The sequence below is a fragment of the Pleurodeles waltl genome, chromosome 4_2 (assembly GCF_031143425.1).
Source record: "Pleurodeles waltl isolate 20211129_DDA chromosome 4_2, aPleWal1.hap1.20221129, whole genome shotgun sequence".
Lineage (NCBI taxonomy): Eukaryota > Metazoa > Chordata > Amphibia > Caudata > Salamandridae > Pleurodeles > Pleurodeles waltl.
In genome coordinates, this window is record NC_090443.1 from 889,328,892 (window position 1) to 889,473,070 (window position 144,179).

At 46.2% G+C, this 144,179-nt stretch overlaps 1 protein-coding gene and 1 long non-coding RNA gene across 2 annotated transcripts; one reads left to right on the forward strand and one right to left on the reverse strand.

The window, feature by feature from the left end:
• Positions 1–39,475: 39,475 nt before the first annotated feature.
• BTF3L4 (basic transcription factor 3 like 4) lies at positions 39,476–76,476 on the reverse strand. The gene is made up of 6 exons (XM_069232673.1): positions 76,344–76,476; positions 64,221–64,282; positions 60,233–60,346; positions 56,359–56,560; positions 41,182–41,241; positions 39,476–39,950 (listed from the first exon to the last, which is right to left on the reverse strand). The coding sequence occupies exons 2-6, from the start codon at positions 64,272–64,274 to the stop codon at positions 39,904–39,906; spliced, it is 477 nt and encodes a 158-aa protein (XP_069088774.1). The 5' UTR covers positions 64,275–64,282; positions 76,344–76,476; the 3' UTR covers positions 39,476–39,903.
• A 33,925-nt stretch (positions 76,477–110,401) lies between these two features.
• On the forward strand, positions 110,402–115,076 carry LOC138293447 (uncharacterized). Its single transcript, XR_011203004.1, has 2 exons — positions 110,402–111,268; positions 113,357–115,076. It is a non-coding gene; the product is annotated as an uncharacterized lncRNA (long non-coding RNA).
• The last annotated feature ends 29,103 nt before the right edge of the window (positions 115,077–144,179 follow it).

Below are 144,179 nucleotides of genomic sequence, written 5' to 3' on the forward strand. Positions count from 1 at the left end.
ACTAAACATTTGGATGAGTTCAGAGTGGGGTGCTTCACATGCACCCACACACCATTTTCTTACTCACAATGCCCTGCAGACCTCCAACTTTGCTTGAAATCATGCATTTCCCTACATTTTTGTGATGGAACCTTCTGGAATCCGTAGGAATCCACAACATTTCTACCACCCAGCACTGTCGCATCTATACCGAAAAAAAAGTATGTCCACTTGTCATCCTAAAAACCTTTAAAAAAAAAAATCTGCATTTTTGGACCCGCTTTTTTCTACATGTTTTTGGACCTTTCCTGTCACAGGCACTTGGCCCACTTACACAAGTGAGGTATCATTTTTATCAGGAGACTAAGGGGAACGCTGGGTGGTAGAAAATTTATGCTGGTGTGGTGATCCCACACAAAAATGTGAGGAAAATGTTTTTTTTTTTTTTTTAGCTAAGTTTGAGGTTTGCAGGGGATTCTTGGTGGGGGGGGATGGGAACACTAGGGGATCCACGCAAGTCACACCTCCCTGGACTCCTTCTGGTGTCCAGTTTTCAGAAATGTCTGGGTTTGGTAGGTTTCCCTAGATGGCTGCCGTGACACCCCCTCCACCCCCTTCCCCCCTGCAAAAACAGGTAGTTTTGTAATAGATAATTTTGATGTGTCTGTGTTGGGTTTTGGGCCCTTCCCTGTCGCGGGCACTATGCCTACCTACTCAAGTGATGTACCATTTTTATCGGGAGACTTGGGGGAATGCTTGGGGAGACGTTTGTGGCTCCTCTCAGATTCCAGAACTTTGCAGCACCGAAACGTGAGGAAAAAGTGTTTTTTAGCCAAATTTTGAGGTTTGCAAAAGAAATGCAAAATAATTCTAGATGACAGAACCCAGTGAGAGCCTCACAAGTCACCCCATCCTGTATTCCCCTAAGTGTTGAGTTTCCAAAAATGTATAGGTTTGCTAGGTTTCCATAGGTGCCGGCTGAGCTAGAGGCCCTAAATCTACAGCTAGGCACTCTGTTTTCATTGGGAAAATATGATGTGTCCACTTTGTGTTTTGGGGCATTTCCTGTCAAGGGAGCTAGGCCTACCCACACAAGTGAGGTAGCATTTTTATCAGGAGGCTTGAGGGAACATAGTATAGAAGAACAAGTGCTATTGCCAATTGACTTTCTTGATATTTTTGCCTTCCAAATGTAAGACAGTATGTAAGAAAGAAGTCATTTTGAGAAAAGCCCTGTAATTCACATGCTAGTATGGGGACCCCTTGAATTGAGAGATTTGCAAATAACCACTGCTTATAAACTCCATATCTTGCGCCCATTTCGGACTTACATAGGTTTCCGTGATACCTATTTTTTCACTCTTTATATTTTACCGAATGAATTGCTGTATACCCGGTATACAATGAAAACACATTGCAAAGTGCAGCTCATTGATTGGCTTTGGGTACCTAGGGTTTTTGATGAACCTATGAACCATATATATCACCACAACCAGAAGAGTCCAGCAGATGTACGGTATATTGCTTTAAAAAATCTGGCATAGTTGGAAAAAGCTAATGAAGAAAATGTAGTCAGAAATGGCTGTTTGCTTCAACTCAATTTCAATATTTGTTTTTATTTCAACTGTTACTTTCTATAGGAAAACCTTGAAGTATCTACACAAATGACTGGATCTACACAAATGACTTGCTGAATTCTGAATTTTGTCTACTTTTCAGAACTGTTTAGCTGCTTGGGATGCACACTGGTGGGTGAAAGCACAAAAAATAGTAACAAGCGTTTGCAATGCAATGGGTCTCGCATTTGCTCGAGTTAGAGCTATTAGCATTGTAAATTGCTAACAGGACTTTTCTTGCCACTTAAATTGCAAACGAAAAGTAACTGTTGGAATGAGCTACCCGATTCAAAGTGCTTCGTCCCCCATGAGCGCCAAGGAGACACACAAAAGAAAAAGAAGTTTGCTTGCAGTCAAACGTATCGTCAAAAGTGCAATTAGCCATTATCCAGGGTCAGTGTCCAAGGCGGTAACAAAACCGCCCCAAGGAGGGACAAATGGAAAGAATTCAAAGTGATAAAGGACTTTTGAAAGGCAAGCCCATGAACGAGTAATACTGATGGCGTGGTTAAAAACCCACGTAGATAAAACATCGGAAAAGCAGCATTTGCGTGCCGATAAGCTCAACCTAAAAATGGGGTATGTCCCAGTAAAATGCCAAAACTGTGTTGAAAAATGAGGTTTTCTGATTCAAGTCTGCCGGTTCCTGGAAGCTGGGAAGATGGTGAATTTAGCACCGCAAACCCTTTGTTGATGCCATTTGCAGGGGGAAAAAACACAGATCCTTTCTTCTGGAGCACTTTTTTCCCCATACTTCACCCAAAAAAACACATTTTTGCTGTATTTTGGCCAATTTCTTGGTTTCCTCCAGGGGAACCCACAAACTATGGGTACCTTTAGAATCCTCAGGATGTTGGAAAAAAATAGAAGGATGCAAATTTGGCATGGATAGCTTATGTGGACGAAGAGTTATGGTTGCCTAAGCACAAACTACCCCATATAGCCAAAAAAGGCCTGGCAGCAAAGTGGCAAAAGAGCCCACTAGAGAAAACATTTATCATGATGTTAGAGAAAAGAACACTTTGCATGCAGCAAAAATCAAGAGTATTTTTTGAAGTATGTTTGGAAAAAGGAAAATGATTACAGAAAGAGAATGCTTTATCTGAAATTAAAGTTAGAGAGGAGACATAAGGGCAAAGTAGGTGTTTTTGGAAGAAGAAATCAACTAAGAAAAAGACATGTAGGGAATAGTAAATGTGAGCATACATTTCAATCATCAGGAGGTTCATTACTCATTTTATAGGGAGCTGATCTCACCATACCTGTAGTTTGTTTTATTTGTGGACAAGATGCATGCTTCAAATTACCTGCTGATTGGGAGGGTATTTGTTATTTAGGTTTGCTATTTCCAAATATGTACTGATAGTTCAGATGCTTTAACAATGACACCTGCACAGAGATACACAAGTAGCATTAGCGAGGGAACACGTATTTGGCATGATTCCATCAGTAGGAGTGATACTAAATGATTAAAAGATTCGAAAAATTTCAACAGTAGTGGACAAGCTGGCACCTAGTACATCTGGAGTTGTATTAGTTGCTAACACAGAATGAGTAGCAGTTAGATCAATGGTTTTGCAAATCAGGTATGCTCTAGACATTTTACAGACAGAAAAAAGGCAGTCTGTAAAAATTTGAAATTAGAACATTGTTGCACATGCATTCCTGTTGAAAGTAAAAACAATAATAGAATATGCAAAGAATATTTCAGAAATAAAACCTGATTTGGAACCATTAAAGATCACTAGTATTGTAAAAAGTTTCACAAATGGAGTTTTTTAAATAGGCAATTGGATTGCAGCATAGGAGGAGGAATCCTTAAAGCCATTTAGCACCTAGATTAATTGTCGTCGTTTGTTTCCTGATCTTTTTAGGAGTATACAAAGCTATCAAAAATATATTGAAAAAGAAGAAAAAGAGAGAAAGAAATAAACAAAAATTTAGATTAAGTGATCACATTAACAAATAATACAACATATTGGAAGAAAAAATGTCAAAAGAAAGAGAAAAGACTCAATTGAAGATGAGTGAGCGCTGATATAATCTGTGACTCATTTTACGAGGGTCAGAAACCATCAGAAGGGGAGGTTGTTAGGGCTTGTTTACATAATGAAAATTAATCCAATTAATCTGTCGAAATTACATATAGGCCTCAGACGAAAAGCCATATTTTAAAGCAAGAGAGAGCACTAGACTCAAATGTGTTCACATTAGGATTGAATAGCTGCAGAATGCACGTTTACAGAAGCTGTCCTAGGTTAATAATGTGGAATGTTAATTTTCAGTAAAGCTGGCATGTTATTAAGTGTTATGACCGTCCCATAGATTTGCTTTTCATAGAATCTAATAATGTATTAAAATGTTTAATTTCATTTCAGCAGAATGTTTCCACATAAACAATAGTTTAATCATCAGAATGCATACGAAATGTGTTATTTAATAAAGTGATGTAAAGACCTAACCACAAAAAGTAGCAGTCTTATAGTAGACTAATGGTGGGGAACTCTGAGTTTCTACTAAATGTTTCACATAAGGTTTCATTTGAATGTCAATTTCTGTAGACTACCGATTGACTACTTAGATGACAGAAGCTTTCCCGTTCCCATGAAGGCATCGCAAGCTGTTTGGATGATCAGATGGAGAGAAAGGTTTCAAATTGTTGATATGAAAGTTTATAGAATTGCATGTTTCAAGAGTAGGCTTAGAAGATCCCTCTTCTTGACTTCTCTGCAGAGCCCTTTGATGAGACACTTCTCAGACTCATTCTGAGAAACCCTTTCATTTTCCCTGCCCAAGTTGATGCTGCTCTGAGACTCTAATGAGTTTCTTAACCCTCTTGTCATGGGAAGTTCTTCTTTGATTTGATGCTAAAGCTTCATACTTTCACCTCACAATTTAGAGCGCGTTGTTGGTTCTATCCTTTTTTCTTTCACACTCCAAACTTAGAATAGGGACCATTCCTTTATGGAATGCTCTTAAATGCTATAATTATGTTTCTGATCATTTACAATTGCCTTAACTGCTCAAATTGAATTGATGAGATTTAATATTGTTTTTTCTAATAAAGCTTAAAAACACTGAGACTTTAATAAAGCTTTGAAACTCACACCAACTCTACTCATCATTGACTCCCATGAAACTGAAAATAAAAACTGTGATGATTATTTAAATGTTTGTACAGCTCCTTATTAATTTTATCTACTTCCAAAGTTAGTTGGCAAGGTTTTCTGTTCTGATGAGTTAGTAAGCTTAATACCATAAACCAAATGTTTCACTAAGATCCCTGCTCCACCACCTGATAGAGGCTATCTAATCGCAGATTTCTCATCTTGGAATGGTCCCAGGCATCAGACTGGATCTGAATCTTTTCAAGCAGTACCTTTGCATGCCGGTATGCGGCGTCAATCAGCTCCATGTCAGCATCATCCATGCTGGGAGTGGCTTGTGTGATGCCTACATAGGCACCAACCCAGCATGCTGACATTTACTTTGCATAACATTTACCATCCAGAAGCATGGTGCCACAAAGAATGCTAACGTACCAGTATACAGCCACTCAGGACCTTATAAGGTTCACCCTATATATAAAGAAATCCATTCACAGAGTGAGAAGGGTGGAAGGGTTGGTAAGGAATCTGCAGCAAGACACAGTCTCTACCACATAAGACGTTACCAAAACTATGTAACTTGTTCAGCTGATAAGAGACTTCTACCCACAGGTTCCTTATCTTAGAATAGCTATCCATGCAATACCTCTACAGAGGTTGGTCTGTAAACACATTAGACAAGATTTCCTGGAAGACTGAATGGGCAAACTGCCCGTCACGATGTACCTGACTGGCCAGGAAGAAGCGCTTGGTTAACATGTGCAGAGACACCTATGTCAGCCTGAAAGATGTCCAGGATGGGGACTCCGCGAGCAAACATAGTGGTCACTACCTTGGCTGTGGTGGGATGAGCATGCAAGCCTGCAGGGGGCTGCTTCTTAGCCAATGCATACCAGATTTAAATGCAGATGATGACCCATATTGAGGTGGTCCTTTTTTTTGCAATGCCTTTCCCTTAGCTCCTCCATCAAAGCCAGTAAAGACTTAATCGTCCACCCAGAGTTCTTAGTATGATCAATGTAGAACAATAATGTTTTTCTTAGGCCCATGCTATAGAATCTCTTCTCCTCTTTGGAAGGGCAGGGAAAAGAAGGTTGGCAGTCCCCACTGGAATAGACCAAGCCACAATAGTGGTGATCCCAAAGACCCAACCCCCCTCATGTGACCTCTCAGCCTATAGACCAATCTCCCTGCTCAATGCCGAGATTAAGATATTATCAACCCTACTCGCTACAAGACTGAAAGCGGTGCTCCCCACACTGATACATCCGGATCAATGTGGCTTTATGCCCGCTCGTAGCACCAGACACTGTATTAGGAGGCTACAAGTTGCACTGGCGCGGCGCGGCACCCTGACTGGGTCCCCCCTTGCCCTCCTCCTAGTAGATTTTGAGAAAGCCTTCGACACAGTGGACTGGTCGTATCTGGAACAAGTTCTGAGAAAGAACGGATTTGGACCCAAATTCCGAGGTCTAGTAAAGCTACTTTACTCTAACCCAACTGCCCGTATCCTGGTGAACGGAGAGATCTCAGACCCCTTCCCTATCCGTCGCGGAACCCGTCAGGGGTGTCCGTTGTCGTTGCTGCTCTTCGCTCTTGCGATCGAGCCGCTGGCCACAATGTTGAGAGAAGACCCATTAGTAACAGGATGGGCGTGGCCCACGAGCCCGGAAGACCGGATAGCACTGAATGCGGATAACGTCCTTATTTACCTTTCCAACCCAGCGGCAAGTGGCCCACGTGTACTAGAACTCCTGGACCTCTTCTCGCAGGCCTCTGGCCTAACACTAAATCCCAGAAAATCCATACTGATACCCTTACACCCCTCCAGAGAATGCATAAGCTGGCAAGAAAACATACCAATCCGCCAAAACAGCTTTAAATATTTAGGGGTACATATAACCCTGCTCCCTGAGCTAACATGGGAACTCAACATCACACCACTCATCAAAAAGTCCAAAAAAGATCTTCAACGCTGGCGGAATTTACCACTCAACACGCTGGGCAGAGTCGCACTGTACAAGATGATGATACTCCCCAGCTTCCTATACCAGTTGCAAAACTTCCCACACCCAATCCCTCGGAAATGGTTCAACGAGATTGAGACAACTGCACGCCAATTTCTGTGGCACGGTTCTCGACCCAAACTATCCCTTGCCACATGTCAAAGAGACATCTGTGAAGGGGGATTCGGGATGTCTAATATATATTTTTACTACCTGGCCATGCGTCTACTGGTGGTTAACGATTGGATGTCGGGAGGCTGGACCGACCCGGCATATAGATTAGAATTCCAGGCGATTGGGTACAATGGAGTCTTCGCAGCTCTATACGGGGGAGTGATTTCACAGACCATCCCAGAGATTACCAGAATGGTGCTGGCGGGGTGGCGAGCAGCACAGAAGGTCACAGGGTGGTGGCCCCGGCTAACACAGCAAACCCCTCTTTGGCAGGGGGGATGGCTGAGGGAAGTCTCCGCACTAGAGGGATTCCGTAAGTGGGACGCCATAGGAATATCTACACTGGGTGACATTTGGGGTGACTCACAAATCCGATCCTTTGGGGAACTTCAGAAAGTATACTCTCTAAATAATACACAATTTCACAAGTACCTACAGCTTAGACATGCTCTACTAGTACATTTAAAACCAGGGGACAGCGTACCAGAATACAGTCCACTCGAGGCGAAGGTCATGATGGGACATCTAAACAAGGGAGGGATCTCCCAGATCTACCGTGCTATCCTGGCAAACACGCCCCCCCCCCTTGAGAAGCTACGCCAGAAATGGGAGGGATGGGTGGGATCTATAGAAGATGTAGACTGGAGAGAAGCTCTAGCAGCCCCCCGAACACTGGCTATATCTATACGTTTCCAGTTACTGCAAACCCTTTACTTACACTCAGCCTATCTCACCCCCAAACGACTTCACCAGGCTAGTCTTCGTCCTACAGACGAATGCCCCCGATGCTCCCAACCTGGAGCCGACTTCTTTCACATGACTTGGGCTTGTCCAAATATAGAGTCATACTGGGGGTCAATATTGGAGGAGATCTCTGAGGTCTTGCAAACTACGATAGAGTTATCCCCGATACCACTTTTATTAGGGGCCATGGGCGAGATGGGCCTGAGCAGAACGAATCGAATCTTCCTGGGAATGGCTTGCATGGTTGCAAAAAGAGACATCATGTCAGAGTGGAAAGCCGTAAAGGCGCCGACCCTCGCCAAGTGGAGACGAGGAATGGACTGGTGTGCAAGATGTGAAAAACTAGTGTACGAGGTGAGGGGGTGCCCAGACAAGTACAATAGCGTGTGGGGGAACTGGGAGAGTTTGCTCAACGCTTGATATAATAGATGCCTCCACTAACACCTGAGGATATTGCCTATCGGGAGGGAGGTAGCCTAGTCAAATAGCTATGATCCTTGGTCATCAAGAATAGGAGGGTTAAACCTACAATTTAGGAGGTGATGGAGACGACGCTGAACTCATTCAACCAGTATAACAGCAGAGACCACGTACCGTGTGCTGTGGTGGTGGGTTCATACTTAGACTCTAATTTGCATTTCACATTTCGTGGAACTCACAAGGGTCCCGTGACCAAAAGGATGAACGACCCGGATGCGACACATGACATAACTCACTATGGGCGCCAGAATGTCGGTATTTGTATTAGTATCAGTACAAGTAATTGTAATTGTTGGTACAGTGTGTATGTTTTTTTTTTTTTTTTTTTTTGCGTTTTGTTACTGTTCTATCTATTCAAAATAAATAAAAATCGTTATAAAAAAAGAAGGTTGGCAGTGTGATGGTCTGGCTGACCAGGAGGGGTCTCACCACTTTTGGCAGGAAAGAGAAACAAGTTCTCAGAACCACTTTGTCTGGAAAGAATGTGGTGTTTGGATGGTGCACAGATAGTGCCTGCAGTTCACTAACTCTCCTGGCCGATGTAATGCCCACTAGAAATTCTGTTTTCGGTGTCAGAAGACATAAAGGACAGTTACATCTAGGGTTGAAGACAGAGCACATCAAGACCCAGGTTCAAATCCCATTGGGACATGAAAGAGGGTTTTGGGGAGAACATTTGTAGTCCTTTCAAGAATTGAGCCACAACACATGACTTAAAAAGGGAGGGCTAATCCAGCAAACGCAAGTTCGTCAATATGGCAGAAAAATACTCTTTAAATGTGCCCAAAGCAAAGCCTTGTAAGGCTAAAGAAAGAACAAATAAGAATACCTCTTTCAGAGGCACAGAAAGGTGATCAATATGTTTGGCAGCACACTGCCTTGGTTGAGGGATGTCTGGCTGCCAAAATGACATCACAGACTTCGGCCAGACGATCGAAAACTGCCAAAAGACGCTGCCTAATCTCCATGCATGAAGGTGGAGCGTGCGCAGGCTCAGGTGTAGGACCCTGCCCTGTTGCTGCGACAGGCGATCCTCCTGCAGTGGCAACCAGATTGGAGGACTGATGCCAATACTGAGGAGTCTAGGATACCATAACTCTCCAAGCCAAAACCAGTGCCATAAGAATGACTTGGGCCAGGCTGTCCTGATCCTCTGAGAACTCTGGTCAGGAGTGGTATAAGTAGAAAGGCACACTCAAGAAGAAAAGCATCTGTGAGCAAGAGTCACTTTTGAAACTTCAACGCGCAGGGACTGACGTGTGTTCTTGGCAGTGGCGAATAGATCTAACCAAGATTCTCCCTACCTTCAAAAAGACTTTGCACCATCTCTGGGTGGAGAAGCCTTTCGTGATCCGCTAGGCATCAAAAGCAGAATTTGCCTGCTCTGGCATTCAGAGAACCGTCCAGATGTTGAGCCACTAGGAATATGTTCTCATGTTCCAGCCATGTCCAGAGGTGAGAGGTCTCTTGACACAGGTTCCAGGACCCCACTCCACCCTGTTGCAATACACCATGGTGTTGGTGTCTCAACACCTGAGCCAGCATTCCCCTGAAGGAAGGAAGTCTTTCAATGCCAGTCAGATCGCTCTCAACTCAAACAGGCTGATGCGGAGGTGTGGGAAAGGGAGGTGTCTGCTGCTGACCAAATTGAGGTCAGTCAGCCACCACTTCATCTTTTGCTGTTTCCGACAATATCTGGATCAGGGCAGAAAGGTTTCCCTGATATTGCAACCACTGGCATTTCAGGTCCTAATGTAGAGCATGCATATGTCAACAGGCACAAGTCGGCTACCGGAGGCCCATCAGCCTCCGACTCCGTCTCACCGAAATCCAGTATACAGGTTAAAACACTGGAATAATAACCTAAATATCCTGGACTCGTTGCTCTGGAGCATAGTCCTGAAATGGTGCTGAGAATGGCTCCCTCTGGGAGGGAGTCAGTGTGACTATGGAACACTGACAGTGAATCCCAGCCAGTGCAGAAGGTCCACCATAGTCTAGAGGCGGCAGACGATAGCCTGGAGCAAGCCTGCATTCAATAGTCAGTTGGCAAGTATGTGATAACTAGAACCCCCTACTTACGCAGATGTGATACACCCATCAACATCACCTTGAGGGGCGCTGGTGAGGCCAAAAGGGAGCACAGTGAACTGGAAGTGCTTGTGGTCCACTGTGTACTGCAGGTAACGCCTGAGGGCAGGCAGTACGGGTTTACGGAAGTTGGTGTCCTGAAGTCAAACACTACAATCTAGTATCCAGGGTAGACAGAACCTGAGCCAACATGAGCATTCTGAATGTCTCCTTTTTCAGGAAGTTGCGAGGGCACAGGTCTAAAATAGAGAGGAGACCTCTGTCCTTTTTTGGGCACCAAAAAGAAGCAGGAATAGCAAACACAACCTGCTTCTGATGCCTACACCCTCTTGATGGCTCCTTTGGCCAAAAGAACATGCACTTCCTGACAGATTAAGGAAAGGTGGTCTGCCCATCAGCGGGTTTATACATGGTGGCAGGGTTTGTAAGAACGAGATGGTGTAACCCCCATTTAATTTGCAGTACACACTTGTCGGATGTTACAGACTGTCAGTGGGGCAGGTGGTGTCAGCCTGCCGCCAACTGGATGCCAGTGTTTATAAGAGGGGGAACTAAGGTGGTTTTGAAGCTATGGCTGCAGGAGAGGGGCAGAGAAGATGGGTTGGGTGGGCTGGGCATGTCCCTCGAGGGAGACAAGACTTGGATCACAAAAAGACTATGGAGCTTGTTGGCTTTGAGGCTAGGTGGGAATAAACTCAGCTGGTAGCCCCTACCATAGTCACAGAAGTGGAGAAAGGCAGGATTGGCTTGCCATGGAGAGGAAAAGTGACTAAGCAGTTGCCTGGCTGACCTTGAGTTCTAGAATGGAATTTGCCTTATTGCCAAAGAGGTGGGCATCATTAAAGGGCAAGCCCATAAGGAATGTCTGGACAACCCCCGAAAAGTCAGTAGACCTTAGCCAGCCATGTGGTTTGAGTGCCACTGACGACACAATCGCTCTGCCTAGTGATTTGGTTGTATTCAGTCTCCACCGAAATGTGAACTTTGCTACATTCCTACAATCAGCAACAGCCTCATACAGTGTGGCTTGGGCCTTCTCCAAAACCCTGGGCAGCACTTATGAAACAGAATCCCAAACTGTGTGGGTGTGTCGGCCCAAGAGGCACGCAGTGCTCACTGACTGTAGGCTGGCAGAAGACAACATCACCTTACCAAAGATATCCACTGTCATGGATTCTCTATTCAGGTGTATGGAAGAGAACACACCAGGGTTAGCTTTGGAGGTAGAGGCCTGACTAACCAGACTCTCAAGGGGGGTGGGGGGGGGAGGGGTGGAGTCAAATGTGGTACCCGAGGAGTAGGGCAACGGTGGCAGGCAATTATTCTGTGTACAAGAGCCACTGTGCAATGCCCCGAGCAAGACATCTGAGGGCTTCACTGAAAGGGAGGACAGATTCTGTGGGGGTGACTCCTGGCTGATGCATTTCTGTCAAGACATTCATCTTGACAGCCACTGACAGAACACACTAAGAGAAGACTGTAAGCCAGTGTTTGGGTAGGTGTCCAGACCACTGGCATCCACCCGTTCCTCATACCAGTTATCCTTTTACTTTTTTAAGGGGTTCTGGTATCCAGATCATCCTCAATCATACTCATTCCACTACTTGTCAAAAATAAAATGCAGGCCTTGGCTCCGACTCGGGACGAGTTCCAGCTGGCGCCATAGTCAATGTCAGGCGACTCCAATCTAGCTCTGTATCGAAGACTAGCATGATGATGGAGTCAGCGGTACTGCAGGAAAGAGCATGGCTGGAATGGGCTCGCAATTGGGGTTCTGTTTCTGAAACCGGATCCAGGAGGCCCGCTTGGTGCCAGGGCAGACCCCACTAGCAGGAATCCAGTAGGGGCACCTTACAAACCCATAGGACATGAAGGCACTCCAGAGGGGCAAGTCCATCTAAGGATGAGATGCATGGCATTATACTTTCTCAGAGTTGGGTGGGGTTTCTCAAGCAAATTCAGGGAGGTGCAGAGCAGATTGGATCAGTCTGACACCTGTAGCATACTCTAAGGCAAGGACTCTGCAGCTAGAAGTCTATCAGATGTACCTTTGCTTGCAGGACCCAAGTTTTTCACATCCCTGGAGTAAGCCACTGCATAGCATCTGAATACATTAAATAAGGATTCTCAAGACTCAACAGGTTTCAGTACGCTTATGTGAGTGCATACATTTGTAAGGACTTGTTTGTTTCCACAATGCCAGTTTTTCAAAGAGCCATGGCACTTGTAGGAAGCTGGCCTGGTGTGTGGTGATCACCTATGGTTATTATCACCCTATACCAGGTCCAGGTATCCTCTATTAGCGAGGTGCAGTCAGAGTCTAGGAAACCAGGCTCTCTAGAGGTAGCTGTGGATGAGCAGCCAAGACTTATCTAGGAGACATGCAAAGCTTGTGCAATACCACTAAAGTCACACAGCTCCTACACACATGAAAGAACCACACAGTGTTACAAAATGAAAATGTCACTTACCCAGTGTACATCTGTTCGTGGCATCAGTCGCAGTAGATTCGCATGTTCTGCAATAGCTCGCCATCTGGTGTTGGGCCGGAGTGTTACAAGTTGTTTTTCTTCGAAGAAGTCTTTCGAGTCACGGGACCGAGTGACTCCTCCTTTTGTCTCCATTGCGCATGGGCGTCGACTCCATCTTCGATTGTTTTTCCCCGCAGAGGGTGAGGTAGGAGTTGAATTGTAGTAATAGTGCCCATGCAATGGAGTGACTAAGTATGCACCTATTTAAGGTTGAGATGATACATATATAAATAATTGAAGGTAACTTCCAAACTGCTACAGGCTCCCGGGGAGGCGGGTGGGCACATGCGAATCTACTGCGACTGATGCCACGAACAGATGTACACTGGGTAAGTGACATTTTCAGTTCGATGGCATCTGTCGCTGTAGATACGCATGTTCTGCATAGACTAGTAAGCAGTTATTTCCCCAAAAAGCGGTGGATCAGCCTGTAGGAGTGGAAGTAGTCTGAAATAATGTTCTTAATACGGCTTGACCTACTGTGGCTTGTTGTGCGGATAACACGTCTACACAGTAGTGCTTGGTGAATGTGTGAGGCGTAGACCATGTGGCTGCCTTACATATTTCTTGCATTGGGATGTTTCCTAGAAAGGCCATGGTAGCACCTTTCTTTCTGGTTGAATGTGCCCTTGGTGTAATGGGCAGCTGTCGTTTAGCTTTAAGGTAGCAGATTTGGATGCATTTAACTATCCATCTGGCTATACCTTGTTTTGAAATTGGGTTTCCTGCATGAGGTTTTTGAAATGCAATAAAGAGTTGTTTAGTCTTTCTGATGTTTTTTGTTCTGTCAATGTAATACATCAATGCTCTTTTGACATCTAATGTATGTAGTGCCCTTTCAGCTACGGTATCTGGCTGTGGAAAGAACACTGGAAGTTCCACTGTTTGATTTAGATGGAACGGTGAAATAACCTTTGGCAAAAATTTAGGATTGGTCCTTAGGACGACTTTATTTTTGTGTAGTTGTATAAAAGGTTCCTGTATTGTAAACGCCTGAATCTCGCTTACTCTTCTTAGGGAAGTAATGGCGATGAGAAATGCCACCTTCCAGGTTAGGAACTGTATGTCGCAGGAGTGCATGGGTTCAAAAGGTGGACCCATAAGTCTAGTTAGGACAACATTTAGGTTCCATGAAGGAACAGGTGGTGTTCTTGGTGGTATAATTCTCCTAAGGCCCTCCATGAACGCTTTAATGACTGGTATCTTATATAGGGAAGTTGAATAGGTAGTCTGCAGGTATGCAGATATTGCTGCAAGGTGTATTTTAATGGAAGAGAAAGCTAGGTTAGATTTTTGTAAGTGAAGCAAGTAACCCACTACATGTTCTGGAGTTGTGTGTAATGGTTGTATTTGATTAATATGGCAGTAGCAAACAAACCTCTTCCATTTACTTGCATAGCAGTGCCTAGTGGATGGCCTTCTGGCTTGTTTTATGACTTCCATACATTCTTGGGTAAGTTGTAAGTGCCCGAATTCTAGCCAGATTGCTAGATTCAGCGATGCTGGATCTGGGTGTCTGATCTTTTGGTTGTGCTGTGTCAACAGATCTGGCCTGTTGGGCAATTTGATGCAGGGTACCACTGATAGGTCTAGCAGCGTTGTGTACCAGGGTTGCCTTGCCCAAGTTGGTGCTATCAATATGAGTTTGAGTTTGCTTTGACTGAGTTTGTTTACCAGGTAAGGAAGGAGAGGGAGAGGAGGAAAAGCGTAAGCAAATATCCCTGACCAGTTCATCCATAGGGCATTGCCTTGGGACTGTTTGTGTGGGTATCTGGATGCGAAGTTTTGGCATTTTGCGTTCTCCCTTGTCGCAAACAAGTCTATCTGAGGTGTTCCCCAGAGTTTGAAATAAGTGTTCAGAATTTGGGGGTGAATTTCCCATTCGTGGACCTGTTGGTGATCTCGAGAGAGATTGTCTGCGAGTTGATTTTGGATCCCTGGTATAAACTGTGCTATTAGGCGAATTTGGTTGTGAATTGCCCAATGCCAAATCTTTTGTGCTAGCAGGCTTAACTGCGTGGAGTGCGTCCCCCCCTGCTTGTTTAGATAATACATTGTTGTCATGTTGTCTGTTTTGACGAGAATGTATTTGTGAACTATTATTGGTTGGAAAGCTTTTAGTGCTTGAAAAACTGCTAGAAGTTCTAGGTGATTGATATGCAGTTTTGTTTGATGTACGTTCCATTGTCCTTGTATGCTGTGTTGATCGAGGTGTGCTCCCCACCCTGTCATGGAAGCATCTGTTGTTATTACGTATTGTGGCACTGGGTCTTGGAAAGGCCGCCCCTTGTTTAAATTTATGTTGTTCCACCACAGGAGCGAGAGGTAAGTTTGGCGGTCTATTAACACCAGATCTAGAAGGTGACCCTGTGCTTGAGACCACTGCGATGCTAGGCATTGTTGTAAGGGCCTCATGTGCAGTCTTGCGTTTGGGACAATGGCTATGCATGAAGACATCATGCCTAGGAGTTGTAATACCATCTTTGCCTGTATCTTTTGTGTTGGATACATGCGTTGTATGATGGTGTTGAAATTTAGAATTATTTGTGGACTTGGAGTGGCTACTCCCTTTGATGTGTCTATTATGGCTCCTAGGTATTGTTGTACCTTGCGCGGCAGAATGTTGGATTTTGTAAAGTTGACGGTGAACCCGAGTTTGAAAAGGGTTTGTATGATCTGATTTGTGTGATTTGAGCACTGTATGAACGAATGGGCCTTGATTAGCCAGTCGTCCAAATATGGGAACACATGTATTTGCTGCCTTCTTATGTGTGCAGCGACTACCGCTAGACATTTGGTAAAGACTCTTGGTGCGGTTGTTAATCCGAAAGGCAGTACCTTGAATTGGTAATGTATTCCTTTGAATACAAACCTTAGGTATTTCCTGTGCGATGGGTGTATTGGTATATGGAAATAAGCATCCTTGAGGTCTAAAGTTGCCATGTAGTCGTGTAGTTTTAGCAATGGCAATACTTCTTGTAGTGTGACCATGTGGAAGTGGTCTGATTTGATGAAAGTGTTCACTACTCTGAGGTCTAGGATTGGTCTCAGCGTTTTGTCCTTCTTTGGTATCAGAAAGTACAGTGAGTAAACTCCTGTGTTTATTTGTGTGTTTGGCACTAATTCGATTGCATTCTTTTGCAATAGTGCCTGCACTTCTATCTCCAGGAGATTGGAATGGTGTGTTGTTAAATTTTGTGCTTTTGGTGGTATGTTCGGAGGGAATTGTAGAAATTCTATGCAATAACCATGTTGGATAATTGCTAGAACCCAAGTGTCTGTAGTGATTTCCTCCCATGCTTTGTAATAATGACCTATTCTTCCCCCCACTGGTGTTGTGTGGAGGGGGTGAGTGACATGTGAGTCACTGTTTAGTAGCAGGGGTTTTGGGGCTTTGAAATCTTCCTCTATTTCTAGGGAATTGCCCTCCTCTATATTGTCCCCGAAAACCTCCTCTATACTGTCCCTGGTAACTGGACGGTGTGGCTTGTGAGGTGCTGGCTTGCGTGCTTTGACCCCGAAACCCCCCTCGAAAGGGCGTTTTACGGAATGTGCTGTAATTCCCTCTGCTCTGCGGGGAATAGAGTGCGCCCATGGCTTTGGCAGTGTCCGTATCTTTTTTGAGTTTCTCAATCGCTGTGTCCACTTCTGGACCGAACAGTTCTTTTTCATTAAAGGGCATATTGAGAACTGCTTGTTGAATCTCTGGTTTAAATCCAGACGTTCGGAGCCATGCATGCCTTCTGATAGTTACAGATGTATTAATTGTCCGTGCAGCTGTATCTGCAGCGTCCATGGAGGAGCGGATCTGGTTGTTGGAAATGGCCTGTCCCTCCTCAACCACTTGTTTTGCCCTATTTTGTAAGTCCTTGGGCAGATGGTCAATGAGATGTTGCATCTCGTCCCAGTGGGCTCTGTCATAGCGCGCAAGTAGTGCCTGGGAGTTCGCGATGCGCCACTGGTTTGCAGCTTGTGCTGCGACTCTTTTACCAGCTGCATCGAACTTGCGGCTCTCTTTATCTGGGGGTGGTGCATCTCCAGATGTGTGAGAGTTGGCCCTTTTCCTAGCTGCTCCTACAACGACAGAGTCTGGTGGCAGCTGTGTAGTGATGAAAACCGGGTCTGTAGGAGGCGCCTTATACTTTTTTTCCACCCTTGGTGTGATGGCCCTACTTTTGACCGGCTCCTTAAAGATGTCTTTTGCGTGCCGGAGCATACCAGGGAGCATAGGCAGGCTTTGGTATGAGCTGTGGGTGGTGGAGAGTGTGTTGAATAAAAAATCATCCTCGACTTGTTCTGAGTGGAGGCTCACGTTGTGAAATTGTGCTGCTCTAGCCACCACCTGAGAATACGCGGTGCTGTCTTCTGGTGGAGATGGCTTCGTAGGGTATGCCTCCGGACTGTTATCTGACACTGGGGCGTCGTATAGGTCCCATGCGTCCTGATCTTGGTCACCCTGGCTCATGGTGGTGTGAGCTGGGGAGTGTGATGGAGTTTGTGCTGGTGAGACGTTAATCACGGGCGGAGGAGAGGGTGGTGGGGTAACTCTTTTCACCACTTTTGGTTGTGGTGTCTGTTCAGTCTGGAACTCCAACCTTCTCTTTCTCCTAATGGGGGGAAGGGTGCTTATTTTTCCTGTCCCCTGCTGTATGAAGATACGCTTTTGCGTATGGTCCACATCAGTTGTTTGTAGCTCTTCCTCAAACCTATGCTTCTGCATTTGGGAGGTTAGCGAGTGCTCTTCTGTATAAGAGCCTGAAGCTGGGTCGCTTGCAGTTTGTTTCGGCATCGAAACCCTGTCTGCGTGTTTTTTCGGCTCCGAGGTGACTTTTTTCTTTTTCGGGGCCGAAACTTCTCGGCGTCGATCTGTTTCGGTGCCGCTGTCTCGGCGTCGAGCCGTGTCGACACCGGCATCTCGGTGTCGAGGCTTGTCTCCAGCACTTTCTCGGTCCCGAGAAGGCTGCGTGCCGGTGTCTCGACCGGAGTCGGACGATCTCGGCACTGCTTGGGCCTTTTTCGGTGCCGACGGTCGGTCACCGAATTTATGGGTGGAGCCATGGCCGGATGGCAGTGGCGTCCCCTGGGCCTTGTAAATGTTTCTCTGTGTGGTTTTCGACGTCTTACTCACGGTTTGTGTATCGTCGAATCCTTCGGAGTCTGAGTCTTGGATCGAAAAGGTACCTTCCTCTTCCTGTTCCTCGAACTCCCGTTGGGCTGTCGGTGCGGACGCCATCTGAAGTCTTCTGGCTCGACGGTCTCGGAGTGTTTTTCGGGACCGGAACGCACGACAGGCCTCGCAGGTGTCTTCGCTGTGCTCAGGTGACAGGCACAGGTTGCAGACCAAGTGTTGGTCTGTGTAGGGGTATTTATTGTGGCATTTGGGGCAGAAACGGAACGGGGTCCGTTCCATCGGCGTTCTTCAGCACGCGGTCGGGCCGACCAGGCCCCGACGGGGGATCGAAAAACTACCCCGAAGGGCACCGGAGCTCTTCGATCTTCGATGCGGTGTGGAACCTAAGTACGCCGATCCCGAACGCAACAATACCGACGAAAATCTTCCGAAATTAGCTATCTTTCCGTTCCGAAACTCGGAGCGACAGGAACACGTCCGAACCCGATGGCGGAAAAAAAACAATCGAAGATGGAGTCGACGCCCATGCGCAATGGAGACAAAAGGAGGAGTCACTCGGTCCCGTGACTCGAAAGACTTCTTCGAAGAAAAACAACTTGTAACACTCCGGCCCAACACCAGATGGCGAGCTATTGCAGAACATGCGTATCTACAGCGACAGATGCCATCGAACATAAAGGTACTTTATTTTAGTGACATAAATACTAAAATACTGTATAGGCAATACTCTACTAGCAGCTGAGTAAACTCACTATTATATACACCTTAGTAAGCAGGAATGGGCATGGAAAGCAATAGAAAACAGTGAACAATAGTGACCTTAGGACTCAAACCATATACTAAAATAAATGGAATGTGAAAGTCAGACCCCCCACCCAGGTAAGTGGAATCTGTAGAGGGGAGCTGGAGGAACTAGGAACGTCAAAAGTTAAGTACCAAAGTGCCCCCCGCGACCAGGAGAGAAGTGGCAAGGACCTGCTTTTTTCCAAACCCACAGAGAAACCTTGTAAAAAGACTGTGCAAGACGCGAGCAAGACTGGAAGAAACAGAAGATGGATCCAGACAGAAGAGGACCTCCAAATGAAGGGGACCAAGTCCAGTTGGAGTGTCCGGTTGGGGCACGAGCCACTACCCACCCTTCTGGCCAGGAGTCAGCTATGCAGCACACGAGCAGTATAAGCATTCCAGAAGTGATACAGTTGATGTCCCACTTCGGAAGAAGAGTTGCAGTCTGTTAGTGGTGTGGAAAAACCACCAACAAGCCTTGCAAAGGCAAGAGTTGCAGATGAAGCCTTGCAGAGGTGCTGGGGACCAGGAAGGTCCGAGGGAACTGAACCCCAGGAGGGGAGTCCCAGGCGACCCTAAGCAATGAGGAGAGCCAGAAGTCGAGGATGCAGCCCCTGCAGGCAGCAGGCACAGGAGTCGCAGTGAGGCCCACTCTGCACACCTGGAAAGGAGTCCCACACTGCTGGAACCGCAGGCAGGAGACCACGTGTTGCAGAGGAGAGTGCTGGAGGCCAGGGCTACACGGAGCCTGAAAATCCCTTGGAACGAGAGCCAACAAGCCTTGGTAGCTGCAAGAGTCTCAGTGCACAGGGGTAATGTCCTGCAAGGAGAGGCAAAGACTCACTACCTTCAAAGTTGGATAGCTGGTAGAGGGGACTACTCAAGAGCACCACCTGTGCTGCAGGATCCACACAGAGTTGCAGGAGAGAGGACCCATGCAGCCTGTCATTGTTGCAGTTGGTGCCTGCGGATGCAGGGGGGTGACTCCTTTGCTCCAAGGGAGATTCCTTCTTGCTGCGGACTGAAGACTTGCCGTCCTCAGAGGATGCACAGCCAGGGAAATGTTGCAGTTGCTGGAAGAAGCCAGAGAAACAATGTTGCAGAGGGAAGTCTTTGCTGGAGCTGCAGATTGTAGGTTCCTGTGAAGTCCAGTTGCAGTTCCAGTGGCCAGAAGCCAAAATAAACGTTGTAGAGGAGCCCTGCTGGAATCTTGCACATCGAACCGGAGGACCCACCCAAGAGGGAGACTCAAGAGTCCTAAAAGGGGGATTGGTCACCTATCAGGGTGACCATATCAGGAGGGGCTGTGACATCACCTGCTTGAACTGGCCACTCAGATGCTCCCAGATGTCTCTGCTCACCTTGGATTCAAGATGGCAGAATCAAGCAGCCACCTGGAGGAGCTCTGGGTACCACCCCTACAGTGGTGATGGACTAGTGCAAACCGATTTATCGAAGGAGGGCACCAAATGTGCTCTTCAAAGCATACCAGTGGCTTGGGGAGGCTACCCCCGCCCCAGCCACGTAACACTTATTTCCAAAGGGAGAGGGTGTTGCCTCCCTCTACCAAAGGAAATCGTTTGGGAGAGGGTGTTGCCTCCCTCTACCAAAGGAAATCCTTTTTTCTGCCTTCCTGGGCTTGAGCTGCTTAAGCAGCAGGAGGGCAGAAACCTGTCTGTAGGATGGCAGCAACGCAGGCAGCCTGTGAAAACCCTGCAAACTGGTAGGAGAAAAGCTGGGGGTCCTCTGAGGAGCTCCCCAGAGTGCATGGAATCATACAACCAATACTGGCAACCGTATTGGGGTAGGATTCCGACATGTTTGATCCCCAAGCATGCCTAGGTTTAGAGTTAAAATAGCTTCCCTACACTCACTAAGTCCAGGAAAATGGAGCTGGAGTTCATGGGGGCACCTCTGCTCGTGCATGGGTCTGTCCACCCACACCCACTCTTGCACCCTGCCCTCTGGACTAGGAGGGCCTTCCATGGGGGTGCCTTGCAGTGACCTGTAGTGAAAGAGCGCATGCACCTTTTCACGCAGGCTCCGATGGCAGGCCTGCAGACACATTTTGCATGAGCTCCCATGGGTGGCACAATACATGCTGCAGCCCATGAGGACCCCTAGTGCTCCCAATGCCCTGGGTACCATATATTAGGGGCTTACATGGGGGCATCGGTATGTCAATTGTGGGGTGTACAAAGTCAGAGACAACCAAATTTAGAGGGAGAGAGCACAGTCAATGGAGTCCTGGGTAGCAGGATCCCAGTGAACACAGTCAAAACACACTGACAGCAGGCAAAAAGTGGGGGTAACCATTCCAAAAAGGGGGTACTTTCTTACAGCACTCGTCAGGAAGTCAGATTTTACTGAGATAACATGCTGATCCTGAAAAAAACAAAATGCCAGGGTCAAAGAACTGCTTGGAAGGGTTTGAGGGGCTGGCAAGAGAGGTTCCCCAAGAAGACACTGACAACTGAGCTCACTTTTGCTTTGAAAAGATAGTGCAAGAAAAATGCACTTTACAATCCTGAAAATATGGCTTAGTAGAGATGATGAACCACAGGAATACAGTTGACAAGGGTGCCTGATTTGGATTGAAGAAAGGAACTACAAGAAAGAGTGTTAGCATATAGGTTATCAACTTACCAAAGCACAGGAGGAAAGGTGTGTTAAAGTACCAGTAGATGCTGGGTAAGAAAGAACTGTTGTTGCAGGTGAACCTAAGGAGATGGCTGATGAGATAAAAAGCTACCAAAGAAGCAAAATTGTTAACCGGGTGAAGATAAAAGAACTTGTTGGTGGGGAAAAAAGTTGCCAAAATTTACAAAGCCACTGCAGGTGATCAAATTGCTCAGAAAGGTCACAAAAAAGTCTGGTAGGAGGCTACGGAATTTGGTGTAGTGTCAGTGTGGCAGACGACTGAATGCTGCAAGTGGCAGTTGTGCCCCACATGATTTTGGAGGCTGCAAGAGTAATATGGTGGAAGAATGGAGTGCGAGCAGAAACCGATGCACTTAAGAATTCCAAAAAACTTGAATACTTGCCAGTGAAGAAAATATGAAGCAATCTTGTTTAAATATAATGTGCACTGTGATGATGTATTGTACAGTTCTTGTTTCTCTCCTGCTTTATTTACAAGTATTCGCTCTCTGTTGTAAACTTAAGCTGTGTGGTGTTCTGACCAATCAGTGCTGCTGTGTGAAGGGGCTGCATTCTAGAACAATTGGCCTTGAATGTACATTGTTGGTTCGCCAAATGTAATTTGCAGAACACAGTGGCATTACATGAAACCTACATTTTTCTACCCACACCTGGGCCTGATTTTTCAAACTTTCACAATGTGCTTAAGTGGAAACAAAGAACAGACTGACCTAGGTTATCAATCACATATAAGGCAAAACATCCTGATGACCAGTACCTCATAGTGGAGCTAATAAAATTCTGATTGTTCACCTACTGTCCATAAGAAGCCCCTAAACAGGTATCTGAGCCAAAAGCTAAAACGTACTGGCATACACAAACCTCGAGGTAAGCTTTCCAATTACAGGGGTGTAGGAAAAAAGTGGTTTAGATTAAAAACAAAGAATCATTCGAACTGTATTTATTAATTTCTTTTCTATCATCTATAGGGAACCCTATGCCATTCACTGGAGCGCGAAACTCAGGTGAGGAGTATTTAGTCTATAAATCCAAATGCACGCCATCCTCACAAAGCGTACATCAGTCCTGCCCTCTACCTCTAGTACTTCTATTGTCTCCAAGATTTCAAATTGATGTAGACAGCTTATCTTCACCGAGCAGCATACCACTACAGGTGAGTATGTGTTCTTATGTTCACAGAAGCATACCTCTGCTGTATGTGTAGTCTTGCCACATGGCAATTCAATCTCATACATTACACAGCATTATATGTCATTGCCTATTTAATTTGTTTCCTTGCTGTTGGATGGTGTACCACTGGATTCTTAATTACATTCTTGAGTATATACAGTTTTACCAGTTCTTGATGTTGACAGTTTGCCACCTCATATTATATGAATGGACACATTACCAATCCTCCACCGCCCCCCAAAGTTTATGCAGTTCTCCATCCAATTCCAAGTGTTTCCATTGCAGAATTATGCTCACATTGTTGAAATATTTACAGGCATATACCAGTCTGGATTATCAACATGTTTACATCCTGCTTTCACTGCACGCGCTCCCTTTTTTTTTTTTTTTTTTGTGCATGAAGAGTTAACTGCAATCTGTCAACTTCTGACAGAGTGCACTCTTTTCTTCTATCATGTCCTCTAGGCCCAAGAAAATCAACTTCACTCTTGACGGTCGAGTATGGTGGATGAGACACTGAATGAAAGCTGCAAGCAAAAAGCGGCTATTTCTGTCAGTCTAGAAGTGCAACGCTGTGACAATTTTCTTCCCAAACGCCTTCTCGTTCCTTTCCATCTTCACACTAGGATCCATCAGCACAATACGTGGCTGCAAAAAAAAATCATGGCATCTCCCTTCCAAGGGCTTCTAGTTGCAAACGACAGCACGTAGAGTACACTTATAGGAATCCGGTCTAGGCACTCGTGCAATGTGTTCAGCCACCCTTTGTTGCATTCACCTCATGCACAATACCACACGCACAAACTACTCGATTTATGAAGAGGCACTCTCACAATTTTAAGTTAGCATGAATGGTGTTGCTGCTAATCTGTGGTGGGTGTGATAGCACTTTTATTCATACGACTGGGTGTCTTGAATGAGTATTTACCCTAGAGTATGACTGCTACAGTGATAGTTGTGAGATCAGTCAGCTGGGCAAGTACTTACCTTCAATAGTGCCCTTTCTGATAGGCATCAACCAGATTACTCACATTGTGAATTACTGGAGCCAGAACCTTTTTGCTAGCATTTCCCTCATTCATAAGCAGGTGACATCATATCACTCATCGGATACATGCCACCTCAGATGTGCCACCAAGTCCCCCATTCATGCACTGCCTCCACATGCTGACATCAATTTCCTTATGACTTCTGCACAGTCAAGCAGTCACTACAGCCAGAATATGGCAGTGGGCAGACTTCCAGGTTTGTGATCTTGTTAATGGACTGAACGAGACCATTTCACAGAACAGGAAGGGAAGTTGGGAGGTCGTTGAGGTATCCTTCAGTTAGTCAGGGTCACTACCAGAAAAGGCATTACCAAAAGAAGGTAACTTGTGCTTCCTACAGCAACTGCCAATTCACCACTTTGTGTACAGACACCAAAACCACTACATTCTAGGTGTAGGCTCTGTAGAATGGCTCAGAGTAGGAAATCATGCAGGACTCATCAGTTGAAAAGCCAGTCTACCAGACCTAGCAATCCAGGGACACCCATATAGCTGCCTGCCAAATTTTCAGATCAGATATAACACGTGCTAGCACAATAGTAGCAGCCTTGACTCTGGTGCAATGAGCATGCAAATTCCTATGGGGGTTGTTTTTCAGCTAGTCCATAGCAGATCTTAACGCAGAACACAATCAACTCTTTTGCACCGCTTTGTCCTTTTTCACTGAAGAGAAACCAGCCAAATGTTTGTTATACTATTGGTATTTTCTGGGTCAGTCAATGTGGAAACTCCAGGCCCTCCCAGCACCCACACAGTAGTCGGACATTCTATCTTGTTAGAGGTGATGGGGTGATCTATGAGGAATGAAGTTACTACATTTGGCAGGAATACCCCTTTTGTGCAATGGTCCAGCTTGGGAAGAAGGAGGGGGGGGGTGGGAATGGAGTACCACAAACTCATCCCACAGATGTAATGACAATGAGAAATGCCATCTTGATGGTGATCAGACAGAGGACAGTTGTGCATTGACTTGAAAGGAGTGTGCAGCTGGTACGAGGACTAAATTAAGGTCCCTTTGCAGCATGGTAGTGTTGGGATGACCATATCTCTGAGACCATTCAGAAGCCACATCACCTTGGCACCATTGCCTTCCATGCCAAGCCAATCACTTCTGACACCAGAAAGTTGAACTGGAAGCGAGCCTCCACCAGAAACAAGAGTCTCCTGATCTCCACCTCTCCCATGTGTCCCCTCCACAACCTAGCAACTATGCATAAACTCTACCTCAAAGGTACTGAGGCCTATTGCTGCACAGGTACATGATGGTGAGCCTCTGCTGAAGCATCAAAAGGAGCTTATTTGTGGGGTGAACTGGCAGGCAGACAGCTAGGCCTAGAGATAAGGCAGTGACTTGGCTCTCTTTAAACCATTTTAAGGCTAAGTATGCCTTTTCTCCAAACAGAATACAACCATTAAAGGGCATGTTCATTAGGGCTTGTTGACAATCTACAGCAAAGCCTGCGGAGGTACCTAGCACAATGCTGGTTCCAACTGCCCTACCCAGTCAATTGCATACAGGCCAGAGTGAATAGGGTACTTTGCTAAGACCTGAATTAAGCATCTCTGTGTTGGTCCAATGTCATCTTGGAGAGCTGGTAAGATGCCTGCACTCCATCTCAACACATTCTTAGGAGGCAAGTGGTCACATACGCATGTTCAAGGCTGGTGGAGAAAATTTGTTTGGCAAAAGTCTCCATTCGTTTGGACCCAGTCAGATATGGTTGCAGAGAATGCATTGGGGCTTTGATGACTTGTGGATTCCTGTACTTTCAAACTTCAGAATAGGGCACATGAGGAGAAATCCTAGGTCTCCAGGAGTAGGTCTGAGCGTTCTTGCCACTCCCTATGAACTGGAGGGTAAGATCCTGGCTCTGCAAGGTGCTCACATGCACATTAGACAATGCCTCAGAAAAAGGTAGCAGAGGTTCATGGTTGGTGTTAGAAATGGGGTCCCTTTTTGGCAGTCGGTTTACACCCTTACTAAGTAGGGGCCCTCGCTCTAGTCAGGGTGAGGGAGATACACAGCTCAGATAACCTCTTTTCACCCCCTCCTCCCCAGTTGCTTGGCACAAGCAGTCAGGCTTATCTCGGAAGCAATGTGTAAAGTATTTTTTTTTTTTTTTTTTACAAACACACACACTAACAGTGAAAACACATCAAAAGTACTTCACACCTGTGTATATAAATAGCCAATATCTATCCAAATCAAACAAGACCAAAATAAAATCCAATATACACAAGTGAAGATATGAATTTTTTAAGTAATAGGAGCCTTAATCCATAGAAATCCATTGATGCGTTGTTTTAGCACAAAGTACCTGGCATGTGTCAAAAATAAAACCACATGGGTGAGCATGCATTGGAAAAGCAAGCAATACGTCTATTCTTTCCTCACAGGGAGAGGATGTGCCGATTTCCAGAGATATATATATTTACATATGCTGAAAATTGAGATGCTCCGGGTCTATGAGTGGAAAATTCGTAGAAGCTTTGGGAAGGGTCCATGTTGAGAACAGGTGCTGCGTCGGTTCTCCTGCTGTGAGGCAGGTGCTGCTTCAAATTTTCAGCCACAGGACAGGCGCTGCCTCAATTTTTGCGATACACACATCAGTGCGTGGCTTTTCCCCCCACAAGTTACTAGCTTCCACTTCTAAGGGCCCAGGGACTGGATTTGGCACCTCTTAGCAAGTCAGGCCACTTCATAGAAGAGCCCAGGCACAGTCTTTGGTATCCCAAAGGCTTCAGAACATGGGGAAAGCTCAGTCCAAGCCCTTGGAGAAACTTCACAAGCAGTATTTCATATCACAAAGTCCAGTACTTTCACTCTCAAGGCAGAAGCAGCAGCAAAGCAACAGGCAGAGTGGAAAGTTCTCCTACAGCATCAAGCTCTCCTCCTTGGCAGAGGTTTCTCTTGGTCCAGAAGTAATCTAGAAGTCTGGAGTTTTTCGGTCCACTACTTATACTAATTTCTGCCTTTGAAGTGGGCACACTTCATAGGAAAGTCTTTGTAATGCACAAGACCCTACCTCCTCCTTGTCCTGCCCGAAGCCACGCTCGAGGGTTGGAGACTATTGCGAGGGGACAGATACAGCCCTTTCAAGAGCAGGTGACCGCTCCTCCCTCCCACCTTAGCCCAGGAAGACTCATCAGGATATGCAGGACACACCTCAGCTCCCTTTGTGTTACTGTCTCAAGTAAATTCACAAACAGCCCAACTGTCAGTCTGACCCAGACATGGATTCAACAGCCAAGCAGCGACACAGAATGGTTAAGCAAAAAAAAAAAAAAGCCCGCTCATAAAAGATGATGGGAGGAATGCTAACGCATGCAAATAGTCTAACCACTGATAATGGGTCAGCATTCAAGCCCATTGTTTTGTGGTGGGGGGTGAGGGGGGATGGGGAGGGTTGACAACTCAGATTAGCTTCAGTCATGGTTCTGCATGACCTTTTGTATCATTGACATAACACACCAAGTAGCTAAGGTTATACCCAGATGTGAGTCCGGTGCTCACTGTAACAAAGCTGCACCTGACTGAAGAGACCTAAAAAGGTCAAAATGCGGCTTGGGTTGCTTCTGTTCCAGCTCAGAGAGGCCAGGGGTTAAAATTCAGGCTGGACCAGCTGGGAGGGGATATTTGAGAAAGAAAAAAAAAAATATATATATATATATATATATATATATATATATGGAAAATGTCACTTACCTAGTGTACATCTGTTCGTGGCATGAGACGCTGCAGATTCACATGCTGTGCATTATGCTGCCATTTAGTGTTGGGCTCGGAGTGTTACAAGTTGTTTTTCTTCAGAGAAGTCTTTTCGAGTCACGAGATCGAGGGACTCCTCCCCTTTCGGCTCCATTGCACATGGGCGTCTACTCCATCTTAGATTGTTTTCCCCGCAGAGGGTGAGGTAGGAGTTGTGTATATAGTAATAGTGCCCATGCAATGGAGTAAGTATGTTTGTACATAATGTGTTTAAAAGTGATATATATTTACAAATATACAAGTTTATTTCTATCAACTTATAACAGCTACAGGCTCCCGGGGAGGTGGGAGGGCGCATGTGAATCTGCAGCGTCTCATGCCACGAACAGATGTACACTGGGTAAGTGACATTTTCCATTCGATGGCATGTGTAGCTGCAGATACACATGCGGTGCATAGACTAGTAAGCAGTTATCTCCCCAAAAGCGGTGGTTTAGCCAGTAGGAGTTGAAGTTGTTTGAAATAATGTTCGTAATACTGCCTGTCCTACTGTGGCCTGTTGTGTTAACACATCCACACAGTAATGTTTTGTGAATGTAGGAGGCATAGACCACGTGGCTGCCTTACAGATTTCTGTCATGGGTATATTTCCTAGAAAGGCCATTACGGCGCCTTTCTTTCTAGTGGAGTGTGCCTTTGGTGTAATAGGCAGGTCTCTTTTAGCTTTTTCATAGCAGGTTTGAATACACTTAACTATTCATCTGGCTATGCCTTGTTTGGATATTGGATTTCCTGCATGAGGTTTTTGAAAAGCTACAAACAATTGTTTTGTTTTGCGAAATTGTTTGTTTCTATCAATGTAATACATTAGTGCCCTTTTGATGTCTAATGTATGTAATGCTCTTTCAGCTACAGAGTCTGGTTGTGGAAAAAATACTGGGAGTCCCACAGTTTGATTTAAGTGGAACGGCGATACAACTTTTGGTTAAAAAAAAATTGGATTTGTGCGTAGAACCACTTTATGTTTGTGTATTTGTATAAAGGGTTCCTGTATGGTAAATGCTTGTATTTCACTTACTCTTCTAAGAGATGTGATAGCTATTAGGAAGGCCACTTTCCATGTTAAGTATTGCATCCCACAAGAGTGCATGGGTTCAAATGGTGGACCCATGAGTCGTGTTAATACAATATTGAGATTCCATGAAGGAACTGGTGGTGTTCTTGGAGGAATGATTCTTTTTAGACCCTCCATAAATGCTTTTATGACTGGGATTCTAAAGAGTGATGTTGAATGTGTAATTTGCAGATAGGCAGAAACTGCTGTGAGATTTATTTTAATGGATGAAAAAGCTAGCTTGGATTTTTGTAAGTGTAATAAGTAGCTTACAATGTTTTTTGTTGACGCATGCAGTGGTTGAATTTGATTATGACAGTAATAAACAAATCTTTTCCATTTATTTGCGTAGCAATGTCTTGTAGTAGGTTTCCTAGCTTGTTTAATGACCTCCATACATTCTTGTGTAAGGTCTAGATGTCCAAATTCGAAGACTTCAGGAGCCAGATTGCTAGATTGAGCGATGCTGGATTCGGGTGTCTGATCTGTTTGTGTTGAGTTAACAGATCTGGTCTGTTTGGTAGCTTGATCTGAGGTACTACTGACAGGTCTAGTAGTGTTGTGTACCATGGTTGGCGAGCCCAAGTTGGTGCTACTAGTATTAGTTTGAGTTTGTTTTGACTCAATTTGTTTACTAGATACGGAAGGAGTGGGAGAGGGGGAAAAGCGTAAGCAAATATCCCTGACTAACACATCCATAACGCATTGCCCTTGGAGTAAGGGTGTGGGTACCTAGATGCAAAGTTTTGACATTTTGTGTTTTCTTTTGTTGTGAATAGGTCTATTTGCGGTGTTCCCCAGTTTTGAAAGTAGGTTCGCAGTATCTGGGGATGAAGTTCCCATTTGTGTATCTGTTGGTGATCTCAACTGAGATTGTCGGCCAACTGGTTTTGAATTCCTGGGATGTATTGTGCTATTAGGCGAATGTGATTATGAGTCGCCCAATGCCAAATCTTCTGTGCTAGGAGACACAGCTGTGATGAGTGTGTCCCTCCCTGTTTGTTTAGGTAATACATTGTTGTCTGTTTTGACAAGAATGTGTTTGTGGGCTATTAACGGTTGAAATGCTTTCAATGCTAGAAACACTGCTAGTAGTTCTAGTTGAACTACATGAAGTTGTCTTTGTTGAGTGTCTCATTGTCCCTGGATGCTGTGTTGGTTGAGGTGTGCGCCCCACCCTACCATGGAAGCATCTGTTGTGATCACGTATTGAGGCACTGGGTCCTGGAAAGGCCGCCCTTGGTTTAAATTTATAGGATTCCACCACTGAAGCGAGGAGTGTGTTTGGCGGTCTATCAACACTAGATCTTGAAGTTGACCCTGTGCTTGCGTCCATTGTGTCGCTAGACACTGTTGTAAGGGCCGCATGTGTAACCTTGCGTTTGGGACAATGGCTATGCATGAAGACATCATGCCTAGAAGTTTCATCACAAACCTTACTTGATACTGTTGATTTGGGTGCATGCTTTGTACTACGTTTTGAAATGCTTGTACTCTTTGTGGACTTGGAGTGGCAATCCCTTTTTCTGTGTTGATTGTTGCTCCTAAGTATTGTTGTATTTGACACTGTTGTAAGAGTGATTTTAGGTAGTTTATTGAGAACCCTAGCTTGTGAAGGGTTTCTATGACGTATTTTGTGTGTTGAAGACACTGTTTCTGAGTGCTGGTTTTTAATTAACCAATCGTCTAGGTACGGGAATACGTGTATGTGCTGTCTTCTGATATGTGCAGCTACTACTGTAAGGCATTTCGTAAATACCCTTGGTGCTATTGTTATCCCGAATGGTAACACTTTGAATTGGTAGTGTACTCCTTGGATTACAAACCTTAAGTATTTCCTGTGGGATGGATGTATGGGTATATGGAAGTAAGCATCCTTGAGGTCTAATGTAGTCTTGTTGTTTGAGCAAGGGAATCACATCTTGAAGTGTTACCATGTGAAAGTGATCGGATTTGATGTAAAGGTTTAGTGTTCTGAGATCTAAGATGGGTCTCAGTGTATTGTCCTTTTTTGGTATTAGAAAATACAGGGAATAAACATCTGTTCCTTTCTGATGGTGGGGCACTAGTTCTATTGCCTCTTTTTGTAATAACACTTGGACTTCTAGTTGTAATAGATCCAAGTGCTGTTTGGACATGTGTGCTTTTGGAGGCACATTTGGTGGTAATTGTAGGAATTCTATGCAGTAACCATGTTGGATAATGGCTAGGACCCACGAGTCCGTAGTTATGTCTTCCCAATTTTTGTAATAATTTGTGAGTCTCCCCCCCCACTGGTGTTGTGTTGGGGATTTGTGACATTGGAGTCACTGTTTTGTTTGTGGGGTTTTTGGGCTTTGGAATTTCCCTCTTGTTTAAGGAAAATGTCCACCCCTATATTGACCCCCGAAAACCTCCTCTTTGGTATGTGGGTCTGGTCTGTGAGGTTGAAGGTTCTGTGCTTTGGGCTCGAAACCCCCCTCTAAAGTGTGGCTTCCTAAAGGTGCCTCTGCTCTGTGAGGAGTAAAGCACGCCCATGGCCGTGTCCGTCTCTTTCCTGAGCTTTTCTATAGCTGTATCCACCTCCGGCCCAATCAACTGTTGTCCATTAAAAGGCATATTAAGCACAGCCTGCTGGATCTCTGGCTTAAATCCGGAGGTGCGTAGCCATGCGTGTCTCCGAATAGTGACTGCTGTGTTCACTGTTCTGGCGGCTGTGTCCACTGCGTCCATAGCAGATCGTATCTGGTTGTTGGAGATACTTTGGCCCTCCTCCACCACTTGTTGTGCACGCTTTTGAAACTCTTTGGGGAGATGTTCAATGAAATGCTGCATTTCGTCCCAATGAGCCCTGTCATATCTTGCCAATAAAGCTTGGGAATTGGCAATACGCCATTGATTGGCTGCTTGTGCTGCAACCCTTTTTCCTGCTGCATCAAACTTTTGACTTTCTTTGTCGGGTGGTGGTGCATCCCCAGAAGTCTGAGTTTGCCCTTTTCCGGGCTGCCCCTACTACCACCGAGTCAGGTGTTAGTTATTGCGTGATGTACACAGGGTCCGTAGGGGGAGGTTTGTATTTCTTCTCCACCCTAGGTGTGATGGCTCTGCCTTTGACGGGGTCTTGAAACACCTGTTTTGCGTGTTTTAACATGCCTGGTAAGCTAGGCAGACTCTGGTATTGGCTATGTGTTGATGACAGGGTATTGAATAAAAAGTCATCCTCTATAGGTTCTGCATGCAGAGCTACATTGTGAAAAGTAGCTGCTCTGGACACCACCTGCATGTAAGCAGTACTGTCTTCTGGTGGTGATGGTCTTGCCGGGTAGCAATCCGGACTATTGTCAGATACTGGTGCATCATATAGATCCCATGCATCTGGGTCATCCTGGCTCATCCCTGTGTGCGTTGGTGATTGCAATTGGTGACAGTTGTGGTGAGTGGTGTGGCGATGGCTGTGGCGAAAAACGTGGCAGAGTTTTTTCTTTAGCCACTTTTGCCTGTTTTTCCTGTTTCTTGGAAAGCGAGTTTTCGTTTCATTTTAATTGGGGGAAGAGTTCTTATTTTCCCTGTGTCCTTCTGAATATGGAGCCTTCTTTGTGTATAGTCTGGCTCTCCCATATCTAATTCTTGTCCAAATTTATGGCCTTGTAGTTGTGATGAAAGGCCTTGTTCTTCTAAATAGGAGCTCTGTTTCAGCTCAGAGGCTGGGTGTTTCGGCACCGGAACCTTTTCTGCAGTCTTTTTCGGCTCCGAAGCCACCTTTTTCGGTTTCGGGGTGCCGATATCTCGGTGCCGCGTTTGGTCAGAGCCAGTATCTCGGTGCTGAGTAAACTCTGTGCCGGTATCTCGACCGGAGTCTGATGTCTGACACATGTGCGCCCTTTTTTGGTGCAGATGGTTGGTCACCGTGCTTACGGGTTAAGCCATGGCCTGCCGGCGGTGGCGTCCCCTGGGCTTTTATTATCTTTGTGTGAGTTTTGGCCGGGGCAGTTTTACTCCCGGTTTGTTGCCTCGCCGGCTGCTCACTTTTGGCCTCGCCCGAGTCCGAATCAGGAATGGAGAAAGTCTCCTCTTCTTCGACATCGTGGTGTCCCGCCAGCGTCGACGCCATTTGAAGCCTTCGAGCTCTCCGGTCCCGTAGCGTGTTCTTTGACCGAAATGCCCGACAGGCCCCGCAGGTATCCTCTTTGTGTTCAGGGGACAAACACAAATTACAGACCAAATGCTGGTCTGTATAAGGATACTTATTGTGGCATTCGGGGCAGAAGCGGAATGGGGTCCGTTCCATGAGCCTTGAAGACGCACGTGGTCGGGCCGACCAGGCCCTGCCAGGGAGTGGAAGCCCCGAAGGGCTACCTGAGCTCTTCTTTTCTTCGGTGTCGATCTGCTATTACTAACCCGATACCGAACGCAAACAATTCCGTCAAATTTTCCAAGATTTATCTAACTTTCCGAACCGAAACACGGAGCGAAGAGGAACACGTCCGAACCCGATGGCGGAAAGAAAACAATCTAAGATGGAGTCGATGCCCATGCACAATGGAGCCGAAAGGGGAGGAGTCCCTCTATCTCGTGACTAGAAAAGACTTAGAAGAAAAACAACTTGTAACATTCCGAGCCCAACACTAGATGGCAGGATAATGCACAGCATGTGTATCTGCAGCTACAGACGAAGAAAAACAACTTGTAACACTCCGAGCCCAACACCAGATGGCGGGATGTGCACATCATGTGTATCTGCAGCTACACATGCCATCAAACATATATATATATATATTTTTTAAAGGCTTGAATGCTACCCTGCATAATTGCACGTGGTTAGATTAATTATACTCATTTCTCATCACCCTGTGTGTTTGAGCTGTCAAAATGATTTTCAGGACTCACCTTTAGACAGCTTACGCTATTTGCATCATACCTATGTTTGGGTTTGGCCAGCCCATTGATTACTAAGAGGTGGCTTGTCTATCGCATTTGCTTTTTATCAAATGGCTTTCCTTTGTCTTTATGTATGCCCCTCCCTGGGATCATCACTTTACTATCATTTCAAATTGATCATGTGTATCCTTTCACAGCTAACATCAAACTATTTTGATTTAGCACTCCATACCTTCCTACTCTCTAAACAAGAGCTCCTACTATCCTCAATCTCACCCCCCCCACCCCCCCGGAAAGACGTCTCTTCTGGATCCATAAGTCTCACTCTCAAGGATGCTGCAGAGTCCCAAACGGCTGGAGTATTTTTTTCCCCCCCTTTCTAGTCACAATGGAAAGTAAACAGCAAGCACGATCCATTAAAGTCTGACGCTTTAAGCTGGACCACTTGCAACAGGCTGACGAATGGGAAACTGGACGAATGGGAGAGAAAAAAAAAAAAAACCTGTAGATTCTACAGATTGAAGATATTAAATTCAATGTTCAGTTTCAAGACTTAAGATGCGAGTTTCCTTATCAGCTAGTGATGAAATGGGGTATATTATATGGTGTAGTTGTACAACCTCACCATGTAATACACTTGCCAACCTCTTAAGGGTCAGAAGGGGTCATTTGTCAAAACATTTAACTCAACCCTGGGTAGCTGTGGCTCTGAGCAACAAGTCTCACATAAAGGATGAGCATTTATACAGCACCAAAATCACTAAAAAAAACTGCCAAAACACCAAAGGAAACACCAATTTATAAAAATACTGTATTTTTAGACACCAGAAAGTTTGAGATATAGAATTTACACGGTATAGTAAATCGAAGCATTTCACTCTCCTGCGATCAAGCACTAGCAAATCCAACAAATCTGACGCTTACAAACATGTTGGGCAAGTTGTCATGCGGTCAGTTAGTTATTTGGGGTGACCAACTCCAGCAGGAAGGTGGGGGGCGGGGCGCAGCAAAGTCCAAGGTTCTCAGGAATATTTACTACCTCAGGAGAAGCAGTCTTCAAGCAGTTCCAGTCACTTTATCCTTGTTCAATGGACTCCTGTGGAAGTGGTCTGATGTGATGGATAGGATGCTTAAAGATGCTCAAGGATGCTATGAAACTAACACGATTGTCTTTTGGAGGGTGTGGGTGTGGGTGTGTGGGGGGGGGAGGGGGGGGGGGGGGGGGGGCTAGACACAAGGTTGGACGTCCCACAAGGTCATCTCCAGTCTGGCCAAAGTCCATTCGCCTGGTTTCACACTTACATCCAAAGTCTTCTCCGGGCTGCAGCTTGCCTTCTGGGGCAACCAGGCTGCACTTTGATGGTTCTCCTGGGTCCAGCAGACTCAGGTGTGCGTTGAATGTTGAGTCCTGGTCCTGCACAATTGTCATAAGTGACGATCCAGGAATCTGGGCTACCACTCGCCCTTAGCAGACTTCTTCAGCTACTATGTCCATGTGCTGCAAACAGGAGGTCAGTTGGCTGACTTCTGCAGTTCCCTCGATTTGGCTGGGCTCTGGTGAGGACATCTCCCATGCAAGGGTACAGCAGGTACTGTCCCCTCTCTTTGATAGCAACCTGGTGCAGTACACATCAGTTCAACTTCTCTTTGCTGGTAACGTGGTGCAGCAGGGCAGTCCTTCCAGCCCAGATCTGAGCTCCGGGTGCTTGGGGTGGCATCTTTTAAAACACCCTCAGGGTAAAATGCAGTTGGTAGCCAGTGGACTACCAGGTTCCCTCCCATCTTACGGGCTCTTCCTGCAAAGTGTTGCATATGGTTATCCCAAGATGCAACATTCCACTGACCACTTCTAACAGGGGGGAGACAAGCCTGCGTCCTGGGTGCCCTAGCCCAACCCAGAGGTGTGGCTACCAAGGGGGCTACACATTGCTGAGAAACCAGACAACCAATTATCTTCTCCTGTCCCCAGTGCCAGCTTGTCTGCCTAAACAAGAGAGTAATCTGACCTTTTGGGCCAACACCCATTTGGATTCCTGTAGTAAGAAGGTAATACCTCTTCCCAGTGCAGGCCTCTATCGTACCCTTTCCTGGGAGCCATTAGCACAACTTTATAGGAGGGCTTAGAGGTAGGACCTCATGTGTAACAGGTAGAGGTGCATGGAATTAAAAGTAACAAAGTGACAACTTTTAAAAGTTGCATGCCACAACTTGCTACATTAGTTTAAACTTGAAAATCAAGTCGGCCATGATGTAACGAGTTGTTTGATACCCTAGAGAATCCACTTTGGTTGCATCGTTTCAGAATTAAAGCAGCTGATGGGTCAGTGTGCAACTCCACTCACCATTTGGATGACCAAGTTTTTCCACATTAAAACAGTGTTGCATTCTTACTGTTAAAAACCATGTAAAATACATGTCCTGCCCATGCAATATGCTGAAACTTGCCTCTAGGGAAAGTCAGGCTAGCAGTTTTAATGATGCTTTTCCAGTCTACAGTGGCTGACTGGAGGACTTGTTTTATTTGTGCCACAGTTCTGCAATCTCTGTGGTGGCCCTCTAACATACATGCCCTGGGTGCCATATATTAGGGCCTTACAACAGAGGTCTTCAAACTGGGGGGCGGGCCCCCCTAGGGGGGCCTGAAGTGATCCGGGGGGAGGGGGGGCAGACTCTGGCCAAAATAAATATTATACAGATAACAGGCTTTTGTTTTAAGCAGAAGCATGTTATTGCAGTTTTAAAAAGGTAACAGTACTTAACTGCAATGTTTAAATAGGTTTAGACATATTTAAACATTGCCATGTTTATAGAATAATTGTGAAAAATTCTGAGGGGGGCCCAATGATTTTTATTTTTCAACTGGGGGGGGGGGGGGGGGGGGGGCGCGGCATTAAAAAGTTTGGAGACCTCTGCCTTACAAGTAAGTTAGGGTTGGGCAACTGGGTGTGAGCCAATTCGACATACATATTTGAGGGCCAGGGCACTGAGGTCTGTTTGGCAGACCTCAGTGAATTCAGTCAAATTAGCATCAGCCAAAACACACAAAAAAAAAACCTGGACGTGACCATACAAAAAGTAATTTCCTTAAAGCCACCAGCACAAATGGAATGCTATGTGAATACTTAATAGAACATGTTCACAGTCAGAGCTGGGGGTTTTGTGCGTTAGATAGGGGCTCGTAAGTGGTTGCTTAGTAACAACCTACAATTCAAACAATGTTTGCACCTGAGCAGCAATAAGGTAGGCATGTGATCTGACTTACAATAGAGGCATGGGGCTGCACAGAGGCTGGGGGCTGCTGAGCTAAATCTCGGAGATTGAAACAGGACTACAATCACAGTGTGGCACTGTGAAACTATGACAGTGGGGGTGTGAGGCATGCCATACCTTGTTTGAAAGGCATTTCTGCCTTTACAGGAAAAACTATGCAGCAGCCTGGGGATGGGTCTTGAAGTTGCCTACCAGGTGCTATGCTTTTACATGACGAGGCAGCAGCAACTCTTGCTGCAGTAGGTAAAGCAAGACAGAAACAAGCAAGGCCAAGGAACGAGGTCGGCACGGCGGTATGCTGTTAAAGCCTATCGCCAAAAGGAACAGTAAATAATGCACATTTCCACAAAATACCACAGGGTTGTCAAACAGCCCATCCAATTAGTGACAAGCCATGAAAAACACACGTGAGCCAACAGCTTTAGTAATTAAAAAAGCATTTGTAATGGGTCTTGCGCTTGCTCGAGTTAGCACTGTTAGTGTTGTAAATTCCTAGCTTGACTTTCCTTGCCACATAAACTGAAAATAAAAAGTAAAACAGTTGACATAAGCGAGCCGACTCAAAGAGCCACAGCCATGAGTGTGAGCACAAAGGAGAGACATAAGGAAAAAGAATTTCGCTCGCAGTTAAAAAGTGCAATTATCCATGTAACAGGGTCAAAAGCCAAGCGGTAACAAAACCGCCTCAAGGAGGGACAAACGTAAAGCATTTACCAACAAAAATAAACGATTTTTGAAAGGCAAGCCCATGAACGAGTGATAGTGATGGGTGTGGTTAAAAGCCCAGATACAAACTAGCACATTGGAAAAAAAGAAAAAAGAAAAGCTTGCACGCCGCTATGCTCAACCTAAAAACCACTCTGTTATACTTCTTACATACTTCTTAAAGTCTTAGTAGCCGGTCTCCCATATCACCAAAGATGTTTCGTGTTATACTTAAAAAGACCCAGAATTGGGTGAATTACTGTTTATAGCATCTGTGGCAAATGGAGCTAAAGGCATCAACAAGAAGCCTACACAGAGCCATACAGCAACATCGATCAACACCTTGAAGGATCCACAAAATAGAGAAAGTATTTTTTTTTTTTAAACGGACAGCTGATGAAAGTGGTGAAGGACAACATGGAGCTCAATCCACATCTAAACCAAAAAAAAAAAATATATATATATATATATATATATATATATATATATATATATATATATATATATATATATATATATATATATATATATAAAGAAAATCCCTCGAACCTTACATTTCCTGGATTATAGTATGTTCAAAGAGGGCTGCCAAGGTCAGTGTTCTTGTGAGGTTATGTTGACCGGCTCTCTCACCCTGACACTGGAGCAATGGCCCATGCAAGGTTTATGCACCAAAAAGCTGCAAAAGATTCTTTAGGCAACTGGAAGAGAATGCAGAGATTTGAATACAAGCAGGGAATGACTGTAGTGAATATTTAGTCATTTATCTAGCTGCAGCGGTCAGCAGGTATTAATACTGTTTTAGATGCAAGTAAATATTCTACTAGAGGTGCCAGTCATTAATAAACAATGACTGAAAAGGATCATGGGTTTTGCTGCTGCCCTACTGTGCCTGCCTACCTCTCTGGGTGCAACACGTTAGGTAAATCAGTACTGCAATCTCTGAAATACATATTCCACAGCACAAATGGTTCTACTAAACTAGCAAACCTAAAAACTTTGTTTTGCAGCATTACAGGGAGAGGTGCTTGGTGGAGGTGGTCAAATACACTGTTCAATAGGACACCAAGTTCAGGACCCAGCTGGTCTGAAAGTTTTGAGAAAGGGTGATGACCACAGAGGCATCCCCAGGGGTACAACATTACAGGGACCTGTATCTCGAAATAGATTTGAAGTAAGGTTTTTTCACAAGCTTTATCACGCCTTATGTTGAACCAGAAGCTCAACCATTAATTCTTATGCATCTATAAAGTAAGGGCTAGGGACTTGCATAATACAGTTGGGAACTGGTTTGGTTTGACAGACTGTAGGCAACCCGCCACGGCCTTAAAATGTCTTGGTCATTTTGGGGCCAGAAGTGGGCATTTTAAATCAGTATGGGTACTGTGCATGTCCAGTATTGTGCAGGCTCTCCAATACTGCACCCGCAAAAAAGTACCTCTACTGCCCCTTGAGCCCAGAATGCTCTATACTTTGATGGCTGTGGTCAATTTTGGTGCATGGTGCTGGGTACTCCTGGATGGCCACACACCTCAACTAACTGCATGTAGGCTTCAGAGAGCCTCGTCTTACTCTTTGCAAATGTATCAATGGCCTACTTTTCACTCAACTCCTTCCTTCAAAGCAAAGCTCATACAACCATATAAACGATCACAAAAAATAAAGATCTGTAGCTATTCCTGTGTGAAGAGTACAGCTGTCACAGCAGAACATCTCCGAGATTACACAGGTCTATGCGCTGTTTCACCAAAGTCCTATAAAAACCCATGGATTACTCTTCTGCACCCCCCCCCCCCCCCGCACTCCCCACAAAGGCCTTGCCGAGCATGCTCTGCACGATTTTCATGTTGCAAATTGGCTTTTGGTCTTGACAGTGTTGTGTGTCTGGTAGAAAAAGGTCATGACTGAGGTGGCTTCTTTTTGCATCTTTGGAATATGTTGATAAAAACATAATAAATCGCTCCAAAACAAGAAATCATGAAAAGAGCCACCTATTTTCCCCTACCACTCCACACCCCACTGTCCCTAGAGGCACAACTGACGTAGTGGGGCAATAGTAGATCGTGTTTTCTTTATCCAAAAAGGCCAATAAATGTAAAAAAAAAAATATGACTGATAACGAGCAAAATATAGCTGACCAATGGAATTCAGTGATCAAATCTAGTTATAAAAAAAAGAATATTTTATTCTGTTTGCCCAAGTGCAAAAGCCAGGGTACAGAAAGAAATTGCACCGTTGAGATGCTGAAAGTTGTTAAAATACCTTTGAACAGGGAAAATAAAACAAAGTCGTGAATGTCTTAACATTGAGTTTATGATAGCTTTTACAAGCCTGTAACAAAGTAAAACACAATTTATCTCTGTTAAGGCCACCGCATTCAAAAAGGTACAATATGTTGGGAGGTAAGAAAGTTAAGATCCGTTAATTTATGCAAGGGGAAAAGTTAAATGCAACCCAATTTATATCCAAACAGCTCTCCACTGAAGACAAAACTCAAGCGTTACCAGTATTTCTCACTTTGACCAAAAAAATGCATCCTGGGAGTAAGTGCAAAATGCAAAATCAATCGACAGAAGAAAAAAATGCTGACCAAACAGCATCTTTAAAATACAAAATATTTATATTACTGAACTATTAACACGTGATGTTTATGTCTGAAAAACTTTGAAACCACACAGATGATTGTAAAATCAAGTCCATGGCTTCCAAGAAAGATTTCTAATTTAGTTTGCTTCATTCTTTGATGCTTCATCAAAATTTTCTACGAGATCTGGAAAGGAACAAAAGGGAAATTAATCAATATGGTCGAAACGAAACCTATTCTTGCATCTTATTTTCAAGACGCCATTTTGTGTAAAATAGCTTACACACAACAAATGCAATCCAATAACAAGCAGCACAAAAAACAGACTTAGTACAGTTTAAATTAAGACTAGCACCAAATAGGACGGAGTTGAAATATAGAAACACTAGGTTTGAAACTTCCCACAGATTCAGTAACACCAGTACCTTTCACAATAACTTGAAAAGGCATCCAAAGAGTAGAGATTTGTTGATTGTTCCTGTGAAACAGTACACACACAAAGAGGGTGGCAGCCACTGTCGCGGATAAAAGAGTGGAGAGCAAAACAAACGGATTCGAAATACACACACAACAAGTCCCTGAGTGATCCAACAATTTAAGAGACTGTGCTAGGGGAAAACATATTTCTGTTGGTCGGTGCAATAAAGTAAATGTCTAAAACCGCGATTGTAACTACCCCAAAACCATTTAACAGCCAGGTTCTGTGTAAAGACTTCAGAAACTGTAACAGCAAAAAGTGTACCACTATGGTTTTCACTTTCTTAAATTCAACCAGGTCATCGGACTCTCAAACTGTAATGGTCTCCAGGCACCTTATTTGACAAAGACATTTAATCTACAAAGCTGCACACTCATTTTTGACATGTAATGGCGCTAGCAGTACTTATGGTGAACATGTTTTCTACACATTCTAAAGGGCTTTGGCTCAGTCTACTTTAGCCACTCTTCTTTGGCGCAGGCATCTTCAGCCCTTCACTCAAGACATTCCCAAACGCATCCGGATCAGTCCACAGGAGCATTAGCCTCTTTCTATGGGCTATGACCTTCTATCTTGTTTGGAATGCAGGGGGGACTATTTTACATATGAAAAATACACCGATCTCACATTTAAATATTTGACTGACCACTGTAACTGGATTTTTCCTAGCTTTTGTCGGTACTCGGATGCTAGTTTAAGTTACTGGCTTGGCCCAAGTTAGTTTTTCTGTAGCTGCCCAGCATTTTGATGTCCACAATTCGACACTGAACATGCATTTAATTCTTGTATTATTCTAACAGACCTGCCTTTTTGATGAAAGGGGATTTGAGAGAGGGAATACAGAACATGTTTTCTTTGGTTATGGAGTACGAAATAGCTACTATATTTGTGCTTTTTAACTTTAGGCAAATTGTAGTCAACAGGGTGCTTTATAGTTACCTGGTACATCATCATCCTCTTCATCAATGTCTTCAGCTTTTGATGTTTTACTATCTGGCGCTGCAACAAAAAGAATTATATAGTTGCCATCACAAAGAAAATCACAAAATATCACAGAAAATTTGGATGCAGAGGAGGGATGGGTTGGTTTAGAGGGAGGAGGTACAAAATGATCACTGTAGCGGGGACTGGTTTTGTCAACTATACATAGGCATGTCAAATTGTAAATTTGCTTAGAATCACTCCTTAAACCTTCAGTAAAACCATGAGAAAGGATCATCAGTTCAACTAAGCTCTCTAGTTAAACACTAACTGCACCTGGAGAGTAAATTTGGATTTCTAGATTTTAAAATGAAATTAAGCAAAACAGAAATAAATGTAAAACTGCTAAAAAGTAAAAAAAAATCCATATTTAAACGTATCCTACCGTACTTGTTTAACTTGGTCTTCGCTAGGTAGTGAAAAGGGGGTTATATATAATAACAAATAAGACTCAACTATGATGCCGAACAACGCTTCAAATTTTGGGGATTTCTAAAATGTGAAATCTGACTTTTCCTAATTCTGTAGCTTTGCTTCTTACAACTATACATACTTTCCAATATTTCTGCTGTTGACCTTAAATCAAAGTTGGAAGATTACCAGCTCGGTGACAAAACAATATACCTTCAGGTACAGCTTTTTGGTGCAAGACCAAACATCTTGCCCGTGAAAGTGTCCAAAAGTGTTATCTACAGCCAATTATTGTAGTTCACTCACTAACCTACTTTATTACGTAACACTTTAAATATTCCTTGTTTGATGAGTCTTTTGTTAATCAACTCTAAGTGAGGGTTTAGAGGTCAAGACAATACCATGAAAATTGCTGTTAGAATCCGAATTCTAAACATTTTAGTCTGTGATAGAAAAGGTTTTGATCTTCTGAAAAGCCCGTCCTGTGCTGACAATCTCCACAAAATGTTTGGCCTAGTCTACTTGTGAAAAGGCTTTCACCTGATGTTGCGATGCCCCTCTCCTTCAAGCTGTAGTTTATTTCAATAGAACAATTTTTCTTGCCCAAATCTCCTGGCTCTGATCAGGAATGAAAGAGAACCTAACCTCTGCCAACAGTCTGACCAAGAGGCTTGCTGCCTTTTTATTGTCCCGAAGACACCTATTGTGTAGTCTGAACACTTTACAACACATGTTGCACTGCTTCCACTGCCATATTTAATGTTTTCCCACTACACTTCCAGTCTTAGTGCATCAGCTGGGATACTCAGCAATCTTATCTGAGATTTAAGATTTATATACGTAGTTTAGCTAAATGTCAAGCAGTGTCATGCCCTCAATCACCTTACTCTTCAATACCTCCAGCACGTTCACTGTTTGTGGTATCTCCAATTGCCCTTGTAGTGTTTGCAGTATGGTCGTCACCTCCAGGCCCTCTAATATCTACTCCACTGCATGTGGAACATTAGTTGTCTGATCAGCTAATTCTGAAAACACTGCATTAATGGATCGTATTAGAAATCTCTAACCTGATGTTAACATCGGTTTGTTATCTCCCTCTACTTGGTGCAAACTGTTCTCTTTACCTTGTGGTCCTGTCCACACCTGGGGTTGAGGAGGTCTTCATCCCTCGTCAGAAATGGCACTACGCATGTGTGGGGTAATCACAGTATCAAAATATGCACGTTTCAATTCTTATACAGGGCCAGGAGTTTCAACTGAACAGCCTAGCACAGCTTTGAGTGGAATTTGCACTGTTGGCCTCCTACAGATCACCACGTTTCTGCTCTGGCTCAGTCCCCAGTTCACTACTATTCATCCGGATTGTCTTCTCAAACCAGCCTCAGACCCGGTTTGATCAAAGTCTACAAGGTTTGTGTCTCTACACTTGGTATCTTTGGAGGGCTGACTCTCCCTCCACAGGCTATTTAGGATATTATCCTGATTTGTGTGTTTTAAGGGCTTGTTCCCACCAGCTTGGTTTCCAAACGCACTTGCACAACTGCTCCACGTTGCTGCTATGCAGGGCAGCTGGGAGGCCATTTCTCATCCACCACCGTATTCACTAAACAGTAATCATCCACAGAGGCATTAGAGTCTGTTATAGCTCTGCTCAGTGTCCAGTTACTATTAGTCCGAAGAGACCATGGGGGTACCTTATAAATACTTCTTTTCCTTTGTAAAGCAGGTAACACATTGCCTCACGTTTACATTTGATTTATAATACTGGGCAGAGAGAGTTCCCCACAATTTTCTAGGGGCGCGATGGAGGGGGTGAAGAAAATAGCTACTTACCTGTAACTGTAGTTCTCCAGTATTGGAATTTTAATTAGACTCACATGCTTGAATCCTTCGCCGTTGTCGTGATGAAGATCCCTGGGACTTTAGAAAAGCAATGTCTTAATGGACACACACATTGTAGCCCTTAGTTTAATATCATAAGTCATGTTCTTTTCTTTTTTTTTTTTTTTTAAGGACCAAACTATACAGTTAACTAATCAGGTGACACCAGCCTTTAGAACCACCCTGAGAGAAGCTGCCTTCCCTCACATTTTCTAAGCACTAAATATATATCTATATCTACACCTATCCTTGAGGGAAATAAAGGTAAGTTTCTCTGGGTGGGTGGGTCACATGTAAATCTATGAAAGATTCAAATACAGGAGAACTATAGTTACAGGTAACCATTTCCTTACTCCAGTATTGGAACTTTCATAGTTCATATGCTTGGATCAGAATAGTAAGCAGTAAACATTTTAGTATTTTCCGATTTCTCTCTCTCTCTATATATATATATATATATATATATATATATATATATATATATATATATATATATATATATATGTGCATAACTGAGTATGTGGCCGGTGGGAGAATGGAAAAGGTTTGTCTTTATTGATGTCTTAGCACTGCCTGTCCCATTGTGCATTTCAGGAATTCCATATCCAAACAGTAGTGTTGTGTGAAGTTGGATGCATTCTTTCGTGTTGCTGCACGGCAGATGTGAGGCAATTATATTCCTTCAAACAATGACATGGAAGTGAATATAGACCTGTTGAAATGTGCATGCACTGCAGAGCTCAAAGGCCGGCCCACCTTTTGATGACAAAAAAATAGCACTATAAATCCATCTGGATATACTCTTATTACAGGACAATCCTTTCTAGGTGCACTGTAGGCTACAAAGAGCCAATTTGTTTACCGGAAGGCTTTAGTCTTGTGTAAGTAGAAGTGGATGCATCTTTTGAGATCTAGCGAGCGCAGGGCTAATTCCGCTGCAGTCTGAGGATTAAAAAGGATGATTTAAGGGTTACAGGCTCATTGAGATGAGTCAGAGGGGACTTTAGGAATTCATTTTGGATTAGTACGTAAAATGAGAATCTTTCCTTAATTGGAGGAAAGGTTGTTGGATAGTAAAATGACTGAATCTCACTAACCCTACATGCAAACATGAGCAGTAGAGCCACCTTCCAGGAAAGATATGTCCACTCTATGGATGGGCTCAAACAAGCTTTCATCAATTGTTCTAATACAATGTTGAGCTGCCATGTCGGAGGAGGGGCTCCGAGAAGGGGGAGCAAGGGGGCGGGGGGTGTGTGCTCTGAACAATCCCATGAGAAATGGCTTAATGAGCCTGTCTGACCATAAAGATGGTTTATCTGATGATCTTCTGAAACTGGAACTAGCAAGGTGCACCTTAATGGAAGTGTGCGCCAATCTCTACTGCACTAGAACCAATAGGTAGGGCAAAATCTCTAGAGATGGGATGCACTTTAGCAGTTGCACACCACAGAGCCTCTTCCATTTCAGGCGGCATGCTTTGTTAGCCCTATCCGCCCGCACCTTGGCGAGTATGTCTCTGTAGTCCTTTGGAATATTCAGATAACCAAATTCTTGGAATTCAAGAGCCAGGCTGATTGACTGAGGGAGCTGGGATCCAGATGCCAAACATGTCCCTAGCTCATCCTCAGTAACGATGGGAATCGGTTTGAGCCTGATGGGAGGATGCACAGACAATGGGAAAAGCTGTGTACCAGTGCTAAAGCAGCCATGCAGGGGCTATTAGTATGATCTGTCAGGGTTCAGCTTTCATCTTGAGCACCCTTGGAAGAAGAGGAATCGGAGGAAAGGTGCACGTAAATATACCAAACCTTGCCCTTGAAAATAAATTCCTCCCCAAAACCAGATAGGGATGACAGCTTGCGAAGAACTGGTATTTGGTGTTCTGTGGGGTCGCAAAGAGATCCATACTCTGCTTGCCCCACAGGGAAAGAGAGTCTAGCATTCCCTGGTCCGATTCCCACTCGTGACAAGTGGTGCTCATCCTGCTTAGGGCATCTGCTATTGTGTTCTGGTGTCCTGGCACATGTTCCACCTTCAGGTGTACTGGGTGACACAACAGCTACAGATTAGCTGAACCTCCTGAGACAGTAGGCAAGATAGAGTTCCTCCCTGTTTATGTAGTGCATTGTTGCTGTGCTGTCTGTTCTGACAAGCACCATAGGATGTTTGATCCTGGAAAGGAAGGCTTGCAGTGCCAGTTATACTTAACACTAGAAGATTTCTGTGACAGCCACTTGCCACCGACCTGAAGGTCACCTTCCCATCCATCTAGGGACGCATCCGCTGATATAACTAGTGGGGAGGTTTGAGGTATGAATGGAAGACCTACAGATATTTGCAGGGTTTGTCCACCAGTCGAGACACTTGACTATGAACGGAGTTACTTCAATGATATCCACGAACAAGCCTGTCGCTTGTTTCCACTGGCTATCCAGTGCTCCCTTAAGAGGAAGCATATGTAGCCGACAGTACGGTAGAAGATGGATACATGAGGACAACCAGCCTAGGAGAGATTTCTAAAGGCGAACGGTATGGGACTTGTGTAGTTGTCCTGCTAGGGTTAAATTTCACTCTAGGGTAGGCCGTATAGAGGCTTGTACCAACTACGGCTCCCAAGAAGGTTATTTTCCATGATAGGTGGGGCACTGATTCGTCTGGGTTGAGAGTGACCCTTAGCTCGAAGAGGTATAAAGTATCTATCTGTGGTGGAAAACTTTGCAGAGTGTTTGGTGGGAGCGTTCAACAAACAGTCGTAGAGGGAGGAAAAGACTTGATGCCTCGGATATCAGAGAAGCTGTGACTGGTGCAAAGCATTTGGTGAAGATGCAGGGAGCAGACTTTAGACCAAAGAATAAGACTCTGAATTGAATGATTGCCACCTACAGTAAACCACAGGTATTTTCTGTGCCTCTGGTGAATGGATATGTGAAAATAAGCATCTTGGAGGTCAAGGGAAGTCTTGTAATCCCCTTTGTTGAGGAGCAGCAAAATATTTTGGACTGTGACCATGCGTAACTGTGGTTTCTTGAGACATTTGTTAAGTTCTCTGAAGTCTAGAATTGGTCTCCATCGTCATGACCTTCTGTCGGATTAGGAAGAAACGGGAATAGAAACTTTTTCCCTTTGGGGAGGAGGGAATTCTATTGCCCATTTTTTTTTTTTAACATGGTCTTTACTTCCAATTTGAGCAAGTGTATATGTTTTGCACCCCTGGTTGGGGTGGGGTTAGATGGGGGTCTTTGTACAAATTCTAAAAGGTGTCCAAATTAAACTAGTTCTAGGACCAATTGGCCTGTAGTTATCTGCCTCAATTGATGTAGGAGTTTTGTAATTCTCCCTGGTACCCTGGATTGGGGAGGAATTGTGGTAGCTGGCTTCAAGTTGCAGTCATTGTCTGAGGGAGGTGTCTTTGACCTTCTGTGCGGACTCTCCCCTTGGAGAAGGTTGATTGTACGCAGCAGCGGGTGGTCATCTCTGATGATACTGAGATCAAATCTGTTGAGTACTGGAGGAGTATGCTTGATACTAATACTGGCGATATCCTCCACGAAAGGCAGGTTGACCTCTTCCCCTAGCACCGTGAAAAAGCATTTTCCTGTACTGCAATGTGTCTAGCGACCCAGCAGTGTATGTCAGATTTGATAGTTGGGAGAGCCTCATCCACATGCTTCCCAAACAAATCATCTTGATCATATGCCTAGTCCAGTATCTTTGTTTGAACTTCTGGTCTGAAGTTGGTAGCCTTAAGCTATCGATAACCGCGTAGTACTGCCACTCCTGCCAGCTGTCTAAATCAGTAGAGGCTAGGGCACTGTCCATTTCAGAGGAAGAACACTGGCCTTCCAGCAACACCTTCTTTGCTTCCACTCTGATGTTATTGGGGAGCTCCTCCAAATATTGGGACATACCTGACCATAACTCTTCGATACCTGCTGAGGCGCACCAAGTAATTTGCAGCTCTAACAGGCAGGGCAGACATTGCCGAAAAGCACTTGCCTATTTTATCAAGAAGTCTGCAGTCTTTATCAGGTGGTGCTGTCAGAGGTGTGGAGGGATTTCTTGTTCTGCATTGTGGTGCCTGTGAGTTGACCAAATCAGGTTTAGGCTGACCTATTAGGCAGGAGCATCTTCTGGGGATCTGTACTCCTTGTCCAGTTTGGGCAATAATGCAGGTACTGTAGCTGGACTATGCATAATCTTTAAGCTGTACTCCACACAGTCTAAAATGGGAACGGCCCTGGCTGTTTTCCGATAAGGCTCTTTGAATTTACACAGAAATCAGTCCTGTTGTGCATCAGCCATGGGCAAGTCGAATCATGTGGCAGCTTACTCTAAGAAGTTGTGGAAACCTATGTCTACCGGAGATGATTCAACTATAGGTGGTGTTGGGGATGCTGGTGTGGGCAAGACTGAATCATCCCATTCATCCTGATGTGTCCGAATGTTACCTTCTCTCTTCCTCAGAAGATATTGGGTTCTGTAGAGGCACCACCAGTTGAGAGCAGTGTGATTGGCACTGTAGGCAAACACTGGCTGAGGAGGAAGCGTTTGAGGGGGGATTTTAGCATTTGCAGAGGCTGGACCCTGCTGCGCAGGAGTAACTACTGAAAGGAAACGTGCTCTAAAAACCTGCTAACACTGATTGTAGATCCGATATAAGGACTGACGGAACGCATATCATGTCTTGTTGATACTGTTGAGGTTGACATTCTTGCGAGTAATGTTGCTGATATTATTACTCTTCTTCCTCGGAGTAGTCTTGATATTTGGCATGCAGCTCAGATGGACTCTTTGCCGGTCCACAAAGGTCAGTCTCATCAGATTCGTCATCCAGCTGTTGGGATGGCAGGTGTGCCGACACCTTAATTGGTGCGGTTATAGATGGTGTCAGTTGTGTAGGTTTCAAAGATTTCAGTCTTATTTGGGTTGCCAATGTTGCTTTTGTCAAGAATAGAGGGAGGCCCGTGGGTCTTCGCCTCCTTGGTGTTTGAATTATCAATTTAGGGAACCCATCTTAGTTAAATCAGTGTAGGCAATTGCCCTGTCTATGGTGGAGGCGTTAACAGTCCTGTCAACGATAGTGGCAATGGGAGCGTCAAGGTGATGATTGTCAGCAGGAGCGTTGTTGAGTGCTGGCGGGATGACTGTAGTCAGAGAGGGAGTGGACGATGATGTAATGGTTATTGTTGATGGCAATGAAGTCTGTATCATTGATGACTTCAACGTGCACAAAGACTCGATTGACACTGATAGTGACAGCAGAACTCAGTAGAGACTGTACAGTGCTCTCGCAGACGGAAATACCGTAAACTGTGCAAAAGCTCTTTTTTTTTTTTTTTTTAGGTATGCGGCCTTAGTTTGTGGCGTTGGAGGCTGTGAACTCTGTAGATTTTCGAGGGGCAATCTGACTTCTTTGGATACTGATGAGGCAGTATGGCACGTTTACGAGGTGACTGAGGGGCTGCGATATTGGACAGTTCTTAGCAGATTTTTTGGGTTGCCTTTTTAAGGGGTTCTGAAGAGGCAGCGGTGCCTGCAACCTCTCTGGCATGCTTCACTGGTGTTCTAGAAGATGTAGTGGATAAACTTTCATGTTCTAATACTGGAGTAATTAATGTTTGAAAGATACTGGTATGCAAGTTAAAAAAATTTTTTTTAATGAAGTTGAAAGTAATAAATCCAGTCAATGAAAGCAAGCTGCTGTGTCAATGTAGCCTTGGTACTGAGCAGCTTATCAGCACCAAGTACAGATTTCATCAAGGAGGCTCGTCCACCCGCTACTGAAATATCAGTAATGAGCAAGAGTGTGGTGAAAATTGTAAGGAGTAGCCTGTTGAAACTCTTCCCTGCCTTTAGGGCAATGAAAGCCAAAAAAAAGAAGAGCTCCAAGGCCACGTGGCATCTCCTGCTTTTTTATTCACAGTGTGAACTAGAAAGGCAATGCAAACCGCATTGTTTGACTGATGCCTGACAGTAAGGAATATGTTACCCTGCAAGCATTTGTTCGCGACATGTAGACTGTAGATTGACATGCTCTGCATTCTCCTGCAATCTAATGTTGGGTGTGAAAGTTGTTTTTTTCCCCCCCAAAGTCTTTCAAATCACAAGGTCAAGTGACTCCTCCTCTTGGCGATAATGCACATGGACATCGACTACATTGTTAGATTGTTTTCCCGCAAGCAGGTGAGAAAGGAGTGTAAAGTGTGTGCAAATAATGCAACAGCCATTAGAAGTGTAAATGTATAAGGAAACCACAACGGACACAGGTATCTGGGGAAGAGGGTGGATGCATGTCTACAGCACTACATGCCACAAACAGATGCATATAGGGTAAGTAATATTCCATCCAATGGCATGTGTGGCTGTAAATACACATGCTCTGCATAGACTGTAAAGCAGTTCCACCACCTCCCCTTGAAGCGGTGGCTAACCCGTCAGTTTTGCGTTGATTTGGAATATAGCTATCCATCTGGCTATATCTAATTTGGATACAGGGTTGTCTGTCTGATGGTGAAAAGGCAGCAAAGTTGATTAGACTTTCTGAAAGTTTTAGTTCTTTCAATTCAGAACATGAGTGCTCTTTTAACATCTAATGTATAAAGACTTCTTTCTGCAAAAGAATTAGGTTGAGGGAAAAATAATTGGCAACTCAATGTATTGGTTAAGGTGAAATTGAGACACTACCTTAGATAGAAATTCTGGGTTGGAGCAGAGAACCACCTTGTCTCTATTTGGAAGAAGGGTTCTTCTAAAGTTAAAGCCTCCAGCTCACTAACATGCCTAAACAAAGTGATAACGACTAAGAATGCCACCTTCCAAGAAAGAAATTTAAGGCGGCATGAGTGTAGGTGGTTCAAATGAGGAACCCATGAGACTAATAAGGATATTAAGGTTCCAGGAGAGTGCTGGAGGAACCCTTGGTGAAATAACCGGAGTCCTTCCATGAAGGCTTTGATGACTGGAATTTTAAACACAAACGTACGGTCTATTTTGGAGGTAGGCAGCCATTGCAGCAAGATGTAACCATATGGAGGCGTACGCTAAGTTTGCCTTTTGTAAGTGAAGCAGACTGGGTCTATGTCCTTACGAATGTTCATACATTCTGGTGGTAAGTTAAGGTAACCACACTGACCTCGGACACCAATTGCTAGGTTTAGGGGTCTGGGCGCCCGATTTGCCCTTGATTCAGTGTGAGAAGAACAGGCGTGTTGGGGAGTTTCTTGTGTGGAACTACAGAGGTCTCAAAGTGTTGCGAACCAAGGCTGACGCGCCCAAGTGGGAGCTACTAGAGTCAATGCAAGAGAAGTTTGTTTCAAACCAGAAATGGAAGGAGTGGCAGAGGCAGAAAAGCATAAGCAAACATCCCTAACCAACTCAGCTATAGTGTGTAGCCCTTGGATAGAGGATGTAGAAACCTGGAGGCGAAGCTGGGCATTTTGCGTTTTCTGTTGTGGTGAAAAGGTCTATTTGGGGGATACCCCCCAATTCTGGAAGTATGTTTGGTAGACTTGTGGGTGGAGTTCCCATTCATGGACTTGTTGCTGTATCCTGCTTAGCAAGTCTGCAAATTTGTTGTCTGCTCAGAATGCACTCCGCCAACAGGTTAATAATGTGATGTAGAGCCCACTTCAAGATGGTCAGAGACAAGTGATAAGTCGTGAAGACTGCACCCCCCTGTTTTTGTAGGTAATACACATGGCTGTTTTATTGTCCGTCTGGACTAGGACAACCTTGCGAGACAGGTGAGGTAGGAACGTTTTCAATGCTAGGAGAACAGCTTGAAGCTCTAGGTAGTTGATGTGTAGAGATGGACGTTTGGCATCCAAGAGACCCTGTAGTTTGGCATCCCAGCGACTCTGTAGTCTGAGGTTTTGTAGGTGAGCACCCCATCCTGTCTGTGATGAGGGTCGCAAGTGTGACATTGGGGAAAAGGGTCCAAAAAAGGCCACCCTTTCAACAGGTTGTTGCGGTTTCACTATTGCAGAGAACAGCGAGGGTGGTGGTCTACCAACACTAGATCCTCTAACTAACCCTGTGGTGGGAACCACTGATGAGCTGGACATTCCTGTAATGGACACATAGGTAGCCTTGCATGAGGAACTATGGCAATGCAAGAAGCCATCATTGCTAGCAGACGCATAACCGTCCTCACTGAGTTTCTGGTCGGTCTGAAACGGAGGCAATGTTGTTTGAAAATTTAGAATTTCAGCAGGAAACCTAACTGTGTTCAGGGCTGCTCCCAAATATGGTTGAAATATGTAGAGGTTGCAGGTGAGATTAGGGGACGTGGATAGTAAACTGTAGATTGTGAAGAAGATCTACTGTCATCTGAATGTTGTTGGCACTGATGTGTAATGACGGATAAGCCAGTCGTCTAGGTTAAGAGACTAAGTGGACATTGTCTGTGCAGATGATCTGAGTTACTGCCTCCGTAGAGGTAGATTTATAGGCCCCACGGTAGGTTGGGCGACAAATCTTTGCTAAGGTAGCGTCTACCTGCAGACAAAACACATGCTCTGTCAAATGGCATGTTAAGGACAGCCTGTTGGATCTCTTGTTTGAAGGCAGAACACCATAGGCAAGTGTGTCACCTTAGGAGAATGCTTGTGCTAACTCCCAGTGCTGCAGTATCTTCTGCATCCAGGGCACAGCAAATAGGTGTTGATAATAATTTGCCCCATTACAGTTTGTGGACTCCTTTTCCTAAGCTCTTCTGGGAGGTACAGAGTAGCTCCTCCATTTTGATCCAGTGAGCCCTATCGGAGTGTGCTAGTAGAGCCTGGGGAGCAGGTGATAGGCCAATGGCTGGCAGCCTAGCGGCCACTCTTTACCCCGCAGCATCTATTTGCTTGCCTTCTTGTGTAGTTCTACACTGTGGAAAGCTGCCGCTCTCGCAATGACCCCATGGTAAGATGTTGTGTCATTAAGCGGGGAAGGGAGAGCTCAGGAAAGACCAGGGTCGTTCACTGAATTGGGATCTGTGTAATACATGTTCCATGGGTCTGCATCCCCTTCTACCGCCCCACGCCCAACCCACCAGCATCCGATTGTGGCGACCCCTGAGAGGATATGTCAAGGGGGTCTTAAGGTAGAGATAATGGTTGAGGAGAATGAGGTGGTGGTAGAAGTGGCAGCTGAGGGCATGACGTTCGAAGCAGTTGAGAGGATCTGGCCATGGCTGGGAAGCAGTCGTGGACCCGTAACCTCTGATTGTAGGACTGTTGAAGTGGAATATTTTTTTGGTCAGCTTGGCTGGAAGGGCAGGTGCAGGGTTGCAGTACTCACTCGATGAGCAGATAGAAGGTCCTGCTCTTAGACAGTTGGTTGTTCTTGAGAGTGTTTCTTGCTGAAGATGTCAGGAGTGTCATCCAAGGCCCTTTGCAACATCAAGGAGGCAAGTCCTGTGGTCCTGGAGTGTCTCCTTCGACCAAAATGATTTACACACGTTGCAGTCTGCTTCTTTGTGGTCTAGGAAGAGAGAAATTGAAAACGAGGGTTGGTCCATGTGTAGGTATCTCGCATGACAACGCAGGCTGAACCTAAAAGGCTTGTGTTCCACTACCAGCAAAACGTCTTCAGAGGGGTTGGTAATAACGGCGAAGGTAAGCCTGGAGGGCTTTCGGTTGAACAAGGGTGAACCGGCAGAGTTTGAGGGGCAAATGCAGAAAAACAAAACAATACTGTTGAAGAGAATTGAGAAGCAAAGAATCGAAACGAGATGAAGCATGGAACGAAGGCACATACATCTGAACGACGGCAGAGAGAAAACAAAACTAACAATGGACTTGATGCCCAGGTGCCCTATCACCGAGAGGAGAAGTTACTCGACCTCGTGACTCAAAAGAATTCTACAAAGAAAATCAACCTGCACAACTCTGGAACCAATAATGGATGGCAGGAGTACGAAGACCATGTGTACCTACATCCACACATACCGTTGAACCTGTTACCCAGCTTAGTAGAGCCCTGTGCTGTTCTGCAGCAACATCTGCACGTTAGACACCGAGCTATGGAGAAGCTACTGGGTCAGCCAACGGGCTTGCAAGTGGATGAGCCATGCAAGCACTGCAGCAATGAGGGGTATCACAATGTACAGGAGACTGACCAGGTGGCACCAACTTCCTAACCTTAATGGCTCCTAAACTGGTGCTCCAAGGGCTGCCCGGCCCCATCCCTTCTTCCAAACTGATCTTGACTGACCAATATAGATTTTAGTGTGGGACCCTGCTATTTTCCCCACTACCTACTTGGATCCGGCTCCCCAACTCTGGGCAGAACACATACACACAGCCCTCTCTTAAGTATGGTGGTCTCATGTGCCAATCTAACAGTAGTGAATGCAGTGACCTTTGCCTGTAGGAGGGTTAACCAAGGTGTGGACTCTGCATGCTCCTGTGGCAGATACTTGGCCTCCAGATCCCTACATGGGGTTGGGGCAAGCAAACGAGGAAAGGAGTTTGCCCATACTTCCCCGACGCCCTTCCCAGTCCCACCCATAATGCCTGACAGCATCAGCCCCTGCAAGAATCCCCTCCGATGGAGCCTCCTAGTTGTGGCCAACTTTTTGCACAGTTCTTGAACACAAAATGGACTTGGAACACTGAAATCAACCTGCTTCATGTACAGACTAGCTGAGAACTTATAGTATTGATCTAGCTTAAGTATAGAAGGTTGCTCTCAACAAAACCATGTTTTTTTGTACTTATCCATATGAAAAAGCACCCTAGTGTGCAGCTACTCCTGCAGAATGGATTTCAAACTGTAGTCGTCATAAATCGTGCAATATCGTAATATTCCTAATCTGGAGTACATAGTATGTTGTTTAGGGTACATAACTTTTTGTTCATGGGGTCAATATCCTTTGTAGCCAACATGTAGAACTCTTAGCTAGAGGAATCGGACCACTGCCATCTATTGAGGCTGGGAAGATCGCTAAGAAGGGGAGGTACCTGGATCCAATGTGCAGGACCTTTCAAGACAGTTGAGCGGCGCAACAATTCTTTAACACTACTGTTCTATCAATCAACAACTAGACTGGTTTATTAAATCTCGAGCCTGCTGCTTCTGGCTTAAAGGGCCACACTGTGTGGCTGAACTGCCCTGAGCTTGCACATAGTAAGTGCACTGGAGAACTTTGCAGAGAACCTAGTGAAGATGGGCTTTACACATCTTTGCGTCACATTTCAAGCATCTTTATAGATCTATACAAAGTTCTGATGGAACAATTCCTGGAACGCCTATAGTTCCTGCACACTTCAATACCTGATGAGTATATGCTAGAAGAGAAGCTTACAGTGAAATTTATAGAACAGCTATTAGTCATTGGAAACTGAAATGTTCTTGTCACAAACAATTTAATTCTTAGCTTTAGATTCACAAACCAATGCCATAGGAATGACCTACAAGGATAGCAGAGCACTATATACAGAGGATACTCTTATTTATCACAAGCCCTGAACCACACAATACCAAGACTTCTGTCTAAGTTTAAAAGCACTCAGTCACCACTTGATTTTAGGATAAACTAGTGCATGCAATGGCTAGTAAACAATTAGTGGACCGGTCTACTTGCAAGTTACAATCTAATTATCAATGATGATGGATTCTACTACTGGGTAGTGAAATCTCCAATTTTAGTTAATGGAACACAATTGTAATGCTCTAAACAATTTTACTTGCGATTTTGGACAAGGGGTAGCTTCCAACCCTATCCTTAATGGCTATCGTTTATTTAAGATAACGTCCCCGCCACAATTACTATGTTTTACAAAACACTTCCTATTTATTAAAAACAAAAAAAATTAACAAAAAAAAACCCCACACATTTTGGGCTTGAAGGCCCAGCAAACTGTCTCAAGCTACACCATTCAGTATATGAACACTTTACTTTCTCTTCTAGAGATCCATCACGAAGATATCCCCACCATAATAACCTTTGAGCTCTGCTGCTTCCTCAACGGTATCAGAGCCTCCCCTATGTGCTGACATGGAACAGGGAGCCTAAAGTTTAGTTCTCCAAAACAGTAGGGCTCAAGTCTCGAATTTCTTTTTCAAAAACAGCGCATCAGGCTTCTTCACGGTGCAGAGGCAAACACTGGTTACAAATATGTGCTTATCAATCCATACTATATTAGTCCTCAGACACTGACCAGTAGAATTAGGAGCCACAGTGTTAAAAAAAGAATTAAATACAAGCATGTAAGATGGTGCAAATTTGTAAAACTGACACTTCTAATTTCTAGTACAGAACTAGTCAGCACCCCATACAGCCAAGGACAGTGACCAGAGTACTGTTAAATGCTTATTTCGGAGTAAATATAAACTGTACACACACTATTTTCTAGGTGACCTGCTCATTAGCTCACAAAACCTGACATTTGGCTTAACTTTTTTGCTAGCCTTTACATGAACAGCCTTGCAAAACAAATTTAGAAGCAGAAGCACTTTGCCTGCTTAAAGCCATCTGAGAGAAATTAGGTATTTAGTTGAGATACCAAGTAATCAGTTGTTCACTAATTCAAAACAATCATGACACACCTACGTGTATAACCTCCCTCCCCCCACCCGTACCCCAAAAACCCAGAATCCATGGCATACTAAACTCAATACGTCTTCAAATGTTATCACCCTATGGCAATACCAGAGATGTTAATTCTTTAAACAAATGGGAGCTGAAACCACTATGGTTGGAAGTAAACTGATCAGTGCTCGAACCAGTCTCTTCAGACAAGCCTAGACTAAAGGGAAATTTAGTTTAGGATCCACGGCTAGTTCACAAAGAAAACCCATTTTTCAATGACTTAACATACTAACATGAAAGTTATGAGATACTACACATACCTTGTCTTGGAAACGTTTCCGCTAACTTCCTAAGACTCGATAAACTGTCTGCGCCGAGTTGACTTAAAATGCCAGGAAGCATTTCTGTGATTTGTTTAGGCTCTGCATGCCCAGTAATTGCAAAGGTGTTAGCCGAAAGAGAAGCCTGGACCTTTGGGTTATTGAAATGAATAACTGTTCCATCATCTTTTATCATGTTCACCTGTCAACATACAAAAAAAAACAAGGCACGAATGATGGATTTAAAAAAAAAACAAAAAAAAAAAACACTGCACTGATTCTCAGCTTCAACGTGTTTATCAAGTCAGTCACAAAAGAGAACACTGAAACTCAGAAAACACATTTAAATGTTTATGGTACAAAGACTTGCATAGTTTTAAACAGTTGAGAGAGCTTACAATTTACCTACCTTATCAAAATGGGTAACTTATGGCTACTAGTACCTTGCATTCTGGTCTCCCAATGCACACAAGCAAAACCACAAATTCTAAAGTCAATTGGTAAAACTACCAGCTCCAGAACACTGGTTACTTGAAATTAGTACAGCTGCTGTGCACTACTATTGCAGAGCTAATGAGGTGTCAAAAATAGACACCACGACAAGACATACAAAGCCCAATAGAAATTATTTTAAAAGTGTAAACACGGAAGCAATATTTTTGTAGCATCAGGGTTCACTGGCAGAATTTGCATGTTTAAGTGCTGCACCACCATGCGGAGTGTGTTACATTCCCATGCACTTAGAAGAATGGGAGTGTGTGACTCTGCAATGCAGTGCATGGTACTACCGTAGCAGGAATATGTCCATAAGTTGGTTTTTCAGGGTTGTGTATCAGTTCCTAATTTTTGATGTAGGTTACCATCTGGAACACGATTTAAAAAAAAAAAAAAAAAAACACACAAATAAGCACAATGCAGCTACCACAAGTTTTAAGGGCAAATGTTGCCCTGGCCTACCATTTGTACAAGCCAGTGAAAAAGTAGATAATCACAACCTACCAATAGATTCTACTCGAGGACCTGAAGTAATTCTGTCCACACAACCATCTACAACGTGTACTACAAAAAAAAAAAAAAAAACCGGTGCCCAAGATACATCAGGTTCGGCTTCAATTTGCACACGGCCAATGGTGCAATTCCATAGATTTCTCAAATGTTTTGACTCAAAGAATCACATGTTCACTGGGGAAGAGAGGGTGGGAAATTCTTTGCACTCATGATAGGGGGAAGTAGGCTATGTACGGTGTGAAGTAAGCATACTGGAGCAAAAAAACACTCCAGGTAGGACCTGAACTATCCATTTTGTAAAAAAATAGAAAGCAAGGTCGCAGGTACACATTACATCTTTTGTTTCATGAATGTTGATATTAAGACGGCGATAAAAGTCCCAGTTCTACAGGCCAGAAATGCCTACACTGCCCTTACAGTTGTTGCTGTTACCCCAATACTGTCTAATAGCAGTCGATGTGCAGCCACTGACATACATGATTCAGAAAAGAGAAACTTAGAGAAAGGAATACCTTTCACAATACAATCTATAGATTAATTTCAGAGAAGAGATCACCCATAGTTGGTGATTAACTGACTCAGTTAAATCAGGTTATTACAAATAAGGGAGAGCAAAGCGTGGAGGGCTACAAAACGAAGAAAGAATAATTGTTGCCAGAGTAAATTTTCTGCAGATCAGTAAGGCTGAAAAGTGAGCATGTAGAAGACACTAAAAACAAGCTTAAGCTAAGCCAATAGATATCTCCTTTTGCACCTATTTGCTTCCAATAGGGTTTGCTAATAGAGGAAAAAAGTGATGTGGCTGCATCACTGCATAGACGTGTGCCAACGAAATGATGCAGATGCCATTTAATAAACCGATCCAACATAAAGCAGTAAATTAAAACAATGAGGCTGACTAGGGCAAAAGCCCATCCTAAAAGGCAGACTAAACCCTCAAATAAAACATTAATACCAATGGGCTGGGAGCACTGGGTGTAGGACAGGGAGGGAACTGGCCTGCTTGAGGTTGTGTTAGGGCACCCCACCATCTCCTCCCAACAAACAAATGAGTGGGGAGAACAAAGGATGGGGCGTGAGAGTGCAACACTGAGCATGCAGGAGTGTTTGGGGAAGAGCAGCACACAAGAGCCAGAAACCATGCACTCCCACGGAGTGCGGGAAGAAAAAGAAAAAAGTAGTTCCCTAAATGTGAGCAGTGGATGGAAACCAATCATCCAATCAAAAAGATGGTGAAGAGGCGGTGTTCCAGGGAAGGGACAGATACGATGGACAAGGAAAGCCATTGTAATGGGTTGGGCACAACAGTCTTTCACCCAGTAGACTGTAAAAAGCTGATAAGTGAGACATAAAAAGGATACTTTGACAATGAAGTCTTTGGGTCAGTATTCACAAAAATGCAGTAAAGGAGGGCAGAAGATGAAAGTTAGCCTTATGTTACAATAGCATTCAGTGGATGCATCTTAGTATCTAGCAAGCAGAAGTCTGAAGTAGCAGGACTAGCAACAGCAACGTCCTGTCTGAAATGAAAATGAAGAGGATAGCACCACACTCTTCAAAAGGAACCAAGAAGCAAGTTGTTAATGGCAAGTGAACCAGACTAAAACTAGCAGAGATAGAAACCCAACAGCCACTGCCTGAAATGAATGGTTTATTTGAAACTGGTATGGAGATGAAGCCAAGTAATTGCTCTTTCGACTTCTTGTGCACAGTCTGTACACCAGAAGATAAGGAACTTGATAAGTCAGGTCTCTTTAAAGCAAAAGGAAAGAATAAGTCTGGTGCCAAAAAATAGAGTCCTCGTTCTGTGCTAGTTCTTGGAGGAATGAATAATCAATGCAATTTCTTCCTCCAAAAGAAGATTTAAAAAAGAGGGGTAGATTTTACCAAGCTTAACATGCTGTCTGTGTAACACGTTTTTATACATCCAAGTGTCCAGACCTCCGTTTGAGGCAGCCAGATGAAACCTTGAATTGAGATGTTAAAGTCAACCAGTAGAAAAGAAGTGGTTAAAAAGGAAAGAGGAGTTTGTTACACAGGGAGTGGTAAATTGGTCTCACATGGAATAATACAATCAGCCCTGGAAGCTGCATCACGATAATAACCATAATGAGATCATATAACCCAGAGGCGACAGCAAAATAGTCAGTGGGGTAAAATTACATTCTAAGGATGAAAGAGATGCATACAAAGATTAGGGGAATAGGACCGAAACATTCAGATTTTCGGAAGGGAATTAACAGTATAAAAAGCACACACTTCTCAGTGAAAGTGGACTGCCAAACAGATTCGATTATAAAGCTTAGGAAAAATATTAGTATATTTCCCTAGGAGAAGGAGTGAATAAATGACTCATCAAAAGTGGAAGTGATGTAGACAAGCAACACAAGGCAGGTGGGAATAAGACGGGGGTGTGAGAAACAAATAGTAAAGATCAGACCTAGGTAAAGCTGGACAACAAGTTCAGCTTGTCAAAAGGAGGAATAGGTGACTACATTAATCTGCCTGTCTTTTGCTGCACATTCTGTATTTCACAGCTGTTACCAACATCAGAAAGTAAACAAAGTAATGAGATCTATGAACCCAACAGCCCCCCCCAAAAAAACGCAGATTAATCTTTCAAAACTTATATGAAAAACAGAAAATAAATTTAACAAAATGTAGAAACGAGGTTGAGTTAAATAACCAAAGCAAATTTCTCACAAGATTACCTCTAACATTAATAGGGTTTGTAGAGACCAGTGTGGGTCTAAACAAGCTGCTTTTCAGAAATTAACACCACTGCAAGCCCATGCATCCAGTTTTATAGAGAGGACACATAGTACAGTTGCACAAGTTATGCATAAACAAGTCACAAAAACACTACCTCTTCAATACCAGCTATATTATTTACTGCTAGCTTTTTTAAAGAACTCTGTAGTTTTTTGTCATCAGCTGTTGCTGTTCGGTGTACGACTTTCTTCTTTCTGCGAGCTGTACCCTGAGTAAACACAAGGAGAGTGTATTAGTCAGCAAGTCCAAAGATTTCACAGCTGCTTCTGCATGTGTTGAAAACCATCATAGAAAACACTACAAAAGAAAAGTGCTGACTTCCACATTACAACAGAGCTCTGATCTGAAAGCAGATTGTCATTCCCCTACTGCAGGCACCGGCAGTTGTGACTGAACCATCTGCTTTTAACACATGTCCATATTTCTCATCTAAATCTAGGCTGTCATTTGTTCGAACTGCCTCCACCTTAGGTTTTGGCTTAGTGTCTAGATTATTTTACCCACAAAGTAATTTTGATAAAAATCCACATTAAACGAGGCCAACAATACAACTTAAAACTGAAACCAATTGAAAAGCATAACTTACATAGTTATTCATTTTTAGTTAACCAACTTGTTAGAAAATGGGTCTCTCGTTGACAAAGGTATAGACCTTTGTCCAAATAGGGACCACAATCTTAATCAGGTAAATCACACACAATCCAAATTATCCTCTGCCCACCCTCTGGTAGACTGGCACTGACCAGTCAGGCTTAACTTAGAAGCCAATGTGTAAATTATTTGTGCAATAAATCTTACAGTAACAGTGAAAACACCACAAAAATACACCACACAGGTTTAGGAAAATATAAGATATTTATCTGATTAAATTAAAGTCAAAATGATAAAAATTCAATAAGCACAATTCAAAAATATCACTTTTGCAAGATTAAAAAGTTTTAAAAATTACCTATGATGTCTTGGTTTCACAGAGTACCTGGTTTGTGTCAAAAATTACATGCACGGAGACCGCAGAGGAGGAGATGCGTGGAAAAATAAAGCGTGTGTCAGATTTTCCAGCACAGACAATGTGTTTCTTTCCACGCTACAAGGGGCTTGCATCGATTTCCAGCACGAACCCTTGGTTCCTCACTGCGATGCAAGTTTCTCTTTGATGTCCAGGGACGATGCAGGGAAATCCTGGGCATGCGGGACAAAGTCACAGGCGTTGCGTCAAATTCTCCGTCGCATGGAAAGCACTGCGTCAATCCTTCACTTGGGAAGGTGGGCTGCATCGTTCCGGTTCATCGGTGCAGTGATCCGGTAGGGCTGTGTGTCGAAGTTCCGGCCTCAAGGCAGGCCCAACATTTTTTCACTCGGAAGTCGGGCTGCGCCATTCCGGTTCGGCTGCGCAGCTATTTTCTCGCCGCAGGCAAGGCTGTGGTGTGTTGTGTTTCTGGCAGGCTGTGCATTGATTTTCGGAGCACATGGAGTTCCCTGAAGAGATGAAGTCTTTTTGGCCCCAAGACTTCCGAAAACAGGAGGCAAGCTCAATTCAAGCCCTTGGAGAGCACTTCTCAGCAAAGTCAGAGGGCAACAGAGCAACAGCACAGGGCAGCAGTCCTTCACAGCAAAGCATTCCGGGTGAGTCCTTTGGGCAGCCAGGCAGTTCCTCTTGGCAGGTTGCAGATTCAGGTCCAGAAGTGTCTAAGTTGGTCAGGTACCCAGTTTATATCATCCAAACAGCCTTTTTTGGGGTGAGGAGGAGATTTCAAAGAGTGGTTTTGAAGTGCACAAGGTCCCCTTTCAGTACAATCCTATCTGCCAGGGTCCCAGTAGGGGGCAGTCCAGCCCAGGAAGACCCATTCAGTATGCAGATGTGTGCAGGTGTGACTGAGCATCCTGTATTTGTCGTCTCGGTGAAATGCACAAGGGAGCTGTCAACCAGCCCAGCCGTGGATTGGAGACAGGCTGTAAGGCACACAAGGATTTTAAGTGTAGAGAAATGCTCACTTTCTAAAAGTGACATTTCTAAAATGGTAATATAAAATCCAACCTCACCAGTCAATAGGATTTTGTATTACCATTCTGGCCATACTAAATATGACCTGTCTACTCCTTTCTGATCAGAATCTACCACTCAAACAGTATATGAGGATAGTCTTAATGTTAGCCTATGAAAGGAGCAGGCCTCACATTAGTGGAAAACGAATTTAGGAGTTTGAGGACATAAAACACACAGGTACATGTCCTGTCTTTTACCTACAGAGCACCTTGCCCTATGGGTTAACTAGGGTCTACCTTAGGGGTGACATATGTAGAAAAAGGGGAGTTTAAGGCTTGGCAAGTACTTCTAAATGCCAAGTCGAGGTGGCAGGTAAACTGCACACCGGCCTTGCAATGGTAGGCCTGAGACATGGTTAAGGGGCTACTTATGTGGGTGGCACAATCAGTGCTGCAGGCCCACTCGTTTACAGGCCCAGAGTCCTAAAACTAGCAAAAACAGTGTCAGAAAAGGAGGGAGGCAGGCAAAAAGTTGGAGGATGACCACCCTAAGGCTGTCGGGTCTAACAACTGCTTCTGAATGGTGCTATACTATGGTTGAAATAATTTGAATTGTGGAGCCCTTGGCGATTGGTTCCAGAAGTAGATACACTTTTGTTAGACAAAGACACTTTGCCTTGATAAACAGATGCCCTGTAAAAGCAATTATCAAAATTGAATACAAGATTATTATTTTTTTTATTTTTTTTTAACAATTATGCCCTCACTTCAAAACGACCTGCTTCGCGCTAGCTTAAGCGCCTACATCAAATGTGTTGGTGTGAGCCGATATGGACTTTAGAATCACACCCAAATCCCTAAAGCACTTAACGGATAAACATTAACCAGGGGAGTCACAAGTTTAAAACAGTATTAGCAACTTTTCTCCATCGAACTCCAAAGAAGCCAAGGGTTTCTGAATGACTAGAAAAAGTAATAAAACTATATGTAATGATTGGGATGAAGTCTTGATAAGCATGCTTTGGAAGGCACTGTAGAATAACTGCACCAACACACAACAAACAGAACAGGCGTATACCAAGTGTACTGTTATATTACATACCACAGTGTTATCAAACAGCTTAAATACGCTGCTATATTTAAACATACCACCGATCTACAGTACTATCTAAGACCATCCAAGTGCAATAAATACTTGGTGGGGTACAACTATCGTTTTTCTGACTTTTGATGTTGCTAAACAAGACTACCAACATACTACAACTACTGGAATGTCTATACTCCTTACAATTGTAAACACCTTGCTAGGAAAACGTCCTTAATATGGATCCGGTCTGAGACAAGAATGTCTATTTACCTTGTTCTCTGCATTGAGCAGATCCTATGAATATGATGAAACACGTGGTGTCTGCCTATATAATCTGGTGGTCTTTGTAACAATGTGGTCTCTTGGCTTACATGGGAATAAATATTGGACTACGTATTTCAACAACCATAAATGTGTATTTTGTTAACCGACTAAAATATTAACTGATTACTGTGCTACTCAGCGCTCCCTGTGTAATTTCAAAATTGCACAAGCTAGTATCTTATAAAGCATCTGACATTGTGTTACCCAATTTGGGAGTAGGTGAAGATGGACTGAACGTTTTATACCAATGGGTGGCTAATAAGGCGAATTTTAAAAGAAAGATACTGTTTTCTAGTGCCACCAATTATGGTCGATCATATGGGTGTGAGGAAAAATTCTGAATTAGGTGCCGTGACTAGTTTAGCATAAGCATTTTCGTTTTTTTTTTTTTTTTTTAAATACAACTATGGGAAAAAAATGTAAACTAAGCTAACGTGTTAACTAAGCGGCTTGAGCTGGGTTACATCAGACTATACACTGTCTTGGTGCTACATTCAGAAATAGAATTACATGGCTCCCATACAGTTGTTTCTCAAGTCCGCCTTGCCAGCAAGACCCGAAAGAGCTTGCCAAATGAGCATGCCTCCAACATTTTGCTGAAAATCAGTCCTAATAAAAAAAAAAATATCAAGTTTACGGAGTTAAAAACATTTAGCAATTAGGGAATAAACAAATATAGTGCACTTACCTTGCCCCCTATCCGAACCTGAGCCTGAAGTTTGGCTAGCTTTTCTTGATTCATTATGAAATCTGAAAAGAAACAGATTACCACTCATTTCCCCATGTCTCAGTTAAGGTACACGTAACAATGCTGAAGCCAATTAACATTTAGTACAAGAATAACGTAAGTGGTCACAAAATATAACTAAAATGTACTCAATACAAGTTATGTCAGAAAAAAGGGGTAACCCTGCATTCCTCAATCTGGGAACTTAATTGAATAATTTCCTGGAACGTTAATGATCTTGTCAAAATTAAAAGGAGTGGTGGCACAGTTAATCTACCGACAGGTGCCAGACTTGTACTTCTCCAGGAAACTCCACCTGGGCGAACACTGTCAAGGTTTTCAGCAGGGCCCATATATACTGATAGCACATGAGGGATTTAACAGGGGATCCAGAGGGGTGGTGATTTTAACGAGAAATAATCCCCGGTTTAAATTGACCAAGAAATGGAAGGCCCCGGCGGTGTGCTATGTTTGTGTACAGGGAACCTGGGTAATAAATCCACACTGATCCTGAATGTCTATGCCCGCCATCCCCAGATTAAAGCCAAAGGTTTGAGACAATAGGCCTGTACTTTTGCAACATACAGACACAAGGCATATCGTAGCGCTTTATTGACGTCCTGGATAGGGAAATGTCAGATTCTCTTCATTATGCACCACGGTAGGCCACTGAATTGGCCCAGTTGACCCATGCTGGGGCTTGTCCGACGTCCTGGATAGGGAAATGTCAGATTCCCTTCATTATGCACCACGGTAGGCCACTGAATTGGCCCAGTTGACCCATGCTGGGGCTTGTCTGACCTATGGAGGCAAATCCCCCCCCCCCCTCCCCAGACAGGCAGTATTCCTGCGTTTCGGGGGCAGACAAATCCTTTCCCCAACTAGATTATGCATTTTTACCTGCCACTGCAGCGATGGTGGTTCAAGAATTTAAATACCTAGCCTGGGGAATACCTGATAACTCTCCCCTCACGCTTACCTTGGGACATGAGAAGACAGGGGGGGGGGGGGTCTGGTAGAGGCTGGAGACTTAGCACCTGGAAGTTGCATGATAGGACATTAGTAAAAGAGGGGAGGGCATCATCCAGGCTGCACTTTGCAGAGTGTGTCGGTGTGGTCACCTTCCCAGGGTCACCCTGGAAGGCGCATAAAACAGCCCTGAGGTACAAAGTGCAAAATCAAATAGCCCAGGGGTAAAGGACAAGGGCTCAGAGAGTAAAGGAACTGGAGAAAGTTTGCAGACAAGGAGACAAGTTATCTAATGAGTGGAGGAAGATTTGAAGCTTCTAGAAGTCAGGAAAGAGAACAAAGGACGGTGACCACAGAGGCAGCAGCCGAAAATAATACACTACGCAGCAAAAACAACTATGAGGCAGGAGACAAGTTAGGGCACTTACTGGCTTGGCTAAGTCAGAGCAAGTTTGGAGATGGGTTGGAGAGATCAGTTCAGACGAGGGAGAGACTATTTGAATTTGAACTGACTGTGGCATAGTGGAAGAATTTGCCTGTTACTTATGTAAGTTGCATACAGGACTACAGCTAGCAGAGGAGCGGGGGGGAAACTTTTTCTAGCTGAGCTATGTCTATCGGTGTTGCTGGCAGCCAACATGCCCAGCCCTGACAAGGAGCCCTCACTGAAGGAGCTCACAGATGTCAAGGCAAGTATGTCAAATGGGAAAATCATTGGGACCCTATGGCTTCTTATGAGAACTATACAAAAGACTCTGCGATCGATAGTCCTCATATTCTCACTATGCTTGAAGGGGCCTTTGCAGAAGGGATTCAGTCACTGGATCTCTGCCATGCCACCATAGTTGGAATACCAACGCCTGGCAAACCAAAACACATGTTGTAGTTCCCATCGGGCCATCTCGCTCAACACAGAAGTGAAGGTGCTTGCTAAAATACTGGCTAACTGCCTGATTGGCGTAATCCCCCACTTAGTGCATAAAGATCACTAAGGTTTCATGCGGGGAAAAAGTGACCCGGCATAATTTGCAGAGAATGTATAACTGGCTAGAAGTGTTGGAGACACTAGCCATCCTGTAACTAGACGCTGGGAAAGTGTTGGACTCTGTGTCTTGGTTTACCTTTACCAGACACTGGGTGCCTTTGGATTTGGTCCCAATTTCTGTAAACTGGTCACGCTCCTCTACAAAGCACCTTTAAGCAGCTGTCAGTCAATTGTTTGTCCCCCTTGGGGATTTTTTTATTTTTTATATTTGCTGTTAGCTCCCTGGAGTTGTCCGGGACTCGTATTGTAATTTGTAGGTGTGGGGGGATGGGTTCCGATATCTAGGTATTGAAATACAGCAGGATAAAATGCAACTTCCGGACAGAAACCTAGCAGTAGGCCTCCAGGAATACTATAGAGACGCAGATAGTTGGAGATTATTGCCACGGTCATTGTTATGGAGTGCCGCATCTTCAAGATGGCCTCACTCCCTAAATTGCTCTACATAATGCAGAAGACCACCATTTTGCATTGCTTAAGTACCATTTCAACAGAACAGACAAAATGACAAGCTCTCCCATGGGATAGAGGCACTCCCCGAAAAGCCTTACAAGCCCGAATGTGGTCCATGTCCAACAGTGGCATTGCACTACCAGATGTCAGGGTATACTGGTGGGCAACAGCTCCAATACATTAATGAATTTGGGGGGAGGGGGTCGCCCCTAGGCTGGTCCCACCATCCAGACTCTAGGTCAGTTATGGAAGACCACACATATCTACATAGCAATCGCATAGGAGGAGTCTTCTGTTGCATCCCTCCTGGGCAACCCTGGGGATATGGGAAAAAGCCAGTAGGAGTTTGGGGTGGTGTGGCCAAGTGACTGGGCGCTCACCACTGTGGAAGGGGCACACAGTACCAGGAGGTCGAGGTGGGTGGGGTAAGGCTTGCTCCACTGGTAGGACCTTATTGGTATCTCTGCAATGGATGACGTCCTAGTCGCAGGGGGTTGAATTCATATGAAGTCCTACAAAGCGAATATGAATTGGATGCCACACAACACCAAGTACTTGCAACTGTGACAAGCCCTGAAGGCAGAACACTTGGTTTGGACTTCAATCCCCAAGGCTCTCCCATTGGACAATCAGGTCCTCAGTGAAGAAGTGGGCACAGGGTTGGCATTTCAAATTTACGGTTCCATACTGGACAATAAAGCAGACACCCTGTGGTCTCAAGGCAGGTGAAATCCCTTGCTTGTTGTAACTTCTGTACACTCGGGACATCTTCACTGAGCTACGTCCACATATGCCTCAAGGGCAAAATGCTAATCACAAACGAAGGTGCACTCCCTGCAAGTGGGTTGATGTCCAGCAGAGAACACCACTCATGGATTCGCATGTCTGATGCTGTGATATCCACTGGTTCGCAACAAGCCACTTTTCAAATGGCTAAAGCAGTTTTACTCAAAGTACGGCCCGGGGGCCGCATGCGGCCCTTTTGACCTTTACATGCGGCCCCCAGGACACCAGTAGGGCCAGGATGCTGTTTACTCAACTGAGCACTAATGTTAAGAGGATGTTAAATTAACAGGCAATCCTTTATTTAAATATTATTTGAAGTAAGGAAGTTGCCCTGCACTGCTTAAATGCAGGAACACTTTCATTCTTTAAGAAATCTTGCAGCAAATGTCTACAACTATGATAAGGGTTCTTAGAAATTCAAAAAGTACATTTCATTAAAACAGAACCATTTCATCGGATAATATCAGTGCATGGAGAAGTATTTTTTTTAAGTGATAGATTTCAAACATAAATTCAGCAACATTAATTCTCCCCCCACCTTCATAACAATGCCAATAGCGAAATAAGAGGCAAGTCAGTTATCTGCACTCTGATTGGCCTGATTTCCTATTATACAAGAACAATTTCATAATTTATTAAATTAAACACAGGAGAAAGGTTTGCTCGGCGCACATCCTGAAGCCATGCATTATGAGGTCCTCTTGCATACAATAATGAAGAAAATGAAGGGAACATGAAATAAAACTGCCTAGGATCACACAATTAGGTAAAGAGGGGAAGCTGGGATTAATGCCAGGTTTTCTGGTTTCACATTGTGAAATTCAGCTACTAGATCGATATGCTTTCCTGCCCCCTAAGCCCACCATAAGTTCTCCCCACCCAGAGCCCCCTTCTGCCTTTCATCACCACTCTGCTAGCATCAATGCGGCCCTCGGTCACACAACAGACCAAACTTTGTGGCCCCTGGGAAAATGTTTGCGAGTACCCATGGGCTAAAGAGTTCTTGGGCAAGGGGGGGGGGGGGGGGGGGGGAGGAGGGGGGTTAGCAGGCGCCCACCCTCTCCTCCCATAATGCCAGTGGGGTCACATTTCAATGCACACGTCCTAGACAGAAATACAAGCAACTGCACTCTCAAGATAGAGGCAGGAAAGTAACTGTGCTCAGGCATTTCATGAGCTGTGGAGGACAGAGTCGGCAGAGAAGACAGGAGACATTTTTGTCTCCTCTGCTGGAATCCTTCTTGGTTTCAGAACTGGCTCAGGAAAACAGGTGGCGTGCCATTCGTAGAACACCACTGGTGAATGATGGATGCACCTGCCATGCCACCAAACACCAGGGTGCAGATTTTGCACAAACGTAGGTGCTTATGTGCAAGGCAATTTGTGCACACTGAGCATTTTGAACACCTCCCCCAAAACTCATTTTATTAACTAATTCGCCTTTAGTACTCATTTCTTTTGATATATGGGAATAAATCAACAAAGGAAGAGTACATACAAGAAAGACAGTGACAATGTTTTGCCATGGTAAATAGATACTGTCCTGCGGTCAGTGCACTCACACACATCAGCTACTGTCCCTCTGGAGTTGCCAATTTAAAAAAAAAAAAAAGTTGAGGTAACATTTTGTTGCCATTACGTTTATTTTAATCAGTATTTATTTAGTTGAACATGAACATAACAGTCTACGAAAGGAGCCATACTTTAAAGAGCATACACATTTGTATTCAACAGTATTCACGCAAAGAAGAAAAAAAAAAAACACTCCAGAAAAGAAAAAACAGTCAACATGTGTTTCACAGCTCTGAAGGCAGCTTTATCTGGGCTCTTAAATTAATCTGATCTCTTATCTAGAAGCAAATAAATCACTTCCAACTAGCGAGGAGCATGCGATCTGATGTATACATAACGACACCTGACAAGTGGCGCTAAAGTCAGGAATACTTGTGTCCGTCACACTTCAAATCGGATATGACTCAATCTATCGAAGTGAACAAAGTTAAGCAAAATAACCCGTTATTTTGTTGCAATGAGCAGAGGTTCACCCAGAAAAGCTTTAAAGTCAGGATGCATGGATGTTTTTCACTGGATTTTTTTAAATGTACAAATAAATGATGGTCAAAAGAAACGTACAGCCAACTGGTACACCAAAACCTTAGCCCAAGAGAAAAAATGAACTAGAGAAATATTCAAATTGATAAACTATTGGTCCAACAATGTAGGGTATTATAACGTATAAGACACGCTTAATAAAACAAATAAAAACCAATATGGAGGGTAAAAACAACTAGCCAAAATCAAAAATGGACATTTTTACATCATCTAGGTAAACCTAACTCAAAACTATTTTGGAGTTTAGTAAATAGATCTTTCGGACGCAAATGAGCAAATAACACCAACGTCAGTGAATCGGCCGGAATTAATCGTAGTCAATCGTGTGGCACCACAACTGTGACCGGAAAGACACAAAAATCTAATTTTTGCCCGTCTGACCTCAGCTGCCCTATCTGCAAGAGTCATCAGCTGCGAATGGTATAGTGACCTCGACCAGAATGGCATACCGGCAGCATTTTTCTTAAAGCGAGATGGACTTTGGGCAATGGTTGTGACTCCACTGTTTAGTCAATGTCTATCCTTGAACTCTACCCCAGGATCCTTGAGAGATGCTATCCTCCATCTAGTTTTAACGAAGGGATCACCGGGGAATTCAGCAGGTTAGTTGCCAATAGACTTAACAGATTTTGTATTAAAGTTTTTTCGCAAAGCTGCTTCTTAAGGATTTTGAGATATGGGCAGAACTCTATACTACCATCAACCAGATGGGATTTCGACAGCAAGTAGTACCACAAATAACCTCCTAGCTCTCTCAGGCAAAAAAATTAGAACAATGAAAAAAGCTCCATTGTACGCATGTTCTGTAGATTAAAAAACCTGCCTCATGACCAGGTATAAAGGCAAATCCCGTAGGATAAAGTTCAAATGATGTGTTATTCACCCAATCCTATTGCATGGGGTAGAGATGCCCTACTCAGTACTTAAGTAAGCATAAAACTGGGCAACAGTTTCAGCAACAAGGAAAATAAAACAATGAATGAATTATGTCTTGATTTCCCTTGCTAATTATTTGACAAGCTGATCAAAAGTCTCCAATAAGCAGACAATATTACACTCTAAGAGACCTTGATTAGTCTGCAAAGATTAATTGGCGCCTTTGCAGCATTACTAGACATGAAATGGAAATAAAAACGAACCTTCAAAAACCCACCAAATGATTTTCAGAAGAAAAATCATCATAAATACACAATACCTTTTTTAGAAGTAATATTTGACAATCATTGCAACCTCTAGGCCTCTTAAATCTCTGCAAAACAACTTGTGCATCCCATTCCAGAATGGATCAAAGTAATAAACAGTAAAACAATTCCCTCTGACATGTGGCCCTTAAATCCGGAGTGGGGGTGATGCAAAGATGTTGGATGTCATACACGTAAAGTTGAAACTCCTGTCCCATAGGATGGTTGTTTTCCCAAAAAGAACTTGACCCTTAAGTGGAAAAGGACTTGGTCTCATCTAAACAGTTGGTTTTGTGAGCATAACAAAGACTTTTACATGTGTGTCCAGCCATTAAGCTCGCTCAGATACTGCATCGAAATTTTAACTTGTTTTAAGTAAGAAATTTCAGGCAAGTTGGACGCGGAATTTGAATGGCCAAAAAACGCAGTTAAACTGCAGGTTTGTTAGATATATGGACTTTTTTTTTTTCTTCAAAATTGCTGGCAAATTCACAAACTATTTTATCAAATACTGTACTTATTAGTGCTAAATACAGCAAATAACCAGGTTTTAGATTTTTTGCAATTAAGCACATAATTGCTCTTAATGAATAATCAAACTTACTTTAAGAAATGCTGTCCATTTTTTTTTAACCTATTTTAGATTAATATTGGAAATTATGGTTAGATGACTTAACGGTTTTTTTTTTTTACCTCATACAATAAACGTTAACTTCAAGTTAACGCAACCCCTCATCCCCCACCCCCAACACACAAAAATATGGTCCACTTCGGTGCTCTTCATTTCCGAGGCCAATAAAGGATTTGCCACCCTGTTTCTTAAGGTATTTGGGTAATTTATGACACCAAATTCCAAATATACCGATTTTAATAAAATAAAAAATACAAAAAAGCTTCACTTTTCAAAGTTATAGGCTACACAAGAGTTCAATACACTAACTCGACATGGCAATAGAAACCTTGATCAAATCACTGTACATGTACTTAAACTTCAGTCTTAGCAGCTGTCATCAACATCAGTGCAGATTCACATGATTCCAACATCTCAAAGGTAAATCTGCTTGCTCAAGCATGTACAACAAATCACAATTTACCTAGCTCCCACCTGCTACAGTGCAACTTCTAAAAGCAAAGAGCCAACGTGGAACAGAGTGCTAGCCTGCTGATAAGTTGCTGATTCAAAGCACCACGGCTGCCATGAGCATAGGTGTGAAGGAGAGACACAAAAGGAAAAAGAAGATTGTTCGCAGTCAAACGTATCAGCAAACATGCAATTATCCATCTAACAGGATTGATGCCCAGGGAGGTAACAAAACTACCCCAAGGAGGAACAAACAAAGCATTTACCAATGATAAAGGATTATTGAAAGGCAAACCCACGAGCAAGTGATAGGCGTGCGTGGTTAAAAGCCCACAGACAGATCACAGCTGACCAAAGCGCTTGTATGCTCTACCTAAAAAGGAACAATCTATTACTTTATTGAAGGGGTGAGAAACACTGCACACCGCTAGTCAGCGCAGAGGCAAATTCAAATCCACTGGAACTGAATGTACCACAGGACTAGCATTTTTCCTGTCCCACTGTTTTTGCTTTGTTTACTATATAAACTTATCTTTTAGGTATTACAGTTGTGTTTTCAATATTATTTCCCGCCAATCGGAGTAAGGGACACCTCAAAGGAGTTGCATATGGTCTTCCACTCTAATGGCACAGAAGGAAAAAAGCGGTTCAGAACATTTAATGTAGGGGCAACCTCTACTTTAGCGAGAGCTACTTCTGATCAGTGGAAATCACTGTGCATTACTGAAGGCTAAGCTACTTGTGTGTTGTTACCAGACACCACCACAACCACTTTAATCAACCTTAAGCGTTCTGTCCATACAGCCAGGAACCATGGTTTGAACAAAATACTTTTACTAAGAGCACTATTACAGAGCTGCAGTGTGTGTCAATAACAGTGTGGTCTATGTGGATGCAGGAACATGTGTATGAATGGGATATATGTGTATGGGTGTCCGAGAGCCTGTGCTGTATGTACTTGTAGCACAAGACATACCTTTCACCATATGTGGCACTGCTACACTTACGTCAAAATACAGACTTTTTTAAATGAGACAAATTCAAAGTGCAGAAAAGTTTTCTGCAAAAATGTTCATAATATGGAACATTTTTCTGCACTTTCAATTCCTCCCACTTAAAATAATAGCACTTTTCAGTTCTAACTATGGCACGGTGTATACCGTGCCACTTAGAAATGGGAGAAAATTAAACTGACGAGTTAACTATGTTTATATGGATTTCACAAAAAGTTGTCATTTAAATTCTCATTTTAAAGTGTTGCATTTACAAACAGCAGGCATCCTTCACCCACTGGCCTGTAGACACACTGCCACATAACAGAAGACAGCCATTTGTTTAAATTGAAGGAGTTTAAAGTAAAGAAACATGCTTCACAAAACATTAAGACAAATACCCAAATGAAATTTAAGGCAGATTAAGAATTAATGTTTCATAGAAATTTTTCTTCACTTCAAAGTTCTTCCAATAAAAAAATGACTTTCAGTTATAGATCGGGCATTGCCTACTGGCAATTGGGAGCAAGAGGACCGCTTCGTGTAAATGAGACATTGAAATGGGAGAAAATTAAAAATAAGAGTTAACTCTTCATTTTAACTCTCCCATTTAAAAGCATCCTGGAACATCTTTTTGTTATCTCACTCCAATTTTGAGTTGACAAAGACTATAATTCAAGAGTTAAATCCCTGTGTGCTTCCATTATTCACCTTTGAGCCCTAGCCTGGATCATAAAATCTGACTGAGCACTGCTCATTACGTGGCCCTGCTATTTATCGACTGATGATAGTGTAAAATAAATACAGCCTCCCCTTACTATTAAAAAGGAAAGTATGGCCCTGTGATCATTTAAAATTGAACTTGAGGATGTGAGCAACTCTGTAGGTGTCCGAGCTAACGGAAGCACCCCGTAGACTGGTTGGAGACACCCTATCCTAAGAACTGAGGTGCAGCAAGGGCTACCACGAATAACCAGGAATGGAGGAAGTAACTAGAAATGTATGAATTTGAAGCTTTGAGTGCAGTAAGCAAAGGGGTATGGAGAGGCAGATGATGGGCTCAGAGTGTGTGTGTTGGGGGGGGGGGTGTTGAAAGTAAGCATGCAACACTAAGTCAGGAGCACTAGATGTGTGTAGGTGGAGTCATTGAGGGGGTAGTCGTCAAGTGACACTAAAGGAGCAGGGCGGCCAAGTCAGCACCAAGAGGGATAAACAAGGGGTACCAAGAGGGAGCCAATCAGCAATGCCCGCCAAGAGTAGGAAAACCTGCAATTGGTCTCTAAAAGAGATAGGTCTATCAGCAACGCACCCAAACAGCGAGGAGATGTAGAGGAAAATAAGCAAGGTACCGGGGGGGCGGTGGTGTCAATGAGATGGAGCAATCCCCAAGAAACACAGAGGGAAAGAGCAGCCAGCAACGGGGTTGGTCACCAGGAGGGCGGAGGCGGCAGGCATCAAGAGGAACCAAATGCAGAAAGAAGTGAGCAAGGGAACCAATGAAAGAAGTGTTCAGTCAGCGAGGAGGCCAAAATGAAGCATGGTATTCAGCAAAGGGGGGCAGCTGACAGTAAGAGGTACTTCAGATTATAAATGCAGGTGAACACCCAGCAAATTACACGACAAAGTAGGGAGACAATATTTTCAAAACAAACAGAATAAACCACAGAAGTACAAATTAAAAGTTGGGTCTAACCCTAGACACAGGTCTTCAGTAGCAGAAAACACCAATATTACCGCATCGCACTAACAAAATCACGGACCTACATTACGAATTAAGTGCTAAATTGTTATGCCTGGGCAAATGTGTTAGCATAAGGATCAGATTTAGGAGCTGTGTGGATTATCAAACCATCGCAGTTTTCCCACAGTAACTTCCGTCAGGTCAAATCTCCCTAAATTTATCAGAGAAAAGGCTAAAGAACGTGCGGATTTCAGTGTTAAATGCTGATCCAGCAAGTTATGCCCCATATCTCACTTTAAAACTAAGAATAGGCAGTATTTACCAAGAGTGAGACAGTACCTCGCCATATTCAGACCAACATGTAATGTGAGCCTTAGAAGTAAAACTAGACATAAAACAACAAAAATGCACTTTTTGAGATGCTGCTCAGGTTATTAGATTTCAGACTGTTTTAGAGGCGCAATGAAAAGTAGTGTGGACGTCTCTTCGCGACCATATGCGGGGTGTTTTGATTGCATTTTGGGTGGGTAGTCCTGCGTTTTAATTGATTAGCTTCAAGCACCAGAAAGTACATAATATAAAACCTGCAAGGCAAAGATGGTAAACACATCACGGAATCATAAAGAGAATTATTTGCGCTTAAATAAAAAAAAAGTAACCAGGACCCCTTTTCCAAACTTGATACAACATTAAAAGTATAACACTTATGTTTATAGATGGTTGAAGAAAACACTGCAAAGCAGTATTTAATTGGATAAACACCCCCCCCTTCTGTGATGAAGTATGGAGTACAAGGGCTTAGAGTAAGGGCGGTAAGGCTGGTTCTCGAATGATAAACGCCTTTAATACCCGCTCGCTGCACAATTGAGGCGGGGCAGGGAACTCCTTCAAACACGTAAATTAACTACCTAGAGAAACGTCGGCATGCTCAACATTCAACTCGTGCACTCTCTCGGGGCCCTCTACCAAGATAGAGCACTGGCGAAAGACCACCTGGAGCTCATGCCCAAGCTCTCTGTGTCTTGGCCCCACCAACGAAGTTGTTGAATGTGCCGCGAGCCAACATGGAACAGACAGCGTACCATGCCATGCACATGCACTTGTCAGTCCGCCTTTCGCTGCAAAGCAGGTTTGTTTGGGGCCTTACACGTCCTTGCATCTTTGTTTAAAACGTATAAACCGGCCTTTCTATGGATATATGTACGTTTGTGTACCTCTTTACATACCCAAAGGCGGACTTAAAAACTCGATGTTATCTGTGGTTACACCTCTGAAAATCACTTAGTAAAACACTGCTGGAGTGGGTCTGGACAGACAATGAAATACAAGATTTTCTAGGGCACTATGATCACCTTACCGTAAAGGAAAGAGTGCAAGAGTAACCAGAAAAAGATTAAGTCGAGTGCTAACTGCGAGAAACACGGCTGTGGAGTACGGGAACCGTAGAGGAGACAACACTGGGAGTTGGTGGGGAAAGGTAGAGAATAGGCAAAAGGACACGACAGTCAACGAGTGGCACTACAGGGCGATCTCTCAAAAAGGGTGAAAGCTGCAGCCAAGCAAAGGACATCACAGCCCAGGAAGCGGTTAACGAGAACGACTCAAGGGGCTCAGTGACAGGCCTTTTGGGCGCTCCTCCTCTCGGGCTTTAGGCTCCAGAACCCACTCTAGTGCGCCTTGCAGAAGGTGCCACGCATCCTCAAGACAGGAGTACTACTCTAACCTCGGGGGAATTAACGACCCCCCCTAAAACCACCAATAAACAACCCCGAACCCACTCTGACCTGTGACCGAAAACCTCCGCAGCGACACGCGGTAAGTAAGATGGCGATACGGGAGGAGAAGCCGAGGGGAGACGGTGACGTAAAATACACGTGACCTATTCTGCTCTATCCGCACCCCTTTGGTGCACAAGCAATGGAAATAGACATAGGACGGAGAGCGTTTCGGAAGCATTGAAACAGAAAATGGCCTATTAAAACCCGACGGGTAGGTATGGTCACGGAAAATATACTTAGGAGGGTCTCATTTCAGAAAACGGGTTATTAAAATAGAAAAAGGGCAAAGGACGGAAGGCAACTAAGTAACATTTAACATAGAAAAGGGACTGGATGAACGAACCAAAGAACATTCACAGGTGCTGCTTCAGGTTTTTTCAGTTTTCTTTACTAGGGAAATGTGAATAAAAAAAATTGCTAGCATTGCACCAAGAATTTTCAATTCTATTAAGGACATGCAGGGAGGATGAAAAAAGTTCTAGCTTTCCTGTCTAGAATTTTCAATTCTATTACGAACACAGAGGCGAGGATAATTTTTTTTCTAGCTGACGCAACAAGAATTTTCAATTCTATTAAGGACACGGAGGCGAAGATTATGCTTTCTCTTTCTTTTACTAACTTTCACAGCAACTAATTACAAAGTGTTTAAAGAAAAACTAAATTTCCCAATATTATTAACCACCAGTCACATGTACCAATCACTATACGTGACCTCCACACATAAGAGACCTGAACCCCAACGTCACTTCCTCTTTCTTTGTATCACAGATAATCCTCAGACCATTTGAACACGAATTCCTTCCGAAACCGAATAAAACTGGAACTTCTCCTTTGAAAACGAAACTGCGGATTCAAACCGAACTGGTAACCAGGACCAAGCGAATTCTGCGCAGAAGTAGAAATTCAACGATAACCACACCAACAGTGATCTTCAACAAGATTTCACGAATTCTTCTGATCAGATCCTGAAAAATAAGGATTCATAATAATACCATTCTCAAGAATGATAAAAACAGAGCTCAAAATCAGCATCTCATCAACAATTCAAGGGTGGGTATACATCTTTATATACAATTATACAATTGAATAAAACTTTCCAAAACCATATCGGGCGTGATAATCCTCGCCTCCGTGTCCTTAATAGAATTGAAAATTCTTGTCGCGTCAGCTAGAATCTTTTTTATTCTATGTCAGGACCGGAGTCTCGGATTATGCTCTTTTAAAGCTGATCCATAACAATAGATGCAACATCAACAACAGGTTTAAAGTAAAATTTACGAAATGTATTCTCAGAAGACCAATCAGCTGTCTTCATGATATCTTGTAAACTAGAACCAAGACCAAAAGATTTGGAAGCCATAGCTCCTCTCACTGAATGAGCACCAAAATGCTCGGTATTAATACCTGCCTCACTCATTAACCATTTAATCCACCTTGCTAAAGTGGCAGAGGCTACAGGCCTAAACGGTTTCTGAATAGAAATTAGCAATTGCCCATTCATATCCTGTCTGAATTCTTCAGTGGCTGATTCATAATCTTTCAAACATTGTACCACACATAACTTTGAATTACTCGGATACCAAGGGTAAGATACTGACCTGCAATTGGTTTTAGTCCTCCTGGAAATTGAAAAGGAAACCCCCTCAGGAGAATATAACCTGCCAGCTAAATCTAAGGCTTTCACATCAGAAACTCTCTTACACGAGACCAAGCAAAGTAACATAGTTAATTTTGCTGACAGTTGTTTACGAGATAGAAATTTATTACTAGGCCAGGATTCAATAAATTTTAATACCACATTTACATCCCATAGAGTATTATACTTTGACTGGGGAGGGTTGGAAAATCTAATACCTCTCAACAATTTGCAAACCAGAGGATGTTCCCCCACTGGCTTACCCTCAATAGGCTTATGACCGGCCGAGATGGCTGACCTGAAATTGTTAATAGTTCTATAAACTAAACCAGTGGATGCTAAACTTGCTAAGAAATTGACCACTAAATCAATACTTGATTCCACGGGATTGATACTTCTTCCATCACACCAACTATTCCATCTGCGCCAAGCAGAAGCATATCTCTTGTGGGTGCTGGACGCCCAGGCCTGTTTGATAAAGTCTCTAGCTTGTTGCGAAATGCCTGGGGTTTCCCAATTTTTCCTGAAACCATCCATGCCATTAACGTGAGAGTCCCCGAGGAAATCAGAGGATGTTGAAGGCCTTCCGGACTCAACAATAAGTCCTGCTGAGGGGGAATGAGCAACGGCAGAGCACAAGCTAACTGGAGCGCAATAGGGAACCAAGGCTGAGATCTCCAAACCGGAGTCACTAGTATCAGGTCTGCTTTCTGTCTCCGGATTTGAGACAGTACTCTGGGAATCACCAGGAATGGGGGGAATGCATACCCCCGAAAGGTGGACCAATCCTGAAGGAACGCATCCGTTGCCAAGGCCAGCGGATCCGGTCTCCAGCTGAAGAATTTGAGAATCTGGGTGTTGAGGCGAGAGGCAAAAAGGTCTACCTCGCAAGGGCCACATATCTGGATTATTTGCTGAAAAATAATCTGATTCAACCTCCAATCGCTGGCATCCCTCAGGTACCTGGAGTTCCAATCTGCCACCGTGTTCTGGGCCCCCGGCAGATATTCTGCTACAATCACTAATCTGTGATCCAGACAATAATGCCAAAAGTCCTTGGATATTTCCGCCAAAATTCTGGACTTCGTGCCCCCCAATTTGTTGACATACCGTACCGCAGACACATTGTCCATCCTTAGCAGAATGCAACAATCTGTCTTGAGGGGGGATAAACTCTTTATTGCAAACGATCCAGCGAGCAGTTCCAAGCAATTGATGTGAAGGGATTGTTCCGTCGGAGACCAACGCCCCCCTGTCACCACCGATCTGCAGCGGGCTCCCCATCCCCACTGACTGGCATCGGATTCTATCACCACTTCCGGGTGAGATCCGAAGATGGCTCTGCCATTCCAGGCTTCCATGTGGTGTAACCACCATTGAATCTCTTCTCTGACTTCCTCGGACAGAGGGATTAAGGTTGAGTAACTCCAACCCTGGCTCACATACTTGATCTTTAGCCTCTGTAAAGCTCGATAATGCAGAGGGGCTGGGAAGATTGCTTGAATAGATGAAGCTAGCAGGCCCACTAGTCGAGCAATGCTCCTCAAGGAAATACTCAGGCTTGCTAAAGCCGCTCTCATCTCCCTCTTTATGTTTCGAATCTTTAGAGATGGAAGAACTAGTTGAGCTTGAATTGAATCTATCTTGAAGCCCAAGAACTCTATTACTTGAGTCGGATTCAACAATGACTTCTGCGCATTTGATAAGAAATCCCAGGTCCTGCAAAAGATTGATCGTCCAGTTCAAATGTCTTTGGACTGTTGTTGGATCCTGGGCCATCAAAAGGATGTCGTCCAGGTAAATTATCAACCGAACCCCCTTGGTTCTCAAATAGTCCACCACTGGTCTCAACAACTTCGTGAAGCACCATGGTGCTGAGGACAGACCGAAGGGAAGGGCTGTGAATTCCAAACAACGACCCTTCCAATGGAATTGAAGGAATTTTCTGTGAGGAGGGAAAATCGGAATCGAGAGATATGTGTCTTTCAGATCTAATCTTACCATCCAGTCTCCCTCTATTAAAATGTCTCTTAACATATGGATTCCTTCCATTTTGAAGTGTCTGTACACTAGCCAGGAATTGAAATCCTTCAAATTCAAGACCAGACGATGACCTCCTCCCTTCTTGTCGACGACAAAAATTGGGTTGCAAAACCCCTCCGGGTGAGGGGATGAAACTACGACAGCTCCTTTGTCTAACAGCGCTTGAACTTCTGTATCTATAAACGTCTGATTTTCTAGGGAAAAATATATTTGAGCCGGAGGGGTAACTTGGATGGGAGTGCTGAGGAATTCCAAATGAAAACCTGAAACTGTCTGAAGTACCCAAGGATCCCCGGAAATCTTTCTCCAACTGTGAGTGCATAAACCCACTCTTCCCCCAAGAAGAACCTGAAATGGTAGAATGAGGCTTACCAGAATAGGAGACGCCCTGGATCGCACCTTGCTGTCCCCTGCAATGTCCTCTGCGGAACCTGGGCCTGCATCCTCTGTTTCTGGTGGGATAGAAGGTGTTATCTGACTGATCACCGGACCAGTTACCCCTTCCTCTCGGGTAATAGTTTTGGGGACTGTTTTAGGAACCTCGGCCGGACAATCGTCCACCATAACGTCCGGCCCTGACAAAAAGGCCTCTTCTGAAAACCTTTTTTAGAGACAATTGGGTTTTATCCAGCGTAGAAAAAGTGGAGCAAAATTTTGCGAGTTCCTTGATAAAGGAAGATCCGAATAGTAACCCCTCTGCAGAAGGACCAGCCTCAGAGACCGTGAGTCTACTAACTTTGGGTCCATGCGCATAAGTATTGATTTTCTGCGCTCCGCTGATATCGCACAATTAGTGTTGCCCAGTTGGCAAACTGCGCGTTGAGCCCAACCCAATAGAACGTCGGTATCCACTGGAATGCCCGACTCCTTGGAGTTAGCAGCCAAATCCAGAATCTTAGTAAGAGGTCCTGACATATCTAAGAGCTTGTCCTGACAAGAGCGCCATGATCTGTCCAAACCTTTCTTTGGATCTTTAGAAAACTTTTTTAAAAAGGTAACCATTGTAGGGTCATTGTATCTAAATCTGGCCTGGGACATTCGGATTTGAGGCGAGTGCGTACCTCTTTATCATACCCTCTTCTCAGGTTGTCATGAACATATTGCGCCACCTCTGAGGATGGAAGCCAGTTAGAGGATCTGGGATGTACTATATCAGAGGGGTCGAAGTCTAAAAGTTGCGACGTGGGACGCTTCTTAGCTTTTTTACAAGAAGTTGGCGTGGATTGATCATCCGAGCCTTGATCTGAAGAATCATCAGAAGCGGAACATTTTTCCAAATTACTATAGCTATGTTCTTCAATGCGCCTTTTGCGTAGCTTAGCAAATGCGTCTGCATGAACATCATCAGGGTCTCCTTCAATAATAATATTTTTTGTTTTCGCCTTGGATTTGGAGGCGTTTAGAGGGATGACCCCTTCGGGATTATCGGAGGATGGACCCGGCACCCAGCCTTGCGAGTGAGCGTATTCTAGAAGTTGCCCGGAGAAGGGGTCTAACGCTCTCACCAAGGCATCATTCACCGATTGCTGCACTCTAGAGTCAAGTGCTTCCACCAAATTAACTTCCATCTGCTCAACATTATGATCAGGGAAGTATTCTATCTCATTCTCATTCCATTGTGCCATGGTGAAATAGACACTGTTTAAATCTCAGGGGGAGTGAAGAAACCCCTTAACAGGCAGATTAAATATACAATAAATTGATTTATATGCAATAAAAGGGAGCCGCCTGTAACACACTCTAGGCTGAGCCTATATGGATTTTACAACCCAGCAGTACACTGACTGGGCATGAGGGATACACCTTTTCAGCCTGCCCTGTCAATAAGTAATTGTCCTCAGGAGCGCTGCAGTTTACGAGCCGATCCGAGAGAAAATGCCCAAGGGAATGGATCGGCTCGTAAAAAGGCGCGCGCTGGCCAAAAATCGATATTAACAGGGAAAACAGACTGCACGCAGCGCGCGCGGTGTTCCAGCTCTGCTTTTTAAAATAATCATAAATTCCTTCGTAAAACAGATTTTACAATACTAACACCAGCGCGCGAAATCGCGACGCTAAATATACTGAAATTAAGCGAAAAAGCATACAAATTACATCGCAAATGCAAGAATAATAAAATGGCACTTATCTGCTGCGAAGTAGCAAAGAAAGAGGAAGTGACGTTGGGGTTCAGGTCTCTTATGTGTGGAGGTCACGTATAGTGATTGGTACATGTGACTGGTGGTTAATAATATTGGGGAATGTAGTTTTTCTTTAAACACTTTGTAATTGGCTGCTGTGAAAGTTAGTAAGAGAAAGCATAATCCGAGCCTCCGGTCCTGACACAGAATTTAGATTTTCCTAGGCTTGGTGTCAGAAAGGCTAGATTTTATTTATTTGTTGGGGGAAGATGTGTTGCGATGCTCGTGCGCAGTGTGTTTGGAATTGTGATATCACTGGGCTCGAGCATCGCAAGGGAACGTTGAGTTCGAATGGGGGTTGAAGGGACGATTGATGATTGGAGACGCACACTTTATGCTGTCCTGTTGTCAGGGTCGTACACGTAACAAATAAATGCTTGTCAACGCATGATTGTCGTAACTTCATTCTTAACAGAAACGTCTGCTGAAATGGGATTGGAATTCCTGTCCACACACCAGCTACACCATACTGACCAGGCAGAACGGTAGACCCTTCAAGTACCCGGAGCCCAGGATTGTTGGATAAATTGGACAGCCTGTTCCAAAATTCCTGGGGTTTTCCAGGAAGCCCCGAAATCCTCCAAGCTATGAGATACAGGGAACCTTGTAATACGAGATTGTGGGTTCAAAAGAAGATTGGGAAAAGGAGGAATCAGGACTGGAAGGTCTGACAAGAGTTCTAAAAGGGTCAGATACCAAGGCTGAGACTGCCAGAATGGGGTGACTAGAACTAGAGAAGAACATTGTCGGCGAGCGTGTGTCAGGACCCGAGCAATAAAAAGGAAGGAGGCCACGCTTGAAGAAAAGCGTTGGTAGCCAAGGCCAAAGGATCTGGTCTCCAACTGAAAGTTCAGAAGTTGGGAATTGAGCCTTGAGGCAAAAAGGCCTATGGACATAGTACCGAAAATAGAAGAACGGAGTTTGAATATGGAAGGGTGAAGCTGCCAATTGCTTGAATCCTGGGAGTGTCTTGAGAACCAATCAGCCACTACATTCAGATTGCCTCGGAGGTATTCTGCCCTGACTGAAATGTTTTTGTGAAGACAAAACTCCCAGAGACTCTTGGCCAAGAGAGCTGTTCCGCCCAGGCGATTTATGTATGTTATGGCAGATAAGTTGTCCATTCTGAGAAGAATGGAGCATTTTACCCTGTCTATTGTAAAGGACTGGGTGGCAAAGGAACCTGCAAGCATCTCTAAACAGTTTATGTGCAGTGACGACTCCTGAACGGACCATGGACCCACAGTCGAGTGTGGACCACATCTTGCACCCCAACCTGTCAGACTTGCATCTGACTCTAAGACAAGATCTGGGGCGGCAGAGAAAATTGTTCTCCCGTTCCAGGCATCTAAATGACTCATCCACCATGTGAGTTCTTCCCTGGACTCTGCATCTAGGGCAACCTGATCTGAATATGAGAGACCTTGTTGAAGGTGACTGATCTTGAGCCTCTGGAGGGCTCTGTAATGAAGGAGGCCTGGAAAAATGGCCTGCATGGAAGAAGAAAGGAGGCCTACGAGACAAGCAAGCGCTCTGAGGGAAGAACAAGGGAGAGACAAGGCATGTTGACTCTCTTTCTTTATTAAGGAGATTTTATGGTGAGGAAGCTTGAGAATCGACTTGGTAGTGTTGACTAGGAACCCCAGGAACTCAAGAGTTTGTGAAGGAATTAAAGCGGACTTTTGGAGATTTATAAGGAAGCCCAGTCGAAAAAGAAGGTCTAGACAAATATTTAGTTGAGTCACAAGGGAAGACTTGTCCTGAGCCATAATAAGGAAGTCGCCGAGATAGACGATAAGTCTTATCCCTTGAGCCCAGAGCAAGGCTACCACAGGTTTGAGGATCTCGGTGAAACACCAAGGGGCGGAGGAAAGACCGAAAGGAAGAGTTTTGAATTGAAAGAAAGTATTTTCCCACTGGAATTGAAGAAATTTCCTGAAAGATGGATGGACAGGCATTGAAAGATAGGCGTCCTGAAGATCTATGCGAACCAACCAGTCGTTGTGAAGGAGGAGATCCCTGAGATGGAGAATAGTTTCCATATTCAAATGGTGATAAACTACAAAATTGTTGAACTCTTTTAGGTTTATGACAGGACGATGTTTTTTGTTCTTCTTTTGAACCAAACAGATATTGCTGAGAAATGAGAACCACTTCCTCGATAGCCTGTTTTGATAGTAAAGCTTGTATCTCGTCCTGAATGAGGCGAGACTGATTGCGAGAAAAAAGGAGAGGACGAGGAAGAAAGTGTTGACAAGGAGTTTGGTAAAGATCTATGCAATAACCTTGAACGGTCTGAATTACCCAAGGATCGGAAGTTATTGACAACCAAGCATTTAAACACAAAGCTAGTCTGCCTCCTACTGGAGGAAGGCCAGAACTGAAAGTTCTTACCTGCAAGTTGTTCTCCTTTGGATCTGTAACCCCTGTTGCGGCCACCGCGGAACCTGCGGGATAGAACTGGGGTTTGTACCCCTGGTAGACGTCGAGCTGATTGGTTTGGGAGTAGGAGCCTCTGTTGAGGGATTGTCCTCTTGCTGAGAAGCGGCCGGCAAAACGACTCCTTCCTTTACCGGCCCTTCCAAAAAAACAGATTGGAAAACATTATTTTCATAGAGGAATGGGCTTTATCTAAGGAGTTGAAGGTAGAGACATACTTACTCATCTCCTTTATAAAAGAGTCTCCAAAAAGAAGACCATGGGCATTAAGACCTTCCGCCTTGGAAGCAAGAGAGCTGAGCTTAGGATCAATTCTAAGGAGAAGGCTTTTGCGACATTCTTGCAAAATGTAGGCGTTGGCATTGCCCAGCATACAAATCGTCCGTTGAGCCCAGTTGGAAAGCATGTCCGGATCCACTTGTGAACCTTCTATTTTTGCTTCCTCAGCAAGGTCAAAGATCCTGGTGAGGGGTCCCACCAGGTCTAGAAGTCTGTCCTGACAATTTGACCAGGCACGGTCAACTCCTTTTTTGGGGTCCTTTCCAAATTTAGTAAAGAAGAGTAACATATTAGGGCCAATGGCGGGGGTGTCTGTGACTTTAAAAGGAAGGGAGGGCCTGCGACATTCAGACTTTAGTTTGTTTCTGGATGACTTGTCAAGAGGATGCCGGAGATAGAAGGAAACATAATCCGAAACATGGTCGGAGGGACACCACTCTGAGGAACTGGGATGATGGATGGAAGTAGGGTCAAACATGGGGTCACCATCAGGATCAACAAGATCCTCGGGTACTAAGTGAGGGGAATTATCATGAGGAGAAATTTTATGCCTTTTCTCTGGAGGCCCATCATAGAAGTCATCATTTAGCGTGTCTTGTAAGACATCGTCCCTATCACTGTCCGTGTCCCGTAAAGGAAGAATATTAAGACAGGAGGAAGGGAGCCCCGAAGAATTCGCCTCTCGGGTTGGAGGCCCAAACTTGGAAGAAACGCCTTTTGAAAGCTCATTTGAATGAGACACACGTTTCTTACCTCTCAAAGGAGGATTAGCCTTGAGTGCGTGAAGCATCTTAGAAATGGAGGCTTCTAAATTTTTTGACACTGAAACAGCGTGTTGGACTGAATCCTTGATAAAGGATTTCAAATTATCCTTTATGGATTGGGTCTGGTCATCCTCTGACATAATGGAAGGAAAAAATTAGGAGTTGAGAAAAAAGAATGTGAAAAGTGAAATAACAGGCTGTAATCCTGTTAAACATGAGGAAACCGGTGTGGAAGGGGTTAAAATGCAGGCTGTGAGAGAGGGGGAGTGTCTGCCTTGGAGAGGCTGGCCAGGGGTGTGTAGTGGGGGTGCCACCAGGAAATAAACAAAAGGGAAACCCTCGATGTACAAGAAATGGAGGGTAAACGCGCTTAAGCGGAGACGAGCGTATCACTTCAACGAGCCGGGGAAGCGAGGTAAGAATACCTCAGGTGCTGCTCCAAGAACGGCAATAGAACGTTCTAAAAACTGGCCTAACGCGCGAAAAAGCGCAAATGAGGACGCGCGAGCGCACATGAAAGGGATTCACAGAGTGCAATAGTAAACAAGCAAGGTACACATAGAATATAATTAAAACGTAACACACACAAAAATATCCTTAATTAAACTAACAAATAGAAATATATAATTGGCGATCAGAGTACTTATCTTGACTGCGAGCAGCAAGAAAAGAGGGCTTGGTGCTCTCAGTCAAGATTGTTATTATGGGGCTCGTTGTGTGATTGGTTGGCCCCATTGTGATGCATTTTTGTAGTTCTCTTACCGGGGATTCTGGGATTTGTAGTTCTTGGCTGCTGTTTAAATAAAGTAGGAAAAGAAAAGCATAATACGAGCCTCCTGTCTTGTAATAAAATTATATTTCTCTTTCTTTTATTACTCAAATACAGCAGCCAATCACAAAACAGAAAACTTTAACTACATTTCCCAACATGCTTTACCCAACATGTCCACCAATCACATAACATTAGACCCTATTAGAGTCCTTAACATCATCTAGAACTCCTCCTTCTTTGCTCCATAGAACTCCATCACGACTAAGAAGCTGAAAACCACGAACCTGACGAACATCTTCACATAAAGTCTGTCTGCAATATGAAAGCCAACCAAACATTGAACCGCGGCTTTATATGCAGGGCTGAAGTGACCCTCCTTTCATTCCTATTTCTCCTCCGTTCCTAAGAAATCTGGAAAAAATATCATGGTAATCTCATGCATAAACCCTTTAATCATCAGGATGGGTTAAACTTTGATATGACATATTCATTACTCAAATACATAGTCGTAAATCATGGTGCAACAGATTAAGTGGGTGGGATAATCCTCGCCTCTGTGTCCTTAATAGAATTGAAAATTCTTGACGCGAATGCTAGCACATTTTTCATTCTATTTCCGGACTGGAGGCTCAGGTTATGCTAGTTCAAAGCTGATTGAAAAACTCTTGTTGCAATATTACCCACTAGTTTATAATAGAACTGCTTAAACCTAGAATCTGAAGACCAATCAGCTAATTTTATAATATCTTGCACAGTCACTCCCAACTGTACAGACTTGGATGGCATCGCACCAAATTGCTGAACGTCCATTCCCGCCTCAACCATTATTTCTCGTAGCCATCTAGCAGTGGTCGCGCCAAACACAGGTTTGAAAGATTTTTGTAATGAAATCAGTAATTGACCCGTCAGATCTGACCTCAAAGGTCTAGTACATTCTTCGTATCTTTTCAAACAATTGACAACACACAACTTCGTACAAAAAGGTATGCAAAGTAATCTATTCAGGTAGATCATGTTTTTGTCCTTCTAGTAATGCTGAAAGAAACACTCTCCAGAGTAAACATTCTACCTGCAAGATCCAGAGCTTCCGATGATCGTCGACATGTTGCCAAAACATAAAAGCATTTTTTTAATTTGGCAAATAATTGCTTTCTCGTCAAACCAGAATTATCTGGCCATCTCTCAAACAATCTGAGAATCAGATTCACATCCACAGAAACGTATACTTTGGTCTCAGAGGATTAGATACTCTCACGCCGTTAAGGAGTTTAGAAATGACGGGATGCATTCCTATTGGACAGTTATGAACTTTAACATGCTCTGCTGAAATGGCCGATTGAAAATTGTTTACTGACCTGTAAGATAGGCCCTCCTCCGCTTTCTGTGATAGGAAATTCACAATTTGGGCTATCTCTACTGCCACGGGATCCACATGCCGTTCCAAGCACCAACCCCGCGAAGCTCTCCAAGCTGAGGAGTACCTTTTCCTAGTCGATGCTGCCCATGCTTTCCTGATAAAGTTTGCAGCCATGTCCGAAATGCCTGGCAAGCACCACTGTTGCCTAAAAGCGTCCAAGCCATTAGCTGCAACTGCCTTTCCACTACCAGAAGGTGGCTCTCTCCCTGAGGACCCAACAGCATTTCTTGCAACCAAGGAAGACATAGAGGAGAGTCGCACGCTAGCTCTAGAAGGAGCGGGAACCAAGGCTGTGCTTTTCATATTGGAGTGATCAGCACTACTTCTGCTGCTTGCCTCTTGATCTGAGTTGCCACCCTTGGAATCATTGCGAAGGGGGGAAACGCATAATTGGGAGTCTCTGACCAATCCTGAGCGAAGGCATCCGTGGCCCTTGTGAGAGGATCCAGCCTCCAGCTGAATAACTCCTCCAGCTGCCGGTTCAGGCGTGACGCAAACAGATCTATCCTGCACTGACCCCAAATTTGTTGTGTCAACTGGAAAAGCTGGGGAAGAAGCTTCCAGTCGCTGTGGTCCCTGAAACACCTGGAGTTCCAGTCCGCTATCACATTGATCTTCCCCGGAATGTACTCCGTTACCACTGTCAACTTGTGGGCTAAGCGATAATGCCAAAAATCTTTGGCTATCTCGGCCAGGGCAGGCGACCTGGTGCCCCCCAACTTGTTGATGTAACGTACTGCCAAGATTTTGTCCTTCCGAAGCAGAATGGAACACTCCATCTTCTTGGGAGATAAGGTTTTTATCGCAAAAGACAATGCCAGCAACTCCAGACAATTGATATGTAATTGGAACTCTTCCTGGGACCATCTCCCTCCTGTTGAGATGTTCCCAAATCGGGCTCCCCAGCCCCACTGGCTGGCATCTGATTCTATTATCATCTCCGGTTGGGAGCTGAAAATAGCCCTGCCATTCCAGGCATCTACTTGCGTCAGCCACGACCTGAGTTCTGCTCTTACCTCCTCCCTCAGAAGAATTAGATCTGAATATGCCAGGCCTCTCTGGAGATGCTGGATTTTGAGCCTCTCCATGGCTCTGTAATGTAAAGATCCCAGAAATATTGCTTGGATTGAAGAGGCTACTAAGTCCACAATGCGTGCGATTTTCCTCAGTGACAGTGGGGACTGTGCTAAGGCTACCTATAACTCTCTCTTGATGTCCCGAAGCTTGGTCTTGGGAAGGATCAACTGGAACGTCTCGGAATTGATCAAAAATCCTAGTAATTTCACTGTCATGGTTGGGGCAAGGATTGACTTTTTCTCATTGATGACAAGCCCCGTGTCCTGCAGGAGAGATATCATCATGAGGCCGTACTGCCTCACCAAGTCTTGAGACTGCGCCATAATCAAAATATCGTTGAGATATATGATCATGCGAATCTCTTTTTCCCACAGGTGCGTTACCACCGGCTTGAGCAGCTTGGTGAAGCACCAAGGTGCTGACAAAAGCCCGAAAGGAAGGACCAAATACTCCATCCAACTGTCCCTCCATCTGAAATGGAGGAATCTCCTATGAGGATGCCACATGGGAATAGTGAGATAGGCATCCTTGAGATCTAAACGCATCAACCAGTCCCCCATATGAAGCAGATCTGGAAGCAGATGAAGACCCTCCATCTTGAAATGCCTGTGTACAAAGAAGGAAATGAAGTCTCTGAGGTTTAAGACTAACCAATGCCTTCCTCCCCTTTTCTGCACCAGAAAAATGTTGCTGCAGATCCCGGAAGGATGGGGTTCTCAAAAGGCTACTGCCCATTTCAGGGGCAAAGCTTGGATCTCTACATCTATCACGCTGGCGTCTTGTAGGGGAAAACTGAGAGGAGGGGGAGGAGTCCCCTGCTGCGGGGTTTGATAAAACTCTAGATGAAAACCTTGCCCAGTCTGCAACACCCATGCATCTTGGGTCACCTGACACCAATTGTGGAGAAAGAGCTGCACAACCTCCCCAATTGAATGAGGTCTGAGTCTAGAAGTCTCACCTGCAGAAAAACTTGATTGGGCGTTGATCCTTACACCTCCTTGTTGACCCCTGTGCCAAATGAAACGGGAAATGGAGAGGAAGAATGTGCTACTTCAGGTGTAATCCTACCCGTGATTAAAGGAGCCTCTCTGGAAGCCTTGAAGAAATGGGCAGCCGGACGAGCGGCCTCATCCGGCCCGCCCAAAAAGGCCCGTATAGAACACATTCTTCAGATTCACCTGCGCCTTGTCCAGCATCGTAAACATGGTTGCATACTTGGCGATATCTTTTACAAATTTATCGCCAAAGAGGCGACCCTCAGCCAGGGACCTGCATCCGCCGGTGCAAGCTCTGTCAAATTAGCATCAGTTCTCATGAGGAGGGACTTTAGCCTTTCTGCTGAGATGGCGCAGTTGGTGTTGCCGAGCAGGCAAATCGCCCTCTGCGTCCATTCCGCTAGGATGTGTGGGTTGACCGGAGCACCGGTCTCCCTGGCCTTCGCTGCCATTTCCAGGATCTTTGCCAGGGGACATGAGAGATCTAAAAATTTGTCCTGGTAAGATCGGCAGGCCGGCTCAATCCCTTTCTTTGGATCCTTGGCAAATTTCTTAAGGAATGTCAGCATGCTCGCGTCAATCTCTGACGTTTCCGCCACATTGTTTGGTATTTCGGGCCTAGGGCATTCTGCCCGCAACCTATTGCGGATCTCCTTATCGAAACTTTATCTCAGCTTGTCGTGCATATAGGCAGCTGCAGCCTGCGCCGGAGCCCACTCAGCTGAGCAGGGGTTTACTATGCCCTCTGGATTAAATTGGAACAGATTAGGAGGAGACCTGGAACTCTCCTGCGTGTGGGAGGAGGTAAATGTCTTTGCTCTCTTGCGTTTACGTAGAGATTTATTGGATTGAGAAGAATCGGAATTGGTGGGATCTGAAGCAAAAGAAAGGTTGGCCCCAATGGGGAACTCCTTAGAGGTAGAAGGGAGAGAACAATATTGATGGTCAGATGCGGAAGACTGAGTTAAAGCTGATGTGGCCCCGTTGTGAGGCCAAGAGAGGGACTGATCATTAGGCTTACTGGGGAGAGAGAGACCCCCTTCCGCCGAACTGTCCTCCGGTAGCGGTACAAATCTCTGCTTCTTCACGAAGCTCTAACTGCTGGGTTATGGATTTCAAGGCTGCCATCAAAGCTTGGTTTATTTTCTGCGGGACAGAAACTGCGAATACCCTGCTGAGAGATTGCTGAACTGAGGCGTTAGTTACCTCAGTCAGAATGTCCCCCAATTGCTGACCGTGGGCATCCTCATAATATTGTCCATATTCCTCCTCCTCAGAGGGCACCCACTCGTTCATGCTGAGTATCTGATGCTGCCCGAAGCAGACACAAAAGGTCCAGTTGAGCTACTGGATGTGAAAGACAGGGGGAGCCACCCCTAGTGCAATTCTACAATCTACAATCCACTGGCTGCTCAGCGAGAGCTGTATATTAATTATTGCAGCCCCCAATGAGGCAGAGGGCATCAAGAAAAGCCACAGTAAACTCAATCTGCTATGTATACAATGAGCGTGCACTCTTCTCTATTTGCAGGGCTTGCTCTGTTCTTGCAACCAGAGTTCAGCGTCTCTTGGGCTGACAGGCACACCAGGAATGCAAGGAATGCGCGCGATTCCCGGCGTCCTGTTAGCATGTATGAGGAGGAGAAATCTACGAAGGAATGCGTGTAGCCCAATCCTATTAGGAGCAACCAATTGGGTTAGGTCCACCTTCTCTGCCCTCAGCCCAGGGCCTTATGAGGGGAGGCTCCGGGTTAACACTGTCGGAGCAGCGCCCACAAAGGGCAGAAGCTCTGTAATTTAGAAGGGGCTCTGAAAAAACCTGAAACCTACCTGCAAAGGCAGCGGGCTTAATCGGATCAGGCGCGTACGTGCCGATAAGCCCGCCGGAGGTGAATAAACTATAAAGGAATAAGCCTTCGGCAATACAATCGCCGCAGCCGTGGACAGTGCGCACGCCAATAAGGAATGCTCAAGACAAATTGGGGAGCTTGTAGATACCTTGAAAGACAGTAAGAAATCAATCCCCAATCTTTTTGAAAATGGAAAGTGAAAGGCACTTCTCTTGCGCTCGAGCAGCAAAGAAAGAGGAGTTCTAGATGATGTTAAGAACTCTAATAGGGTCTAATGTTATGTGATTGGTGGACATGTTGGGTAAATCATGTTGAGAAATGTAGTTGAAGTTTTCTGTTTTGTGACTGGCTGCTATATTTGAGTAGTAAAAGATAGAGAAGCATAATCGGAGCCGCCGGTCCAGAAATAGAATTCACTGAATCCGGAAGTCCATCAAGAAAACAGAACCTTAGAGTCCAGCAGAAAACACCTTCTGGAAACCTTGACACATTGCCAACCCAACGACAGTCCACCACAGCAGGAAAATTCTCCTGACCTAAGAACAAGTAATGCAAAAGGGCAAGCTGTAAACACTGTCTTCAATAATAAGGCAATCATCTTTACAATATGTAAGTTAGTTATATACAGGGGGGAAAAACAGACATCATAACCGTAGAAATGCAACACACAATGCAGTCATTAATATCAATGAATAATATCACTGGGTATACTATGGAGGAATCGCCATAGTCCATAAAAACATCATAAGAATCTCCACCAACTCCGACGACATCATCAAGTCCACCGAGCACCTCCACTTCACAATCTACGTAAACGCCAACAACACACTCAGAGGAACACTGGTCTACAGACCCCCCGGCCCGAGACCACAGTTCTGTGACGATATCGGCGACACCATCAGCTCCCAAGCCCTCGCCTCAACAGACTACATCCTCCTAGGGCGACCTGAACTTCCACCTGGAAAATAACAACGATACTAACACCACCAACCTAATCGACAACCTCGGCCTCAAGCAACTTGTCACCTCACCTACCCACTCCGCAGGCCACACTCTCGATCCCATCTTCACGACCAGCAAACACGTTGCCTTCAGCCACACCACCGAACTCTACTGGACAGACCACTGATGCATCCATTTTTCCTACCAAAAACCAGTCACTCACCACCACCGCACACAGCCGGCCGACGCAACTGGAGCAAAATATCCACGGACCAACTGATCTCCACCCTCGGCCAGAACCCCCCCTCCCCCCCCCCCCCCGGGACCTCAGACCCCAACACAGCCGCCACCAACCTGCACCACTGGTTAGAAGACTGCGCCAACACCCTCGCACCGCTCCAAAAACACACTAACACCCCGCACAGGATCAAGGCCAGCTGGTTCACCCCAGATTTACAGGAATCCAAACGACATTGCTGCAGAATGGAAAAAAACTGGCGCCGTGACCCCACCACCTCCAATCGCTTCACCTTCAAGGAGGCCCTACGCAGACATCACCAATTGATACGCACCGCCAAAAGGACCCACTTCAAAAACCGCATCGACACCAACGCTTACAACACCAAAGAACTCTTCAGCATCATCCAAGATCTAACCACCCGAAGGCATGCTCCAACGAACCCCCGCCATCACAGGAGCTCTGCAACTCACTCGCATCCCACTTCCGGCAAAAGATAGAAGAAATCCACAACAGTTTTAACTCCAAATCCTACCAGCTAACTACGAACACCCTCGAACCCTACGCTCCAAGAAACATCCACCTCCTCCACACCTGGACCCCGTTCAACTCAGAAGACACCGCGAACACCATGGCCACCATCCACTCCGGATCTCCATCGGACCCCCGTCCACACCACATCTTCAACAAAGCCAACACCATCATCGCCCCCCATCTCTGCCACACCATCAACAGTTCCTTCGAATCAGCCACCTTGCCAGAGAGATGGAAGCACGCAGAAATCAACGCCCTGCTAAAGAAACCTAAGGCAGACCCTGACAACCCCAAGAACTACCAACCGATCTCCCTCCTCCCCTACCCAGCCAAGATCAGCGAAAAAATTGTGAATAATCAACTATCCCGTTTCCTGGAAGACAACAAGGCACTCAACACCTCCCAATCCGGATTCCGCAAAAACTACAGCACCGAGACCGCACTCATTGCTGCAACAGATGACATCAGGACCATGCTAGACAAAGGACAAACAGCACCACTCATTCTCCTGGACCTCTCCGCAGCTTTTGACACGGTATGCCATCACACTCTCTGCACACGCCTCCACAATGCTGGAATCCGCGACAAAGCCCTGGACTGGATCTCGTCATTTCTCAAGGACAGGACCCAAAGAGTTTGCCTCCCGCCGTTCCTATCAGAAGCCTCCAATATCACCTGTGGCGTCCCTCAAGGATCTTCACTCAGCCCCACACTTTTCAACGTATACATGGCCCCCCTCGGCAACATCACACAAACACACCACATCAACATAGTCTCCTACGCCGACGACACTCAGCTCATCATCTCCCTCACGAAAGATCTCACCACTGCAAAGGACAACCTCTACAACGGATTCCACGCCATAGCCAGCTGGATGAAATCAAGCCAACTCAGGCTAAACACAGACAAGACAGAATTACTCATCTTCGGCACCAACCCCTCAGCCTGGAACGATTCCTGGTGGCCCACCTCTCTAGGATCTGCACCCTCACCCACCACCCACGCACGCAACCTGGGCTTCATCTTGGATTCCACACTCAGCATGACTCAGCAGGTCAATGCCATCTCCTCTTCCTGCTACCACACCCTGTGCCTGCTCCGAAGAGTCTTCAAATGGATTCCCATCGAAACCAGGAAAACCGTCACCCACGCCTTGGTCAGTAGCCAATTGGATTACGGAAATGCCCTATATGCAGGAATAACAAACAAACTCCAAACGAAACTGCAAAGAATCCAGAACGCATCCGCACGCCTCATTTTGGACATTCCACGCTGCGATCACATCTCACCCCATCTCAGAGACCTACACTGGCTACCAGTATCGAAGAGGGTCACTTTCAAAATCCTCATCCACGCACACAAGGCCCTCCACAACACTGGTCCGACCTACCTCAACGACTGACTCACCTTTCACACACCCACCCACAACCTTCGCTCCGCCAACCACGCCCTTGCCTACGTTCCTCGCATCCGCCGCATGACCACCGGAGGAAGATCATTCTCCTACCTTGCCGCAAAGACCTGGAACTCCCTACCACTCCACCTCCGCCTGACCGATGACCTTCTATCTTTCAGGAAACACCTTAAGACTTGGCTTTTCGACCAGTAGCTCCACCCCCCCAGTGCCTTGAGACCTACCGGGTGAGTAGTGCGCTTTACAAATCCCTGATTGATTGACTGGGTGGAATAATCCTCGCCTCTGTGTCCTTAATAGAAAATTCGAGATGCGATAGCTAGAAAATGTTTCATTCTTTGTCAGGACCGGAGGCTCCGATTATGCTAGTTTAAAGTCGCGTCATAACAATAGAAGATATATCTAAAATAGGTTTATAATAAAATCTTTTAAACGTAGAACCAGAAGACCAATCTGTGGCACCTAGTGTATCCTCTAAACCAGAACCTAGGGAAAAAGATTTGGACCCCCTGGCTCCCCTTGTTGAGTAAGCCCCAGATTTTGACACATCAATACCTGCTTCCGCCAGAAGCCATCACATCCACCTAGGTAAAGTCACCAAAGAGACTGGACGAAATGGTTTCTGAAGGGATATCAAAAGTTGGCCCAACGTATGCGAACAAAATTCAGCTGTACTAACCTCATAATCCTTCAAACATTGTACCACACAAAGGTTAGTGTTATCCGGAAAGGCGGGATAAGATACCAACCTGGTATTACACTTTGGGCCAGATGTAGTAACCGTTTTGCATGGCGCAAACTGAAATCGCAGTTTGCGCCATGGAAAACGGCCATCGCGATGCACATTCCCATTTTGCGAGTCGCCACTGTGATGCAGAATTGCTTTGTGACTGCGAAAGCAATTCGCAGTTACCACCCACTTGAAGTGGGTGCTAACTCATTCGCAAAAGGGATGGGGACCCCTTCCCCTTTGTGAATGTCACAAAAAATGTTTTTTCAGAGTAGGCAGTGGTCCATTGGACCACTGACTACTCTGAAAAAACGAAACCAAATGGTTTCGTTTTTTTTTGTATTGCAATTCGTTTTCCTTTAAGGAAAATGGGCTGCAATACAAAAAAAAAAAACTGCTTTATTGAAAAAGCAGTCACAGACATGGAGGTCTGCTGTCTCCAGCAGGCCACCATCCCTGTGAATGCAGGGAATCTCAAGGGGGTCGCAAACTGCGACCCACATTAATATTAATGAGGTGGGTCTTTGCGACCCCCTTCAGATTTGCAGAAGGTGTCTGAGACACCATTCTGCATACGATTTTGCGAATCAGAAATTGCGAGTCACACCGACTCGCAATTTCCGATTCGCAAAATCTTTTTTTGCTACATCTGGCCCTTTTTTCTTTGAGAGATAACAAAAGATACACCTTCTGGGGAAAAAAGTCTCCCTGCCAAATCCAAGGCTTTGACGTCAGATACTCTTCTACATGAGATAAGACAGAGTAATATAGTTAGCTTAGCTGATAGCTGCTTCCTGGACACATATTTATTGGAGAGCCAGGAATCTAAAAATCTGAGAATGACATCAACATCCCAAAGTTCCGAATATCTGGGAAGGGAGGATTTAGCATCCTAATACCCCGTACCAACTTACATACGATGGGCAATTGACTTAGAGATTTCCCCTCTATAAATTACATACCCGGCCGAGATAGCCGCCCGGAAAGTGTTGATAGAACTATAAGCCATCCCAGACGCTGCTAAGGAAGAAAGGAAATTCAGTATCATGGTGCAATCAGTGTTAAAGGGATCTGCACCCCATGAATTGCACCAGCCACACCAGCGTCTCCAAGCATAGGAATATCGTTTGTGGGTGCTAGGAGCTCATGACTAATTAATGAAATTAATTAATTCCTGAGCTTCACTCGAAAGGAGATTGGGAGATTCCAATTTTGCCTGAAAGGCGCCAAGCCACTAGAGACTGGTGACCTGTTTGAATCAATGGGTGTGGCAAGCCAACTGGGTCCAGGAGGAGATTCCAGCACCAGGACAATAGACTGGGAGGGGCACAAGCTAGTTCCAGAATGATTGGAAACCACGGTTGAGTGCTCCAAAATGGGGAGATCAGCACCATCTCTGCTTCCTGTCTCTGCAACTGCGCTAGAACCCTGAGAATCATCACAAAGGAAGGAAAGGCATAGGAAAGGAAAGGACTCCAATCTTGGAGGAAAGCATCCGTCGCCCTTGCTCCTGAGTCCGGGTGCCAACTGAAATAAGTTGGAAGTTGTTTGTTCAATCGGGAAGCGAAAAGGTCGACTTTGCAGGGACCCCATTTGCGCATGATGGTTCTGAAGATCCGAGGGTGGAGTCTCCAATCACTGGCATTCCGCAAATAGCGAGAATGCCAATCTGCTACCACATTCCGTTGACCCGGCAGGTATTCCGGTGTAACTGGGATGTGGTTCCAGAGAAAAAAATGCCAGAAATCCTTGGCAATTTCCGTCAGTAATTTGGATCGAGTCCCTCCCAGCTTGTTTACATAGCGAACCGCCGAAATGTTGTCAATACGGAGGAGGATGCAGCATTTTGCCGTACCTGCAGCAAAGCTGCAAATTGCAAAAGAACCCACTAAGAGCTCAGGGCAACTGATATGAAGAGACAACTCTCTCCTTGACCAGCGACCTTCCGTGGAAATCTCTCCACAACGGGCACCCCAACCCCAAAGGCTGGTATGTGCTTCTATAACCATCTCTGGCGTTTCATGCCTCCATATGGGCTAGCCACCAGGAGATCTCTGTTCTCGCATCTTCTGACAGGGGAATTTGTTGAGAATATGATAGGCCCTTGTTCAGATGCATGTTCTTCAAACGTTGGAGGGCTCTGTAATGCAGTGGGCTCAGGAAAATCGCCTGAATGGAGGCGGCCAGAAGCCCCAGCAGGCGGGCTAGAGATCGCAATGATATATTCCTCATGAATTGTGCTCAAGATCACCAGGTGTTTTCTCCGTTGCAGGCGGGGTTCCGTCCCAAAACCAGAAAAATAGACCAGGTATTTAGATTGGTGCTTCTATATTGGAAGTACGTAGTTCTTGCCAAGCAACCTTTATATGTTGTTTTCGTGGACTTGCGATCAGCTTTTGATCTGGTCCTGAGAGAGAAGCTCTGGGAAGTACTACTAAAGCTAAATGTTCTATTCAACACAGTTGATCTTCTATGGCGATTACACGAGAATACTTATGCACAGGTGAGGTGGGGAGAGCAAGGAGAGTTGACAGAAAAAATTCCCAATTTAGAGGGGTGTGCGCTAGGGTTGTGTTATGGCCCTGTTTTTATTTACTTTATTTATCAATGAGGTGGTACCAATTGCTCTCTTGTCAGAATGATGCCCACATATTGAATGCTCACAAGATCCTCATTTTACTCTTTGCCGATGATTGACTCCTAATCGCTAAGACTCCGATGGGTCTTCAAATTCTAGTTGATAAGTTTCAATCTTTTTGTTTGGATTATGGTTTGGAGTTGAATGCTAACAAAACTAAGTTAATGGTGCTTGGCCCGGGTTCCTGTGGGAGATGCACCATTGACTTGGATGGGTCTTTATTGACTCGGGTTCACTTAAAAGATTGCTTAGGTGTGAGGATATCAAGTATTTTGCATTGGGAGGACCAAATCGTCAAGAGTGTAGGGCTTCTTCAGCATAGAGCAGCTGCTATCTTGCGTTTTTCTAAAAGTTTGGTCTTGAAAGCTGTACCCCTTTAATACCATTGTTTTTGGATCTTGGGTTTAAATGTATAACGAATGTGATAATTTTAAGACCACTACTCTATTGGATAAGAATCTGGATTGTTCCCAAGCTTGCTACATACAGGGATTCCTTTTGTGATCTTTTAAAAAGACCAAATGCGACTTCCATCCCACGGGTCAAACATGTATCTAAATGGTTTCATATACTGGGATTGACTAGTTTTTGAGGAAAGCCCCTAAGCTTGGAAAAAACTCACAGTTCTGTTTTGAAAATAACTTATTGGTCCTATGCAAGAGCGGGGTTAATTTGTAGTAACTCCAATGGACGTCTCACTAACTCTTTTATGGACTTCAAGTGAGTTCCCCAGTTTGAACCATATTTTTATTTATTACCTGATCTGTGGGGGAATGGGTTGTATGCATGTTTTCGGTTTGGGAATTTTCCACTGTTATCATTTTCAAGATGTTGGGGGTCTACTCCATTATCCGATTTATGTCCTGTATGTTATGGTAACTCAGAAACAGTGGAGCGTTTTATGTTTTTCTGCCCTGCTTATTCCTTTCCACGCTCAAAGTGGATTCGTACTATCTGTCGAGCCTGAATCAGTGTTGCATAGCAATGAGGATTTTAAGGAGCGATACTTCTAAGCCCTTGATTGAGGCAGATAGCAAGTTTCTTGTGGCTGCATGGCACATACGTAGTCGTTTTTTAAAATAGCAGTTTTTATTAATTACTTTTAGCATACCGTATTATTTTTTTTAAATATATGCTTGTGATTATATTTTATAAGATGCTTACATAATGTTATATTATTATTATATTCTCTTGGACTTTTTACTGTATTTTGATTGTCTATGATGATGCTTTGATGGTTATGTTGACCGAATAAAGCTTGTGTTGATGATGATGATTCCTCTTGGATAAGGCTAACCTCAACTCTCTCTTGATATTCTTCACCTTCACTGAAGGGAGAACTAATTGGGCAGACTGAGTTTTCACTAGGAATCACAGAAACTCTATAGATTGTGTAGAAACCAGGATGGATTTCTGGACGTTGATAACAAAACCCAAATCCTGAAGAAGAAAAATTGCCCATTCTAGATGAAGAGCTGTTGTCTGAGGGGATTGGGACAAAATGATTACGTAGTCCAGGTATCTGATAAGCCGAACGCCCCTGGACCTTAGGGATTCCACAACCGGTTTTGTTAGCTTCTTGAAGCACCATGGAGCAGAAGACAGGCAGAAGGAAAGAACTTTGAATTCTTAAAACTTGCCTCTCCAAAGGGACTGAAGAAAGCGAGTGTGAGGTGGGAATATAGGGATGGAAAGGTAGGCGTTCTTCAAATCTAAACATACCACCCAAACTCCCGCTTGAAGAATGTCTTGTAAAAAATGACCCCCTCCATCTTGAAATGACGGTAAATAATCCATTGGTTGAATTCTTTCAAATTTAGGACTAACCGGGAGCTGCCTCACTTCTTGTTGACCAGAAAAATTGGGCTTACAAACGCCTGTGGATGAAGAGCGGACTCTTCTATTGCATTTTTTGAGAGAAGAGATTGGATTTCGGCTTCAATTAAATTCCGATCTAGTTGGGAAAAATGAATCGTGAGGGGAGGGTACAAATGCAGGGGAGTCTGGAAAACCTCTATCATGAAACACTGAATTGATTTTAGAACCCAAAGATCATTGGAAATCTTTTGCCAATTGTGAGAAAATAGTTGGGTATGCCCCCCAAAGAAACTTCTGCCCAAGGAATAATTCTCACCTGATGGGTTAGAGTCCTGGATGGCGACAGCAGCACCTCTGAACACCCTGCTACAGAAACCCCCTCTGAAGCAACACCTTGAGGGGTAGAAGGTGGATCCTTGATCTTCATAGCCACCTCCACCTCTGTGGTTTTGTAAGCTTTTCCCTGATCAGCCTTGATAGCTGCGGCTGAAAGCTCGCCCCCTGAGGCGTCCGGCCCTTCTAAAAAGTGGGCGCAGAGCTCTTTTAATATAACCTTGGACCTTATCCTGGTTGGAGTAGGTAGCAACAAATTTAGATAGTTCCTTAAGGAAAGGAGCTCCAAATAATAAGCCTTGCACTGCTGGGCCAGCCTCAGAAGAAGCAAGGTCCACCAGTTTAGGGTCCAGCTTAATCAGAATTGAGCAGCGTCTCTCATTAGAAGTTGCACAGTTAGTATTGCCTAATTGACAAATCGCATGTTGGGCCCACCCCACTAAGAATCTCAGTATCAACTGGGACATTAGATTCCTTCGCCTGATAGGCCAATTCAAGAATTTTGGTCAAGGGACCTGACATGTCCAGTAGCTTATCCTGGCAACTTTCCAAGCTCTAACAATCCCTTTTTTCTGGTCTTTAGTATATTTCCTTAGGTGGGTTATCATGGAGGGATCTACATCAGGAGTTTCTGCCACTTTGTGTGGAAGTTCAGGCCTGGGGCACTCCGAGCATAGGCGAGCTCATACGTCTTTGTCAAAGTCTTGTCTGATGTAGGTTTTGACATAATCAACCACCTCTGGTGGGAGGGGGACACCAATGCAGTTGATCTGGGGTGGACGATGTCCCATGGTTCGAACGTCAAGAGTTTTGGTTGATTACTCGAGGAGGTATGATGGGTCTTTGCCTTGCGCTTGCACGGATGCTGAGCGCCTTCAGGCGAAGAGCTCTGCGAGGAAGTCGCATCAGATTCCTCTGCGATTGCGTCAGGTCGGGGTTCTGGTGGAATACTGTAGGGGTGTTCAGTAGATAGGGAGGCTGCTAGCTTCTCAAATGCCTCGGAATGAGCTTCTTTATTCGGCATGGTCGACTGATTGATTTGACCCCTTCTATCATGCCCACAGAGAAAGGTATCCAGCCCTGCTGTTGTGCCAACCCATAAATGTGATTTTTTTAAAGGTGTATTAGCCTTGGCCAAGGCTTCATTAACATTCTGGCTGTAGGAAGCTGTCTCTGTGTATACTATATCAAAATGAGATATAGGCACTCATTACAACCCTGGCGGTTGGTGGTAAAGCGGCGGTAAAACCGCCAATAGGCCGGTGGTAAAAAAAATGGAATTATGACCATGGCGGAAACCGCCAACACAGACAGCCACTTTAACACTCCGACCGCCACGGCGGTGCAAACAAACAGCATGGCGGTCACCGCCAACAGACAGGCGGAAGACAATGTACCGCCCACACTATTATGACAGACCAATCCGCCACCTTTTCCGGGGCGGATTCAACGCGAACAAAAACACGGCGGAAAAAGGACTTGGAAGGGAAAATACTCACTTCTACACACCCCACGAGGAATCAGGACGCCATGGAGCCTGAACTCCAAATCCTCCCTGAGATAGTCTTCCTGTTCCTCTACCAGGAGCACGAAAGACGGCGGCGATGACCACGGTGAGTACTGCACCTACAACACAGGGGAGGAGGGAGGGGGGAGGGAAAAGAAAGTGACACACACACGCAACATGCAACACCCCCACCCTCACCCACAACAACATACAAACAAAGACATGCTGCAACATTACATTTACGCCCCCCAACCCCCTGGAAGAACGCAATGACAAAAGGAAATGATTTTAACCATTGTAATCAAGAATAATCTATTAGTCAAAAATGTATATACACTATAAACAATTATGTACACCAAGAAGTCAAAGTTCAGGTACTGCACCTATATAGTCCGTGGACCACTGGGCCCAAAATGCATGGGCGAGGCCCACACTCGATACCCGATCGAAACGGAGAGAACACTGCAGGGGCATCAGATCGAAATAAAACAGGCACCTCAGGGGGAAGGGAAGGGAGGGCACCTCAGCCTGATGAGTGCACGACGCCAGCTCCACGAGGGGGCTCCATGCCCATTGATGTATCCTGGGGAGTGCAAAGCCACAGTCTCTGAAGTCTCTCCAGTGGGTGGGATGACCACTGCTGCATCCTGGGGAGTGCAAAGCCACAGTCTCTCAAGTCTGTCCAGTGGGTGTTTTGCCCATTGCTTTATCCTGGGGAGTGCAAAGCCACAGTCTCTAAAGTCTCTCCAGTGGGTGGGTTGCCCACTGCTTTATCCTGGGGAGTGCAAAGCCACAGTCTCTCAAGTCTCCAGTGGGTGGTTTGCCCACTGCTTTATCCTGGGGAGTGCAAAACCACAGTCTCTCAAGTCTCTCCAGTGGGTGGTTTGCCCACTGCTGCATCCTGGGGAGTGCAAAGCCACAGTCTCTCAAGTCTCTCCAGTGGGTGGTTTGCCCTCTGCTTTATCCTGGGGAGTGCAAAGCCACAGTCTCTCAAGTCTCTCCAGTGGGTGGGTTGCCCACTGCTTTATCCTGGGGAGTGTAAAGCCACAGTCTCTCAAGTGGAGAACAGTCTTCACTGGTTCTGGAGGGGGCTTTGTGCCCAGAGTGCTTCATCCTGGCAAGGACTGAGGTAATGGATGTCTTTCTCCACTGGTTCTGGAGGGGGCTTTGTGCCCAGAGTGCTTCATCCTGCCAAGGACTGAGGTAGTTGATGTCTTTCTCCACTGGTTCTGGAGGGGGCTTTGTGCCCAGAGTGCTTCATCCTGCCAAGGACCGAGGTAGTGGATGTGATACTCCACTGGTTCTGGAGGGGGCTTTGTGCCCAGAGTGCTTCATCCTGCCAAGGACTGAGGTAGTGGATGTCTTTCTCCACTGGTTCTGGAGGGGGCTTTGGGCCCAGAGTGCTTTATCTTGCCAAGGACTGAGGTAGTGGATGTGACACTCCACTGAATGTGGTGCAACATGCAAGCTGCCCAGGCCCCTGTAACTGACCACCAGCCTTGTAAGAATGACCACTGGGGATGGCAGCCATGACTGCGGTGGTGCCACTGGCTCAGGTTGTCGCGGGGCCGAAGCGGTGCTGGTGGCAGGGTCAGTAGTGGCGGTGCTTGCGGCGGTCATTGTGGCGGCGGTGCTGGTGGCGGCCTCACTGACTGGGGTGCAGGTGGCTGGCTCACTGACTGCCGTGCTGACTCACTGACTGCCGTGCTGGCGGCGGTGTAAGTAGTGGCGGTACTGGTGGCGGGCTCACTGACCGTGGTGCTGGCGGCAGTGTCAGTAACGGCGGTGCTGGTGGCGGGCTCACTGACTGCGGTGCTGGTGGCGGTGTCAGTAGCGGCGGTGCTGGTGGCGGTCTCACTGACTACGGTGCTGCTAAAGGGCACAGTGTCTGCGGTGCTGGTGAAGGGCTCAGTATCTAGGGTGCTGGCGGCCGTGTCCGTGGCGGCGGTGCATGTGGCGGTGCCGGTGGCAGTCTTTTCCGCCGTGCAAGTTGGCGGCGACGTTGACTTGCCTTTCATTTTCAGGCCCTTCCCCACCTTGGATGATGGCGCAGCTGTCTTGCCACTTCCAACAATGGTTGTAGGAAGTTGGCTCTGTATGCACTATTTCAAAGTAAGGAATAGTATGCACAGAGTCCAAGGGTTCCCCTTAGAGGTAAGATAGTGGCAAAAAGAGATAATGCTAATGCTCTATTTTGTGGTAGTGTGGTCGAGCAGTAGGCTTATCAGAGGGTAGTGTTAAGCATTTGTTGTACACACACAGGCAATAAATGAGGAACACAAACTCAGAGACAATTCCAGGCCAATAGGTTTTTGTATAGAAAAATATATTTTCTTAGTTTATTTTAAGAACCATAGGTTCAAGATTTACAAGTAATGCTTTAAATGAAAGGTACTTCACTTAGGAACTTTAGGAACTTTGAATTAGCAAAATAGCATATACAGTTTTCACATAAATGACATGTAGCTATTTTAAAACTAGACACAGTGCAATTTTCAACAGTTCCTGGGGGAGGTAAGTGTTTGTTAGTTTTTGCAGGTAAGTAAACCACCTACGGGGTTCAAAATTGGGTCCAAGGTAGCCCACCGTTGGGGATTCAGGGCAACCCCAAAGTTACCACACCAGCAGCTCAGGGCCGGTCAGGTGCAGAGGTCAATGTGGTGCCCAAAACGCATAGGCTTCAATGGAGAAGGGGGTGCCCCGGTTCCAGTCTGCCAGCAGGTAAGTACCCGCGTCTTTGGAGGGCAGACCAGGGGGGTTTTGTAGGGCACCGGGGGGGACACAAGTGCACACAGAAAGTACACCCTCAGCGGCACGGGGGCGGCCGGGTGCAGTGTGCAAACAAGCGTCGGGTTCGCAATAGGATTCAATGGGAGACCAAGGGGTGTCTTCAGCGATGCAGGCAAGGGGGGGGGCTCCTCGGGTAGCACCCACCTGGGCAAGGGGGAGGGCCACCTGGGGGTCGCTCCTGCACTGGATCCTTCAGGTCCTGGGGGCTGCGGGTGCAGAGTCTTTACCAGGCGTCGGGTCTTTAAAGCAGGCAGTTGCGGTCAGGGGGAGCCTCGGGATTCCCTCTGCAGGCGTCGCTGTGAGGGCTCAGGGGGGTCAACTCTGGCTACTCACGGTCTCGTAGTCGCCGGGGAGTCCTCCCTGTGGTGTTTGTTCTCCACAAGTCGAGCCGGGGGCGTCGGGTGCAGAGTGCAAAGTCTCACGCTTCCGGCGGGGAACGTGTGTTGTTTCAAAGTTGCTTCTTTGTTGCAAAGTTGCAGTCTTTGGTGAACAGAGCCGCTGTCCTCTGGAGTTCTTGGTCCTTCTAGATGCAGGGTAGTCCTCTGAGGCTTCAGAGGTTGCTGGACCCTGGGAACGCGTCACTGGAGCAGTGTCTTTAGAAGGGGGGAGACAGGCCGGTAGAGCTGGGGCCAAAGCAGTTGGTGTCTCCGTCTTCTCTGCAGGTTTTTCAGTTCAGCAGTCCTCTTCTTCTTAGGTTGCAGGAATCTATCTTGCTGGGTTCTGGGAGCCCTTAAATACTTGATTTAGGGGTGTGTTAAGGTCTGGGGGGTTAGTAGCTAGTGGCTACTAGCCCTGAGGGTGGCTACACCCTCTTTGTGCCTCCTCCCTGAGGGGAGGGGGGCACATCCCTAATCCTATTGGGGGAATCCTCCATCTGCAAGATGGAGGATTTCTAAAAGTCAGAGTCACCTCAGCTCAGGACACCTTAGGGGCTGTCCTGACTGGCCAGTGACTCCTCCTTGTTTTTCTCATTATCTCTCCTGGACTTGCTGCCAACAGTGGGGGCTGTGTCCAGGGGGTGGGTATCTCCACTAACTGGAGTGCCCTGGGGCATTGTAACACGAAGCCTGAGCCTTTGAGGCTCACTGCTAGGTGTTACAGTTCCTGCAGGGGGGAGGTGTGAAGCACCTCCACCCAGAGCAGGCTTTTGTTTCTGTCCTCAGAGAGCACAAAGGCCCTCACCACATGGGGTCAGAAACTCGTCTCTCAGCAGCAGGCTGGCACAGACCAGTCAGTCCTGCACTGAACAATTGGGTAAAATACAGGGGGCATCTCTAAGATGCCCTCTGTGTGCGTTTTTTAATAAATCCAACACTGGCATCAGTGTGGGTTTATTATTCTGAGAAGTTTGATACCAAACTTCCCAGTATTCAGTGTAGCCATTATGGAGCTGTGGAGTTCGTTTTTGACAGACTCCCAGACCATATACTCTTGTGGCTACCCTGCACTTACAATGTCTAAGGTTTTGCTTAGACACTGTAGGGGCATAGTGCTCATGCACCTATGCCCTCACCTGTGGTATAGTGCACCCTGCCTTAGGGCTGTAAGGCCTGTTAGAGGGGTGACTTACCTTAGCCATAGGCAGTGTGAGGCTGGCATGGCACCCTGAGGGGAGTGCCATGTCGACTTAGTCATTTTCTCCCCACCAGCACACACAAGCTGGCAGGCAGTGTGTCTGTGCTGAGTGAGGGGTTCCTAGGGTGGCATAAGACATGCTGCAGCCCTTAGAGACCTTCCCTGGCATCAGGGCCCTTGGTACCAGGGGTACCAGTTACAAGGGACTTACCTGGGTGCCAGGGTTGTGCCAATTGTGGAGACAATGGTACATTTTAGGTGAAAGAACACTGGTGCTGGGGCCAGGTTAGCAGGGTCCCAGCACACTTCTCAGTCAAGTCAGCATCAGTATCAGGCAAAAAGTGGGGGGTAATTGCAACAGGGAGCCATTTCCTTACAATGGTCTTGCCTGAGCCCTTACTGGCAGGTGTTTTGGCCTTCTCCCTCCAGGATGTGGGCAACTTTTTCTGTTTTGGAGGTGGGGAAATGTCCTTGGCCTCGCTCCTTGGGACACTGGCAGCCCTGTTGCTTGGCGCACTCCAAAATCCGGCTATTGCTTGCACCACTGTGCCCGGTGATGTGGTGGCTGAGGTGCTGGGTTGGGACCTGGAAAGGCGGGCCCTAGGGGACGGACGGGGTGGGAGAGGTGTAGGGAAGAGGTCAACATTTGATAGGAAAAGCTTTTTAGACACACTGGGACGGGTAGATGGAGGGGGTTTGGGAGTGGAGGAAGAGGTAGTGGTTGTAGGAGGTGTTCGTTTGCTGACTATGGCTGAAGGTGCATGGGCTGGAGGCTGTCGTGAGGTGGATGGCTGTTGGGTGGGTGTGTGACTGCGTTTGTGTACTTTGGGAGGAGGGCTCACAGACACACTGGGAGAGGACACAGGGGACATGTGAATGGTAGTGGGGGTGGTGAGTGCACGTGAGCGGTGTGTGGTGATGGGCGTGCTGGTGATGGAGGTAGTGGCTGAAGATGTAGTGCATGCAGGTATGAGTGGAGACGTGACTGGGAGGGAGGAGGGAGACGTGGAGCAGAGGGACACAGAGGAGGCAGTGGATGTTGGTATGTGTGCATGGGTATGATGCTTATGTGAGTGCCTCTGGGATGTGTGGTGCTTATGTTTGCCAGAGCCACCCTTGTGTGTTGAGGTGTGTGCATGCTGGTCTGATGGTGTGCTTGGGATAGGCTGAGGTACTGGGGATTGGGTCTGGGTGGAGGAAGTTGGAGGGGGGAGGCTGGACACAGGGACAGTGGCTGCCATCAGTGCAGAGGCCAGAGCCTGAAAAGCTTGCTGTTGGGCTGCCTGGACAGAATGAATGCCCTCCAGGTATGCATTTGTTTGTTGCAACTGCCTCTCTATACCCTGGATGGCATACAGAATGGTAGACTGCCCAACAGTGAGGGATCTCAGGAGGTCAATGGCCTCCTCACTGAGGGCAGCAGGGCTGACTGGGGCAGAGCCTGAGGTGCCTGGGGCGAAGGAGATGCCCACCCTCCTGGGTGAGCGGCCACGGACACACGCTGAGGGGCTGCTGGGAGGGCGGTGCTGGTAGGGGTGGTGGCGGCTGTACCAGTAGATGTAGTGGGCACAGAGGGGCCCGCCACCGCAAGGGAGCTCCCGTCAGAGGAGGAGTCGGTGTCGCTGGTCTCTGCTCCTGTCCCCGCCGTGGAGCTCCCCTCACCGTCCGTCTCACTGGTGACTTCAGACTCCGTTGTCTCGCCCTCCTGGGCCATGTGGGATGCAGCTCCCTCCTGCTCCGGTGGCACAGCTCCTTCGCCTGATGATGCTAACGCACACAAGAACAGGGAGACAACAAAAAAGGGGGGAAGAAAGAAGAAAGACATGTTCAGTGCATGCAGTACCGCTACCGTTGGCGGACGCTACAGACACAGCAGCCCTCTGCACTACGCCATGCACTTAGAGTTCCCTAATTAATCGCAGGGACATGGGGTACATGGCCTATTCCCGATTGCTGCACACATGGAAGTCACAGGAGCCTGACTAGGTGTTGATGGCTCTTACCACTGTTGGGGTTGGGGTGCCACTTAGCCTGCCTCACAAAGGGTCCTTGCCTACAAAGCTCGCCCTAGCCTAAGGGAACCCACTGCCCACCTCCCCCACCCAGACACCTCTAATGCGCGCAGAGTCAGATGGATGTGAAGGTACTCACCCCCTTGTGGCTGCTGTGATGCCCTCAAGCGCCCATCCAACTCCGGATACGCCACCACCAGGATCCGGAACATCAGGGGGGTCATGGTGCGACGGGCACCCCTCCCACGTTGGGAGGCCATCCCCAGCTGGGCCTCCACCGTCTTCTTGCTCCAGCGTCGAATGTCCTCCCATCTTTTACGGCAGTGCGTGCTCCGTCTGTGGTGGACCCCCAGGGTCCGGACGTCCTTGGCGATGGCACACCAAATATCCTTCTTCTGGTGGGCGCTGACCTACAGAAATAGTACAGGGGAAAAGGAAAAACTTTAACCGTCCGGACCGTCACAGTCATTGACCCACGTTCCCACCCTTGCCCTGATGTACATACACTCACTGTCCGATCATGCAGGCCTCATCCCCCCGTATCTTCCATCCACACCACTCCAAACAGGCATTGCCCATACAGCATACTCACAGGGTACTCACCTGTTTGTCTGGAGGACCGTAGAGTAGCATGTACTGGGGGAGGACCCCATCCACTAGTTTATCCAACTCCTCCGATGTGAAGGCAGGGGCCCTTTCCCCAGACACATGAGCCATCGTCGCTTCCAGACTGAGGTCACAGCAGCACTTGCAGTGTAGGTCCTCTCCTGTCGAAGATCAGGTATCAAGTGAGTGAACAGAGAGAAAATGGCGGTCACGTCCGCGGCGGTGTGTACCGTCACCACCGGCGTACATCGTCATTGGCTCCTGGGGCCCATAGGGCCCAATGTTAACCAATGCAGGATTGCGCCGCGGTCTTCAACCGCCTACCGCGACGGTGTACAACGCCAGCGCAGTTACCTCATATCCCCTTGTCCCACATTACAGGTCAGGCAGACGCCATTTCAGGGGGCCACATAGCATTACTTTTAAATGCGTCACACATATCTAGGCCTTGCATACACACAAAGACAGGCACATAGCGGATTGACAAATGTGTGCAATAAAATAGTTTTTTTACTACCTCAGTGTTGGCTGACTCTGTGCTCGCTGTTCTCATCCATAGGGCATGTCCGCTGGGGCAGGTGAGGAGATGGCGGCATCCTCCGGTGTACAGACCGCTGGTGGACCTGACGACAATGGAAGAGAGACATGTAATAGTCACCTACAGACTTGATCGTGCCACAGTCCGGGAACTGTGTGCCCAGTTGGAGCCAGACCTGATGTCAGCTATCCGCCATCCCACAGGAATCCCTCTCTAGTGCAGGTCCTGTCAGTACTCCATTTCCTGGCAAGTGGGTCTTTTCAAACAACAGTGGCCATTGCATCAGGGATGTCCCAGCCTATGTTCTCAAACGTGTTGTCCAGAGTGATGTCTGCCCTGTTGAAACACATGCGCAGCTACATTGTGTTCCCTCAGGTGGAGGATTTGCCTACAGTGAAAGGTGACTTCTGTGCCCTGGGTCATATCCCCAATATCATAGGTGCCATTGATGGGACACATGTGGCCTTGGTCCCCCCCGCAGGAGTGAACAGGTGTACAGAAATCGGAAGAGCTACCATTCAATGAATGTGCAGATGGTGTGTTTGGCCGACCAGTACATCTCCCATGTGAACGCCAAGTTTCCTGGCTCAGTGCATGACGCTTACATTCTGAGGAATAGCAGCATCCCTTATGTGATGGGGCAAGTCCAGAGGCACAGTGTGGCTAATAGGTGAGGACAAGGACCCTATACCCTGTGAATAGTTGTCTGGGTCTGGGATTGTCCCTAAGGGTTAGTGTGTGTCTAATAGTTGTCCCTCGACATTTGCAGGTGACTCTGGTTGGCCAAACCTGTCATGGCTGTCCTGCCATTTGATAAAGTTTGTTTTGACCAATGACTTTGTGTTTCACCACTGCGCATATTAGTTGCTCAATGTTCACCAGTAGCACATGGTATGTTTTGTTCAGTTGAGCCGCCTATTGGCTTTGATATGCTGTATCCAGTCTAGCCGCCTATTGGCTTTGACATTGCATGCCTATTGACTTTGACATGATATTATATATTGCATTTTGTATTCAGCTTAACTGCCTATTGGCTTTGACATGATATTCAGCTTAACTGCCTATTGGCTTTGACATGATATTATATATTGCATTTGGTATTCAGCTTAACTGCCTATTGGCTTTGACATGATATTCAGCTTAACTGCCTATTGGCTTTGACATGATATTATACATTACACTTTGTATTCAGCTCCGCTGCCTTTTGGCTTTGACATGATATTATACATTGCATTTTGTATTCAGCTCAGCTGCCTATGGGCTTTGACATGATATAAGACATTGTATTTTGTATTCAGCTTAGATGCCTATTGGCTTTGACATGACACTAGACATTGCATTTGATATTTAGGTTAGCTGCCTATTGCCTTTAACATGACATTGCATTTGATATTTAGGTTAGCTGCCCATTGCCTTTAACGTGGAGTTCTGTATTTTTCCAAGCTGTGTTTTTGCACCAGAGAACCAAGATGTTTTGCTCTCACAGTAGACTAGACCTGATAAGAGAGAGTACATGGGCGTCGTTTCTCTTCCCTTGAGCTTGGGAACAGGAGTAGTCTTGGAGACCTGGCCAGTCTCCAAAAGGCTTGCTCAGTTTCCCAGGACTGAGAGGAGGGGGCACACCTTTGTAACGAATGTAACAGGCTGCAGAGAGTCAGATTCGAATCTGCCGGACCTCGTGCTGGAGCTTGGCGCAGGCTGCCAGCAATCCCGTGTGGGTAGATGAATCTCTCTTTCTCGCGGCTGACAGGGGTCCTCAGCTTGCAGACCTTAGAAAGATGAAGCTGTGAATAGTTCCCACACGGTGAAGTATTTGTTTTGCTTTGCATTCAATATCTTATAAATATAACCTGCTGTGTATATTGCAAACTGATATATTTTGTTTGATTAACGCGGACTTGAAAGCTACTAACTCATTCATTCATAAACATTGTGGTTGGGGAAGAATAAAATAACAATAAAAGTCTTCTTTGACCTCAGAAGTGCATTTCTGTTGTGTTATGTTAGTGCTTAGAAACTAAATAAGAGGAAAGCACTACAATTGGTACCTGTAGTCGTGGGGTCGGTCATTAAGAGGTGATTAAAAGGGGTTTGACGAGTTAGTAGATTTCTAAGTGCACACTTTAAAAGTGTAATTGTTTTTTTGTTGTTTGGAGAATTACAGAAATTGTTTTCTGTTTGGAGAATCACAGTAGCACGGCAGACCATGTCTGAGAATACATGTGTTGATGAACTGCCTGATGGTGCTAAGAAAAACTGTGAATTGTTTTCTGTTTGGGGAATTACAGAAGAAAATGCATGTGTAGCTAAAATGCCTGATGTTGTTTTGAGAAATAATTCCCGTTGTATATATGTAGAAAACGTGTGTTTTGGAAGTAATGATGACAGAAAGGTCTGGATACCTTTATCTGCTTACAGAGAAATGCAGGAGAAATGTAGGCAGTTGGAACATGAAAATAGGAATTTACGTGAGCAAATTAGCCAGGATACAATAATTCAAAATAAGACTGAAAGTTATAAAAGGGCTGTTTTTGAAGAATCTTTCTTGTCCCATTCCAGTAATGAGGGGGTTAAGACAGCTCCGAGCTGCACTGAGTTTCCGTGTGAGCCAGGGTTTTTGGCAGCCAAAGTGCATTCCTTAACTGATAACACAGACGAGAGAGCTCAGAATGTGATTTACGAGTTACCATTGCAAAATGCACAAGTAAAATGAAGGATTTTAGAGCAAGACACCCCGAGTTTCATTAGCTTGTTTGATTTTTGGAAAAAGAATAGCCCTCATTTGAGAGAAATCCTAACACTTTTGTATATGGTCACTGTGAAAAATAATATGCAGCTGCGCGCTTGTGATTTGGCAAATGAAATAATGCAGACTTTAGGTTTCTGCGCAGTGCAAGAAGGAAATACTTATGTACATTTAAATCATGAACAAGGAAAGAAAATAGTGCCCCTAGCTAGAATCATACAATGGATCTGGTACTTGCAAGACAGGGCTAGAGTACCACAGATAAAAGAGTTACCAATGAAATTGTGTGCACCATTTGAATTCGTGTCTACTGAAGATAAAAAGCATGTTTGTTTTACTGATGATTCATTGACTGAAATGTTGTTTTCTGGCACCGTAGAAGGAACAGAGTTGTATAATGTGTGTCAGATTTTAAAGCAAGAGCTACGTGAGATGTGTCATTTTTACGCTGATTTTTGGTTCTTTGATAATGTTTTAGCCACATGGCTTGTACCTAACTGGTTCAATTACCTTGCAGATGTTAATGAGAAAAATTCAGAGAGAGAAGTGTACACCCAGAATTCTGCCTTAGTGGGGATGGCTAAGTGGGTGCCCCAGCTGAGAGAAAAAGCCACTTACAGGTGGGCAGAGATGAGAGAGATGCACATTCCCCTAGATTTGATAAAAACTGTGCAGCATGCACAAAAGCAATCTGTCATGCAAGCAGTCACAGAGCAGTTGGGGAGAGGAAAGTTGCCAGAACAGAAATGGCAAATTGATCAGGTTTTAGGGAGAGTGATTGCTGCAAATTACCAAGGAAAAATCGAAATTATGCTGATACCTAGAAAAGAATCTGATTCATTCATACAAATTGGAGACAGAATGGCCCAAATTGACAAAAGTGCAGTGAATGGAGGTTTGGTAAAGAATGAGTCTGCCCCAGCCCTTCTGACAGTGCAAGAAAAAGGAAGCTGTGGCGCAGCAGATAAAAACCTCAGTACTGATGTGTGGGCTGAAGCCCCAAGTGACCCTCCAGAACCTGCAGAAAATATAACAAAGGGCCCCAAAAACGTCCTGCTGATTATAAAACAGGGAAAGAAAGAGGAAGGGTGCAGTTTAAATGAAAAATGTTATTTACAAGAAAAGTTATACTTGTTTCTTTTGCAGATCCGACCACGTTTCGCCACTGTCCCTGAGTGCGCTGTGTGGTCCCCCTTCCGGTGTGTGCATGTGGGGTCGGGGAAGGGACCGAATCCCCAACCTGAACCTGGCTGAGTAAAGTGCCAGCACCATGGATCCATTTTGCGCAAACTGCGCCTTCAGTTCAAGTTCAACTTGTTTGCTGTGTTTTTTTTTTTCCCCTCTCGTATGGAACTCTGACTTTTGCTTACCTTCCAGAAAACCTTTCAGGTGGACCGTGCACCTTTACATGAGCAGAACTCATGCCACATCAAATTGGTAACACTGTTGAATTAGAGACTCATTCAGAAAAAAAAAAAAAAATGCCCAGTCTTTTCTATGTAGATGTATCTGATGTGAAAGGTTATGAAATCAATGTGTTAATTCACTTCTATTGCTTTACAGGGATTGCTTTGATCATAATGTTTTTTTTTTGTGCTGATGTTTTTTTTTTTTTTTTTTTTTTTTTTGTTTGTTTGAAATATGAGATATGTGAAACAAAAATTCATTGGTCAAAGGGCGGAATGTCCTGCCATTTGATAAAGTTTGTTTTGACCAATGACTTTGTGTTTCACCACTGCGCATATTAGTTGCTCAATGTTCACCAGTAGCACATGGTATGTTTTGTTCAGTTGAGCCGCCTATTGGCTTTGACATGCTGTATCCAGTCTAGCCGCCTATTGGCTTTGACATTGCATGCCTATTGACTTTGACATGATATTATATATTGCATTTTGTATTCAGCTTAACTGCCTATTGGCTTTGACATGATATTCAGCTTAACTGCCTATTGGCTTTGACATGATATTATATATTGCATTTGGTATTCAGCTTAACTGCCTATTGGCTTTGACATGATATTCAGCTTAACTGCCTATTGGCTTTGACATGATATTATACATTACACTTTGTATTCAGCTCCGCTGCCTTTTGGCTTTGACATGATATTATACATTGCATTTTGTATTCAGCTCAGCTGCCTATGGGCTTTGACATGATATAAGACATTGTATTTTGTATTCTGCTTAGATGCCTATTGGCTTTGACATGACACTAGACATTGCATTTGATATTTAGGTTAGCTGCCTATTGCCTTTAACATGACATTGCATTTGATATTTAGGTTAGCTGCCCATTGCCTTTAACGTGGAGTTCTGTATTTTTCCAAGCTGTGTTTTTGCACCAGAGAACCAAGATGTTTTGCTCTCACAGTAGACTAGACCTGATAAGAGAGAGTACATGGGCGTCGTTTCTCTTCCCTTGAGCTTGGGAACAGGAGTAGTCTTGGAGACCTGGCCAGTCTCCAAAAGGCTTGCTCAGTTTCCCAGGTCTGAGAGGAGGGGGCACACCTTTGTAACGAATGTAACAGGCTGCAGAGAGTCAGATTCGAATCTGCCGGACCTCGTGCTGGAGCTTGGCGCAGGCTGCCAGCAATCCCGTGTGGGTAGATGAATCTCTCTTTCTCGCGGCTGACAGGGGTCCTCAGCTTGCAGACCTTAGAAAGATGAAGCTGTGAATAGTTCCCACACGGTGAAGTATTTGTTTTGCTTTGCATTCAATATCTTATAAATATAACCTGCTGTGTATATTGCAAACTGATATATTTTGTTTGATTAACGCGGACTTGAAAGCTACTAACTCATTCATTCATAAACATTGTGGTTGGGGAAGAATAAAATAACAATAAAAGTCTTCTTTGACCTCAGAAGTGCATTTCTGTTGTGTTATGTTAGTGCTTAGAAACTAAATAAGAGGAAAGCACTACAATGGCTACTGACCCCAGTGAGAAATCCCAGGACAAGGGCAGAGGAACGCTACAACGAGGCACATGGGTGAACTAGGAGAGTGATAGAAAGGACCTTCGGCCTCCCTGAAGGCCAGGTTCCGGTGCCTCCATATGACAGGTGGATCTCTGTACTACTCACCAAAGAAGGTGTGCCAGATCATCGTGGCCTGCTGTATGCTGCACAACTTGGCTTTGCGACGACAGGTGCCTTTTCTGCTGGAGGATGGTCCAGAAAGAGGTCTTGTGGCAGCTGTGGAGCCTGTGGACAGTGAAGAAGAGGAGGCAGAAGAAGAGGATATCGACAAGAGAAACCACGTGATCCAGCAATACTTCCAGTGAGACACAGGTAAGAAGACATCACTGCCTCCCACATCTGATAAAATTGTTAGACCTATCATATGTCTGTCACTTTCACCCAGTGTATGGACCCTGACCTGTCACTTTGCCTTTCCATTTGACTGATGTGGGTCGCACTGTATGACCTCTGCTATGCTACCTCATGGACTAGAACTGTGTGACATAGGTATGTTGACAATACAATGGACATTGCTATTTTCCTCAGTTATTGCAAATACACATTTGTGAAAGCACAGACTGACTCCAGCTTGTTTTGTGATTCAAGGGTGTTTATTTAAGTGCAAAATAGTTGAGGGGGTTGTAAAATGGTCAGGGGTGATGGTGGAGGAATGCCCATGGCAGAGTCCAGTTATTTGTCTCACAGGTGCATTGTCCAAAGGGGCATAGGAAGTGGAGCTAGGGCAGTTTAAGGATGGACAGGGTGACAAAGTGGGACAGAAGAATGACATTCAGGGTGGTCTCATTTCTTGGTGGGGTTCTTGGCATTGTTCTCTGTCTTTGTCCTGGATCTCAGGGACTGTTTGCAGGGTGGTTCTCCCTCTGCAGGGGGTGGGGTGCTGGTGTCGTGGTCCTGTGGCGGTGCCTCCTGTCCACTGGCGCCGGCAGAGATGGTGGGCAGTTCATCTCTAGGCTACTGTCAGGGGTCCCTTGTTGTGCCACAGTGTCCCTCCTGGTGTTCACAAGGTCCTTCAGCACCCCTTCAATGGTGACCAGGGTGGTGTTGATGGACTTGAGTTCCTCCCTGAACCCCAAATACTGTTCCTCCTGCAGCCACTGGGTCTCCTGAAACTTGGCCAGTACCGTTGCCATCTTCTCCTGGGAATGATGGTACGCTCCCATGATGTTGGAGAGGGCCTTGTGGAGAGTGGGTTCCCTAGGCCTGTCCTCCCCCTGTCTCACAGCAGACCTCCCAGTTCCCTGGTTTTCCTGTGCCTCTGTCCCCTGAACCGTATGCCCACTGCCACTGCCCCCAGGTCCCTGCTGTTCTTGGGTTGGTGGGTTTGCCTGGGTTCCCTGTAGTGGTGGACACACTGCTGTTTGACGTGTCCTGGGGACAGAGGTATGGGCCCGCTGGGTGGGTGCTGTGCTGGTGTTTCCTGAGGGGGGAGGCTCTGTGGTGGCTTGTGACTGTGTCATGGGAACCGACTGTCCGGAGGTCCCAGATGGGTCGGGCTGGTCATCTAGATCCAGTTGGACAAAGCTGCTGTCATCACTGTGGGCCTCTTCTGTGGGAGGGGGTGGACATGTCTGGAACTTCCTGTCTGGTGACGTTGGGTAGGGGTCCTGCAGGGGTGTAAAGGCATGATTATTGCATCTGTGTGTGCCATCGTGTGCAATGGGTGGGTGACCCTGTACCCCATTCTTACATTCTTGTGTAGGACCTTGTGTGATAATTGTTTTGGGGTCTGAGTGGGTATCTGTAGTGGACATGCTTTGGTGATGGGTGTCCATGCTTTGTTGTTGCATGGAGGGCTTGGTGTTGGGATGGGTGGTTTGTGATAGTGGACATATGTGAGGTGTTGGAGTGATAGGGTGGGGGTATGTGATAGCATGCAGGTAGGGTGGGGATATGGTAGTTAAGATTTGACTTACCAGAGTCCATTCCTCCAGCTACTCTTGAGAGACCCTCCAGATGCAATATAGCCAAGACCTGCTCCCCCCATGTTGTTAGTTGTGGGGGAGGAGGTGGGGGTCTGCTGCCAGTCCTCTGAACTGCAATCTGGTGCCTTGAGACCACGGAACGCACCTTCCCCGTAGGTCGTTCTACCTCTTCCTGATCTCATCCCGTGTTCTTGGATGCTGTCCCACTACGTTGACCCTGTCCACGATTCTGCGCCATAGCTCCATCTTCCTAGCTATGGAGGTGTGCTGCGCCTGTGATCCGAACAGCTGTGGCTCTACCCGTTTGTTTTCCTCCACCATGACCCTGAGCTACTCCTCAGAAAACCTGGGGTGTCTTTGCAGTGCCATGGGGTGGTGTGGGTGATGTGTGAGGTGGTGTGTGTTGTGATATGTGAGGGGATGTGTTTGTGTGTATTGTCTGAGGCGCATGGATGTTGTGTGAGTGATGGTGTTGAGTGCCTGTGGATGCTAGTTTGTTGATGGTGGTGTCTCTCTCTGGCCTTCTGTCGCAATTCTGGTCGTAAGGGTTTGTGGGTGATGTAGGTGTGTGTTTTATATTGTATTGGGTGTGTGGGAGTGGTGTGTGTATGTGTATCAGGTGTGTGTATTTGGAATTGTCCAATGTGGTTGTGTTTTGTAAATGTGTGTGTATTTTGAGCGCGTCGGTGTGTACCGCCAATGGAATACCGCGGTTGAAAGACCGCCGCGTGGATTCGTGGGTCGCGATAGTGTGGGCGTATTCCTGTTGGCATGACAGTAGAGGTTTTGTTATCGCCAGTTTATCACTGACCTTTGGTGTGGCGGACATGTGTGGGTGTCTGGATTTTGGCCGATTCCGAGCTGTGAGTCGTAATAGCTGTAGCGGAATTCCGCGGCCGCAGCAGTGTGTTGGCGGTCTTCTGCACGGCGGTAAGCGGGATTTACCACCAATGTTGTAATGAGGGCCATAGTGTACACAAAGTCCAGGGGGTCCCCAAGAGGCTTGACAGAGGCAATAATAGTGTGGTAATGTGGTCGAGCAGTTAAGCTTATCAGAGGGTAGTGTTAAGCATTTGTTGTACTCACACAAGAATAAGTGAAAACACACACTCAGTGACTTTTAATAGAAAAATATTCTTTTGTTAATTTATTTTTAGAACCACAAGATTCATTTTGCAAGTAAGTACATTAAATGAAAGGTACATTGCATAGTAATAGTTGAGACTTTGAATAGATTCAATATTGTACACAGTTTTCATTAAAATGGCAAAAAGCTATTTTAAAAGTGGACACTGCAATTTTCAACAGTTCCTGGGGGAGGTAAGTACAGTTCAGTTTCAGAGGCAAGTACCACACTTACGGGTTCAATCTCCGGGGAATAGGTAGTCCACTGTTGGGGGTTCAAGGCACACCCAAACACCCAGCACCAGCAACACTGTGCCGGTCAGGTGCAGAGGTCAAACAGGAGCCAAAATAACATGGGTGCCTAAGGGGGGACAGGGGGTACTCCGGTTCCAGTCTTCTAGCAGATAAGTACCAGCGTTGTTGGAGGGCAGACCAGGGGGGTTTGGAGGAGTACTGGAGGGGCCCCAAGTAGGCACAAAAACCACAACCTCAATGGCACAGGGCGGCCGGGTACAGTGTGGCGACAGGGCGTTGGGTTCTCAATAGAACTCTATGGAGGGACCCGGGGTCACTTAGGCGCTGCAGGCAGGGCACAGGGGGGCCTCTCAGGCAAGCCACCGACTGGGCAATGGTGAGGGCTGACTGCTGGTTGTTGCTGCACTGGTGGTCAGTTTCTCAAGGGCCTCGGGGCTGCGGGTGCAGGGCTTCTCCAGGCGTCGGATGTCTTCGTCCCGGGCAGTCGTGGTCAGGGGGGTCTTCGAGATTCTCTCTGCAGGCGTCATTGTGGGGGTGCAGAGAGGTCAGCCCCGGGTGTCCACGTTGTCAGAGTCGCCTGGGGGCCCTCTCTGGGTAGTTGGTTTCTCTGGACACTGGCCAGGGGCGTCGGGTGCAGAGTAGTGGGGACTCACGCTTCTGGAGTGAGGTGGGAGTCCCTTTAAAGATGGATGTCTTTCCTTCTAGTTGGGCAGAGCCGCTGCCCATGGAAGTTCTTGGTCCTCGGTGATGCAGGCAGTACCCTGGAGGCTTTTCAGGGGTCGCTGGTCCTGTAGAACACTTTTCGGTTGCAGGGTCTTTGAAGCAGGAGACAGGCCAGTAGGGCTGGGGCCAAGTCAGTTGTCATCTCCTTTTCTGCTCTGCGGGGTTTTCAGCTCAGCAGTCCTTCTTCTTCTTGTGAGGTCATCAGGAATCTGACTAACATGGTTCAGTGAGCCCTTAAATACAAGAATTAGAACGGTTTTTAGGGGTCGGAGGGCAGTAGCCAATGGCTACTGTTCCTGAGGGTGGCTACACCTTTCCTGTGCCCACTCCCTTTGAGGAGGGGGGTCACATTCCTATCCCTATTGGCCCTGATCCTCCAAAACCAAGATGGAGGATTCTGCAAGGAGGGGGTCACTTCAGCTCTGGACACCTTAGGGGTAGTCCTGGCTGAGGTGGTGACTCCTCCTTGTTTTCCTAATTATCTCTCTGGACTTGCCTCCAAAAGTAGGGCTTTGTCCAGGGGCTGGGCATCTCCACTAGCTGGAGTGCCCTGGGGCATTGTAACACGAAGCCTGAGCCTTTGAGGCTCACCGTTAGGTGTTACAGTTCCTGCAAGGGGGAGATGTGAAGCACCTCCACCCAGTGCAGGCTCTGTTTCTGGCCACAGAGAGCACAAAGGCTCTCACCCCAGGGGGTCAGAAACTTGTCTCTCAGTGGCAAGCTGGCACAAACCAGTCAGTCCTGCACTGAAGGATTGGGTCAAATACAGGGGGCATCTTCAAAATGCCCTCTGTGTGCACTTTTTAATAAATCCAACACTGGCATCAGTGTGGGTTTATTATTCTGAGAAGTTTGATACCAAACTTCCCAGTTTTCAGTGTTGCCATTATGGAACTGTGGAGCTCTTTTTGAGAAACTCCAAGACCAATGTACTTAATATGGCCACACTGTACTTACAATGTCTAAGAATGGACTTAGACACTGTGGGGGCATATTGCTCATGCAGCTATGCCCTCACCTGGTGTATATTGCACCCTGCTTTAGGGCTTTAAGGCCTGCTAGAGAGTGATTTACCTATGCCACAGGCCGTGTTTTGTGTGCATGGCACCCTGAGGGGGATGCCATGTCGATTTTGCCTTTTTGTCCCCACCAACACACACAATCTGCCATGGTAATGTGCATGTGTTAGGTCAGGGGCACCTTAGGGTGGCACAACACAGGATCAGCCCTTAGGGACTTTCCCTGGTCACAGTGCCCTTGCTACCACTGGTACCTTTTACAAGGGACTTATCTGTGTGCCAGGGGTGTGCTAATTGTGGAAACAATGGTACATTTTTAGCAAAAGAACACTGGTGCTGGGGCCTGGTTAGCAGGGTCCCAGCAAACTCTCAGTCAAGTCAGTATCAATATCTGGCAAAAAGTGGGGGGTAACTGCAACAAGAAGCCATTTTCCTTCACTGGAACACTCCTTCGTCCAGAGCTTGCACTAGATTTTGCTCAAATGATCTTGATTGCCCATCATCATAATAATAACTCTCCTCACCTTCCTGGTATTCGTCATACATGATGACACTTCAAACAATGAAATTATGCAATGTGAATTGATGTAGCAAAGACCCAGAGGGGCTTCAACCAGGGTCAGAGAGCCCCAGAGGGGAGTCAAGGAGGACCCAGGCAGGGCACACAGAATAAAACTCCTAATTCAGGTCAGCAGTAACAGTTCAAGCGTGGAGGGAGGACTTGATTTTCAGCTCTAGGCAAAGCCTCTGTTCATTTTACAACCCTGGCTGAACTCAGTCAACCAGGGCATTCTCAGGAGCAGTAGGGCCTTGGGGGAGCCTCAGGAACAGACCTTCGACTCGACGAGTGAAAACACAATTAATGTCACGTGTCGGATTGTGCGCGCCGGAGCGGGTTACAAGGCTAAATATAGAAAGAGGACAGTGTGGCAGAAAGCCGAGCGGTCCTCGCTCCCAAACTCCTGCTCCACAAACATGGGGCGGCACGCTGCACCCGTCGCTGATATAATAAAGAATAGCACAATTACAAACGCGCTGACACAAAAGCACTGTTACAAACGCGCCTGTGCAGCAGCACATAAATCATAAAGTAATTGGTAATAAATACAAGTAGACTTAACTGGCTGCAGAGCAGCAAAGAAAGAGGAGGTGTGTTGTTATCCTCAGGTTTTATAGGGCTTGGCTCTATGGTTGGTCACGTGATCTACATGGGTTGATGGGATATGTAGTATTTTTTAATGCTCTTTCTAATTGGCTGCTGTAAAAAATAAAGCATAGAAATTGAAGCATAATCCGAGCCTCCGGTCCCGACATAGAATTATGCTTCCCTTTCTTTACTACTCATATTGACAGCAGCCAATGAAAACAATTTAAACATATAAAAAACTACACATCCCATGATGCTCAGTCCATAACCCCCACCAATCATGGTCCAGCAGACCACACATATACTATTGGCACCAATTTGATAGCCTCTTTCTTTGCTCAAGTGCAGTACCTAGTAAATCCAGAAAAAAAAAACTGCATCATCTGACACAAACTCCATTTTACGTCACCAATCTTCGAGTGGGAACTTGACCAACAACTGGAGCGCACAGAGCCAACTTGGAGGACCGGAATCCAGAAACCTTTAATGCATTCTCCTGATCAGAATCTAGAAAAAATATAGCATGATGATATCTATATTCCAATACACAACACCAATACGGGTAGGGACACCATGAAATAACATAAACATAGACTAAATTATGTCTTTACTAAACATTAAGAATTGTTATTAATTCACTATTAATGATTAACAACCTTTGGGTGGGATAATTCTATGTCAGGACCGGAGGTTCCGATTATGCTTCTCTTTCTTTAGTACTCCTTTTACAGCAACTAATAAAATTAGTTCAAACATATATCATTAACACAAACCATAATGACTTCATATCCCCTCATGCTCTTGTTCCCCAACTACCAATCCCGAAAGAGCTAACCCTTCAAATACCCAATACAATCACATAACTTCCTCTTTCTTTGTTGCTCACGCACTGAGATAAGTAGAATTCATGTCTTTTATGTAATGTGGCATTTGGGAATATAATTTGACATTTGGGGGGTCATTCTGACCGTGGCGGTCCATGACCGCCATGGCGGAGGGCGGCGGAAGCACCGCCAACTGGCTGGCGGTGCTTCCTGGGCGATTCTTACCGCCGCGGTCAGAAAAGGGGAGCCGGCGGTTTCCCGCCGGTTTCCCGCTGGCCCAGGGTATCCGCCATGGCGGCGCTGCTTGCAGCACCGCCATGGGGATTCCGACCGCCTTCCCGCCAGCCTGTTTCTGGCGGTGTCCACCGCCAGAACCAGGATGGCGGGAACGGGTGCCGTGGGGGGGCCCCACAAAGATTTTCACTGTCTGCTTAGCAGACAGTGAAAATCGCGACGGGTGCCACTGCACCCGTCGCACCCCTGCAACTCCGCCGGCTCCATTCCGAGCCGTCTTCATTGTTGAAGGGGCTTTCCCGATGGGCCGGCCGGCGGTCTTCTGGCGGTCGCCCGCCGGCCCAGCGGGAAAGCCAGAATGGCCACCTTGGTCTTTTGACCGCGGAGCGGTCTTTCGGCGGGAACCGCTTGGCGGGCGGTGACCGCCGACCACTGCGGGCAGAATGACCGCCTTGGTCTTGATTGTGGTATGGCGAGGTTGCGTGAGAATGCAGTTAACTGATTCTGGTTGCTTAGCGTGTTGTTCCCTTCATGTGTGCAAAGTAGTGAGCAGCGCTGTGGGCCACGGTGCAGTGCGCAAGACTCGAGCCTTCCCCACTCTTCTCATGACGGCTGTGCGTCGCACTGGCCTTTTGACCCGCATTGGTGCCTTCCCTGGTTGGGCCCAAAATCGGGAAGCAAAGGACGATGCACATAGTCCAATTGGCCTAGCTTTTGTTAGGATTGGGATACGAGCGAGTCCGTTATCAATTTTGACAGCCAGCGGTAACGTCGCTAGGCAACGCACATGGCAACTGTCATCGGAGTGCGAAAAGGACGCCTTTGGTAGAGGCTGGAAGAATTGGGCCAGTATTTTCCACCTATTTTCTGCATATTTTACATAGCTTGAGCGGGGGTGCACGCTCAGTTAATTCCTCAAGCTTCCCTTGACACCCACGACCCCAGAGTAGGAGCGGGCTGTAAAATTCACGCCACAGGATCTTCCTGAGGAGCTTAAAGAGTAACACTGGTTTGAGAACTGCTCTTTCCTCTTTCCACCTGGTTAATTGCATCTTGGGGCAGATCCCCCCTGATTCCAAGTGGGGTTTGGTCCTTATTGACTCCAATATCATGGCAGAGAGAGAAACCTTTGAGGAGGTGGAATATTATAATGATTTCACACTGGAAGACATGGGGCGCAATGCAGGAGAGTAAGCATTTGAGGCCTTAGACTCTTCTGTCCAACACTCCATAACTAAAGATTTGGCGGTATGTAAGGAAATGCCTCCTTGGCATGGTTACCCCCTGACTTTTTGCCTTTTGTTGATGCCATTTATGATTGAAAGTGGGCTGGGACCCTGCTAACCAGGCCCCAGCACAAGTGTTCTTTCCCTTAACTGTACCTTTGTTCCCACAATTGGCACAGCCCTGGCACCCAGATAAGTCCCTTGTAAATGGTACCCCTTACCCCTGGTACCAAGGGCCCTGATGCCAGGGAAGGTCTCTAAGAGCTACAGCATGTCATATGCCACCCTGGGGACCCCTCACTCAGAACATGCATACTGTCTCACAGCTTGTGTGTGCTGGTGGGGAGAAAATGACTAAGTCGACATGGCACTCCCCTCAGAGTGCCACGCCCACCTCACACTACCTGTGGCATAGGTAAGTCACCCCTCTAGCAGGCCTTACAGCCCTAAGGCAGGGTGCACTATACCAAAGATGAAGGCATATATGCATGAGCACTATGCCCCTACAGTGTCTAAGCAAAACCTTAGACATTGTAAGTGCAGGGTAGCCATAAAGTGTATATGGTCTGGGAGCTGGACAAATACAAACTCCACAGTTCCATAATGGCTACACTGAAATCTGGGAAGTTTGATATCAAACTTCTCAGCACAGTAAATGCACACTGATGCCAGTGTGGGATGTATTATAAAATACACCCAGAGGGCATCTTAGAGATGCCCCCTGAATACCAGTCTGACTCCTAGTGCTAGGCTGACCAGTTTCTGCCAGCCTGCCACAACCAGACAAGTTTCTGGCCACATGGGGAGAGTGCCTTTGTCACTCTGTGGCCAGGCACAAAGCCTGTACTGGGTGGAGGTGCTTCTCACCTCCCCCTGCAGGAACTGTAACACCTGGCGGTGAGCCTCAAAGGCTCATGCCTTTTGTTACAGCACCCCAGCCCAGGGCATCCCAGCTAGTGGAGATGCCCACCCCTCTGGCCACTGCCCCCACGTTTGGTGGCAAGGCTGGAGGAGATAATGAGGAAAACAAGGAGGAACCACCCAGTAGTCAGGACAGCCCCTAAGGTGCCCTGAGCTGAGGTGATCCCTGCCTTTAGAAATCCTCCATCTTGAGATTTGAGGATTCTCCCAATAGGATTAGGGATGTGCCCGCCTTCCCTCAGGGAGGAGGCACAGAGAGGGTGTAGCCACCCTCCAGGACAGTAGCCATTGGCTACTGCCCTCCTGACCTAAACACACCCCTAAATTAAGTATTTAGGGGCAACCCAGTAGCCATTGACTACTGCCCTCCTGACCTAAACACATCCCTAAATTCAGTATTTAGGGGTGACCCAGAACCCAGGAAATCAGATTCCTGCAACCTACAACAACAAGAAGGACTGCTGACCTGAAAGCCCCCCCAGAGACGACAGAGACACCAACTGATTTGGCCCCAGCCCTACCTGCCTGTCTCTAGACTCAAAGAACCTGCACAGTGAAGCATCCAACACGGACCAGCGACCTCTGAAGCCTCAGAAGACTGCCCTGAACCGAAGGACCAAGAAACTCCAGAGAACAGTGGCACTGTTCAAAAACAGCAACAACTTTGCAACTTTCTAGCAACTTTTCCCGCCGGAAGCATGAGACTTCACCCTCTGCACCCGACGCCCCCGGATCGAGCACCAGAGAACTAACACCTCAGAGGGGACTCCCAGGTGACTGCAGCTCCGTGAGTAACCTGAGACGATCCCCCCTGCACTCCCACAGCGACGGAAGCAGAGAGGATCCAGAGGCTCCCCTCTGACCAAGCACTGCACCCGCAGCCCCCAGGATCAAAAGGAACCGAACTCCAGTGCAGGAGTGACCATCAGGCAACCCTCTGCCTAGCCCAGTCGGTGGTTGGCCCGAAAAGCCCCCCCTGTGCCCTGCCTACACCGCTAGAGTGACCCCCGGGTCCCTCCATTGACTTCTATTGAAAACCCGACGCCTGATAAGCACACTGCAACCGGACACCCCTGTGCCGCTGAGGGTGTGTTTTGTGTGTCTACTTGTGTCCCCCCAAGTGCTCTACAAAACCCCCCTAGTCTGCCCTCCGAAGACCCAAGTACTTACCTGTTGGCAGACTGGAACCGGAGCACCCCTGTTCTTCATAGGTGCCTATGTGTTTTGGGCCCTCCTTTGACCTCTGCACCTGACTGGCCCTGTGTTGTTGGTGCAGTGACTTTGGGGTTGCCTTGAACCCCCAATGGTTTGCTGCCTATGCCCAGGAAACTGAACTTGTAAGTGCTTTACTTACCTGTGAAACTAACCAATACTTACCTCCCCCAGGAACTGTTGATTTTTGCACTGTGTCCACTTTTAAAATAGCTTATTGCCATTTTAACCTATACTGTGTATGTTACTGCTCTAATTCAAAGTTCCTTACTTACCTGTGTGGAGTACCTTGCATTGTATGTATTTACTTCAAATCTTGAATCTTGTGGTTCTAAAATAAATTAAGAAAATATATTTTTCTATAAAAAAGCTACTGGCCTGGAGTTAAGTCTTTGAGTGTGTGTTCCTCATTTATTGCCTGTGTGTGTGTACAACAAATGCTTAACACTACCCTCTGATAAGCCTACTGCTCGACCACACTACCACAAAATAGAGCATTAGAATGATCTAATCTTGCAACTAGCAACCTCTAAGGGGAACCCTCGGACTCTGTGCACACTATTTCTCACTTTGAAATAATATATACAGAGCCAACTTCCTACAACGCAGCATTGCGAACCATTACTTCCCAGCTGCAGTTATATGCCAAAGGGCAAAGCTGCAGTACCCCTTCTTCCTCCAAATCGATGGGAAAGCCTTCTGAGGTGCCTCGTATGCACAAAGACAAATCCAAGAACTGGCCACATGACGAGGTTTTCTCCTCCTTAGAGCAAAGGTCCATGGAGGATCATGAATACTGCGCACCCAAGGCGAAGTGCAGTTACCCATCCTCAAGTTCTTACTCTGATTCTGACTCTGCTGGGGCAGGAAGCTCCAAAAAGGAACATTCCCATTGCGATAATAATAAGAGGCAACCCTCCTCAAACCATGCCCCATCTCCTACTACCCAATACAACTTCAACCCTGAGGACATTATCCACCCTAAATCCTCAGATTGGGCCCCAGATTGAGCTGTGGCAGATTATCTCCACAATACTTTGTGTAAAGCCTTCGACAAAGAAGTACGCATTCGCCTCAAGGCGGAATGCCCCAGATTGGACCTGCTCACACCAGAGTTTGACCCCAGCAAAACTACATTCTTGAAAAAGTATGCAAGGGCCCAAGAAAAGGGTATCGACAGGGCATGGAGAGCATGCCAAGACAAACTGCTGGATGTAGTGGGCCCGCGGCAAAGAAAAAGGTGACACTATTGACCCAGATATTCTGGCTTGATGGACCCAGTGAGCAATTTGTCTCCTCAGCAATGCCAACTGTGCCATCTCGACTGAGCGACTGAAATTCATCCTTATGAGGACAGACTCCAAACTCGCGGCACTGGCGGAAGCAGGTCCTTTGGCAGACGGTCTCCTCTTCGGTGTGAAGTTTGTGAAGGAAATAGGGAAATATGTCAGCACTTTTACAGTCCTGGATAAGGCCCATACATCCCTAAAAAGGTTTTTCAGCCAAACCATTTTTTCAGGGCCGGGCGAGGTAGGGGCTGCTCGTCCGGCCGTCGGTCTGTCCAAAGAGGATCATATGGACACCAAAGGGGAAGATTCCAGGACTCCCCTGGAGGAGGAACCTTTTTCCCCTCTCGAGCCCGATACAACAAGCCAAGATCCAACAGAGGCTCGAGGAGAAACAACCATTTTGGCACCTCTTCAGGTAAGACTTTAAGATCTGTCACAAGTTCCTTTAGGAGGCAGAGAGAACTGTTCCGAGACTATCATCGGATGCATTCCCCCCTGATGGCCCTGGAGCAACCTCTGAGACCAGGGAAGAAGAAGAGGGAGGTCGCAGGTCAACTACAGTACAAGAGGAAACCAGGGCTGGGCTTTCCACACTGGTGTGACCAACCCCAGCTCTGCTGTTTGACGCTTTATCTGAGACACCACCCTGGGGACCATGGAAAAGGCATAATGAGGCACATTCGTTCAGCTCTGCAAGAAGGCATTTGCCGCCTTTGCCTGAGGTTCTGGCTTCCAACTGAAAAAGTCGTCCAATTGTTGATTCAGTCTGAAGGCAAAAAGATCTATTTGGCAAGTGCCCCATACAGTCTGGATCAATTTGAAAACTTGTGGAAGGAGTTTCCAGTTGCTGTGGTTTATCAGGTTTCTGAAGTTCCAGTCTGCTATAACATTGGACTGCCCCGGAATGTACTCCATCATTACATACATCTTGTGGGTCAGGCAATACTGCCCAAAGTCCTTCGCTATCTCCATTAGAAGTCTTGATCTGGTACCCCCCCCAATTTGTTGATGTACAGTACAGCTGACATGTTGTCTATTCTGAGGAGAATGCAACACAACCTCTTCCGGGGGAAATGGTCCTGAGGGCAAATGACCCTGCCAGCAGCTCTAAACAACTGATGTGCAGATTTGACTCTTGAAGAGACCATCTGCCGCCTGTGGTGATATCTCTGCAACGTGCACCCCAACCCCATTGGTTGCAGTCTGACTTTATGATCACCTCTGGTGGGGACCAGAAAATAGCCTTGCCATTCCATGCATCCACATGTCCCAACCACCACTGAATCTTCGCTCTGCCCTCGTCTGTCAAAGGGACCTGTTCCATGTAGGCCAGGCCTTTCTGAAAGTGCTGAATTTTGAGCAGTCAAAGGGCTCTGTAATGAAGGGGACTGGGGAACACAGCTTGCATTGATGAGGCCAGCAGGCCTACCAGGCAGGCGATCACCCTCAAAGACATCTTCTGGCGAGATAGCACCATATTCAGCTCCTTCTTTATGTCTCAAAGCTTTGTTTTGGGTAACTGTAACTGAGCTGACTCTGAGTTTATCACTAACCCTAGGGATTCCATGGACTTGGCAGGTTCAAAAATTGACTTGATCTTGTTGATGACAAAACCCAGGTCTTCTAGGAGAGAGAGTCATGTGTAGATATTTCATGATCAACTCTTGAGATTGCGTCATGATCAATATATTGTTGAGGTATATTATCATGCACAACTCTTTCTCTCTGAGGTGAGCAATCACCGGTTTCATCACCTTTGTGATGCACCAGGGTGCTGAAGAAAGCCAGAAAGGAAGGACCAAATATTCCAGCCACCTGCCTTTCCACCTGAATTGAAGGAACCGCCCGTGAGGAGATAAAATGGGAATAGTTAGATAAGCATCTTTGAGGTCCAAGCCAACCATCCAATCTTCTTTTTGCAACAGATCTGATAGAAGATGGATTCCCTCCATCTTGAAATGCCTGCACATTATGAAATAATTGAATTCTCGCAGGTTGAGAACAAACCTGTGCCCTCCTCCTCTCTTTTGCACCAGAAAATTTTTGCTGCAGAAACCAGAGGGATGAGGATCGCAATAAGCCACCGTGCCCTTCTGCAGCAAATCTATTTCAGTGTCTATAAAAGCTGTCTCTTGTAGGGAAAGATACAGAACAGGAAGAGTCATTTGTTGTTGTGGGGTCTAACAGAATTCCAACCTGAAACCTTGAATTGTTTGCAACACTGACGCATCCTGAGTCTGAAGATCCCAATTGTAAATAATCAAACAAACTTGACCACCCAACTGTACTTCAGAGGGGTCGATAAGTCTTACCTGTGGGATTATTGGCTTGGAAGGTATTCTTATAGCCTCCTCTGCTAAACCTTCCCCTGGCATAGAGGTTCCTGGAAGGAAAGGAGGAGGAGTCCTGACAATCACTCTGGCCCCAGCCATAGAAACGTCTTTGGCAGCCCTGGTAGTATTGACGGTCTGGCAAGCGGGCCCTGACTCGCCCGGCCCTAGCAAAAAGGTTGGCGTGGAACACGTTTTTCAGGTTAGATTGGGTGTTGTCCAAGGTGGTAAATGTATGGACATATTTGGCGATATATTTAACAATTTTGTTGCCAAAGATCTGTCTGTCTGGCAGTGGGCCAGCATCCTATGAACGATTATGGCGATTACAAATAATGGTAAAACAATTGTAAAGGCACTTATCCCAGCTGTCGAGCAGCAAAGAAAGAGGCTATCAAAATCTGCCAACAGTTTATGTATGGTCTACTGGACCATGATTGCTGGTGTTTATGGACAGAGCATCATGGGATGTGCAGTTCGTTAAATGTTTAAGTTATTTTCATTGGCTGCTGTCAATATGAGTAGTAAAAAAAGGAAAGCATATTCAGAGCCTCTGATCCTGACATAGAACTTGGAACCTTGTTATATCTAGGGCAGATCCGAGGGTTGCCGCCTTTCCTAGAGACATAGCTTCCAAGGTTTCAGATTCCTTATGTGTGACATTACTTATGAGTGACAATCAACGACCAAATGTGTGACGCTTCACATGACACTTTCTTGCAATCAACATCAAGAATTGAAGTCCATAAAAACAGATAAAGATGAGAAATAACACCTGTCTGAGCAGCGAACAACTCTAAGAAGATCTTGAAACTGCTGCAAAACACCTATGCTTTGCTGCAGGCATATTAAGTCTCTGCACTACTTTATGTTAAGTCAAGACTGCCACTAGACAAAACCACCATCTCTCTCCAGCAGGAACACAAATCATCAGTTAAATTTCACATTTTTTGTTGCCTGGAAACTGCTGGACATACAAGTAACTTAGCAGGAGGTGCTTTAAACCCATTAGTTATTTCAAAGCACAGCACCTCCCATGGCCCTTCCCACCTCAGCGCCAGGTGCAGCTGAACCACAAGTAACAAAAGAATGTCTGTGAAAAAAGCAGAAACCCAGTGAGCTGTCCACATAACATGTGGTTCTGTGATATGCTGGTATGTTATTTCCAGGAGGAATATGACCCCCATGCTTCCTTGTGGTGAGTCTATTTAAAACTGGCACTAGGCAAAACTCTCATCTCCCTCCATCAGGTCTTTGACTTACCTGCTGCCTCGGGCTGTGGTTGTTGCTGTAGCCGCAGTTTGTGGCATCACACACACTGCAGACAACTGCTCTGCTGCTCAGACAGTGCTGTGATGTGTTGTAGTCGACAAGAGTCAATTACCCTTCCAGCAAGGGCAGACTGGCACAGTGGTAGATGATGCTCCTTTCTGCAGTACCAGTCAGGGTGAGAGCTCATGGCATGGCATGCTAAGTTCAGAGCCGTGGCACCTGTGTGCCTTTTACTGCCACTCAGGCTAAGTGCCTGCTCTCACTGTGACTGGACACACCCTCTGGCATCCCACAACACACACAGGGCAGCAAGTGTTGAGTAGTTCAGGAGGACATAACTTGTCCTTAATTTATTCAATTCCGACGAGCGGGCCCCATCCAGGCTGCAGCAGCAAGTCCTGGGGGCCCAGGCTGGTAGGCTATCTCAAAGGCAGCTGCGGCATGGAAATAATTCCAGTCAGCTGAGCACAACCCATGGCAAAATGAAAACCGAGGAGGGAGAAGGAGATTGTATGGCTGGGTCTGTCCTCTTTATGGCCTACATAATATTACAAAACATATTCAGACCCCGGGGAAGTGAGCATTAGGTACTGAGCGGGAGTGTCGCTTTGAGGAAATTGTGACTACAAGCACACACCCCTCCCGGAGGATCTATGATACAACAGTCAACATACTATTGAGGGTCAGTGACGGACATCATGCATGATAGGTGTAGGAAGCTGGCTCTGTATATACTATCTCAAAGTGAGAGATAGTGTGCAGAGAGTCCAAGGGTTCCCCTTAGAGGTTGATAGTGGCAATAATGGATAATACTAATGCTCTATTTGTGGTAGTGTGGTCGAGCAGTAGGCTTATCAGAGGGTAGTGTTAAGCATTTGTTGTACACACACAAGTAATAAATGGGAACACACATGCAATGACTTAACTCCAGGCCAATAGGTTTTTATATAGAAAAATAATATTTTCTTAATTTATTTTAGAACCACAAGATTCAGAATTCAATAAGTACATAAATTGTAAGGTAGTTAGCATGGGTAAATATACAACTTTGAATGAAAACACTAAGGTACACAATTTTGGCAAAAATGGCAATAAGCTATTTTAAAAGTGGACACTGCAAATTTCAACAGTTCCTGGGGGAGGTAAGTACAAGTTAGTTTAGCAGGTAAGTATCACTTGCAAGTTCAGTCTCTGGGGCATAGGCAGCCCACCGCTGGGGGCTCAAGTCAACCCCAAACACCCAGCACAAGCAAAACAGGGCCAGTCAGGTGCAGAGGTCAAAGAGGGGACCAAATAACATAGGCGCCTATGGAGACTAGGGGCGCTCCGGTTCCAGTCTGCTAGCAGGTAAGTACCTGCGTCCTCGGGAAGCAGACCAGGGGGGTTTTATAGAGCACTGGGGGGGTCCTCAACAGCCACACAAAATACACCCTCAGCGGCACAGTGGCGGCCGGGTACAGTGTGCAACGTGCAAGGTAGGTGTCGGGTTTTGAATAGAAATCAATGAAGGGACCCGGGAGTCACTCTGGCGATGCAGGCAGGGCACAGGGGGGGCTTCTCGGGCCAGCCACTGACTGGGCAAAGATGAGGGCCACCTGCTGGTCACTTATGCACCTGTAGTTGGTTCCTCTCTGGCCTGGGGACTGCAGGTGCAGTGCTTCTTCCAGGCATCAGGTTCTTTGTTACCGGGCAGTCGTGGTCTTGGGGAGCCTCTGAATTCTCTATGCAGGCGTCGCAGTGGGGGCGCAGGGAGGTCATCTCAAGGTGGACACGCCGTGGGAGTTGCCTGGGGGTCCTCGCTGCAGTGTTGGTTTCTCTGGACATGGGCTGGGGACGTCGGGTGCAGAGTGTTAGGGACTCACGCTTCAGGAGTGAGGCTGGAGTCCCTTTAAGGATGGTTTCTTCTTGGTTGTTTGGACAGAGCCGCTGTCCATGGGAGTTTCTTGGTCTTTTGGGTTGTAAGGCAGTCCTCTGTGTTGGCAGAGGTTGCTGGTCCCGCTAGATGCGTCGTTATTGCAGGTTCTTTGAGTCTGGAGACAGGCTGGTAGGGCTGGGGCCAAGTCAGTTGTCGTCTCCGTCTTCTCTGCGGGGCTTTCAGGTCAGCAGTCCTTCTTCTTGTTCAGGTTGTCAAGAAATCGGAAGTCCTGGGTTCGGGGTCACCCCTAAATACTGAATTTAGGGGTGTGTTGGGGTCACAGGGCAGTAGCCAATGACTACTGTCCTTAAGGGTGGCTACACCCGCCTTGTGCTCCCTCCCTTTGTGGAGGGGAGCCCATCCCTATCCCTATCCCTATTGGGCTAAATCCTCCAAAACAAGATGGAGGATTTTCCACAGAGGGGGTAACTTCAGCTCTGGTCACCTTAGGGGTGGACCTAGCTGAGGGGGTGACTCCTCCTTGTTTTTCTCATTATCTCCCTGGACCTGCTGCCAAAAGTGGGGGCTGTGTCTGGGGGGCGGGCATCTCCACTGGGTGGAGCTGGAGTGTCCTGGGGCATTGTAACATAAAGCCTGAGCCTTTGAGGTTCACTGCTAGGTGTTACAGTTCCTGTAGGGGGAGGTGTGAAGCACCTCCACCCAGTGCAGGCTTTGTTTCTGGCCCCAGAGAGAACAAAGACTCTCACCCCAGGGGGTCAGAAACTCGTCTCAGTGGCAAGCTGGCGCAGACCAGTCAGTCCTGCCCTGAGGATTGGGTAAAATACTGTGTGCATTTTTTAATAAATCCAACACAGGCATCAGCGTGGGTTTATTACCAAACTTCCCAGTATTCAGTGTGGCCTTTATGGAACTGTGGAGTTTGTTTTGACAAACTCCCAGACCATATACTTAATATGACCACACTATACTTACAGTGTCTAAGAATGGACTTAGAAACTGTAGGGGCATATTGCTCATGCAGCTCTGCCCTCACCTGTGGTGTTGTGCACCCTGCCTTAGGGCTTTAAGGCCTGCTAGAGGGGTGACTTACCTATGCCACAGGCAGTATTTTGTGTGCATGGCATCCTGAGGGGGATGCCATGTTGACTTTGCCTTTTTCTCCCCACCAACACACACAATCTGCAATGGCAGTGTGCATGTGTTAGATGAGGGGTCCCTTAGGGTGGCACAACACATGCTGCAGCCCTTAGGGACTTTCTCTGGTCATACGGCCCTTGGTACCACTGGTACCTTTTACAAGGGACTTATCTGCGGGCCAGGGGTGTGCCAATTGTGGAACAATGGTACATTTTTTGTGAAAGAACACTGGTGCTGGGCCTGGTTAGCAGGGTCCTAGCACACTTCTCAGTCAAGTCAGCATCAATATCAGGCAAAAAGTTGGGGGGTAACTGAACAAGTAGCCATTTTCCTACAATAGTTATCATTTAAAGATAGCACATTCGTTAGGTGAATTGCACCATATCACATAGCATGTATTATTGATGCTCTATTTAGTGGTAGTCATACAAGGAGTGGTACCAGGGAGTCAACCCTGGTCCTGAACAGGAGCCTAGGGGTAAGGCTCTGAAACATGAAGACCAGGAAGTAAGGTACTTGACATACCTGACTTCCATAACCCCTTTTTAACCATACCGTCTCCAGGAGATCTATTTAACCATTAGAACCACTAGGAGGCAGGTATTTTTAACTTATCCAAGACCCCACCACTCCTATCCCTCATTTGATTCACATTGACAAGACTACATCAGTGCTCTCACGTATCCGGTCGGTCGAAGCACGCTTCACTCCGCAATGAAACGGGAAGAAACCTAATGATGAAGCATACCACCAAGGGGTAACCCCTGTGGGTGAGGGTTTTTTACTAAAAGGAAACATCTTTTTCCTTGTGCAATCTGTGGTAGTTTCTTTGGCTGGGACTTTTTTGTTTTTTTTGTAATGCCACAACCCATGGCACTCTGAAGTGAAAGAAGCAGCTGCTGGCTGCAGCCTGCTTAAATAATTAACGTTCAATGTATCAAATCAACTTTTGACAGACAGAGACCACTCAGGCCAGTAGGAGTCTTCTCTGCAGCACAGTGTGCACAACACTTAGGACTTCATTACCACCCTGGCTGTGAGTGATAAAGTGGTGGTAATACTGCCAACAGGCTGGCAGTAATTACTGCCAAATTCTGACCATGGCGGTGATAACTTCCATAGACAGCCAATGTACCACACCAACCACCCGGGAGGAAACAACACTCACCACAGTGATAGACGCCAACATCCAGGCGGGAGACAAAGTACCAGCCACCATATTAAGACACTGCAAACCGCCACCTTTTTCGGGGCGGTACCAGCGCCATCAAAAGCCTGGCGGAAACACATCACTGAAGAGAAAAGACTCACCATCAGAGACACAGGGGAGAAGAACGCCGCCATGGAACCCGAACTGCATGTTTTCCCAATGATCTTCTACGTTATGCTCCACCTGGAACATCAACGCCGACAAAGACGACGATTGTGAGTACAGCCGCCTAGCATACAAAGGAGGGAGGGAGGAAAAGGAGAGTGACACACACACGCATGACACACACCCAACACACACACACACCATACACACAAACAGCTGCACACGAAAAACAATTTGCACCCGATACAGGGAAGAATAATGCAAAGACAACAGGAATGCAGGAAAGTGATTGTATTCAAATCAACAGCTAAAAAAGTATCGATTTGACAATGAAACAAATATGTACACATGTACACAAAGGGTCACTGCCCAGTCCCATGTTCAAAGGGCCCACATGGCCACAGGGCACAGTCTAAGGCCCAACTCGAATCCTAACTCCATCCTGATAGAACTCCTCAGGGGCATCAGTTTGCAAGTGGGCAGGCACCTCCGGGGAGGAGGGGAACCTCAGCCGGATGCGGGAACAAGCCCATTGGTTCTGGAGGGGGCTCCATGCCCATTGCTCTGTCCTGGGGAGTACAGGGCCACAGTATCTCAGGTGGGTGACTTGCACACTGGTTCTGGAGGGGGTCCCTCGTACAGCAGCCCCTGGAGGGTGACCTACATGGCGTCCGCTGGTTGTGATGGCTGCAGTGTGATGGCGGATGGAGGTGCCTCCTGGGCAACCTCTGCAGTTGGTGATGGCTGCAGTGTGGTGGGGGATAGAGGTGCCTCCTGGGCAGCCTCTGCAGTTGGTGATGGGTGCAGTGTGGTGGCGGATGGAGGTGCCTCCTGTGCAGCCTCTGCAGGTGGTGGTGGCTGCAGTGTGGTGGCGGATGGAGGTGCCTCCTGGGCAGCATCTGCAGGTGGTGATGGCTGCACTTCCTCAGCTGGCGGTGGGGGCCCCGTGACCGCTGGTGGTGGAGGTGTCACCCTAACAGCCTCCACTGGAGTAGAAAGCTTCATCTCCTCCATTACATGGGGCGTGGATTCCTTACCCTTCCTGGCAGGGGTGGATGACTTCTTCCGCTTCTTTTATGGGGGTGCAGGCTCCTTCCCCTTCTTGGATGGAGGTGCAGGCTCCTCCCCCTTCTTGCCTGAAGGTGCAAGCTTCTTCTTGCCTGGAGGTCCAGGCTCCTTCCCCTTCTTGCCTGGAGGTGCAGGCTCCTTCCCCTTCTTCCCTGGAGGTGCAGGCTCCTTCCCCTTCTTGCCTGGAGGTGTGGTATCCTTACCACCACAAGTAGGTGGTGCCACCACTGTCCCTGTGGACTGTTTGGCTGAGGTGCTGGTCTAGGTCTTTGGTACCTTGCTCATACGGGCAGGATGGGGGGGCAGGGGGAGGTAATTTTGGCAAGGAAAAGCTTTTTAGGGACAGTGGGGCGGGAGGAGGGTGGAGTGATGGGAGTGGAGGTAGAGGGAGTGATTGTAGGAGGTGTATGTCTGCTAGATTTGGGTGCAGGTGCATGGGCTGTATGCTGATGTGAGGTGGATGGCCATTGGGTGTGTGAGTGCTTGCGTTTGTGTCCTTTGGGGGGGACAGACAGGGTGGGAGAGGACAGAGGGGACGCTTGCATGGCTGTTGTGGAGGTGTCTGCTAGTGAGGTGTGTATGCTGCTTGGTGTGGTGATGCTGGAGGTGGATGTTGATTTAGTGTATGCAGGTGTGAGTGTGGACATGACTGGGAGAGAGATGGAGGAGGAGGGGGAGACAGTGGAGGCAGTGGATGTTCTTGTGTCTGCAACTATATGGTGTTTGCGTGAGTGCTTGTGGGATGAAGTATGGTGCTTGTGTTTGCCTGTACCACTCTTGGGTGATGTCTTGTGTGCATGCTCGTCTGTATGTGTGCCTGGGATGGGTTAAGGAGAATGGAACTGGGAAGTGGTAGTTGGAGGGGGATGGTGGAAACAGGGACAATGGCTGCCATCAGAGAGGAGTCGATCTCTGTTGGGCCGCCAATCCACCATGAATGCCCACCAGGAATGCATTGCATTGCTGCATCTGGGATGGCAGCCCCTGGATGGCATTCACAATGGTTGATTGCCCTACAGAGATGGATCTCAGGAGGTCAGTAGCCTCCTCTCTCAGGGCGGCAGGGCCTGAGGTGCCTGAACCAAAGGAGATGCCCACCCTCCTCGGTGAGTGGGCAAGGGCAACTCGCTGAGGGGCTACTGGGAGGGCAGGGCTGGTACGGGGTGGCGGCTGTACCTGCAGCTGGGGTGGTCACAGAGGTGTCCACCACCACCAGGGAGCTCCCATCGAAGGAGGTATCTGAGTCTGTGTTGTCACCTCCAGTCTCCGCCACAATCCTCCATCCCACTGGTTCCCTCGGCGTCGGTGGACTCTGCCTCCTGGATCCTGTGGGATGCAGCTCCCTCTGTCGCCAGTGCCGCTGCTCCTCCACCAGATGATACTAATGCACACAAGGACAGGATGACAAAACAGGAAAGGGGGGAGAGACAAAGCATACACTGGGCCAATGACTGCACCAACACCACTATTGGCATACACATCACCGTCACACACAGGGAACAGGCTTAAGCACTATGCATTGCACTACCAGTGATATGGCTAATTACTAAGGCAAGATGAGGACCACACACTGCCAACTGCAGCACTCCTAGGACCCACAATGCCCTACCTGAAATGTATTGCTAACAAGCTAGGTTACCTGTATTTGCCACACACCCATTACCCTTGAGATGACCCGTGCTGCAATGTCTGGCCTGGCCTTAGGCGCACCCAATAACACACATCCACCACCCCGTTACCACCCCACCTACCAAAATATGTAATGATACCCACTCTACTCATTCCCTTGTGGTGCTGTGATTCCCTCAAGCACCCATCCAGCTCAGGGTAGGCCACCTCCAGTATGCGGGCCATCAGGGGGGTCAGGGACCAACGGGTACCCCTTCCTCGCTGGGAGGCCATCCCCAGCTGGGCCTCTGCAGTCTTCCGTGCCCAGTGTCACAGGTCCTCCCACCGTTTCCAACAGTGGGTGCTCTGTCTGCCATAGACACCCAGGGTCCGCACGTCCTTTGCGATGGCACGCCATATTCCCTTCTTTCGATGGGCGCTGACCTGCAGAGGCAATACAGACAGGAGAACACCATTAAACAAACAGTCCAGTCTGTCACACAAATGGCCCACCTTACCCGTTTTCATCACCATTGGCAGACACATTGCCCAGCGCACACCATGTACACTGCCACAAGACATTCCCCCTACCCCCTTTACACGATGCTTGCACACACATCTCCATGCATCCTTCCCACATGCATCGTGCCCAAAGTGTACTCACCTGTTGGTCTAGAGGCCCATACAGCTGTCCGTACTGGGGTAGAACCCCATCCACCAATCGCTCCAACTCCTCTGAAGTGAATGCAGGGGCCCTTTCCCCTGTCACACGGGCCATGGTAGGTTCCAGACACAGGTCACAGCAGCACACGCAGTGTAGGTGTTCTCCTGTTGAAGGTCAGGAAACAAGTGAGGAATCAGATAGAAAATGATGGTCACGTCCGCGGCGGTGTACACCGTCACCACTGGCGGAGATCCCCATTGGCCACTGTACTCCATAGAGCCCAATATTAGCCAAGGAGGAATTACAGAGCGGTACAAGACCATCTTCCACCACATTACCTCACTTTCACCTGTCCCTATATACAGGACAGGGGGTCGCCATTTCAGGGGGGGGGGAACAGTAATATCGACAATAACTGCGTCACAGATTAGATTGGCACATACCTCACCATTAGCACTGTCCCATTACATAAGTGCACCATGTAGACTACAGTTGTGGCTTCATTGTTCCAATTGTGTTCCAATTGTGACAGCCTACTCACTCTTGTGTCCCTTAGATACATACCGCTGCGGATGAATAGGAGGTGGAAACATACCCCCGTGTACAGACCCCTGGTGGACTTAGCTACACTGGAGGACAGTCACATTATCTTCACCTATAGACTGGACAGGGCCACAATCACAGAGCTGTGTGCCCACTTGGAGCAAGACCTGATCTCATCTATCTCTCATCCAACTGGGATCGCCCCTCTTGTGCAAGTGCTATCAGTGCTCCATTTCTTGGCAACTGGTTCCTTCCAAGTGACAGTGGGCTTGGCAGCAGGAATGTCACAGACAATGGGGGTCATTCTGACCGCCATGGCGGAGGGCGGCGGAAGCACCGCCAACAGGCTGGCGGTGCTTCCTGGGCGATTCTGACCACGGCGGTAAAGCCGCGGTCAGAAAAGGGGAGCCGGCGGTTTCCCGCCGGTTTCCCGCTGGCCCAGGGTATCCGCCATGGCGGCGCTGCTTGCAGCACCGCCATGGGGATTCCGACCGCCTTCCCGCCAGCCTGTTTCTGGCGGTGTCCACCGCCAGAACCAGGATGGCGGGAACGGGTGCCGTGGGGCCCCTGGGGGCCCCTGCACTGCCCATGCCACTGGCATGGGCAGTGCAGGGGCCCCCTAACAGGGCCCCACAAAGATTTTCACTGTCTGCTTTGCAGACAGTGAAAATCGCGACGGGTGCCACTGCACCCGTCGCACCCCTGCAACTCCGCCGGCTCCATTCTGAGCCGGCTTCATTGTTGAAGGGGCTTTCCCGCTGGGCCGGCCGGCGGTCTTCTGGCGGTCGCCCGCCGGCCCAGCGGGAAAGCCAGAATGGCCGCCGCGGTCTTTTGACAGCGGAGCGGTCTTTCGGCGGGAACCGCTTGGCGGGCGGCGACCGCCGACCGCCGCGGTCAGAATGACCGCCAATGTTCTCAATGGTGCTGGCAAGAGTGTTGTGGTAAAACACATGTGCAGCTACATTTCTTTCCCCCAGGTGGAGGAATTGGCCACTGTGAAGGCCGGATTCTATGCAATGGGACATATCCCCAATATTATTGGGGCGATTGATGGTACACATATTGCGTTTGTCCCCCCCCCGCCAGAATGAACAGGTGATCAGGAATCGTAAGAGTTTCCACTCACTGAATGTGCAGATGGTGGGCCTGGCGGACCAGTACATCTCCCACGTCAATGCTAAGTATCCTGGGACGGTGCATGATGCCTTTGTTCTGAGGATTAGCAGCATCCCAAATGTGATGGCTCAACTACAGAGGCACAGGGTGTGGCTAATAGGTGAGCCTTGCTCCCCACCCACTGTATGTTAGTGTATGCCTTCTGGTGGTAACCCCATAGTATTGTGTGAGGCTAAATGTGCTCCCTCACTACTTGCAGTTGACTCTGGCTACACAAACCTATCTTGGCTGCTAACCCCTGTGAGAAATGCCAGGACAGGGGCTGAGGAACGTTATAATGAGGCACATAGGCGAACCACACGGAACAACGAAAGGACCTTCAGCCTCCTGAAGGCCAGGTTCAGGTGCCTCTATCTGACAGGTGGATCCCTGTGCTACTCACCCGAGAAGGTCTGCCAGATAGTAGTGGCATGCTGCATGTTGCACAACCTGGCCCTCAGACACCATGTACCTTTTCTGCAGGAGGAGGAGACTGGAGATGCCCCTGTGGCAGCAGTAGACCCTGAGGACAGTGAGGATGAAGAGGATGAGGACAACAGAACATCGGTTATCAGTCAGTACTTCCAATGACACGGAGGTAAGACAGTGCAACTGCACATTTCTATGACTATTGGTGTATTCTGTGTGGCTGTAGCATGATGGCATTAACTTCCTTTTATCTCAACTTACTGTCACCTATGGTTTGACATTTTACAGATGTTGGTGATATAACAACTGTGTACTAATGTGCTGACTACAGCCAGCTACAGGTCATTATTTCTATGCTCTCACAGTGTACAATTCATTTCCAATGGATGTGACTGTTTCCATAACTACACATTTTCAAGACATAAAATACTAGTAGTCAAGTTGTGTTCAAGTGTGTTTAGTGTAGTGCTAATAAATTGAGGGGAAAGCGAAATGGAATGGGGTGATGATGGAGGAAAGTCCAGGGTATTGTTCCAGTATGTGTGTAGCACAGGTGCAGCATCCAAGGGGCCATTGGAAGGGGAGCAACAGCAGTTCAAAGTGGACAAGGTGACTGAGTGGGACACAAGGGGGACAATTAAGAGAGTCTCATTTCCTGGCGGGGGTCTTGGCAAGTGTCTCTGGCTTCTCTCTGGGTCGCACGGAACGTTTGTTGGGTGGTTCACCTTTTGCAGGGGGAGGGATGCTGGTGGCCTGTGAGTCTTGTGGCGGGCCTCCTGTCCACTAGCGGCAGCGGAAGTGGAGGGTTGGTCAATGGACTGGCTAGTGGTAAGGGCCTGCTGCTGTGCTGTTGCTTCCCACATGATGTTGCTCATGTCTGCCAGCACCCCTGCTATGGAGATCAGGGTGGTGTTAATGGCCTGCAAGTCCTCCCTGATCCCCTGACACTGTCCCTCCTGCAGCCTCCTGTTCTCCTGCACATTGTCAAGGATCTGGCCCATTGTGTCCTGGGAATGTTGGTAGGCTCCTAGGATCTCGGAAAGTGCCTTCTGGAGAGTCGGTTTCCTGGTCCTGTCCTCCCCCTGGTGCACAGCAGTCCTCCCAGTGTCCCTGTTGGCCTGTAACTCTGTCCCCTGAGCGGTGTGCCCAATGCCACTGACCCCAGGTCCCTGATTGTCTTGGGGGCGACGTGTGGCCTGGGGTCCCTGTACAGTTGGGCACACTGTTGATTGACGTGTCCTGGGGACAGAGGTATGAATATGCTGGGTGGGTGCTGTGGTGTTGGATACTGAAGGGGGAGGCTCTGTGGTGGTCTGTGAGTGGGCTTGGGTGACCAGCTGTCCAGTGATCCCTGATGGGCCAGGTAGATCATCCTGATCCAGAAGTCCAGAGTTACTGTCATCACTGGGGGCATCTTCTGTTGCGGGACTGGATAGTTGTGGCACCTCCTCTCCGCTGACATTGGTTGGGGTACCTGTGGGGATGTAAGTGAAGTATTATGCTTCATGTGTGTGACATATTGTACATCCCTGGCTTCCCCTCTATCGTTGGTGTTGCCCTGCCACCTTTTGCTTGTGTATGGTTATGTATTGTGGGATTGTTAGTTTCCCTATGTTGTGCATGCTTTTGTGATGGGTCCATGCAGGGCTGGGAGGGCTGTCCATGCATTGGTATAGCATGCAGGGATTGGCATTGGGGTTAGTCATATGTGTAGGTGCACTGTGTGGGATATAGTGGAGTGATGGGAGTCAGGGTGAGGGGGTGAGATGGCATGCAGGTATGGGGGTGATAAGTGGTACATGTTGACTTACCAGTACCCAGTCCTCTGGCTGTTCCAGTGAGTTCCCCAGGATGCAGGATTGCCAAGACTTGTTCCTCCCATGCTGTGAGCTGTGGGGGAGGAGGTGGGGGTCCACCGCCAGTCCCCTGTATGGCGAGCTGGTGCCTTTTTGCTATGGAACGTGCCTTACCCCGTAGGTCGTTCCACCTCCTCCTGATGTCGTCCCTTGTTCTTGAATGCTGTCCCATGGTGTTCACCCTGTCCACGATTCTCCACCATAGCTCCATCTTCCTTGCAATGGATATCTGCTGTACCTGTGCTCCAAACAGCTGTGGCTCTACCCTGACAATTTCCTCCACTATGACACTTAACTCCTCATCAGTGAAACGGGGGTGCCTCTGTGGGGAAATGGGTTCTGTGTGGTGTGTGTTGGTGAGAGTGTGTTGCGTAATGTGGTAGGGTGTGTGATGTGGGGTGAGTGAGTGAGGGATGTATGGGTGTAAATGGTGTGTGTCTAGTTGTCGCACTGGTCTTGGTGTCAGTCTGGTGGCAATAATTTGAATTCGTAAAGGGGTGTGGGTAATGTGGGTATGTGTTTTATAGTGCTATGGGTGTGTGGGTGTGGTGTGTGTATGAGTGTCAGGTGTGTGTTTTTCATATTGGCAAATGTAGTGTCGTTTTGTATGTGGGTGTCTATTCTGAGCGTAGTGGTATGTACTGCCAATGGTTTAGCACCATTGAATGTCTGCCGTGGTGATTCGTGGGTCATAATGTGATGGGCGTTCTTTTGTTGGCGTAACGGTATGGGTGTTGGGACCGCCACTTTTGCACTGACCTTTGGGCTGGCGGATTTGTGGATGTGGCTGTATTCTGTCAGATTGGTGTGTGTGTGTCATAATATGGCAAAAGGATATTCGCCACCCTGGCGGTATGTTGGCGGCCGTCAACGTGGCGGCAAGCAGCAATTTCATATTAACGGCCTTAGTGCTGTTAATTTAGCTTCTGATGTTCGTAGTCACTCCCCGCTTCTCCCTCACAGTGCACAGGTGGTGTCAAGGCGGTAATAATGCATGACTGTGCATTTTAGTTTTGTGATGGGGACCTCCACACCAAAATGCATTAGTTTAACCCCTGATGTGTGGTACTTGGTACGACTGCAGAGAAAAATACCAGCCGTCAGTAGAACTTTATATGAAGTTGACTCTATTGCCCGGGCTACTTATCCATACATACCAACATTTTAGAAGAGGAAAGTGGGAGATGTAAAAAAAAAAATGATCAGGAGAATGTATTTCTATGGGAAGACCGGGAGGTCAGATTATGCTTCTCTTTCCTTTTCTACTCTAAACTCTAAATAGCAGCCAATGAAAACATTAGAAAAAACACACCATTGTCAGGAATCCCCAAAGTGCCTCCTGCGTTATCTGTCAGCATCCCTAAAGATTAGGGTTAAATCATATCTCTGTTCTTGGTTAAACCTTCATGTTTCTAAGTAAACATAATGTGCTGTGTTACACAATTGGTTTTATCAATGCTTGTTTTTACCAATGCTTGTTTGCTAATGTGAGCAGGTGTAGACATGTGCCTCCAATTGGGTGTGGTGTAGACATGTGCTTCTAATTGGGTGTGGTGATTCATCCGCATGTGGAAACTCAACAGCTTTCCTGATTGGCCATAAATAGCAGAGTGAAGCATGCCTCCCTGCTTGGCTTTGTTTTGCCTCCTGATCTCAGCATCTGATTTGGCAGTCCAGCCCCTGCTGTCATCCTCGTATTCAGGACTTTTTAGGCAATTCCTTTCTTCGTTCCTCTACCAGGAAAAGACTGCAGCTAAGTGACTAGTATTCTCCAGGGAGTTTGTTCTTTGAGCGCCGCGCTTTCCTAGAACAGCTGGTGTATTTCAGATCTCGTATTT

Bases quoted from the DNA above. Each gene is read 5' to 3' on its own strand.
- BTF3L4 (XM_069232673.1), bottom strand. From the start codon at position 64,274: ATGAATCAAGAAAAGCTAGCCAAACTTCAGGCTCAGGTTCGGATAGGG. The intron at 60,347-64,220 runs GTAAGTGCACTA...GTGTTTACTCAG, and splicing joins AGGTTCGGATAGGGGGCAAG to GGTACAGCTCGCAGAAAGAA. The intron at 41,242-56,358 runs GTATGTGTAGTA...TTTTTGTTGCAG, and splicing joins GGAAACGTTTCCAAGACAAG to CGCCAGATAGTAAAACATCA.